This window comes from Ciconia boyciana, chromosome 9, assembly GCF_034638445.1.
Source record: "Ciconia boyciana chromosome 9, ASM3463844v1, whole genome shotgun sequence".
In the NCBI taxonomy this organism is placed as follows: domain Eukaryota; kingdom Metazoa; phylum Chordata; class Aves; order Ciconiiformes; family Ciconiidae; genus Ciconia; species Ciconia boyciana.
Window position 1 is genome coordinate 21,604,452 of NC_132942.1, and position 109,456 is coordinate 21,713,907.

Genomic DNA, 109,456 nt, shown 5'->3' on the forward strand with positions numbered 1-109,456 from the left:
GCCAAGGAATTGATACCTAGACATGTTCAAGAGGACTTAAGAAAAGTCACTGCTGAAGCCAGCTAAGAAGAGTCACCAGATTGAAGGAACCAGTTTGCAGTAAGGGCCACATTTTGTTGTTGATGAGCAACACAAGGTATCTTTTTAAAGTTTTCTTGCTGTTCAGCACTGGAGCAGAAGCAGAAGTCTTAGGTGCCAACATCCATCGTAAACCAGCAAGAAAATGGATGAGATTTCCTGCTCCGAAACCATTGTGTCTCTCTCACAGAGAGCATCCCAGAGAAGGGGGCCACAGAGGCAGAGCAAACTGGATGCCGTCACTCTTGTGGCCACGTATGACGCTGCTGTGATACTGCTTCTTGTGAGCATCAGCCACACAAGCAACAGTTTCTTTCTCTAAATGCAGGGCCTGTGTAGTGTAGGTTGAACTGCAGTTCTGCACCACCTCCTGTTTGAGGGGATTAGCGAAAGGAGGCAGATGACTCCAGTTTATTGGTATGTTCAGTCATGACACATTCAAGGTGGAAACTGGACAGTTAAAACAAGCAGGTAACTGCAATAAAGATGACACTTCACTATCTTTTATATGAACCAGAGCCCAGATGGGCTGCCAGGTTTGCTGAGGTCAAACAGCAACAACAGACTGGTGCCTCTTCCTGGAGATCAGTGGCTCACAGTGGTGGCGAGGAAACCCATCCTCCTGCACCAAGCAAACATTTGCCAAGAGAGGACTGAGACCATTCCTGATTCTCCGAAGCAGCGGAGAAAAAACAGCAGGGAAATTTCTCTGCTGATGCTCCAGCACTTTTTTGTGCCATTTAAAGAAGCAGGAAGCCAGGAAGCTGGATGATATGGGGCGTCTTTTAATTACCAATAGTTGTTCTTGAAATTATTTAGCACTGAGCTGATGATGCCTGCTACTACTGTCATTTACAGGGATGGGCTCTTGAGGATCATACAGACATTGACCTCTCAACCCCAAAACCCAGCAGTAAAACAGAAGCAGAGGAACTCTTCTTTCTAGCCTTAAACCCAGAGTCACAAAGATGTCAGCACCAGCTGGGAGTTATATGCAAAAGACATAAAAGTAAAAAAAAAAAATCCAAATAGACATCTGGGAAAGGCAGCTCGTTAGAGGTGCTGCCCTGCTTTCATCAGACTGCAGCCTCCTGGGCAATGTGTCCGCCCTCCCAAAGGATGGTCATGTGCCTGATGCCAGGCTGGTAATGACTGCCCAGAGCTCCTGCTGACTTCTGCCATCCACGATAGCCATGTCAGTTGGAACTGGCTCCTGAGCCAAAAACACTTCTCATCCTGAACCTAGTAAGAACAAGGTGGCTTTCAGCTCCATCCCCTTCTTTAAATATTGGTCCATGTAGCTGCAGTCATCCTGAAAATTCCCAGGACTTCCAGTACAGTGATCTTTAATACACACATTCTTCCAGAGAATGAACTATTCAGAGAGTCCAGAGAGATTTTAGGCAGTAAGGGGAATGCAATCTCTGTAAAACCAAATCCTAAATTCACCATTCCCAAACTGAAAGGCAAGAATTCGGGAGCACTCTCCCTCTATCCTCCCCATCCCTCTGTCCCAGACAGTTGCTGTATTCATGCAAATGGCAGGCCAGTCTGCACTGATGGCTTTTTATCCGAGGTAAAGGAGAAGATGTACAAGAGCAGGAGTAAAGACACTGTTGTAATAGGCACATACATCTCTTGCAGAAAAACTGAAGAACAGTTTTTCTAAGTTCATGGTAAAAGCCTAAGCACCTTCTCTTCAATGGGTCTTTGAGACAACTCACATATCAGCCACTCTGAGGTTAAAAAATAAGTCTCCTCTTTGCTGTGGAGCGGGAGCAGCATGGATATGGATGGATCACTACAGGCAGTTAATAGTGATTTCCGGTCACCCACAAGGAGAAAAGACCAAAGTGTGCCTCAGAAAGGACTGCCTACCTGGCTAACTTCGTGGTTGCAAATGAACAGGAGCTGGGCTCATTTACATCCAAATGGCACTATCAAAACCTGATGAGAAAACAGCTAAGATGTGAGGAAGAGCTGTAAGAAGCCTTGTCCTTGCTGCATCCAAGCTCAGCCTTGACCCCAGCCCTGGCTGGAGGGAGGATGCAGCCGACCTGTGCCTGGCTCTGTGCCTTGCTCACCCGGACCTTGACCATGAACCGACCTCCCTGCTCAACCTTGGACCTGCCTCATTGTTACTAGATGGTGGTGGACCTTGGGCCTGCTCAGCTCACCTTGCTGAGGTATGGTGGCATTGCTGCTCCCTAACACCTCTCCTTCATCCTGAGGGCAGAAAAGAGCTTCTCAGGCTATGGAGTAGTTCCAGGTGTTGGGCAAAAATGTTCGGCAAGACCATCCTGCTGCTGGTGGGGCTGGTGGGCTGTGACTGGCACTTGCTCTTTAGCTCTTTGAGGCCTGGATGCCTGGGACCCAGCAGTCCCACTGCAGAGCTGGCTGGAAAGCTCAGCTCCTTGTCCCACACATCCTCACCAAGTGGAGACGCAGTGGAGAGAGGAAAAAGTAGGGCAAGAGCAGTGCCAGCCACCTCTCACTGCTGCACTGAGCCCATCCATGAGTCACCCCCATGGCTCTGTGCTTGCTCTGGGAGTAAGCAATAGCTGGGGCTCGTAGCCCTGTGTCAGGCACCTCTCCATGATGGTTAGGCTTGGGGCCATGCTCCTGTCCCCCACACCTTGTGCTTGGGGGTCTTGGGTTGAAGATGCCCCCTGAATCTGCTCATCGCCCCTCACAAACCTGGCAGTCCCTGCACATTTGGCTCCAGATCAGAGTACTGCCTGTGCTCCTTGCACACTTCTGCCTCCTGCTGGCAGCCATGGCACTGAAGCATAGGGCATCGCTGAAGCAAGGCTGTACCTGAGCACTGTGTGATGACCACGGATATCTGGGGCTTTTGCCCCTTCCTGGTGGTGGGCACAGTGGCGATGAGGGCATGGGGCTGCGGGGGTACACCACTGCCCTGCTGCTGCATGCCAGCAGTGGGCCAGGCTGCCTCTCTGCTGCTGATGTCCTGTGGCAGCTTCAACCGCCCCAGAAGCTGGGGAGTCCTGAGTCAGGTCTGATGAGGAACACTGCAATTAGTGCAAAAACTGAGCTGATTTGTGCTGTTAGGGAGCTCAGGGGGAAACTGGTTGTCCTCTGTTTGCCAGCTTGGGCAGCAAGCTTCCACTTCTTCTGAGGTTTGATTTTCCTGCCTCTGATTCAGCTCTGCCTGTGATTCACTCTGCCAGCAAAGGCTTTCACCTTGCCGTTTGCTTGGCCCTGGCTTTGCCCTTAAGCAGTGGCAGCAGCTGAGCCTTTCGCTGGCAGCATGGTTTCTGGTGGAACAAGGTTGTGCTGTCAGGTTTCCTCTGGGCTAGTGCTTGTCTTTCTATCTGTCCCGATAATATGGGCTGAGCTTATCAGCTATCTTCAGCCCAACCTGACTGAAGGTGGTGATGGGCAAGATAAGAAGCGCCCATATGGGAAGGGAGCAGGGTGTCAGGAAGGAGAAGGTGCTCGTGCCCCACAAGGATCCCCAGTGGATTTGAAGGCGCAAACCCTCGGGAACTGCGGTGGTGCTGGCTTTGCTGCTCACGCAGCTGCTTCTGGCTGTTCCCGTGTTGCTGAGCTCAGCCCTGATGCCATGCATTTACCTTGAATCTCAGAAGGTGCCCACAGCATTTGCTCTGTGCCCTTGGGAATGCTGCTCCGAAACAGGAGGTGGGTGATCAGGACCCATGTCCACCTGCCCACGCCCCAGGGCCAGACTTCTCGGGTGCAGTGCTCTGCTCCCTGCACCCAGGGGTAAGGGTCTCCTACCACAAGCAGGAGGTCCCTCACCCGCAGCAGCACAGCTCTCCCCTCTCTTCCTCTGTCCAGTGCAGCACCAGGCACTTGGCACATCCTGGAGGCCTTGGCAAAGATCTCCGACACCTCTGCAAACCAGCAGGCCAAGAGGAGCTGGGTCTCTGCAGTGGCCTTTGCTGTCACAAACCCTCCCTTACAGCCCTTTCATCTGTCATTTTTGTCTGGCTTGCTGGGCTTGTCGAGGGTACCTCACCCCCAGACACAGAGGGATGAGCAGCCCAACATGTAATATCTTGCACCAAAAACTCCATGCAAGTTGTCCCAGGACTGCACCCTGCCCCCTTCCCAGAGCTCCAGAGGGTCTGGCACGACCTTTGGGGATGGAGAAACACTTCTGCAGAGTGCTTGGGAGGAATGTGGGCATGAAGGGCATCAGCAGGCACCACAGGTGGCTCCCAGTGTGAAATTACTGGATGGAGCAAAGGCAGGGAGGTTTCTTGCACTGTGCGACTACCAAATGTCAAGAGTTCCCCAGGCCTGAACTCTTCTTCTACCTCCACATCCCGAGTGGGTGGAAAGTGAGGATGTTTGTGTGTGACTCCAGCAGTCTGGAAGGTACCCTGGAAGTCCTACATATACTCCTTGTGCATGCAGAAGCCATCAGATTAGCCAGGCCATGCTGGCTGGATGTGTTGGACCCAGCACACACATACACACTCATGGCTGGGATTTCCAAAGCCCCGTCCAACACCACTAGCCCAGGATGTCCAAGGGCAGACTGCACATCGTGCCCAAGCTTTAGGATAATGCAACTTACTCCAGAGGAAAATGCTTTACATGATATGAATCAAAGCAGATGAAAAAAACCCCACCCATGGATTAATATATGAGATACACATAACAAAGAAAATGTGAAGTATGTCACAGGACCGTGGTTTGAGTCAGCTGTTTCCAGTAAACATGATGCACAGGAGATTTTGGTGGGCAGTTCCTGCAGGAGATTGGGGATTGCTGCCATGGGTGGCACTTGCTGCAAGAGGAAGGGGCTTGGGAAAGGGGGTTTGGAGCCCTGAGGCGGTGGTGCGGGGCTGGACAGCGCTGGTGCTTTAGAAGCAGTCACTTCGCAGAGGCTGCGGCAGGTCTGACTCACTTATCTGGAGGTTGAGCTCTGTTGAGCTGAGGGTCGTGGACGGGTTGTGCAGCTGGTTCCCCTCATACACGGTGTACTCCTCGTGACGCTGCTGCCGGAGGTGCCAGAGGATTTCTCTGGACAAGAAGTGGGTCTCTGCTTCGCCTGACTCTGGAACAGAAGAAAGACAAAACCCACCTTCACTGGTCTGGCCTGAGACAGGGGTCTGGGCAGGGAGTGGAGCAGAGTCTCTGGGAGATGTCCCAAAATATGCAGAATTTCCTGAGAAGTCAAAATACGGTTCTTACTTCCCCCTTTCAGCATGCCAGAAGAAAGAAAATAAAACACAAAATGCAGGAAGGATAGTAAAATACAGGCAGTATGTGCTGGTTTCCCAGCAGTGCTTGTGATGGGAACTCCTTGACAGATAGAAATGCTTCTCCCCATGAGGGATAGCGCTGAATTTCCTCTGAAAAACAATGAGATTAATTTCAGCAAGAAGCAGCAAGCTATTTTTAAGCTCTGCTGCTCTGGCAGAGGTGAGGAGAAGAGAAATTAAAAGGAAGAAGGGATAGCCTTGCTCCTTCTTGTCCCCTGTCAGGAGGAATACCACTGAGCCAGCACACACACCAACACCCGTCCCAATGCTGGGGAGGGCTTGACAGCCCCAGCCATTTCTCTCAGGAACATCAGCAGCGAAGGGAGCTGCTCCTTCCCCTGGAAGCCTGCTGTTATATTTAATCCTTGAGGGAGCGTTCTTGCTGCCCCAGCAGAAGACTGCTTGTCTCAGGTGCCCTGGGGACTTCAACAGGGACCAGCTCTACCAGCATCCTCCCCACTCCTCTGAGGCCCACAGCGAGAAGTCCTTCTGCATTGGGAAGCAGCCCCTTCCTCCCACCGCGGCAGGGACCCCTATGCCTGTATGAGTGGGATATCAGCCAAGCGCTACATGGATCCTGCCTACTTCCCCTTGTTTGCTGTGATTTGAGGTCACTCAAGGGGCTAAGGGAGCACAGCCACTGTGCTGGGCACCCCTACCCTCTTCCCCTCCTCACTCACCCTCATACACAATGAGCCGGTAGGTACCGGCGCACTCCTTGGAGCCTTTCAGGATCTCCTCCAATGTCCTGTAGAAAAGCTTGGCCTGCTCCAGGCGGTTCTCCCGGCTGAAGGCAGCACACTCATCCTGGGACATGGTGTAGAGGGACTGCAGTGGTGTGGCATATTCCACTGCGCAGTGCCAGAGCTGCAGGGATGGAAGAAAAAGACATGGGGGCAGGAGGACCAAGTGCCTGGCAAAGGGCTGGTGGGGTACCCTGGTGCTGGGCACAGCCCTCAAGACCCCTTGGCAGCTCCGTGGCCTGCCCCGCTGTGGTGCTGTGTGCTGGACCCCCAGGACAGGGACACTGGTTCTGGCCCCAGTGTCCCCCTGCCCTGTGTTGAGTGGGGAAAGACTAACTGGCCTGGCAGGGAGGCAGGTATGGCCGTACCCCATGCACCAGGTGGGCTCAGGAAGCTGCCTCCCTCCCACGGGGCCCCAGGGTGCAGCCACGGGCTTTGGTAGCACTCCCAAGCCACAGCCTGGGGAGTGATTTTCCCCATGGAGTTTGGCCCTCCATGGAGACGCCCCTTGTCCATGTCTGATCACACCTTCTTGGCTTTTCTGCTAGAGAAGGGGAAGTCTGAGCATCCTAATGGAGAGTAGAAGAACAGAGAAGAGGATAAATGCTGGCAAGGTGAATGCACAGCTAGAAAGAGGCTGATCAAACAAATGAGGAGACATTTGTTAAGGCCATAAGAATTGCAAGGAGGAGCAGGGTTACCAGTAAGTCTTATACTGGGCAAACTGGAAAGTTTAATAAAGTGTATTAGAGGGAAGAGGGACAGGATCTCTGGGTAAATGCAGAGTAGCAGGAAGAGCTACCAGCCTTGGAGGGCAGTTGCCACAGTGACCCAGAGCAGGTGTCAGGGATGGGAGCTAGCATTGCTGCCATGCATGCATTCACCAGCAACTCGTCAACAAGCTGAGGGCCAGATTTTACTGACAACACGCAGCGGGTCAGGACAGGTCCAGGCTGCAGAGCTGCTGGAGCTCACTTGGTGCCAAGTCACTCAGCAGGAGACTGGCAGATGAAACACAGCATCAGTGGGTGCCTTGTAGTAGGAAAAACCTGATGCCAACTGTACTTCCCCAGGAGCAGGGCCAAGAAAGAGGCTCTGGAGTCCCTGCAGGCAGGGCTTTAAAAGCACCAGCTCAGTGCTCAGCCACCATCAAAGGGCAAATTAGGGAGACCCAGGTGAGAAGCATCGCTCTGCTGACACCTCCATGGATGGCTGTCTCAGCAGGACCAGTGTGTTCCCTCCCCAGGGGTGCAGGGGCAGAGGCCCATCTGCCTGGAGATGTGGAAGGAGATGAATGCAATGTGAGATGGAGGGATTTAGGACTCCTAAGTCTGGAAAAGATGTGACTGGGGGAAGGGGAGAGAGTCAAATTATATAATGACTCACACAAACATTTTCAAGCATCTCTTCACAACAAAAGGAAATATTCATTTGTCCCATGGGAAGTGATGCTCTGGACCCCACATCTGCTTTTTTCTGCTCAATTTTCTGGACTTAAATCAACTCCAGGAGGGCTTAAGTGAGCCCAACATCCCTGCAAGGGCTGAGCCTGGAAGGAGGCAGCCAGGAGGAAGGGATGCAGATAACTGGCATGGACTGGACCTCTCCATCTCATGGAAGCCTGCTGAAAGCTGGGAGTATCTAGTAGAAGAGGTGACACTGTCCTGCCCTTATGGCCAATTCTGGGCCAGGATCTGAGGCCAGGAAGACCTTTGGGCTGATGCATGCTGACTGCTCTCCTGACGCTGCACTCAGGAGAGTACTGCAACAAGTATACCTTGTTGTCTTCATCCCTGATTGTGTAGAGGCTGTGTTTGTAGACCCTTTTTTTGGTGCCAGCTCGGGGCAGGGTGGTTTCAGTGAGGTCTGTCAGGTACTGAATATTGCTGTCAGCTTTCTCCAGGTCATCATAGACATCACAGCTCAGAGGGATCAAGATGTGGAGCTTCCAGGTCTCCCTGCATGCCAGCACGTTGGGGTTGGCTTTGCTGAATTCCTCCATCGACTTTTTCATCCCTGGTGGAAGAGAGCATTGGGCAGAGATGCCTGGCGTGAGTACAGCTGCTTTCTACCTTGCTCCCCAATTCCCTGCTAACACTGTAAGAGTGGGAGGATTGTTATTAGGAGCTATTTCTATCTGTAGGCATGATAATGCAGGGAAACAGCTACGTACGTGGCAGGACTATTTTTAGGTACCCAACATAATAAGACCAGGCAAGCCCATGAGCGACATTCTGCTTGGACCTCTCAGACATCTCAGACATTTCCACTGCTGAGGGCTTCTGTGGAGGGAAGGAAAGACAGACCAGCAGTGATTAAAGCAGCCACCTGGGCTCTTCTGCAACAGTCAGTTCTCTACAGGGATTGGAGAGCAGACACCCTCTCCAAAGAGATCTGGAGCAACCCTGCTGCCCCCCTTCCACCACCATGTCAGGTAGCAGGGGCAAGAGTCCTTGATGGCCCACACAGCCCCTGCAGATGAGGAAGCTGATGCTGGAGCGAGCTGGACACCTTTCTGGTTGTATGTGGCAGTATGGGGCCGAGGAGATCAGCTCTTTGGGGCTGAGCTAATGAGAGCATTTCTCCTGCTGCAGGGCTGTGTGCGGGGGGGCTGTACATGCAGTGGCCGCACAGAACTGGGCCACATGCCCCCACAACTGCTCGGGGCTGCCATGCTCCCTGGGATGCCTGGCCAGGCTAGAGGTGTTGGTGCCTTACATGGAGCCCCAGAGCGAGGATGAGGAGCTGGCATAGGCTGGCCAGGCCGAGGTGGAAGCCGAGCAGCTGCCCATCTCCATCGAGGAGAGCCACATAGGCTGAGCCACAGACGAGTAGCATGGTCCCGTGCCAGTGCAGGGGGAAGCAGGCACTCAGGGCCCTCCAGAAGCTGCTGTGGTACCTGGGTGGGAGAGTGAGACAGGAGACAGGTACGTGGCTGCCCGCCCACCATCCCCATCTGCAGCCCACGGGGCACTGGCCAGGGGATGCTCCCACCTCCTTGCCAGTGCTGCTGAACTTCTAGAGCAGTATGGAGCCAGGGAGCCCTGTGGGACCCAGCTCAGCACACCCTGGGTGCCTCCAGCCAGGAGAGGGCTTTGGTCTCTTGCAGCACCCATGGGTCTCAGAGGGGAGCAGATGCAATCTTGCCCTAGACAGCAAGGGGAGATTACCTCCAACAGCCCCATGCCCTCTGGCACTGGGTGGGGGGGGAAGGCTGGGGGCTGAGATCTGCTCCCCAGGTAAAGGGCACACTAGGGAGCTACCACAGAGAGGAGAAGGAGAGATCCATAGGCATATGAGGGAGGTGGGCAGACAGGAGAAGGGAGAGGAGGAGGAGCTGAGAAAGACACAAGGCTGATGGAGAGCAGCGTGTGCTGCTGGGGCACAGCAGAGCATTGCCCCAAAGGGCATGTGTGGGGGTAGAAACCAGGAGCAGATCCCTCCTGACACCCAGAAGCTGCTATGCCCTTGTCCCCAGGGTGGCCCCAGGAGCCCAGGAGACAGCCTCCCCCATGCTGGCTCACCTGGATTGGAGGTGGAAGATCTCCTCGGCCAGGTAGCAGGTGCCCTTGAGCAGCACCCCTATCTGCAGGGCCACAAAGTGGGAGGTGAGGCTGCGGGCGGTGGGCATGAGGGGCTCCCCAGCGAGGTACAGCGCTGCGGCGCACAGAGCCAGGAGCAAGTATGCGGCATGCTGCGCTCGCCTGCCCCGGGCCTTGGGGATGAGCAAGGTGGTGGGGTGACTCGGCCGCCACAATTCCTGAGACATCTGTGGCAGAGAGGGGGGGTCAGCAGCAACTGTTGTCCCCAGAGCCCACAGCAGTGCTGTGGGGAGTGGAGAAGGGGGACACACATGCACATCCAGCCCTCACTGAGCACCCCAAAGCACGCAATGGAGCTGTCCCTTCCTTTGCATGCTGCTGAAACGCAGCCGCTTCTGGGGAGGTTCCCTTGTGTGCTGCACAGGCCACCTCGGGGCTGCCCCCCATGCCCAAATGGGCTCAGCAAGACAGAGCCTGGCTGGCCACCCCACTCCCAAGTCAATGCCAGCCCTACACCAGCCCTCCCTGCTCCGCAACCATGGGGCCATCACTCCTCTTGCTGCACTCACCGGAGCAGTTACCAGCTGCAAGACTAGACGCTGCCTGGGTTTCCTGCACTGCGGTTAATGGGCTCTGGGCTCCAGCCTGCACAGCCACGGCTCTTTTTGGAGACTGCTACTGCAGACAGAGACCTGGAGCCCCTGCACCGTACAGGCTTCTGGTGCCACGGGTGGAGCTGCACAGTTCCCAGTACTGAGAAAAATGAAAATGAAAGGAGCTATCGTGGCTGCAGGCAGCTCACAGAAAGCACCAGAGCCCTCCCACACAGGGCACCCGTGAGGTCTCAGAGCCCGCAGGAAATCCTGGCACTGGGCAGAGCTGGATGGATGTGGCAGGTTTCGACATCAATGAGCTTACACCTCCGGAAAGCCCCAACGTATCTGTCAGGTCATAGTGGGGCTAAACTGAGCTGGAATGAGGAAGGAAACCAGAATTTACTGAGATTTAATTAAGTGCAGAGATTTCAAAGACTGAATTTATTAAGTGCAGCAGGTTTCCAGGGGCAAAACAGAAGCAAATTCCTTCTAGCAGAGAGGGTGACTCACAGCACCCTGGATCCCCTCACCTCATGCAGCTCCAGGAGATGCTGGCTCAGGAGGCAGTGCCCACAGGCACTGGCAACACAGCAGCGGCTTCCTGCAGCTGGGCTTTTGCTGGCCAGTAAGGCCCTCAAGCCTCTCAGGTCCCTGGTCCTAGCAGTGGAGTCTGCAGTGGTGAGGCATTACCCATCCTAGAGGAAGATTGACTTAGGGCACACATACACAAGCCCATAGGACCGGGTGGGATGCACTCAAGGATGCTGAAGCTGCTGGCTGATGCCATGGCAAGGCTCCTCTCTGATCTCTTTGGAAGATTGTAGCAATCGGGAGGTTCTTGATGAGTGGGAGGAGGCAAACATCACACACAACTTTGAGCAAGGTGAGAAAGAGGGCTTGGTGAACTGCAGCCTGCCCAACGTCACCTCTGTCCCTTCAGGACCTTCTGTCCCAGAAGGTGATGGAGCAAATCCTTCTGGCAATCACTGCCAAGCACCTGAAGGACAAGAAGGGAACAGCAGGGATTTACAAAGGGCACACTGTACCTGACCAACCTGAGTGCCTTATGAGATGAGATAACTGGCTGTGTGGCTGAGGGGAGAACCTTCACTTCAGCAAAGCTTTCAGCATGGTCTCCCATGGCCTTTGTGTAGCCAAACTGGGTAGATACAGGCTCGGTAAGGGGGTGACTGTGCAGAACACGCTCTGGGTCCAATTGCTTTCTGCCCAGGAATGCCTGTGGATGCAGGGATGCTGCCAAGGGACCCTCGGAGTCCCCACAGACCCACAGGCACCTTGCCGGGGGTCTCCGCAGGCTGCAGTGGGCACACAGCACAAGTATCTTGATTCAGACGTGCCCACAGGTCACATTTAATTCGAGCATTTGCAAACTCAGAGGGTGGGAGAAAGGAATAGATGCCCAGAGAGACTGGCAGTGTGCTACTTGTGCTCATCTCAAGGTTATCGGAATCTGTTTTGGTGGTACCTTAGAAACCCCAGCAAACCCACTTTACAGGGCATTTGACCCGTGTTCCTATCCTGGGGAGGGCTTGTGGATATAGCCAACATGTTTGCTTCTTCAACACAAAGGCTGGCTAAAACATCAAGTGAATCACTTCCTCCTCCTGTGCTGGGTTGTCCCTGGTAGCCGGGCTTCACTGACCAGCTCCGGCTGGCTCTTGCGGTGCAGTGGAGGAGGCTGCCCAGCTCCCCAGCCCTCTTCTCACAGGTCCCTGAGCAGCTGGGTGGCTCTCCTGCCCATGGAGCCTGGCCTCTTGCTTTCAGTTCTACCTTCAGCACACTAACACCCATGGTATTTCTGTCTCTTTCACTTCTGCTCTGAGCCAGCCTTTGCCCCACAGCCCCGGACCTGCGTCATACATAGCTGTGGCCAGGGTGCTAACTGCAATAAAAAACAGCATGGAAGAGCCATTTTGTCTGCCAGAGCCTGCAGAAGCACATGACAAGGCTGGAGGGAGGTGAGAATTGGGGCAAAGAGGAATTGCATCTGCAGCTTGCAGGCCAGCTGCACATGGGGACAAAATGAGACCTCCCATGCTCTCAACTGTGTTACATCACTTCCACACCACTTTGCTCTTGAACAATTCTCCCAGTCACTCCCCAGCCTTTCCAGGCTCCCTGCCATGCTGCGGATGGGACTGTGCTTGTGGTGCACAGCTCAGAGCAGAGCTGTGGTGCCCAGTCCAAGAGCTGAGCCTAAACTCCAGGAATGAGATTTGAATGTCTCCAGTGGAAGCTGGACATCTGTGACATCTGAGCTTGCCTGGGAATGGAGAGTCCAGTGCTGCCCAGTGCCTCTGCACAGCCAACAAGAAGCAGGAACACCAGAGCTGCCGCTTTGTCCTCCCTGGCCTTTTGTCTAGCCGACAATTTGCGTTTCCAGATTGTGCCTTGATTGAAGTTCCCTTTTTCCCCTGCTTGCTGTTATTCCTTCAAGGGGAGGGAACAAGAAGTCATGCTTGATGACAAAAGATTTTAGATGCATAAAAAAACCCGGCAAGTGACCTCCCCAGACCAGTGCCATGGCATTTCCAACCAGGCTAGTGCTGACACCTCTGAGATTTAGTTAGGCAAAGAAATCAACTCTCTGTAAAGCAATCTATAAAACACACCTACACTGCAGACCCCACTGAGATTAGTAGTTTCTCACCCTAGGGGTTTTTAAACCACTAGCGTGACAGGCATCGTAAACCCCTCATGCACCATGTGCCATGGCCTTTTACTAACCACAGAGTGGCATGCGCATCAGCTGATGCTTACTCATGAAAACTTACACATGTGGCACAGATGGGTGCACGGGGCATCCTCACCTTCCCCATTCCCCATGTCTTGGGAAGTGTTCTACCAATGCATCCATGGGATGCTCCTGATGCAGAGAAATCACAGCAAAAACACCTCATTATGTTATTGGAGATGTCCATGGTCACCTGCTGGAATAACTGACTCATCAGCACCAAACTAGTTAGCACTAACCTCCCACCCCAGCCTGGGCTTGCTGGTTTCCACACTGCTGCTGTGCTGTGGGCCAGGGACAGGGCAGCTTTGTGGCTGGGTGTTACCTGGGTGGCTGTTCTCAGCCTCTGCCACCTGCTTTGCCACCTTTCTGGGCACGTGAAGGACCCTATGACATCCCCCTGAGCAGCTGCTCTATTTGTATACACCTGGGCAGAGATGCAGGAGCTTGTGGTCCAAACTGACTGTCCAAACTGCCCATGGTTTAATCACTGTCCAAATGCAGCAAGAACTAAGCTGTCTGCTGAGCTGGCAAAGGTGCTTGCAAAGGCAGGGAATCATAGAATCATATGAATCATAGAATACCAGGTTGGAAGGGACCTCAAGGATTATCTGGTCCAACCTTTCTTGGCAAAAGCACAGTCTAGACAAGATGGTCCAACACCCTGTCCAGCTGAATCTTAAAAGTGTCCAATGTTGGGGAATCCACCACTTCCCTGGGGAGATTATTCCAATGGCTGATTGTTCTCATTGTGAAAAATTTTCCTCTTGTGTCCAAACGGAATATCCCCAGGAGTAACTTGTACCCATTACCCCTCCTCTTTCCCATGTGACTCCTTGTAAAAAGGGAGTCTCCATCTTTTTTGTAGCCACTCTTTAAATACTGGAACATGGTGATAAGGTCTCCCCTAAGCCTTCTTTTCTCAAGGCTGAACAAACCCAGTTCTCTCACCCCTTCCTCACATGGCAGGCTTCCCAGTCCTTTGATCATCTTTGTTAGCCCTTCTCTGGACCCTCTCCAGCCTGTCCACACCTTTTTTGTATAGCAGGGACCAAAACTGAACACAGTATTCCAGGTGTGGCCTGACAAGCACTGAGTAGGGTGGGATAATGACTTCTTTATCTCTGCCGGTGATGCTGTTGTTGATGCAACCCAGCATCCTGTTGGCTTTCTTTGCCACAGCAGCACACTGTTCACTCATATTGAGCTTGTTGTCCAGCAGGACCCCCAGGTCCCTTTCCACAGAGCTGCTCCCCAGCTGGGTAGATCCCAGCCTGTGCTACACTCCTGGATTATGTTTTCCCAGGTGCAAGACCTTACATTTGTCTTTGTTGAACTTCATAAGGTTCTTGTTAGCCCACTCTTCCAACATATCCAGGTCTTTCTGCAAAGTGGCTCTCCCTTCTGAAGTGTCCACTTCCCCACTCAGTTTGGTATCATCGGCAAACGTCATCAGGGTACACTTGATCCCATCATCCAGATCACTTATGAAGATATTAAACAGCATTGGGCCCAATATCAATCTCTGGGGGACCCCACTTGTGACAAGGTGCCAGTTTGAAAAGGAGCTATTTACCACCACCCCCTGGGTGTGGCCTGTCAGCCAGTTCCCCACCCACTGCACAGACCACTTGTCTAGACTGTAAGGCATCAGTTTCTCTAGGAGGAGGCTGTGGGAAACTGTATCGAAAGCCTTGGAGAAATCCAGGTAGACAATGTCCACTGCTCACCCCACATCAACCGAGCAGGTTACTTTGTTGTACAAGGTGATCAGGTTTGTCAAGCACGATTTGCCCTTGGTGAATCCATGCTGGCTTTTCCCAATCATGTGCTTCATTTGACTTGTGGTAGCCCCCAGGAGGATTTGTTCCATAACTTTCCCAGGGACTGAAGTAAGACTGATGTGCCTATAATTTCCTGGATCCTCCTATAAGCCCTTCTTGTACATGGGGGTGACATTAGCCTTCTTCCAGTCTTCTGGGACATCCCCTGATCTCCACTACTTCTCAAAGATTATGGAGCGTGGCCTTGCAATGATGTCAGTCAGCTCGCTCAACACCCTTGGGTGGATACTGTCAGGGCCCATCGATTTGTAGGGGTCAAGCTCCTGTAATAGTTCACATACTGACTCTTCCTTCACTGATGGTGGGTCTGCGTTTGCATCAACCTGGATTTTTTTTCCCAAGGCCTGGGGCCCAACAGTGCTGGTAAAGACAGAGGTGAAGAAAGTGTTGAGAACCTCTGCCTTTTCAGCGTTGTTGGTGACTAATTCACCTCTCCTGTTTAACAGTGGGCCAATATTTTCCTTCTGTTTCTGCTTGTTGTTTACGTACCTGAAGAAGCCTTTCTTGTAGTTTTTGACATCTCTGGCAAATTTCAATTCAAGCTGAGCTTTTGCTTTTCTAACTGCATCCCTGGCAATGCCCTTGTAGTTCTCAATGGGTATTCGTCCGCTTTTCCATCTCTGATCTGCTTCTCTTTTGGTTTTGAGCAGGCTCAGCAGCTTGCAGTTAAGCCAAGGGGATCTTTTGCTCTGCCTACTTCCCTTACCTTTAAAGGGGGTGAACTGTTTTTGTGCTTCCAGGAGAGCATTCTTGAAAAACTCCCAGCACTCACTAGCTCCTTATGCCTCCATGGAAGCTTCCCAAGGAATCCCTCCCAGCTGAGCTCTGAGCAAGCTGAAGTTTGCTCTTCTAAAATCTCAAACCTTTGTCTTAGTACTAACCTTCAGCATGCGCGGCAGGATCCCAAACTCCACAATATTGTGATCCCTGCAGCCAAGGCTATCACTAACTGAAATATTACAAAGCAGGTTTTCTTGGTTTGTGAGTAGCAAGTCCAGCAGTGCCTCATTCCTGGTTGGCACATCTAACATTTGTATGAGGAAGCAGTCCTCTACGCATTCCAGGAACTGTATTGTTCTTCCAACAAATGTCTGGGTAGTTGAAGTTACCCATAAGAACCAGGTTCTGTTGACCTGAGGCTTGCTTAAGTGACCCAAATATTGCTTTGTTGGCCTTATTGCCTTGGTTTGAAGGTCAGTAGCAGATGCCTACGGTAAGATCTCCCTTGGAGCCAATCCCTCTGATCTTGACCCAGAGGCATTCGATAGGGCTTCCACGATCGCCGTAGGTGACTTCTATACATTCAAGGTTCTCCTTAACATAGAGCGCGACAACTTCCACCCTTGGAAGTATCTAGAAGAGCTGAGCTGGCCCGTAACACAAATAGGCTGGTTTCTAGAAGGGCCTTCGTGTACAGGTTGGGGATGGGGAAGAGATCAGCCTCCTGACATCCCAATGGCCATGGACAGAGTGGACAGCTGTAGCCAGGGCTTGGTTTAGACAGGGAAGGGTCTCGGTGAAATGCCTGAGAATTTGTAATAACCTGGAAAAATAATATAAAAATCCTGCAGTGATAGGAGGTGAGATCCCTTGCAGGTAGCAAGATGCTGTGAATTTGCTTGAAGTCTCCCCCACCTCTGGAGACCCACTGGCTGGTCCGTATGAGGTGCCTTAGGTATAAGGTGGATTAATCCAGGAGCTGGGTCTGTGCGAGTCTGAAAGCTGTTAGGAGCAGGTGCTGGATGCATGTAGCATGTCCCCAACCAAAAGCCAGGCCAGGAACATGGTGCTTTCCCTGGTATCTCCTGGGTAAAGGACTGCTCCCAGCAAGCAGGCAGGCAGCAGGCATAACAGAGCCTGCTCCTGCTGCAATATGGGCACTGCAGCAGTGCTTGCTCCTTTTTTTTTTTGCATCATGTGCTGTTGCCCTGCAAAAGCTGGTAGAGCTGCTGGCTTCAGCTAAAAGGCAGGCTGCCCAGTGACAGTTTTACACCAGGGATGCCTGTGGGGACAGGGCTTGGATGCCAGCCTGGTGTTAAAAGTGGCTTTGGTCCCTTTGCTAAAAAGTGCTGCAGCTGGTGTTTTTAGTGCTGCAATTGCACCACCAGTGTACCTTCAGAGGTCCTGCACACTGACAGGGCTTGCTTATTGCCCACCCTAGCAAAAATAAAGTGCTCTGCAATATTCTGTGTTGCACTGAGCTGTGTGAACTGGATCACTCTCTCTGATGCAGTGAGGAGCTATCCGTGTGCTGGGTAAAATCTGTGTGCTGCTTCCTCCAGCTCCCAAGCACACGTCTGTCACTTGTTCAGCAAAGCAGTTTTGTTGCAGGACAAAAGAGGTGACAGTCAGGGGAGTCATGGAGGTGTCCTGGCCAAAGGATTTGGTAATTGCCCCTTCTGTCTCCAGATTATGCAGGGTCCTGATCTTCACTCACAAAGTCCACATGAAGACGGGACACCTTTCCAGGGATGTGCCCAGCCTGGGAGAGCCTTTGCCTTGCCATGACCCCAGGCTGTGACCCCTCAACAATGATGAGTTTTAAATCCTGACGGCAGCATGGACCTACCCCTCCATCCCCAGATCGTGGGGCTGCTCTGAGTGCTGCATGCCCCTTTTCCATTAAGGTTCTTCCTTCCTTTGTGGCACCAGAACTTCCTGCCTAAGAGAGAGTTTTATCCATTTAATAAATGTTAGTGGATCAATCTGTGATTTATGCAGTCTTCTTTTGATCCCCTGTAAACTGTCAGCACCTGCAGTATCCTGTGGCAGTGAGGCCCCAATTACATGTTGGGTGGAGAATTCATGTTTGCTTGTTTTGAAGCTGTCACAGGCTAGTGCTGTTTGGGTTGCCACTGTTCTTGTGCTGGGAGAGACATGAGCAACCAGCCCTTTCCTCCTCCCCAGATTACTGATGGCTTCAGACCTCAGCCATCTCTTTCCCAGGCTGGAGCATCTCAGATACTCAGTTGTTCTTCAAAAAGAAGCTGTTTTCTACTTGATCGTGCTGGTCAAAATGCTTTGAATAGCTCCTCCAGGTCCCTTCCAGGTCTGACTCTTCCAGGTCACGTGTTAAGCTGCCCAGGTCTCAGCACAGATGCCTGGGGAGCTCCTGCTGGGACCCCTCTACTCGCATACACCTGTACTCTTGCTCTCTGTCCTCCAACAGTCACGTACTTTCCTTCCTTTTGTCACCAGTCACCCTGGCACTGAGACTGGAAAGGGAAGTGGCTGTCTGTGTGTTCTCTGGCCTCCCACCACGTGTCCCCTGGGGACCCGACTGGGCTGAGGTGAGGACAAGTGAAACTACAACAGAATAAATGGCTGTGTACAGGCATGCCTTTTGGTCGCTTTGGGGTTTTTTTACAGGTATCTTCCAGCCTGCAGAACAGGCAAAGCTGGCTTTGGGGATGGAGCCATCAAAAGCTTGCAGACAGTGAGTGGCTGGTCAGTGCTGCAGTCCCAAGGACCCCTGGAAAGCTGCTCTTGCCCTAACACATCCTGACTCCCACCTCTGCAGCAAGGGAGGGGACAGTCTTTGCAGACAGGATCCCATGACTGGGGATCCACAGGAGCCAACAGAGCATCTTCTGAACTGTGTGTGAGACCTCAAGCAAAACAATAGTCCTCGCCTGAACACGCTTTTCAGTGACGGTGTTCCCCCTTCTTCTGCAGCAGAAGGCTTGCAGCTTTGCTGGTATTGTCCTGTGCAACAGGGCAGCACAGAAACCCCAAGTGAGGCCAGATCCCCCTGGGGCAGTGCTATAAAGGCACAGAAGAAGACCTGGCAGCTGTCCCTAGAAGACTGCCATTCATACAACCAAGGAGGATGAAAGGGGGATAAAACAACTTGGGGATGAAGAGAGGAGAAGGTGAGCCTGTGGTATGGAGAGAGATTGTCTCTCTGAAAAAAGTACTTTGGGGAACTGAAAGTGGCAGGGAGCAGCATGGGATCTGTGCTTGCAGCTCCTGGTGATCTCCTCTGTGAGCTCCCAAGTGGAAGGGGGCAGCCACAGTGGGGAGATGAGGAGGTGAGGAGGTGGGGATCTCCAGCACAGCAGTGCCTGGGCAGCACTGGGAGGGCAGTGGGCATGTAGCGGGGCTCAGAAGGGCAGCCCGTAGGGTCGGAGCAAGGGGCAATGGCTGGGTAGGAAATGGAGCCAGAACCTGACTGCCAGAGGGGTGTGCCAGGCTTTCTTTTTCCATGCAAGCAGGTGTAATGACATGTTTGAATATTCTATTTCTTTCCTTGTTCCTCCTCTCTCAACCACTTACAGGAAATTTATTGTTGCCTTCTTGGTCAGGATGTGCATCCAAGGGAGATTTACTGGCGCTCTCATGGCCAGAGAGGAGAGATTTATAGGAGCCCGTCCTTGCAGAACAGGCAGGTAGACCTAGGGCATAACATGGAAGTCTCTGATTTACTATAGCAAATGATGGAGATACAAGCAGGCTAACTAGCATGGCTGGAATGCTCATTCAAATACCCATGGAAGCCCAAACTGCTCAGGAGGTTTTTAGCAAGCTGGGAACATGGGAGTGAACAATTCAGGGCCTGCCTATAGCTGTCAGCACTGCCTGGATTTCTGCCCAAAACCCTCCTGTTGTTTCTCTTTGACTGTTTAACCATTCCACAACATTGTCCTCAATATCCCATGGACAGCTCTGCAATGCTGACTGAGCTCAGCAGCTTCCCAGCTTGGGACTGAGCTAGAAGATCTGGGTCTACCCCTCTTCTTTTATTTTCTGCCTCTGATGTCAATCCCCCAGACTCCTGCCAAGATTGGCATGGCCACGACCTTGAAGCGGGCAAGACACTGCGATTGTTTGCTCCACGAACATGCGCCTTGAGGAGGGGAGTTGGAGAGGATGAGTCTGATCTCGAGTGATGGGGAAGCTTTTGACCATCTCGGTCAAGCAAAGTCTTGGTATTCAAGTTTGTCTCCTGCATCCCACATGGTGACAGTGGCAGGCTGAGGTCCCCACTGTGCCCCCCATGCTCATAGCTGTTTGTGGGGCTGTGCTGTGACCTACATCCATGTTTGCACCAAAACCAGCAATAGCCTACAAAAGAAAAATTGGAGTTTGAGAGAAGACAGAGTGGTAAATATCAAAAAAGAAAACCACATCAGCAAACCAGCAAGATAAGCTTTTTGAATGTGTAAAACCTGGCAATACTTTTCTCAGGTTTGGATCTTTTTACACTGAAATTTCCATTAATACATTTTTTTCTTGTAGAAAAATCCATTACGTTTAAAATAAAAAAAACGAAAACATCCAGCCCCTGCTTTATTTAAAGAATAAAAGTTTTCAAAGTTTCTCAGAATAACTTAAGTTTTAAACACATTTAACTGAGAACAAGAGCAAGTCACTTTAAAAGTTACTTCTGTTAGGTTTTAAAATTGTGACAATCCTGGATTTGATTCATTCAGCACATGGCAAAGGACTCTAGAAATGGAAATGGAAATAGAAAAATCACTTTGGAGCAGGGGCATGTGACACCATGGGGTTTGTTAAAGACCCTCCAACTTGTTTGGCCACTGCTGGACTTCTGCTGCCAGGGTCCCTCTGCAAATCCAGCCCCTCTACACACCTCTGCAGCAGAGAAAAATGCTGGATCTGTGTGATGACCTCTAGCAGCTACTTTGGTCATCTGTTACCCAGACAAAGAGGGGCAAGAAGGTGGACAGGAGATGCTCTGCAAGCCCCAGCAGAGCCTGCTGCTGCTGGGTAGCTTCAGCAGGGCAGATGAGCTTCAGGAGGGCAGAGCCTGCTGCTGCTGGGCAGCTTCAGGAGGCCTAAACAGAGACTGAGAGTATGGAAAAAGGCACAATAAAAGCTAACAGGGCAATGAGAGAGGAAGGAAGGAAGTGTACCTCAAGGAGAAGACGTCAGACCTGGCAGAGCGGGTGAGGAGGAACAAGGCTCAGCTCTGGGAACAGTCCCAGGTACATGTGTGTGTGCTGCAGGCAGATGAGGTGGGCATAGCACCAGGGGACTCTGGGGCTCAGCTGCTGGCTTTGCTTTAACAAACCAGACTTCGCTGGTGAATGGAAGGTTTAGTGACCGCTGATGGGAACCTTCTCTGGGACACCTCCAAGCAGCCTAAATGTAGCTGAGGAAGTTCTCCTTTTTGCATTGCATGAATTTTCAGGCAATGCTGCCAGTGAGAGATAGTTTTGTCCTCTTTGGGTGGCTTCTTCCAGCCCATTTCCTTGTTTTGGCATCAGTGATTTCAAAAAGAACCAGATCAGCTCAGAGTGCTAGATGCCAAGTGGGGAGGGGGGCAGGACTGCTTCTTACAGCAACAATTTGTAGTTAGATGATTTAAAACCACTTGTGAATTTGTATCTTCTGCCTCCAATGCCAGAGATTACGATGCATAATAATACACAAGGAGAAGGGTTCTGTCCTGCTAGGAAAAGCTTGTTACAACAGGTCCAGGATATCAAGAGTCCTGAGAGAGCTAGAGATGTGACATCAAAATAGTGCCGCTGAGACTGACAGTTACGATACCTGCAGCCCACAGCAATGCATTGCCTGCCGGAAATTTTCTTGTGGACAAGGTGGTGGTGGTAGTTTGTGGATTTTGCTTTGCAGTTGTTTCAGTTTGTTCTTTGCTTTTCTCTGAAGTTTAAGATCCCAGGTTGTTCTGCAGCAGGATACTAGACTGGAAGAGTTTATAATGATGTGTTATGAGAAATCCTATCTTCTATGTTCCTACACGCAGCAATCTTTTGGTCATGGTTTGAGGGTTGAACTGACTCCTGTGTTCAAGCCTGGGACAGCTGGTGCCATAGGACAGATTAGCAGAGACCTTGCTGCTCTGTTGCCTTCATGGGTGGTGGAGGGCACCTTTGTTGGGCTCAAGTGGCCAGTTTCACCTTCCTGCCATATACGATCATAAACTCAGGGCTCCTTGACTGTGCCCAAGTTTCTAGGTCCAGTTTTGAAAGGAGTCCAATCATTTTATAGTAAGACTCATCTTCAGATTTCAAAACTTGTGGCTGGGAATAATTCCACATATTTTCTTCCTGGTTGTGATCTCTCATGTTCCACTGACACACAGTCTTGGACATATACTCCACAGCATTCGGCCAAGACTAAAAAGAGCATTTCTAGAGCTCTTCACCTGGGCTGAAAACCCACAGAATTAGCTCCTTGATAACTGTTGCTGTGGATACTGATCGGTCTGGTCTCTTGATGGAGACAACAATGGAGAAACAATGCTATAGCTGACTTACAGGTTGCCCTGGCATCTGAGTATAGCCAAGCCTAGGATTTGCAGCAGGAGAGGGAAAAAGTGTGTTTTATGTGGTGGGAGTCTCCATGTGACATACATGACAACTTATGTATATAAGTTCAGTCCAGAAGTTTTTGTTAGAAATGCTTTGAACCAAGGTGCCGAAGAATCCCCTCTGAGACTAAAAGGCTTTTAGCTGCTAGCCTGGCCAACTCACCCCAGGATCTGCAAGCTTCAGCACTGGAATTGCCATGGTTCCTTCTTCTGTGGATAACTATGAACCAGTTTAGACCTCTGCTCACTCTCCCATTGGTAAATGACTCTGCAGGGTGTAATAGAGGGAAGAATTTGTGTGAAATTGTACATTCAGGTGGTACTGCTGGGCAGAGTACCTTTGGGACAGGAGCTGTGCTGCCTGTAGCTGAGAATAGCCTTCACTACACCAGCTCTTCTGCCCACAGGCCAGCAGACAGGGCTTCAGCTGCTCCTGGAGGAAACACTGACCAGCAAGGGGAAAAAGTGGCCTCTGCATCTGTTTTTTAAAGACACAAGGGTTTCAGCAGCTATGGAGACAAGCAATTCTCCTCAGTTCATGGCTGCAGAAAGGGATGCAGGTCCTTTGCTGTGTGCCAAGGGGCAGAGGCAGAGCTGCCTTCTCTCCACCCCTTCACTCCACTTTCTCCACTCCTTCAGGTCCATTTTTCTGGGAGTTTTTTCTTTGGAGCTTGCCCCCTAGCATCTGCCCACCATTGGTAAAGTGTGGGTTTTCTCATTTTCCAGTTGTGTCTTATCTTCTTTAGAGTTACCTTTTTTCACCTTCTAACAAAGGCCTCACTGGTTACCAAAGCCTAGAAAAATCTGATTTAGCCAGCTAGGCTGGGAAGTTTGTACTCCTTTAAAATTTTGTGCCTTTGCCTAAGCATGTCTAGTTTTTTTTCCCTAATACAGCACTGCAGCCTGACCCTGTTGAGCAAAGCTGATTAGAGGAAGATGGTGAAGGAAAGGCACGTGGAGGCAGGAGTCATCTAATGATATGGCAGGGCTCAGCTAACTCCTCCAGTGATGCTCTGCTGTTTTGCACGGGATGACGTTGGCAGGCACAGACAGCAGATCACTCAGTGCCTCTCTTTGGAACAGAATCTAAGAGCACAGTAGTGCCCCCAGGACAAGAGACTATAGTACCCCACAGTGCCTCGGGTCTGCAGGACCAGCTCTCTCCCTGGGAAAGAGAAGGCAGAAAGCTGCAGGTGGGACATCTCTCAAAATGCTGTGGCGGGGTGCTACGCGAGGGGCCAGCAGCAATAGGCATGGGGAGACAGCATCTGCCTAACAAGGAATGCTTTCTCTGCAGCAGGGGCTGCTATAGATGGGGACCAGCCGTGAATTTTCACAGCAGATGCAGCCCAAAGCATCTTCTCTAGTGCTGGTGAGCAGAACTCATCCTTCTGAAGAAGAGGACCAGGATATGATCTCATGTGGGATATAGAAAAGTGCATGTGGGTCAATCCCACTGTCTTCATGTTCGGGCAGGAGTGGGAAGAGACTGAAACCTGCAGGACACCTGCAAAAGTCGCAGATGAGGTGGAAGAGAAGTAAGGGAGAAAGGCAGCAGGTGCGATAAGGAAGTCCTAACAAGAGAAAGTAGAAATCAAGAGACAGCAGGGAGACGGGCAGTGAGAAAGTGCTGCAGACAGGACCATGAAAGGGAAATCTAAACAACAAACCTCAGCCTTCCACCAGGAGCGGAAATCCTGACCTCGAACTCAACAGGGCCAGGTATTCCCTGGCTCTGCTGCCTGTGATCTTAGGTTAATGTTTATTTGTGCCTGATCTTTCTTGCATCTCATGGCATTTTTAGACATGTTCGAGCTGCAGTGGAAAGCATTTAATCTATTGCCACATCAGACAAAGATCTAACTGTGAATGCTGAGGAAAATACCTTCTGGATAAGACACGGTCCAGTCTTCAATTCCCTGCAGCCTACAGCAAGTTAACATCTATCCGTTTACAGCTACAGGCCAAATCTCAGAAGCTGCAACTGAGATTTGCCTTTCAGCAAATCTAAGGGGACTGACCTTGTGAACAACAATGATGAAAACGACTTTTCTACTTCCATTTCTTATCTCTCAGAGAAGATCATGTCCGTCTGGTAAGAAGCAGCAAATCATAGTCATATAACGTAGTAATACTATAGTTTAGTACCATAGTTATCAAGGTACTAAAACCACAACAAAACTATTTTACTATGTATTTTTATTTAAAAAATTGTCGATACTCTGGATTGTGTTTTACAATGCTTTACTACTCAGAGAGGACTTTTCAAAGCTCAACAAGGAAAAAGTAGCAATCCAGACTGTTTCTGTTGCTACTGTGAGCCAAAAATTTTCCAATCTGGGGACAAAAGCCAACACTTCTTTTCTGAGAATACTGGAAAAAGATTACTTTAATCTTGGCTGATGTGCAGACCTCTGAGAACTGAAGTCCTTAGAGGCTGTGACTTGAAGGTACATTGAAAACTGACCGAAAAAAGTGAGAAGGATGCTTCCGGAGAGACGTCCGAGGAGAGGGAGCCTTTTGTGCCCCCAGCAGTCACCGGCAGGACTGCAATTCATGACATGATGTTTGCCCTGTCAAGAGATGAGCCAGGTTTGAGCAAGGGGCAAAGCTATTGTGGCTGTACAACTCTCAGGGACCAAAAGAGCATCTCCTAGTAAAGAGAAATTTGCGATGTCACTTCTAATGAGCGGGATCAGATTGCCTGACCAGGATCAGTCGTTGGCTGGGCAATAAAAGAGGAAAGCAGAAAACATTGGAAGAAAAGCAGTTTTGCCTCTGACCCAGGACTGGGGGGACTTTATGGCCAGGACTACTTGGGATTAATATTTAAGCATTTCCAGCTCCCTTGTGCTGGGGGTGACAGAGCAATGAGCTGGGGCAGGGTTGTTGTCTGCCCTTCTGCAATCAAGGGGTGTCCGGCAACCCAAAAGGCAACAGAAAAGAGGGAAAAGAGCAACAAGCCACAAAATGAACCAAAGTAGTTGAAAAAAAAACAAAACAGAAAACCATTTTTATGAATCTGTGATTTATTTTCTCCACACCAAATGTGGAGGAGGAAAGAGAAATTAATTCAAAACACACCCTATGCTAAAGCCACCACAAAAGAAATCTTGAATTGTTGCAGAAAGGCTGGCAGCAAAGTCAGCAAGAGAAGAGACCACAACTATTGCTGAGAGGCAGCAGTTGCCAGGCTCCTGAGAGGCCAGGGTGAGCACTGCTGGAGATCCTCACCTCCACCTTGACCACAGCGAGCAGCAGCTATGCAGGCAGGAGGAAGGAGCAGGCAGGCATGAGTTTGTCATCGCCAGCATGATATCAGAGGTAGCGTGGGGTTTCCAAACCTTGCCCGTTCAAAAGCACCGAGTAAATTAATCCTGCAGGTAGCTCTGCTGGCTACAGGGACTGGCTGACAGAAGGGTGCTTTAGCAAAGGGACAGCCTGACCCCAGGGGAAGTTTTGGAGCTGAGCTCCAAGCCCAGACCTGCTTCTTGCTGCTTGGAATTGAGTATTTTACTTACGTCTAAAGTCTGCTGTTTAAGCCTTTCATCCCTCTCTGCCAAGAGAGGCACAGGAGGTATGGGATTGACAAGAACAGTGGAAAACAACCCTGCTGCAGTACTAGGTGAGGAGAAGACAGGCAATAACAGAAAATCGTAGTATAATTCACTAAAAATGTTAGTTACACGAGAGAGAAATCCATAGGAAACGAGGCTTTCCTATGAGTGCCTGTAAAGGAACAAAACCTGATGCCTTCTTGGAAAGTCTTATGACTTCCAACCTTGATTAAAAATGCTCTTGGCATTTTTCTTACCTGACTCGGTAGCAGGGCTGCCAACTTGGAACGGTGCACAGGGCACCGGCCAACACAAGCTTAAGATGGGGGGAGCAAGTGTCCAGTCCCAATTCATGATCCAAAGCCAGCAATGGGAAGAGAAGCAGGACCAATAGAAAAGACTCCAATTTGATGTAGATTTTAAAATGTCTTACAAGATGTCCCACGGGTTTGTGTACGTGCGGGCAGTTTGGTTGTTAGGCTGAACTCCCCTGCAGAGGTACCTTGTTTGAACGTGTGCATGAAGTCCTTGTCCCAAGCAGTGTCCTGTTCCCAAACTCATTCACTCAGTTTCTGATGATTCAGACCTGAAGGGAAGTTGCCCTTTTGTTTCTGAGCTGGCTGTTTACAGCAATTGCCCATTCATGCTTTGATCGTGCAGCTATGTAAACAGGGCGTGGTTACAGGGCTTGCAGCTATGTAAACAGGGCGTGGTTACAAGGCTCGGAGGTTTGCTGAAGCTGCGCAAAACCCTTCAGCCGATTGGTAGCCATCAGAAAGATTATTTTATGACCTTTTTTCTGACACAAACTGCTCTGTCATCTGAGAACAATTGTTATTTTTGTCCATATCGGTGTGGATATTCCATGCTGGATGGAAATTAATTTTTCTTCCACATGTGGCACCGGGGCTATGGATGCTGTCGCTGCTGGAGAACCTTCGCCTCCCTCCGTGATGTTGCTGGCCTGATGGGCACAGGGAGGGTCTCGAGTCCTGCGCTTGGTTGCTCACTTTGTGTTCTCCACTTAACACTGTGGTTTTGGTATGCTTGGTAAGCCTGGTATTTGAGATACTTTGCTATATAAAGAAAAGTCTGTTCAATGGTTCAAACCTTTATTATGCAGCCACACTGTGATCTACTTGGTGTACTCTGTCCCTGCGCCCTCCCAGGCCTAAAAATGAATTACTGTGCACCAGCCCTGTGCCACTACCCATGGGGAAAGGATGCCGAGCCATACGCCACCCCCGCCAGGTACAAGGTGTCACCAGCATCGCTCTTAGTACCACTTAACGTGTTCCCAGAGAGCCTTTGCCTGTCGCGGATGCCCTCCCAGCCTCCCCAGGGAGGGTACACCACCGACCCACAGCCCACAGGCGCCGGCCCTTCTCCGGGAAGGTGCCTCGGGCCCTCTAGCAGCCTCAGCCCAAGCACCTGGGGCCGGGAGCGCCGCAGGGGGGGCGGCAGCTCCCCACGAGGCTGCCGGAGCGCGGGGTCCGGCCCAGGCCCCGCGTGCTGCTGCCGCTACCTCAGAGCCTCCCCGGCCTCAGTGCCTCAGGCCCTGACTGGCCCCACGGCGGCGGCGCGGCCGGGACTTGTTCCCGTCCCGACTTCTCGCGAGAAGCCATCGTCACGCGACCATCCGATCAACTCGCTCTTCACGCGTCCGCCGCCGCCGTATCCTTCCGCACTCTCCCCCTCCCCCTTCTGGAGAGTTCTGCACGGCGCTCGGAGGACAAATAGTGCCCGCCGTCCCTCGCTCCTCCTCTCTCTCGCCCGGCCCTCCTCCTTCGCTCCCAGCCTGGCCTCGGTCCCCGTCGCGGCGGCCGCCTCCGCGCCGCCAACTGCGCGCCATCCGGCGGCAGCGGCGGAGCGCGGCGGGACTAGGGACGCCACGGCGGAGTGATACGCGGAAGGGCGGCGAGGAGGTGGCAGCGCATAAAGAAGCGGCGGAGGGATGCGGTAGGAGCTGCGGAGCGAGCTGTAGTGCAGCGGCGCCGTCAGGGGAGCAGCGTGCCAGGCCGGCCCGCCCGCAGGCCCCCCCCCCCCGCCCCCCCCTCCCTCCGCCACTGCCTTCTGGGGGCCCCTCCTTCCCTCCCCCTTCTCTGTCTCCTTCCCTCCCCTTCCCATCCCCCCTCCGCTCCGCCGCCACCTCCGCGCTCCTCCTCCCCCTCCCCTTCGGAAAATAGTCCCCGCGGGCTGCCCCCTCCCCGCCCGCCCCTCCTCGCCGCTTCGCGCACACAATGGCGCTGAAGAGAATCCACAAGGTAAGGGCCAGGGCCTAGCCGCACCGCGCCTGGTCCCGCGCCCCTCCGCCCCAGCCTAGGGCTCGCCTTACATAAGCCGGGTAGGCCGCCGCTGCCTCGGGCCTGGCGGGGAGGGAGGGAAGGGCTGGGCCCTGCCCTGCCCCGGCGGCGCGGGGTCCCTCCGGCGCCCGCCTCGGATGGGGGGGGGTTACAGGCGCCTTTCCCCGCCTGCGTTGAGGGGACGGGCGGCCCCGCCGTCAGGAGAGGCGGCAGCCGGGCCTGGGAAGATGGGAGCGGAGGGAGAAGTTCGCCTGCTCCCCTCGGCGGTGCGGACCGGGCCGCGGCAGCTGGAATGGGCTCCGAGGCTCTGGCCCAGTCTGCTGGGGCGCTTTGTTTGTTCCCTCGGGAAAGTCCCTCCTTACCGGGCACCTCCCCAGGGCTGGGGGGGCCGTGTCCTGTCCCCGGGGGCTATTACCCCCAGGGGGGAGGCCGAGGCCTGCGGTGGTCTCGGTGGCTGGGTCCCTTCGAAGCAACGTGGCCCCTCGAGCCCGGGCCCTGGGGCCGCGAGGGGGCGCCGGCGCCGGGATAGGGCTGCGGGCCCGGGGGTGGGCAGCGGCCGCCGCCGGCTGCTGCAGCTTAAGGGGGTGCTCCTCGCCCTCTGGAGTCGCTCAGGGCGTGGAACTGGACACGTGTGGGGGCAGTGAGGAGCTCCGCGCTGGAGCGGCAGCTGCTGCTCTTGGGAGAAGGTGCTCAGAGGAGTGAATAGTTGTCCACGCTGGAAGCTTTGGCGTAGCTGGTTTGGGAGCTTCGTGGTGAAAGGGTCTTCTTCCTCAAGGAGCAATGATCTTGCATACTGAAGCGCTAAGCGTAGTAAACTTGTCACGTTCAACTAGTCAAAATAGTGTGATTTATTGTTTTAATGGAGCCAGTGCTGTTCTACAACCTGAGTCATCTAGTAGGCTTGTAGGGAAAGGCACGCGAGGTGCCTTCTCCTCCTGGAGCAGGAGGTGCACTGCGCTTCATGACTGAGCCTTTTAGAAAGACGCTGCTGCTGAATTTCCTGTAGTCTTAAAAGCATACTTTGCTTGATCATCGTGGTGTCTTTTACCAGGAAACCCCCCGTCTATTTAAGAGAGGAATGTCCAAGTACATTTTTATTATCTTGGTCAGTCAGGCAGGGAGTTTATATCCTTTTCCCTGCAAAAGGTAGCTGTCAGTTTGGAGTCCATGTGCAAGGTTCAGGTGTAGAAGCTAGTCCTCCCATAGGGTTTTTGATCTCAGTTACTGTGTGGATCTAATTTTTGTCTAGGACCAGATGTGAGCCTGCTACCTAATATTTAAGATCAGTTTGCTAGCTCTGTTTTGTTACTTATGTAGTGTCAGATTTGGTTTACATGTTAATTTTTTTGCTTTGATTGTAGGTTATCTTGAAGTTTTTGTGAAGCTTTGTGTGTCATACTGATCAAATTAAAGCTAAGGTGGAGAAGAAAATTGAAGAGAGCTTGAAGGCTTACATATGCTCGTGGAATAGGTAGAGCTTGAAAAGGAAGGATTTTGAGTATAACTTTAGTGTATTGAAATTTCCAGCAGGTTACATAAGGAAGTTGTGCTCCAGCTGAGTATCACTTGCCTGCAATGTTCTGTCACTTACTTTAGTGATACTCAATACAATGTGAAGGCTGTTCCACAGCATATTTGTGGGCTCACAGGTGTCTTGAAAGAGCACTTTATCCTTGGGAGCGGGTCGTGTTCCTGCCATCAGAACAGACCTAGGAGACACGGCAGTGAGTGCTGAACAGGATAAATGTGACTGCTGGGAGCAGGGGGGACGCACAGATAGTGCAGGGCTCTTGTGAGGAGGGTATATCTTCTATAAGATAACTTGGGAAGCAGGTAGAGCTGCTTTATTGTAGTTTAGTGCGTGCTGAGGTTCAGGATTCAACACTCTCTCAGAGCACTTCTGTTACGTCTCTGTTTTTTAACAGGAGAGAAGCTGCATGTGTTGAGTCTTTGTTAACATTGGGTGCTCATGGACTGATTCTTCATGCTGCTTTTCGAAGACGAAGAATCCTGAGGGGTAATGGGGACTGTGTAAGGTTACAAGAGTCTTTAAAGCCTTGGGAAGTAGTGTGAGAGCGTTGCCAAAGCAGTGGTGTATATTGAGCTCTGCAAAGTACCAAGTGTTTCAGTGGAGTAAGCATGGCAGCTGTTGAGGAGAAGGGAGATGATGGGGCTGTAGGCAACACTTCCAACAGAAACAAAGTATGTGAAGGAAAGTAAAACCACTTTTTCTAGAAGTGCAGATGCTTTAAAAGTTATATGGGAGTTAAACTACAAACTAGAAAGGAGCACTCTTAATTTGAGTTACTGTGCTTGTCTTGCTCAACTACTGAACTAATAATCACTGGTTACTTAGACTCCAGCTATTTTAAATGCCATGGAGAGTGTTCGTATCATCTTGTTTTTGTTCTGGTCTCTGGGAAAAGCAGCTGTATCTCAAATGTAGTGACCATCCCTGTCAGAATGAGGGGAACAGCAAGCTTCTGACCTCTGCTGTTGCACCTTGTGGCAGAAACAAAAGCCTGCAGAATGTGGATTAAGTGGAAATAATCCCAACAGACTTGAGTACAAAGAAGTGATGGAAAGGAAAGCTGCTGCTTAGGCATTTTTAGAAGGTATTATCAGTCTTGATACATCAGTGTTCAGGTCTCAATCCTACTACTGGCTCTTGTGCTTGGCACTTTAGGTTTTATGCTCGACCAGAGACTATGAGGTTTTCTCCAAAGTTTTTGTGTCTTTGGATAATATAGGGATGAGAACTTCAGAAACAAGCAGAAAATCCCAAGAGTAAACCTTTGATACAGTGTCAGCAGTGTTACCTGAAATGGCCTCTTGCATGTTGAACTCCTCTGGGCTGGAAGAGGGGAAGAACAAGAAGTTGTTTGCAGCTGGGTAAGTAGTGTTGTTGCTGGTGTGTGAGGTAGCACAAGAACCTACGTGGTCTGTCCCAGTGTGTCTCTGGCGGCATGGTTGTCCTTGGGGCTGTCCAGAGCCTTGAGCCAGGGTAATGTGTCTGCACGAAGCAGCAGCAGCTGTTCTTTAAGCAGATGCTCCAAAAGAGCTCAGACTTGAGACCTACTATCAGATTGCTGCTTGTATTATTCACTGCAGTCTTTTAGGCAGCGGTGTTCTTCGTTCTTGCTTAGGTGCTTACTGGGACACAGTTTTAAAAATTGGAACTCTTTTCTTCTGAGAAATGTTTGGGATGTAAGCAATGATGCCAGCCAGAGTCCCCATGAAGTATGGGGATAACAATGAAGCATAACAATTTCATTGTTATTTTTATATCTATAACAATGATATTTTTATCATGGATTTGTTTTATAAGAAATGCAATGTGAAGATACCCAGAGGTGGGATGGGAGTGATACTGGAGGGCCATAATGAACGGCTTCCATTTTAAGGTTTAAGCCAAAGTGCTTTGGATTCAGCTGCATCCCCATCTGTGTTGCTTATCTTTAGGAGATATGTTACCTATAATTGAATAACTAGGGCACCTTTTGGAGTTGCTTTGTATGGGAGAGAAGTAAAAGGTTAGTTCATTGTCTTTATGGGTTTTCCTGTATGAACTCCTTGATGGACCCTACAGTGAGGGGAGGGGGAAATCGGAAGCTGTACTTCAGCCCTGCTGGAGTAAAACACTTTCGTATAGCAGAGGAGTGGTGGCTTACTACCTGTTTTCTGGATCTCTATATTATGAGCCGTACTGCTTTGCAGAACTAAACTATATTCCAGTGATATCCCTGTTCAGCGGCAGAAGACAGTGGGCTTGCCTGTAGTCCAGAGCCGATTGACCTCCTGAGATGCTTAAGTATCACTTCTGCCAAAATGCACAACTACCTGCAGATGGCATGCAGTAGACTTACTGGCTAATTGAACAATGTTAGTGTTAACTGAGTTGTATGCATGTTACCTGTGCTGAGCAAACTTTGTGTTATTTCTGTGCTACTAGTTCTGTTTTACGGCAGCCAGTGGGAACAACTTGGTCCTTCCGTTACAGCCTCTTGCTGTATTCATGGAGCTGCTAGCGCAGCCCATCTGTGTTAAATATCTTGTGTGTCGCTAGTAGAGAGAATACTGGTTAAGCTTCTGTTAGCTAGCTAGCCTTCTTGATACTCAAGATTCCACACCAGGCAGAAGTTATACATTGCTTTGGTGTTCTTGCTGTGCAAGCTTAAAAAAAAAAGATGACAGTTACATCAGAGCTTGTTTATAACATATACCTTGGTTATTACTGTATTTCATACAACTTTACTTTTCTCATGCTACTCCCTTAACTGCTTGCTTTTTAACTTTTGCAGAGTCTTGTAAGAAGTCAAAGTCAGTGGATCTAAGCCATTTCAAGACTGAAAAAGCAGATTCTGCCAAAGGGAAAGGATTAAATTCTTCTGAAGATTAAAGTGCTTCTGTTAATAGGGTAGTAGCCTTAGAATGGCAGATACTCTGGAATCGCAAAAGTCCTGTAGAGCAGGAGAGCACCTATGGATGCTGTAGGGAATCGGTGATCTGACCTTGGTGTGCATGTGTGAGTGCTACCTTGTACAGAGGGACCGCTTGGCAAGTAGAGAGCAGAGTTGTGTGAAATGCGTGGTGCATATAGGTTCTCATGCCTCGCCCTACACAGTACCTTCTGCGACAGGTAAAGGTGGAACCTGCTCTCCCAAGGAATGTGCAGCAGGCTCTTGCCCAACCTAATGCCTGCATCGGACCTGTGCAGGTAGCTGGCAGCTGCTTGTCTTCACTGTGGTCCTGAGGCTGAGGCAAGGCAGAGTGCTGTTGATTTGACTTGGGCCCTGATTCCATATTGCTTGGCACTGCTCTGTTGAAAGCTGCTAACAACTCATGGCTAAGTGGCTGAAAGTTCCTTTTTGGTTAGATAAATCACAATTTTGTAAGAGAGCCCTAGACTGCCTGTCACAGAAGGGTTCAGGGGCTTCAGGCAAATAAACTTGCTAAAGTTGGATTAAAAGCTTGTTTTGCTGTCAGGTTGTTGCTGTAAGTGAAAATTAGGCTTATAATCAAGCTGATGATGTGGCCTCTGACTAAATTACAGTTTGAAAACAGCTGAAACTGGAGTAGGGAGGAAAGACTGTCGAGTCCAAGCTAAAAGGACTTTGGATAATCTTTGACTGTTTGGAGGCACATATCTAGTGTGTTGGAGTGTATTTGGGGAACTCTACTGTGTATCAAAGTTTACTAAAATTGCTGGAACTGACCACCAAAGGATGCTGGCTTTTTACTCACTTGCTTGGCTTCTTTATGGTGCCAGTTATGTTGGTTATTCTTACTAAAGGCTGTATTAGCATCAACTTAATCCTTAAAACTAGTCTTATCTTCTGGCCAGAGTAGTTTTTACCAGGAGCATGTTATACTGGGGAGGGAATTGTTGTCTAGAGGAATAAATTTGAACTTCCTCTAACAAATGTCTTTGGAGTTTACAATTAAAACTGATTGTAACTTGAAACATGTGTAGGGTTAAATGTTAAGGTAAGACTTAAAACACTTTTGTGTTTGATAGTGTTTTAAAAACTTCTTGTGCAGTTTGTGAACTCCTTGATCAAGATGCATTTTAAATGCAGTGTACTGGGTGCTGGGAAATAGACTATAACAGGAGGAGGGGAGCAGCTGATGAGAGCATGGGTCTGAGTGAGACTTATGGCACTGGCTTTCCTGTGTGCTCTGAGGCCTCACTGGCAGCTGTTGCCTTTCATGACTTGGGAGGCACAGCGAGGGGATCTGTGGCATAAGCACACTCCATCCTCCTTAAAATGCTTTCCTGGAACCCCTGGGTTCCAGGGGTTTGTTTTGTCGTGAACTTAGGAACACAATTAAATCTGCTTTTGGAGCCTAAGTATCAGTTTGTTGTGTGAGGTTTTGTAGCTTTTAGGATACCTAGTTCATGGATGTAATGGTAGTAGTTTCACTCAACTTGGTCTTTGGGCAAGACACCTTGAACCTTGCTTTGCTTTGCACCATGCTTCCACTTACTCATTTTTGCTGATGAAGTAGTTGACCCATCTTACAGTTAAATGTATTAAGTTAATGGTTTGATCCGCAGCAGTGGGCCCAACACCAAAGGTATCTTGCTGTTAGGGAGAGGGCAGAAACTTCTAAGTTCTGTAAGTTGGCTTTCCAGCTGATGGCAATTCATGGTGAGGTAGCCTCCTGGGAGCTGAAAAACTCAAACTGAAATCTGAAGGCTGCCTGATTCTTAGCTTTTATGTTCCTAAAGCAAAACCTTCTGTATGTTGCTTAAGAATCAGAAACTGTCTCAAATGGTGACCAGCTGCAGCTTTCTTCAGGTATTGGTTTAAAATCAGTGTTGTCAAGATTAGACTTGATAATTGACCAACAAGCCTTGCCAGGTCATGGGGAAATAGAGCAAGCCTTGCAGTTCAGGGTCTGATACATGCAGTAATGGCTAGATTATAGATGATGCCAAACTGTAATTGAATCCTCCACATATTATGAGTTCCAGTTTTATGTGAACTCCAGAGTTGTTTGTTCTGAGTTATAAATCAGCTTTTCACTCTCCCTCAGCAACATCTGAAAGCAAAGACCTCACTGGGTCTGGTGTTGTGCTAGCAGTATCTTGGAAACTTGCACAGGAGTTCTCAAAAGGCAGATGCAAAAGCTTGGCACTGTGCTGCAGCAGTGGATGCTCCTCTCCATTTGTACCTGGATAAATGCAGCCATATGTAGCTACCATTCCTGTTTTTAAACTTGGCTCTGCAGGTCTGACAAGTGAGTAATGGGAGTCTTACTAGCATGTTGGCAGCTTGAAGAAGATGGAATGTTAAAGCGATCATCTGTGCCCTGCCAGGAAATCCAGTAATGTGTTAGCCTCTCTGGTGTGCAGAGGCAACTGGCGGTCTACTGCAGCTAGTGGCTGTGCTCCAGAGGTGTCTCGTGGAGCTTAAACTTCCTTGTTGTTATCCAAGCTGTTCTACAAAAGCTGGGAGACTTTGTATTGCAGGAGCTTGAACTGAGAGTTGTTGCTAAACTTTTCCATGTGCAAGGAGCTTATGCATTGCTTTTTACATGGGCTTTTTAATCTGTGATATTTCAATCTGTGGATTTATAGAGCAGAACCTGAAATGCAGCCTTAGGTGAGAGCTGCATCACTGAGACAAGTGGTATGAGTGTTTATTGTAAGTCATCTCTTCCCAGTGAGATACTATACACGGCTTCAGAAAACCGAAGTAATTCCTTCTAGCTTGAACTGAAGATTGAAGAGAAAGAAATAGTAGTTGGATGAAACAGGCTGTTACTAACTGAACTTCATTGTTGCCTCTGCATCTGTTGTGAGACTTGCTTCATGTGATATCACTGAAGGTGTGTTGTTTCATCCAGTTTGGTGGAACAGCTATTTTGAGCAGGGTGAATGTCAGGGTGGCTTTGGAGCTGTGTATCTTACTAGCTGGTAGAACTATGTGCTCAAGCTGCAGCCCATGTTTGTAACTATTTCTCCTTTATAGTAGGGAAAGTGCATGCTAGGTTCTTAAATATAGTCCATAGTAGGCTGTGGTCTTACAGGGGAAACATGGATTCTTACAATTGTACTCCTTCCAAGTCTAGTGTTGTTGCATTGTATTTATGCATAAAACAGGAGTGAAGGGGATGAGAAGTGGTAAGGAAGAGAGGTTTAAATGTGTTTGGGTTTCTTTTTAATGGATGTGTTTGGGGTTTTGAGTACTGTAGCATTAAATTGTCTTTTCCAGAAGATTAGAGTCCAATAGCATTTGGAAGTGGACTGTACTCTATACAACTTTAGAAAGAGTAGGTGTATTCCTGTTTTTAAGTTTTCATGCCCATACTTTTTTTTGTGCATGTGGAGACTCACTTCATTCTTTGTAACCATGGCTAGACTGACCACGAAGAATGTGTGGCCTTCAGGTGCCAGTGAAGTTGCGTGTGACTGCATGTTCCTTTGCTGCACTCATTGCACAGGCTGTCTCTTGGCTTATTGATGCTGAAGCAGAGCACAGTGCAGTTTGCTACTTTGTATTTTTCAGACTGTTGCTATCTGAAAACTTCTAGAGTACATGCATTTCTCTAGGGTATTCTTCTGTTGCTCAGGATGATACTTGACATATTTAATGTTCTGGAGTTAAAGCAGTGAGGTGTGCAGCAGGTGGTGTGAAGTGTGCTGGTGGGGAGTGAGTGCATATTACTGATCTTCATGCTAGCTGATACTTGCAACCAGGAGGTAAGGAGGGAATCCTCACTTGGCTAAAGTTGGCTACTCTGAATTGACATGCATAACTGACAACTCTGAAGGGCTTTCCTCCTTCGGAGGACATCTGGAGATGCTTCCCACCTTCAGGAGAGAGTAGACTCTTCAGCAGGTGCTGTGTGCTTAATATCTATTCCTGTCCAAGTCCATGCTGAACTACGAAGTGTGGGAGCAAGGCTTGCTTGGGTCAGTACTGTAAGAAGCTCAGTAGGAGCACTAGGAAAGCTCCGATAGTGTGTGGTGTCAAGTCAGGAGGCTTTCAGCTGGGCTCTTTAGAAGCTGGGAGCTGCTGAGAGCAAAACCAAAATTGTATATGTTTTACAGTAGTCAGGGTATGGGAAGCTTTGTATCTCCACTGCAAGACTTCTGGGAGACTTCATACTGAGGGGAAAATCCTGAGATTTACCTGCTTGATGTAAGGCAACTTTCTTTTGTTGTAACAGAAAAGGGTTTGGTTAGTGGTGGCCTCCCAATTCGTGGGAAGTAGAAGCTGGAACTCCCAGAGATCATCTATTCAAGAGATTAAATACTGCCTGTAAATAACAAGGCCACTAAGTGACAAAAGGGCTTTTTACATTCCTGCTATCAGCTTGTCTGGATCATTGTCCTTAAATGTTTTGTCTATCAAAAGCTTCACATAAGTCTGGTATCTGAGACTCCACTGTGGACTGTTGCTGGTAACCCTTGCAGGCTGTGAGGTGAAAAGCTGAACGCACAATGGGCCAGGGACAGCATGGTAGTTTCCTGAATGCTAGATTTAGTTGTCCTCATAATCGTTTTCTGGTGTTTATGTTTAGCTTTCTAGGCTGAGCTAGCACAGAAAAAAATTAGTATGTTTGGGCCCATCATGCAAAAGCAGGTCACTGGCTGAGCCAGAAATAGAGCGAAGTTTGACTTTAAAGTTTTATTCTATTGGCACTTCCCACTAAATGTCCACTTCCTGAGCAAATTGCTAATGTGAGTTACTGGTGACAATGTGTGGACTCTCTTTCTGATCTGGGATGAAATTTTGCTTCAAGTTGAAACTTGGTATAGTTCAGAAGTATTCTGAATTACTCAACCTGTTCAGCCAGAGCAATTGAGACTCAAAGTAAGGTTTCTTCAGAGGAAAATTTGACTGACATAGGTACTTGAGAAGTGAGGATTTCCATTCGTGGGCTAGCAGTTGTATAGGTACAGAAGGTCTTGTGTTTTATTCCGTTTAACCACCTATATTCACTGATGCATACATCTGGAGTTGAAACAACCACAGGTTATTGAAGTTTTGTATACTGCAAAAAAGGCTACTGCAGGCTTGAGATGATAAACTAGATCACTATAGCTGGAGCATCCTGGGAGCTGTTTACAATATGGGGGATAAAATAAGGCTAATACTGAGAGTTGTTGGATTGAGGCCACCTTATCTCTCTGACCTGGAGATAGTAGAGTATATAATACCTTGATAATGCTTGGGATTTCTTAAATTTTATTATCAATGAAGGCAAACCTTATAGACCCTATGACTTGATGAGGATTGCTGTGACTTAATAGAGTATGGAAATATGTTACTTGGATTTAAGAAGCAATTTTGCTTTCTGGGGTCCTAGCTACTAGTTTTGTGGTGTTGCCATTCTTGTGGTTTTGGGAAACTCACTGATGTGAGCATTATGTTCGTGAGCAAGAATGATAGCTAAAGTGTCACTAGCAGCTTTTTTTAGCAACAACTTGATTGGTTTTGAAATTAACTGTTCCTGTTTTTTAGGAGTTGAATGATCTGGCACGTGATCCTCCAGCACAGTGTTCAGCAGGGCCTGTTGGTGATGACAGTAAGTATGCTGCTATCAACAAACATCTGCAGTCTCTTAACTTTTTTTCTTTTTCTTCTAAAACAGGATGTCCAGTTCCTTAGCAAGGAGAACCCTTCTGTTTCTTTTGGTCAGAGTACTAGATACTACTCTACATACTAATCTTAAATTTGTTGCCCTTCTGGATGTCTTTATACCTTCCTTGTGTATCACAGGAGATCTATGTTACTCCCATTTTATTGGTTGGGCAACTCTGTGCACTGAGGATGTCTTAAGTTACACCTCTTGAATTAACTGTTCTGGCATTCTCATAGGGTATGAAGTTAGTAAACTTCAGTAGCTCTGTGGCCAAACCAGCAAGCAGCTGCATACAGCTTTCTGAACTTCTTTGATATCTAAACTGTATATGGTGTAGTCACATGGTCCTGTAGAAGTAAAACAATCTACTCCTAATACTAGATGCTAGTACAGCAAGGTCAGGGTTACCTGTATCTTACACAGGAGTTAGTTAACACTGCATTTTTTTAAGAGAGTTGCATGTTGTCCTTGAGGTTAAGAGGTTAAAATGTGAATGGAAGGAAGGCTAGTTGTTAAATTAAAGCTTGAATCATGAAGTAATGTTAGATTTTTGTTTTAAAGTTTAATAGTTACTGTGGTCAAATGAGTTACAGGAACACTGGAAACATTGCTTGTTCTTTAATCTGTTTTGTGCTATTGTATTATAGAGCACACGAGTATAAGAACTGAAAAACAGGTTTGGCTTTTAATTTTTAGGCAGGAGTTCACTCAATTTGGAATACTACTTGTGGCATTCTCAATGAGCGAAATCAGAATGTCTAAATCCTGCTGTCATGGCTAACTTGTTGCTTGATTTAGACTTAGCTGCTTAGAGATGAGATAAGAAGTGCAGGTGGAGCATCCTTAAATCACATGGTACTGTTATGTTTGAAAACTGTACTCAAATCAGTTGGTCCTGCCAGGTTCCATGTAAGGGATAGCCTAGGATGATCTTTTTGGTCTACGTATCAGCTGGTTGTCTTTCCTGTGCAAGGTTGTTCACCTGGTGTGTGATTTGGAGTTGTTGTTCTGTCCTTTTGAAACTCGAGGAGCTGTGTTAAAGCAGAAAAAAAGCAGTTACTCTTTGAAGTCCTACCCTGAATTTTTTTTGTCTGACATTGTTTTGTAGTAAGAAGATCTACTGTCATCTCGTGCATGTATTTTTGCCTAGGGAGGAGGGTAAGATGTATTGTGTGACTTGAGTTAATGGTGTTTGTATGGATGCTTCTTTATCTTAGTTGTAGGTAATGTTCCCCAGTCTGGTTTGATTAGCTGTGAATAAGGCAACTTAATTGTTGCCCTGTACTTTATGGTGGTTTTCTGTGAGAGGCCTTTAAACTGCAGTGGTTTTGCAAGCTGTACAAGTCTTTTCCATATTAACTAGGATTTTATACTTTCTGGTGAACTACTTTTTTTTACAGCAGCATTAAACTCTTGGTCATAGCTTAGGTGAGCAAGATCAGTAGGATGTTTGCAGTGAGACAAGCACACGTGCAAATTCACCTTTTGCTTTATGACTTTACCATGGGCCCACATTAAATGCATTGTCATTTAATGCATAAAATGACTGAGATAAGGGAATGTGTTTATGCTCTTTCTTGTAGCAGCTTTCCTGTGTAGAAAAGGCTACATAAGAACACTTGGAAGCTTTGACTGGGATGTCCATTAAACAGTATGCATTGAACTTGCTGTGTGATGTGGTCTCTCTGACAAGTGTGCTGTTCAATGAAGCATCCAAGCTCATGAGTAGGGGATATTTTAAGTAGGGAAACCCTCCATCTATGCACGAAGAATTCTAAGCTTAGGTATCCTTTCTAAAAGGAAAAAACTCGCTGCCAAGATCTTTCTGAATCATTTCTGAACTACTCAGAAGTGCTGAAGTGTATAGAAACTTACACATGCCTGTAGAAATCTAGGACTAGATTAAAAAAAAACCCTTGAAACCTGAGAATGAAAATACTGAAATTGGTGGAGATGTTACTGTTCAGTAATGCTTTCAAACAAGTGAAAGCTGCATTTAGTTTTGAGGGTTTTTAGCAGTAGTGTCAAGCTTCTTCTAGTTATGGAGTAACTTATTTCTGCTTTCAAAATAGTATTTCAAAGAAGCTTGTAGTTTCATGGAAGAGAAATTACTAAGATTTAGAGCCAGTCTGAGGCTTTTCTTCCCTTAAATTAACAAGTGTGATTTGTGCCATGATAAACTACTTTGTAGTTTCCAAAGACTATCAAAGGTGATGGAGATCGTCTGGAGGGAGGTGGTAATGTAAGTTGGTGAATGTTTATAATGGAAAGTTATTACTGAATACAGAAAGCTTTAAAGTAATACTCAATTCTTCTCCTCGTGCCACCTTACTGAAAGACCTCTAATGAAAGACTTGCGCTATTGAGAGCAACGCTTTGGGTGTAAGTAAGTGGATAGTAGTGGCAGCAACAGAAAGGTGCCTTCCCTGAGAGCCCTGTGCTCTGGGCCTGCCTCATTTGCCTCGTCAGAATTACATTTCTCAGAGTTCAGGAGATGCTGTGCTTGTAAAGTGGTATCTTGTGGCTAGTCCAGCTGATGTAAACTGTCCCCAGTTATAAGCTTTTTGTCCCTGTAGTTCATAAACTTTGGAAAGTGAAGAGGTGTTTCTTCCTTGTTAACTGTAGGGACAGGATTTTCTTTCTCTTGATAATGTAGTTTTAGCCCTCTTCCACCCACCTCTGGCCTTTGTTTTGGAAATATGCTTGGGACTGGATTACACTAGTATACTTCCAGAGTGCTAAGCAGTGGCTTAGTTTGCTTCCAAACATGTACCTGTGCTTAGCTACTGAAAGTCAGCAACCCCCTTACTTTGTAAATAACTTTTTGAATGGCTGATTTCAAAGTAAAGAATCAATTGAAATAAGCTCTGCGTGACAAATCCATCTTTTAGTTTATCAAACTTCTCCTGGATGTTGTGAGAATCTAAAGCTTAGGTTAAACAAGCATGTTCCTTGAGTCTGGGGTGGGAGTTGGGAAAAAAAAAACAACCAAACCACCTTCTAACTTGTAAAATGTTAAGATTCACTGTGAAAGTATTTTTTCTTTCTGGTTTCTTGTTGGCTTTAAGACAATAGTTGGTTATATCAGCTTCTCTTTTCAGTGTGCAGAGGTATGCAGGTTGATGTCCAGTGATGTCTGTGTGCTCCAGTGCAGTCACAGTGAATCTTATCAGCATCTACTGATGCCTGTGAAATTCTTGGTGGTTCTCCTGTGATTAGCCATACTTTTCACTGCCAGGTTTCTGCTGCCCCTTTGTCCTCTTGTTCTAGGTTTCTCACTGTCCCGCTACAGGCGATACGGACTTCCTGTGGAGCTGTCAGCCTTTTAAAATGGGTGAACACTACATATGAGCCACTGTCTTAATTTCCTGGTGTTACCAGCTGTAATACCCTTTGTAACAAACCTGCTGCTCTAACCAAACACTCTTCTCCCCTTGCCTTAGCAGGGCTGTTCCCACTCTGCTTTTTTTCCCTTCCTTGTATGAGGTCATTTCCAGTTGTAATGCCTGTACCATGTGTAATTAAAAACTACTTATGCTAGATTAGAACAGGTAGTGCCACTCTGGGCCAAAATTACTTCTGGCATGGGTGTCTTGAAACCTGTAAGACACCAGTTGCAAGTTCAGTACATAGCTGCAGGTGGCTTCAACTTCTGTGTCTTGAAGACTTACCTTGCAATAACTGGAGTCTTCTGTACAGCTCCCCAGTTCTGAAGGTGCGATGTAGCTGACATCCATGCAGAGGGAAATTTCCCACAGTATTGTTTCACAAATAATTTGTTAAACTGGTGCTCTTAGCACAAGCTAGCACTAGAGCCTTTGGAGAAAGCAGGAACCCTGAGAACTTCCTAACATGCCTCATACATACAGATTAACAGCTTTGATTGTTTTCCTCATGTTCTGCAGCATAAAGACATTCTTCATGAATCTTCTGTATTACTAGATTAGATTAAGAAGTTCTCTTGGACAGATGCGTGCAAGTGAGACTTAATTTTTGTCCATTTAACCTAAAGTGTGTACTGGCACATCCTGGTGCCAAGTATTGAGCAGACTCATTCTTGCATTCTCTTAAGACTTATATTGCTTTCTGCTACTTAAATGAGATCTTGAGGCCTCTGTGGAGACTAAGCTTAAACATTCAGTCAAGGTAACGCTGGCTTAGGTTACCTCTTTACATGTGGTATATACAAAGCTTAGGCTTACCCTCCATTTAACTAAGGATCTGCGTAGGAGAGATACTACCTAAGAAAGATATGAGTTCATACTGTACCTTTGCTGTAGCTCGCTCTAAGAGGACAGTGCCAGTTATTGGAAACTAGGCTTTGATTCTGGTGCTTCTTTGGGAAGTAAAACAAAGTTGAATTCACACATTTGTTGGGTCTAAAATGTTGACTGTAGTTGTCTGGATTTTTGTTGTAAAGGAATTTTTTGCAGGGCACAGCATGTGTGTGATATCACAGCAATCCCAAAGTGTGGACCAAGTGAATGTGGAGTGTTGAGTACTTCGCTCTGTCTAATTCTTTGGCTTGCTTCCCTGCAGCCTTTCAGAAGGCTTTGTTTTTAAAATACTGTTCTGTGCTGCTTTGTCTGGAAGTAAGTAGTTCATTACTTGAGCTTCTCCAAACTGAAGTAAAACTTTCTCTTTTTCAGTGTTCCATTGGCAAGCTACAATAATGGGACCAGTAAGTATGAGAGAATTGATGTTCATAGCTTTTTATGACCAGTTGTCTTGTAATAACTCCTCAAACTGCAATGATTCTTTTTCATTAACAGAATGACAGTCCCTATCAAGGTGGAGTATTTTTCTTGACAATTCACTTCCCAACAGATTATCCCTTTAAACCACCTAAGGTGAGTGGCTGGTGCCATACATCTATTCATTACCATATGGTGTAATGTGCGTTTGTGAGCCTATACTGAAACTTTCCTTCTTCTGCAGGTTGCATTTACAACAAGAATCTATCATCCAAATATTAACAGTAATGGCAGCATTTGTCTTGATATTCTACGATCACAGTGGTCCCCAGCACTAACTATTTCAAAAGGTACCTCCAATGCTCATTTAATTTTACTCTGCTGAAATTAATTACTGATTTGGATTTAGAATGTAAACTGCTGCATTCCTGCTGTCAGCCATTTCTGTGGTCACTACCTCAGTCTTGTGACTCTACATCTAGCTTGCAGCCAATTCATGAGTGCAGGATGCTCTGGACATCCAATTTCCCTGTGACTATAGGGAGACTGTTCAGCTTTGCCAGTGGATCAGATAAGTCTTACTACACTAAGTACATAGTCTTGCTACCTCATAGCAGAGTCTAAACACTTTAACTAAAATAAACAAACAAACAAAACCTAGTACATGACAGTGGAAGACTTCAGTGTTCAAAATGCACACCAAGTAAAATACATAGGGGAACAGGTGTGGCCTTTAAAAAATGCTAACCCTGCTTTGATTCTTTGTCATCTTAAAAAAAGTCCTTTTTTCAAGGGAACATCAGAACTCCATGTCTAACTTTTTTTAACAAAACTTTCAATGACATGGACTACTAAAACATGTTTTAAACTTAACAAGATTGCACTATCTTAATTTTTTTTCTTTTTTAGCTAAAAACATCCTGGTCCCTATGAACTGTGTTAGCTTGTGGGACACTGAAATATATCCTTTGCCTGGTAGAGCAGTATTCATATTTAATGCAAATAGGAGGTTTTAAACACCTTGAAAGAAGACCCAGGATTGAATTTTATTGTTTTTTTTCTGGCTATTGAAAGTGTAGATCTATGGCTTGTAGATGTAGCCATCGCAATTGAGAATATTTTTGGTCTCTTCTGTGCATGCACCATGTCCTGACTATTCCATTTTTGTAGCTTCACACTGTTTTTGTAACTAAATGCTGCAGATAGCGCATTTAATTACAATATCCTTCCCATTGTGTCCCAGCTCTATGAGGCTATCCTGTTGCCTGTAATACTTCTCACCAACTACATGTGATGTTCCTGGACACTTTCTTTTTGGTTCAGACAGATAGCTCCTGGTACCCCTCCCTTGCACATCGCAACTGTCTCCCTTTTACTGAACTCACAAAAATTCCAACCTTCTCTGTCCAGCTAAAGGCTTCTACGTTTGTAGAAACAGATGAAAAGGCAAAACAATATCTTGACTTACCTGTTGGCAGAAGTTAATCTGCTAGTGCACAAAGCTGAAAGTCTTCATTGTGAGTTGAAAGTATTGAAGAAATGGTGTCAGTCCAGGGAAAATGATCGTCAGATTGATGCAGCTTTCCTTACAAGTGCTTTCAGTCAAGTACTGGCTACTGTTGGAAGCACTAAGTTAGTACTGATGTCTATTATGTTTTTATTAAATTGCTGTATAACTGGTTAGAATACTATAATTGGTTGGAGAATGTGTAATGTGGCATGGTATCTTACTTTCATTTGTTTTAGAGAGTCCTAAAATGACTGTATAGGCAGTGAGGTGACAGATAGCATGTTTGAAAATACTGGAGGACAGACTGAAATTAGGACAGTTGGAAAAAGATGGGGCAAGAATTTGAGGCTGGTTAAGGGCATCAGTGGACTGCCTATTAATGGCTGTCAGCTTTAATCACTCACAAAATATATCTTAACATTAATTTTGCAGCCCAAATACAGTTGCAGTATGCTCTTAACATCTCCATCTCCTTCTGTTCTCTGCCTTGAATTTTTTTTTCTTACCCTCTTCAAACTGCATCCTCATGGCTTAGCTGGGGAAAGCCATGGGATCAGTGTGGCCATTCTGTGCTACTTAGCAACTTCTATCACCCTATGTCCCTCTTAAAAGTATGATTCCTGAGATTAGATGTCTTTGTATATTGCTGATCACTTTTCAGTCATTGCAGAAGCATTCATATGAATGCACAAACTCTCCTTCATATATAGCAGAAAACAGATACAGATGTAACCAGTGAGAAAACAATCTTGTTCAAGTTCCCTTGGTGTTCATTTCATGAAGGAATTTAAAGGCAGCAAAAGAAATTCTTACGGGTAACTTCACAGAAATTAAGAATACTTCCCTCAAATAACAGGGATGTCTTGTCAGAAAGCAGACCTCAACTTAAGACACAAGAGCTGATACTTAGAAGAAGCATTCCCATCTTGAACAAGTATAAATAAATTCCAGAAAGGCAACTTCAGTCATTTTAGGGTGGAAATTTTGTTTTCATTCAGTTTAGAACTGTGTCTTTGTGGACTTCAGGGCTATTTCAGCTCCCTAGTAACTCTTTGATTAGCCTTATCAAAGAATAAATCTGTTCCTAGTAGGAAAAGCTGTTGGGTTAGGTAATTAAAAGTGAATAACAAGACTTAAGTTATTCAGCATGAAGCTTACATACCTTCCAGAGCAGCAATTTAGTATTTGTAGTGTAGATTTCTTAAAGTGTTTCCTAAATTGTGCCACCCTTTAAAAGGGGATGCTATTGGGAGCAAGCTGTTTGAATTTAAAATCTGTAAGAAGATGACTAGAACATGGCTATAAAAAAGTGTACTTTCTTTACTGAGAGAAATTGGGGAAGACTAGAAACAGTTCTTCTAGGAAACAGCTTACCATACACAGCTTTCTCCTCCTGAGGCATCTAGTAGGCAACATTGTCAGCAGCTCATATGGGCTAGATGTTATGTTGCAATGTACTCATGAACATATTTTTCACCCTAACCTGCAAGGGAGAAGGTTAAGCGGTATGCAGTGACTTACTTTTAATCTATAGTGCTGCTTTTTTGGTGGAAAGACTGTGGAAAAATCATGTCAGTACTAATCATCCCAGTTAAGTGGTAAAGGTAGTGGTCTTGGCTCCCTGTGCTCTGGAGGATGGTGGGCTGCTCCAGATGGCACTCGGAGTATCTGGCTTGGGAGCCTGCCCCTACCCTCTTTGCTGGGTAAGATAGTGAAGGCCTGAGTGTGGGGGCTATTGGAGCAGTTTTATTTGAGATCGCTAAATAAATAAGGAAGTTTCTCTCCCTCTGTAAGCAACTTGATAAATTGATCTTTGCTACGATAGTAGAGGTGACTAGCATCTTGGGTTTTTAATCTATCTTTCTAGACGTTTTGTCACTCCTAGACTTGTTAAAACTGGTTCTGAAGAATTGGGAGAGCAGCACTGCGTGTCTCAGTGGAATAGCTAACTTGCTTGTATTAGTAATTCTGAAGTAAGTGTTCCTTAAAGAATACGTATTGTAGAATAAATAATTTCAAAATACAGTCTTAAACACACCTTGGTGGTTAATTTAAACTCCAAAGCTTAAGCAGAATGCATAGGCTTACATTAAAAATGTTATGTCAAAGTCTGCATAAGTAAGAATCCCTGTTGCCTTAAGCAGGAGAATAAAGTGTTTTAACTTGATTATAACTGTTCTCAGCCATTTTTGGGAAAATCCCACTTTCTCTTGAATTTGACAAGTGGATGTGCAAGAGTTAATACTAAACTGAAGTACTTCAGTAAAGGTCAGGCAAACTTGCTCTGTCCTATCCCACTTCTCCCCACTGTGTTTTGTAACTAATGAACCATGGAGCTTATATTAAGTGTGTTGGAAGACGCTGCTTGGTGAATGGCAGTAACTTCAGTCTCATTCATTCAAGAGTTTAGCTCTCACTGTTCAAACCCTTCCATGCCCAGTGCAGTCTGAATTTTCTGTGGTGCTGCTCTTACAGGTGTTCAAGAATCGATTTACTAAGACTTACTGGGTGGGAATTCCCAAGTACCCAGCAACCTAAATGAACTTGATCTTCACAGTGCAGTTTTCAAAATCAGGAAGTTGGTTTCTGATCATCTTCTTGGCTTTTAATTTGCCTGTTGTAGTGCTTACCCAAATGACTTGGCACAAAGCATGGATGAGTCTCTCCGTATGTGCTGAGTTAGGGTTGTATGGGAAACATTCAGTCTAGCACTTCCAACTCTTTTGCAACTTTAATGTAGCTACTTGTGTAACTTCCCAGATGTTGCCCTTGCTGCAAAGAAGGCTGCACTAGGAGAAGTCTTGCCAGCAGGTCGAGGGAGATGATCCTTCCCCTCTGCTCGGCACTGGTGAAGCCACAGTTGGAGCACTGTGTGTAGTGCTGGGCTCTCCAGAACGAGAGAGACATGGATGTACTGGAGAGAGTCCAGTGAAGGGTCATGAGCATGATGAAGGGACTGGAGCATCTCCCATTATGAAGACAGGCTGAGATAGCTGGGACTGTTCAGCCTGGAGAAGAAGAGGCTCAGGGGGATCTTATCAATGTATATAAATACTTGAAGGGAGGGTGTGGAGATGACAGAGCCAGGCTCTTCTCAGTGGTGCCCAGCAACAGGACAAGAGGCAATGGGCACAAACTGAAACACAGGAGGGTCCCTGTAAACATCAGGAAACACTTTTTTACTGTGAGGATGCCAAGCACTGGCACAGGTTGCCTTGGGAGGTTGTGGAGTCTCCCACATTGGAGATATTCAAAAGCTGTCTGGACATGGTCATGGGCAACCTGTTCTAGGTGGCCCTGCTTGAGCAGGGGGGTTGGACAAGATGACCTGCAGAGATCCCTGCCAACCTCAGCCAGTCTGTGATACACTGGGCAAAACTTAACTTTTCTTCTCTTGTCACCAGAAATTGTTGAACTGACTTAGCAGGAATTCAAGTTGCTTTGAAGCAAGAAGTTTAAACTGCTCAGATTTAAAGGTACACTTCCTGTGAGACTAGGTAAGATTGCTGGAAGAGTTTGAAATGGGACTATGGTTAAGAAATAGGATTTAACTCAAGCAGAGTCCGGAGTTGCTTTAATTTGTTAAGGTGCATCTTGCCCATTCACAGTCAGAAGGCAGTCATTTGGTAGTTAGCACTGGAACTTGTTGGACGGTAATGTTTTCAGTTGTCTTTTAATGTTACAAGCTTAATTTTTGTCAGTGCTAATGAAACTTTCTGATGACTGTATGCCTCAAAAGTTTCAAGGGTCTGGGGCCAGAAAGTCAAACACAGTGATTGTATAGGTGAATACTCCTTCCAGGAGTCAGTTTTATTCCTATTTTTGAGGAATAGTGATCTAAGTAGTGGTGGACCTTGATGTGGAGGCTTTTGGCTGTCAGGCTGACAATTAGCAAAGGAGGAGCCCTAGCTGGTGTGAGAAGTAGGACAGCTGGATAAAATTGGTAGTAGTAGGACAAAGTAGGACAGCCTCCAAAATTGAATTAAGAATTCCTCAGCAGCAGTATGTGTCCAAAGCTCAAACTTACTCTAGCAGAGATGTTTCATAATCCTCAGAGTAGCAGGCTGAATTAAACCTGAGCTGATAAACTTTATTTTCATATTCAGGAACTTGGCTGGATGAGCTGGATGAAAAAGCACAGCACTGTCTGGAGCCTGCTGCCTGGTCTCCAGGAGGATGACAAATTGCTTTCTGTAGAAAGGACTTAACTGGCATAATATTTGTCATGCACCTGGGGCAGAGCAGGCAGTATGGGCTGCTTGCATTACTGTGAACTCATGATACTGGCATGGTGTGCAAGAATTGATACTAATCTGTTTTATTCGACTGCTCCATGTCAGTGCACGAGCTTTTTGATTATATAGTGATCTTGAGACTACTGTGCGACTTCAGCCAGGACAGATATCTGAGTAAGTATCATCCTGCTGTCCTAACAATCTGGCATACAAAGTAACTGTCTCATCACCTTCTTGGTACTTTAGCAAAAATTTTGTTGGTGCAGTCTTTATGCTTGCTTAGAGATGGACCTCCCTTTGGGAGAAGACTGGCTTGAGGTCTGCTGAGGCCTTTTGCCCCATGCAGGAGTTGAGCCTACTGGAATAACTTCTTTTTTAAAAGGCAGCTTATCTGTTCCCCTCATTCTACTGATTTAGTGATATGCTCTTTGCCTTTAAGATAAAAGTTAAGATAGCGGGGGCCTTCAAGGAGAGAGCTAAGGCTTTCACTCATGATCTGGTTTTGACCTAAGCTGCTTGGTGCCCAAGAAAACCCTTTACTCCTAGGTGAATTCTAGATTGGCTCTCTTCAGAGAGCAGTAACTGCACTGAACAGCTGTGGAATCGGAAAACAACCAGTTAAGACATTTTTTCTGGGTAGCTCATTACCTTGGAAGAATTGATGCTTGCTTTTTGTCTCCCTGCTGTGATTGAACTGGAGATTCTATTGCTCCTCAGTCGCTTCTCCTTATCCTGAAGCATCCCATAGAGGAGTGCTTTACTGAAGCAAGTTTTGTTTGCAATTCCAGCTAGACTTAAATAGCAGTATATATAGCAGCTAGTACCCTATAGTAAGTGATGGATATTAGACCCATTCAGGCTTTGCAAACAAAGTGAATGATTTGAGTTTTGAATTTGGAAGATGACTTCTGCATTGAGAAAGTAGAGATAACCATCAGCTCCTTTAGGCAGTTTTTTGGAAATCTGTGCCTTACAGGTCATGTCTCAGGCTTCTGCATCAAAAGCATCTACACTTCTTGATTAACTGGGATCACCGTGTCAGTACAGGGTGATAGGGCAGAACTAATACTCACCTTTCTAGTGCTGATATCTAAAGAAACCAGAAGGTGTAGCTTTTGGGTCTTATGTCATGCCCTAACAAGGCTTAATTAGAGGTTTTTCAGTGATGACCTGGACTGTTGAGCTTCTGTTGAAGTCAACTTATCCCAGTTGACTTGAATGTCAACACAATGTGTGCAAAGGCGTGTAAAACACTGTGGTTTTTACAGAGCTGCTTCTGGCTCCTAAAGACCACTTTCAGCTGCAACTACATGCTCTGGACATACAAGGATGTGTCATAGCTGCATGATGCACTTGGTTATAAAGTCATCCCTGACATCAACAGAAGCTAATGGCTATGTATAAATTGCTAGGCACCTTTGACTTCCTTCCCATGTTGACACTCTAGGGAAGATGTCTGTCTTCTGGCTGTGGAGCTTATTCCTTCAACCTGGAGCTGAGGGCTTATGGCTTTTAAAAGAGTCTGTTCACTTCCTGAGTCCCAGAAGTTTTGACATGCCTCTTAGATTTGTATGGGCCAATAGATGTTCCAGTAGACAGATAGTGGTTTAAATTGTTTTCCCTATTGCTCATTTGGCTAGTTCTGGAAGGATCTGTGGAAAGCTGACTTCATGAATTTGTCCTGAGGAATGACTGAGCTGCTTCATAGCAGAAGAAACCCATCCATGGAGTTCACATATTGAATTTGCATCTACCTGCACATTCAGTCAGGTGTGGCAGAACCAGGAAGATGAAGTTGCTCATAAGAAATGGCAGACTATTCTTAGCGATGTAAGAGCATGCAGCACAGAAGCCTGAGAAGATGAGGCAATAAGCTCTAGCTAAACTTGTTGACAAGATGTAAATGGCATGATTCTCTGCACAGAGGAGCTGCCTTGAGAAAGATTGTCCTTTCATTTTGGGGTGTTATGTACTCTGTAAAGGGAAGTCTTGCAGTGGAAACTGAGATCAGAGTTGTGCTGCATTACACTAGTAGACCACATTTTGTCTCAAAGCACGTTGCTGGAGCATTCTTTAATATTGTTAAGCGATCATTCTCCTCGAGAGTGCATTTGTATCACAGCTCTATGGGGAAGCTAAGCCCATTACTTTTTTAGAAACACTTCGTTAGCAGTCCTTCTAGTTTGGTTCTCCCAGTTCCTTGGTTGTTGTAAAGGACTTGGTCCATACTAGTCCATAGCAGTACAAAGCCCACTAAAGGATAAGTTGTTTTTGTTGTCTGCAGTAGATAGATGAGGATCACAGTTGAAGTATTGGATTAAATAGGCTGCATGGTTGGTGAAATAAAAACAAAGCTGAAGCAAAACCAATTTTTGAATGAAAGGGAGTTTTAAACTGACAGTGTTAAGTTGCTCAATCCTTTGCTACAGACTGGACTGCTTTGACAGTTAAGAGATGAGAAATAACTCTGTACTTGAACCCCTTGAATCAATGGGAAGTAAAATTTATCTATCTTGCTATTGCTGACAAAAATCCAGACTCAAATTCTGAAGAGTGCACACTTCTATTGTATCTCTTTCAGTGAAAGACTTGGGAAGGGATGCTGTGAAACTGATACCACTAGAGCAGCTTTGCCTATGGTCATGCAGGATGAGTAGGACAAGGTGTAAAACAATGTCACTTACCTGTCTTGTGTACTTATTCAACCTGATTCTGTGGTTACAAAACTTGACTTTTGTAAACTATCTTTTAATTGTCTCCTACTAATCTTGTAGTCATTTGACTAGTAAATGTCAAAGCTTTGCTATGAAACTCATTGCAATAATACTTTATTGCAGAAGATGGTGATTCTCTCTTTCCCCCCCACAGTGTTGGTCTAATTAGTTACTCTGATACATCAAAGAACTCCTATATATAACTAATGTAACTCCTATATATAACTAATGTTTTTAAGGATTACTTTATCTTTTCTCTTGTACTTGGCTTCTTAAACTTTATAAGAAGGTACCTTTTTCCAAGGGGTTTTTCCTAGTGGTCTGGAGGCTGCTTACATTAGTTGGTCTAAAACATGTGGGTATATGCAGTGTTCTGGTGGAAAACCTCAAGAGACAAACCTCCTGAAATTAGTTTGGACAAATAGCTGGGTTCAGCAGGCTGTTAAAATCAAACTGTTTAGGTAACTCTCAGTTTAAAATGTTTTTCTTGCTGAGGCTATATGGATAAAAAGGGAAAGATGTGAAGTTACCAGCAAGAGCAAGCATAATGGAGAACAGTTTTGATGAATGAAGACTTACAAAAATAAAACAAAGTGGCAGTGCAGCTTGAAGCCAAATAACTGTATCCATTTTTATTCAAGGTTTTTGGAGTGATACAAAACAAGTGAACTGCTGAGGAATAAAATCTAGAAATGTTTTTTGAAGTGACTGGACTGCCAGAATTCATCATGGGAAGCATTTAGCTACTGATGGAGTTCTAACAAACCACAGCCTATTTTAGTAAAGAGTATTAGTGGCATGGGATTTTTTTAATGGCCAGCAAGTAGCAATGATATGCTCATGTTGATAGCCTGTAAACCAAGAACTAAAACTCCTAGGTTGGGACAGGGGTTAACTCTCCCTTTCCTTTCAGCAAAGGAGGTGCTGTTCAAGGCAGACTTGTATATTGCTAGACAAAACTGGCGTGTGGGGAATGTCAGCCTGTTGGATTGCTGTTGCTCTGGAGGACATGAAGCAACAGCCTGGTTATCCTGGTGCCCGTGCTGACCAACAGCTGAACACCGCCTTTGTGTTGGAGCACAAAGTGGTGTTCAATTGTTGGTTAGAGCAGGTGGTGGTGAGGGTTTTGCAAGGCTGATGTGAGGTGCACAAGGAGAAACTCCCACCCAGTACCATAGGTGTTGGGGAAAGGGGCATTATAGTGGTTCGGGAAGGTAGTCGGAGAGGACTGGACAGACTTGCAACTTGGTTCTGCTGATGAAGGGTGAGCCATGTTGTTCAAAAAAGTCCTTCATTATTAAAGGACTGTGGTAAGATAAAACTTGAGGGAGTAGTTATAATAGTTGACCAGAAAACTTTGATTAGATTTCCTGCAGCTTCTGTTAAAGAGAGGGGACAGATGTTAGCTGTTTTACTCCTCCTACCAGCTGAAGAAGCATCAGTGACCAGAGCAGTGGAGTCTGACAAATACAAAGAAATGAGCTACAGGAAAATAGCTGGAGAAATGACTGTGTTGAAGCTAAACTGACTGGCAGCAGCTGGGTATAAGGTGGCAGAGAGATTCCTGTTACTGAATACTAATGTGAGTAATGATAGGATAAGAGGAAATGGCCTCAAGTTGTGCCAGGGAGGTTTAGATTGGACATGAGGAAAAAATTTCTTCACTGAAAGAGTTATGAAGCATTGGAACAGGCTGCCTAGGGAAGCAGTTGAGTCGCCATCCCTGGAGGCATTTAAAAGATGTGTAGATGTGGTGCTTAGGGACATGGTTTAGTGGTGGACTTGGCAGTGTTAGGTTTATGGTTGGACTCGATGGTCTCAAGGATCTTTTCCAACCTAAATTATTTCTATGATTCTATGAATATCGGACCTATTCTCCACCTTTTCTCTGGCTGTATCTAGCTGTTCTTTGTCTTGTGATCTCTGTTTTAAACTATCTTAAAAAAAAAAAACACACCACACCCCCCAAGCAGAGGAGTGGAATGCATGCTATTCTCTTTCATTTTTCAGCTGATGTCTTTCAGCATGGTAGCTCTACCTCCTGCTCCACAGCAGAGTAGCAACCAATGGAAGTTTGAACAGATATGTGTTTAGTGCCTTCAAACTTCTAACTGCTGTCATCTCTGACTTGCTTGGAGGATGCACTGTGACAACTCCACTCTTGCTGCTATTGGTGAAGGGACATATGGAGTGGCAGTGTTTGATTAAAACAGGCTGAGAGAAAGTAATACAAAGGAATGTTTGGCATTTCTTGGGAGGGGCAAGATGCCCCTGACATGCCTTATGTAGTGTTGTCCCAATATGCTTTGCTTATAACTTACTGCCTTCTTGTCTCTTCTTCTTTGGTGTGAATGTAAGAATGTGCACGTGCTATTTGTAGCTTTGCAGGCAGTCTCCTGACTCCTTATATGGATGAAGGTTGACACTACACTGAGCAGCATCATATGAGTGGGATGTGGCTTCTGGGATATATATAGTATTTATACTGAAACTTTAAAGTTCAGGGCTTTGTGGTTGATATGAGTGCAGTAAGCTATGCTTTCTTGATTCATTTTGAATACTGTTCTATAATCCATCTCAACCTACCTTATGCTCAGAAAATAATTGGATAAAGCCTCTTAATTCTCTGCAAGACTAGTATTTTTTTAAACAGTTCTTAAGTATCTGAGCAGCTCATGCTTACTTCATCTCAGTTGGATGTGTCTGCTGTTTGACTTTTGATTAGTGCTTCTGCAGGTCATTAACAATGAGGTTGTCTGGCTTAGGGAAAACCTGAATTTCAGGTGCAAAAGCAGGGATGCTTTCTGAGAAGGCTTTCAGGTGTGGTTTCAGATAGAACACTTCTGCCTTGTGATTTAAGGCTGTTACCAGATACACCTGTTCCAGGAGGTTCCTGGTTGTGGTGGTGATATTTAAAAACTTGTGGTCATGCAAAGTTGTGTAGTTAAATGGTAAGGATTTTTGTTCAAAATAACTTGGCTGAAGTATGTGGGATTACTGCTCCTTGGCATTTAAAAAAAGATTATGCTAATACTAATGGCTAGAGGGGAAGAAAGTGGGTGGGCTGACCTCTACAGGTGTCCTCAGCTGCACTTAAATTCTAATTCAGTATCTTTTTTTCTCTCCCTAGTACTTTTGTCCATCTGTTCTCTGTTGTGTGATCCCAATCCAGATGATCCTTTAGTGCCTGAGATTGCACGGATCTACAAAACAGATAGAGAAAAGTGAGTATGGAAGCCAAAAACCATGTAACATTCTTGACAGAGCAGAATCCACACTTAAATAGTAAAGGGGAACTGAAAGGACCTGCTTCTTGGAAAAGAGCATGAACTTTTGATTTGCCTTTTTCACTTTAACTGTGGTCTTTTTAGAGATTTTTCCTGGGATCTGTAGTACAGCTATTTTAACAGCATTGCATTGCTGTAGGAAAAAGGTATATATGCTAGTAGAAGTGAAGGATGTAGAGGCCTTGTACTTCTGTGGTTTTGTTACTGCATTTTCATTCCACGCAATGGTCACAATTAGTGTTGTAGCTGTTAATTACAAGTTTGCTTGATTTAATGAAAATGTGAAGTGAACAATGCAAATCTGTTTCCTATGGAGTTGGATGTGACTAGCTTTTAAGAGCCTTTACCACCTGCTTTAACTCTACACAACCAGCAGAGGGAGAACAAGTTACTCTAGTGGGAGTTACTTGTTCCTCAAGTAAACAACTATTTCCATGCTAGCTATTGGTGATAGAATTATACAAGTAAAGAAATAACAAAAATACCGTTTCATCTTCATTTGGCAACACAAGGGAAGAACAAGTGGTGTAGAGGTGAGGTGGGAGGACTCCAAGCTTCTGTGAAGTAAGCAGCAAGAATGGAGGGAACTCAAGCACTAATGAGCACTTTAAAAGCAACAGCTTAATGACCACTGTAAACACTTTTCTACTTCACTGTTCCCTTCCAGATCTGATCAGTAGTTTTAATTTCTGAAGCTACATAGTAATCTGATGAGAGCAAGATAGGAAGGGAAAATGATCCACAAACTTGCTTACTCTACTGCATACTTGAGAAGCAGTGTCAGAAGTTCATGTATCCTGTTTTTAATGAGCTGCAAGAGTAGCAGTACGTATCTTGAGATGCAGCTAACAGTGACTGACTGCACTTAATGTATGCAGGACTTTCCTATTTTTTCCAAAAATAGAGAAATAAATTGTGTGCTTAAACATAACTGGACTTGTTTCTTGAGTAGTCTCAGAACAGTGAAGTAACAAATGCTCTCACCTTCACAAGTGGATTGTCATATTCTTTAAGCTAAAGAACATTGTCTACAGACTAAATTCTGGCACAAGAACCTAGCCTAATGTGCATAACTAGGACACTTCTTGCTGTGTCTTACGCTTTTTTTCTACAAATTCTGTAGAAGAACAACTTGCCTTCTGTTGTCAGAAATAAGCTTTTATCAGTACTGTTAATCACAATGACTGCTTTGTTTTACATAAGTTTCCTGAGCTTCCTATAGCAGTGGCTCTGGCTATAAAGGGTATTTGGGTGCAAAAGCTACAGGTGGCTTGGGAAAAAGAGCATATTGTGCCTTCAGAATAAAAAAGTCTGGTGGACAAATCGTTGTGTCCTGATAGTCATCGAAATAGCCAGATGCAACGTGTAGCATGAAACAAGCCTGTCGGGGTTTGGCAGCCTAGTACATACCAGATACTAGGCTTAACTTTCTAAGGGAAGAAGAATGGGGTGGGAGGGAAACATTAATCTATTTTTTCTAGAATGCCAAAATTAAAACCTGCAGTAATAGTTTCCCCAGGGATGCAGCAGTTGAGGGCTCAGGGAGGCACAGGTAAAGACTTCTAGAACATACTTTTCCCTCAGACCTGTGCTAGCTCTGTTTCATGGCTTGAATTGCAAAGATCTCTTATTCCTGTTGTAAATATGACTAGTTATTTCTTTTCCATGAAGTACTGTGGGCTTTCTTGTTTCCCGTTTGCCTAATATTTGTTTGCTGTTAAATTTTACAAATTCACTATACTACTAGAGAGAATGTAAGTTCATGCCACGTGTAGACTAGACTGCTGGAGTCAAAATAGTGTTTGGATGTTATGTTAAGTAAATCCTCTTTTTATACATACAGGTACAACAGAATAGCTCGGGAATGGACTCAGAAGTATGCGATGTAATTAAAGAAATTATTGGATAACCTCTACAAATAAAGATAGGGGAACTCTGAAAGAGAAAGTCCTTTTGATTTCCATTTGACTGCTTTCTATGAGCCCACGCCTCATCTTCCCCTGTGCACATGTTTACCTGATACAGCAGTGCTGCGTGTTGTACATACTTGGAACAACAAAATAGAAATACTGTATTTCCCCGTACCAACATTGACTCCTAGCAGAGAAGTGTGTGTGTGAAAAGCTGGTTCTTCAGTCATAACTTTGTGAGCCTAAAAGCATTCCTTGTTGATTTGAATTTGGTAATAAAATGTGAATGGGAGAGTTATGGTGGATTTCATATTTCTAGGGACAGTGTTGCTGATCCGTGAAGGATTTTAAGTGGAATCCTTTTAAACTCATAACAGTTATGAAAAGCAAGGTGAAGAACTTGAAGCTGTTTCTGTATTCATTTTATTCTAAAGGACCTACACCTTAGGTAAATGTTACAACCAATGAGAGAAACTATACCTACATCCTGTGTTCAAGGTCTAAGTTTAACCAGTCAACATTTAAATGGATTGGAGCTATTAGTGCATCAAGTGATGTTCATTTGTTTCAACTCTCTCCCCTCCTTCATACTTTTTTTTGGTTTGTATGTGGTTTCTCGGTTAATACATAGCTAATAGCTCTTGTTTTTTCTTAGTTTTTTTTAACTGCTTAGGTCTTTCTGGATGTAAGGGTAAAAATCCATTTGACAGAAAACTTGTGTATATTTAAAGACCCAACTGCTCCCCTGGAGCTTGTACGTTCAAGAATGATTAATCTGTGTAATAAACTGATTACTACAGTCATTACATATAACTTTGTGTGAATAGGCTTTTAATTTTAAGAGCAGTTTGTTACAGGCTAAAACTAATGGTGGATTTCTCTAAAACTTTTGCATTCATCAACGGTTGCATTTGGAAGTCATGAAGCAGTTCGGTTTGCATCACACAAGGCTATGCACCTGAACAAGACAAACAAACTTAAGCACTTACATGAAATCAGGATGTGTAGTGTGCCAGGAACTTGACTGTTAAACCAAATAAGAGGTTTACTAAATGAAAATCTGAGTGACATTTTACAAAGCCTAATGGTATTATTCCCACTTGCATGGGACCTAACACAATGCATATGTACTGTAGGTAAGTGAAACCTTATGTAACTAAAATAATGGATGTAAAAGGGTAAAAAAAAAAAAAACAACCTACCAAATACATCAGCACAAACTTTCATAAAATGTAGCTTTTACATAATTACTTTGCACTAAACATTTGCAAATGTTCATACAGTTTTAAATTGTACTTGTATGTGGTTTTTTTTGAACAAAGTCTTCACTTGAATTTAGTGAAAAATGTAGTTTGAAACTTCTCTTTGTATACAAGTGTATTTGCCAGCATCATTGGTGTGAAATAGGTGAGTCTGCAAGTTTATCTCCTCTTAGTAGAATTGTGAACAAAGCCATCGACTGTGCAGGAGAGGCTGTAGCCTCCAGCTCTCCAGCCACAGGGTTCTGTCCCATCCATTTTCAAATGCATCTTTACACTCTTGCACAAATGAGGAATAAATGTCCACTGCTTTTGGTCTAAATCTGTCCCACTTGTCTCATCTCTCAGTGTCCTTGTGTATGCACCGCTGGATGTAAAGGTTAGCACTGTTTCTTGGAGTTCTCTTACAGCAAGCTGTAGGTGAAACTGTGATGTGTGTGCATCTCCAGCAGGCACAAAGATTGCTGCTGTGTGGGGATGAAGCAGCTCTAAAGCAGTGGAGCAGAGCTTCACTGGAAAAGAAATGGAGCGTGTGGCCATGTTTCCTGGCTGAGTGACAACGTAGGGATGACAGCTACTGGAGAGGGGGAGAAACATGGTGTGCAGGAATATGAACTGGCTATTGGGTTATCTTAAACTCTTGGCACTTTTATGTTATGCCACAAGGTGTTGGTGTTAGACACCTGGTTTAGAAAGCAGTATGTGGCCTATCACTGAAGTGTGGCCTTGGATAAAAACTTGTTGCGTTGTCAAAACTGGAGTGTAAGCTAGTAGCTGCTAGTGCATCTTGGTTTTGTGTTAACTTTTAACCATGTCTGGCCTTACCTTTTACTGAAGTGTTCTAACATGCCAGCTAACACTCCTGCTAGACCCTCTGTGACCAAGGGAGAGAACACACATCAGTGATGGTGGAGTCGTCCTCCCATGTTTCTGCACTGGGGTCACCAGATACTCACTTTCTGAGTAGTACAGGAAGGATGGGTTGGAGTGATTGCAAACCTTGCAGCAAGCTTGCTCTTGAGATTCCCCTTAACTGCTTTGCAAGTGAGCCACCCAAGAATGATCTTTGTGGCAGATTTGGCTGGTTTTTGATATTGGCAGTTATTGGAAGAGATCAGAGGCCTGTACAGGAGAGAAAGAAGGGAGCAACAAGCGTAGAAGTTGAGGATTATTTTCCTTTCTGGTGGGGCAGAAGTCACATAAGCTAGGTGACAGGAAAGTAATACAGCCATATGTTAATTGAAACAGTAGAGCCCTGAATGTTATAACAACTTCAGCTTAGGTACTGTATTAACACATCTGCTTGTGTTGGCATGATTGTCTCAGACTTGCAAGGAAGTGTTTAAACAGATCAGACTTTCTTGCCGATGGCATGACAAAAGTTGTGGTATAGTAAAAGCAAGGCTGGTGATAAGTAGGGAGTACATATACTGTCCCTTGTGTGGGTTGACCATTTGTTGTTGAGGGTTGGTTGTACTGTGAACTAGATGAAGGAGCCTTTTTTCTAGGATTCAACTTAAAACCTGATTCAGCTTAGCCTTTTTTGGGACTAGAAACTTGCTCTTTTGAAACTGTGTATTGTGGATGTTCTAATGTAAAATGATACAAGAAGCCAGGGTCTCTGGTTGTTGCCTTTCTAGAAACTCTGAACTTGTCACATCATGAACTTTTTAAGTCCCTGTCCAGTTTTTTTACTTTAATATTTTAGGTTGACTACTTCACTTTTCATGTCTTTCTTTGTGCTGGGAGTTCTATGGATGTAGACTGTACATGCAATTTCCCTTTTTTCTGTCATGTGCTAAGCAAATATGTTTTATTAAATAAATACTGGGCTGCTTAGATTCCTCCAGCTCTGGCAGTGCTGTAAAGCTGAAACACTGTGACTGTGTTTCATTGCTTGTGTTCATCTGCGCCTATCCACTGCAACAGAGTGAACCAGAAGACAAATTCAATTCCAGGTTCAGTGAGCTGTACTGCACGTAAATCTAGGACCACTACCTCTATGAGCAGCTGGCATTATTTGACAGTGCGTATACCTACTGCAGTGGGTATTGCCTGTAACTTGAGTTTTCAGGGGCTGTTGGTGTACGTGTGCTGTGTGTGCATATGGGAGAACATGATCCAATATATTTCAGAATCTCTTCTAGCTCAATACTGAGTAGCTGCTCATCAGTGTGCAGGAGTTGCCAGTTAGCTCAAATGTTACCATGGTTTAGAGTCCAACATCCATGGACCTACAGACTGGGATGGCGCTGATTCTGGGCAGTACTGGAGATCTGATTACTGTGCTTGAAATATCTAGCTTGTCCTTTGGTAGTGTGTGCTGCTGCATTTCTTTAATAGCTTTTTGGTAATGCAAGAGTGATTGTTTTTGGTTTTTTGTGTGTGTTATTACCTTGCTACACCAGTGCTTTCAAGTAAGCTGCATACTGAAGTGTTTACAGACTTTTCTGTTCAGTCTGCACACATCAAATGATGTTGAAAAACCAGTGGGACTAAGTTGGATATGGTCCTGTGTCTCTAGCATGCTCAGTAAAACAAACTAACCTGTCCCTTGCCACTGAAGGCCATGGCTTTCCTCGCTTTTGGTAGCTGCAGCTGCTGACAAATGCCTGGCTGCGTTTTCTAACAGTCATCTTCTTGCTATTCACAGCAGCAAAATGGCTCTAGAGCTGTTCTTGTTCCCAGTTCTGATGTATGGTAGAAGATCAGAAGCCTAAAGGAAGGACAATGGGAAGTCCTTTGCCCAGTTAAAGATGGATTTCCATTTGCCCTGAGCAGATCTTGCTGGGGAGAGCATGGCAGAAGACCTGGGTATGTGGGAGATGCAGAAGAAAACTACTGCTCAAAACAGTTAAAACTTACTCATGTGTTACCTTGCTCTAAAGAACCAGGAAAACAAAGTATCTCTGAACATGCTTAGCACTTCCACTCCAGATGGAGGAGCTCTTGAGCTTAGGCTCCAGGCATGCCTGCTTGCCCAGGAAAAGCTTGGAAGCCACCTCCTGCAAGAATAAAAGCCCCATGGTATATGTGAGTAGAAGGAAAGCTGTCCTCTTAATAACCTTGGAGCAGTTTTACTCTCATCCCTTCAGCGTTTAGGGAAGCCTACTTCTGCCTCGTACAGATAGCTAGAAAATAGTTTTATCCCCCCCAGTTACTTTTTCCTTCCATTCCTTGGCTCCTTTGTGTAGACGTAGAGCATGTCCATGATCAAAGTTGGAGGTCTTAGTTGTTCAGGGGTTTGGCAGAGGCTCTTTCCTACAGGGAATGCACAGGGACAAGAATTGCATTGAGAGCACCTGATGAAAGGTTAAAAGCAGGAAAAAAAAGCTTCCTGGATGTGTGGAGACCAACCTCTGCATCAGTAACAGTGATCAGAGGCTTTGGGAGGGATTCCTGCAGCTGTTGCATCACTGCCCCTGCCCTGCCCTCACCTGGAAGTGTGTGTGACTAGATCTATGCTAACACTACCTGTACTGTTGTAATGTGTTGCAATTTGATCACCATTAAATAATTCCCTTAAACTTACTGTGGCTTGATTGCATTTTTTGCTTTACCTGTACCTTTTACTCTTTTTTGCTCACTTTGTTTTCTTTCCTCTTGGGGCTACTGTCTCCCTTCTCCCCAGTGATTCACTTCTGCACTGTCCTCTGCTCAGCCATCTCTAGTTGCCTTCGTCTTGTTTTTTTTTAACTCCCTGTGAAGCCTGACTTGCTCTCTGAACATGGGCAGTACTTTGTGGACAATGTTGAGTAGCTTTGGTGGTCTTCTGCCTACTTCTTGACGTAGAAACGCATATGCTCTCACCAAGCCCAGTGCTGTCCTCTTCCTTGTTGGAAACTGGGATTTAATAGCAAGTTTTTTGGTGCTTTGATTTCATAGCAAGCTGCTGCTAACACCTGTGTCCTTGATTCAGTGGGCTTACTGTTCTGTAAAGCTGGGATCAGCTCTGGTGCAAGAGCACAAGGCATGTGTGGCGTTAGAGGAAACCAGAGCCACCTTGACTGTTCAGGGGTTGCCACAACTGGTGACTTAACCCTTGTGGCTTACTATTCCTCCAATTTGGCATTCACAGGTTTTGTTTTATTGTTGTGTTTCTGCTTCTCAGCGTCCCCCCCTTTCTTTCCTTGTGTGAGAATATTTAGTTTTTAGTGTCATATAGTTAGGTCAAAGCATCTCAAGGTCAGTGGGGATAGGATGTATTTACAATTCTGGCCCTTTCATGAACAAATGTATTTATAGTGAATACTCTTTTTATGGATAAATCTCTGACCCAGTTGCTTGGTGAGAGATACATTGGCGAGTTTATCTCTGCAAGTTGCTCAGCTGTATATACTTCTTTGTCCCCATCTATGGGGAAAAGTTGTTCAGCTCCCATCAGTGGAAGCTCTTGCTAGTCTGGAGCTTCTTGTAGATAGTAGCTGGGTCCACTGAGCCTACAGAGCAGATTCATGATGGAATTGCAAAGGATTGGGTTGAAAGACCAAGTCATGGCATGTAGATGCAACTTGGCATTTTGAATAGGCTGGGAACTCATGTTCATTTGGTCACTGCAAGCACTAGTATTAGTTCTTGGGCTCTGCACTGTCTTCCTACAGAAGAGAAATCATGTTTATCAGCACTGGAAGTCCAGCTAGACCCTGTTCTTTCTCCAACAATGATCAAAATAAAAGGCCTATGTGAGAAGACAGGAAGGGGATGGGCAGCTGTGATGCTTGATCTGCACTCGCTTCCAGCTGAAGAGCTTCCTGAACTGGAGGTGTGGGTTCTGTAATCTCTCTGGTCATCTTGAATAGACTTCTGCGAATGTGTCCTCTCTGTCCTTCCATTTGTGTAATCTCTTATTGCTTATCTGTGTTTGATCTTGTCAATGTGAACTAGTTTAGTGGTACTGGTGATGATTGCAGGGTTTGGGGGAAGCAGGGCTTCTTGTAGATGGTCAGCCAGGAGAACAGTCAGATAGAGGGAACTCGGATGACTTGGAATGGCATCACTGGTTAGAGCTGGCATTAAAACAGAATTGCTGTTTAAACTTCTACCCTAGAAAACTCTGGTGTATGATGCCCATGATAGAAAAGTGTTTTTTCTTAGCTGAAGGTAAACACAGAGGGAGCAGATTCCAAAGCCTGATGGAGGGCAGTCTGTGCCATGGTGCCCCTGCCCTGATCTGAGCACCTGCTTTGCTTCACCACCTTTTTGGACTTGACAAGAGTGACTTTACAGTCTGCAAAGACTGAAAAATTTGTTGGGCTTTTTTCTTGCTGGTCTTTGACATCTTTTTTCAGAAGACAACCTAGTTTTGGGGTTTTTTTTGGATGTTTTGGGTTTTTTTGTTTGGTTGGGTTTTTTTAAATACTGAGTTATGTGACATCGTTCGTAAGTTGGTACAGATAAGAGGGCTCAACAGACCAAGGGGAGCTGTGGACCTGTGTACTCTCAGGCTGTTGTTACAAGATCAATACGTAAAGCATCATGTCAGAGTTGTTGGGGAATACCTACCCCCTGAAAGCAAAGTTTTGGAAGAGAGTATGGAGCAGAGTAACCAGGACCACATTGCAGATACCAATGTCTTAAACTTGGACCAGCTCATGGAATGAGAGAAGGTGGCAGGGTGCAAAGCTGTGGTGCCAGCGGTCTAGCTACAGGCGTGGTCTGTGTCATGCTGCAGGGGTTTGCCCGTTGTCTCAGCACTGGCTGCTGGGGAGTGTAAGCTCTTTTTCCAAGTGTGTTTTCCAAGTTCCTCTGATACGAGATGATAGGTGTCCTGAAGCCACGAACACCATACCTCTAATTTCCCTCTTACCTGCATACGTGGTCCCTGTGCCCAGCTGAAACAGCATGGTCCTGCCCTCACCCAGCCCCAGCTGCTGGAGGTGGCTCAGGAGACAACTCTAGCTACAGCAGGCAGTGTCTTGCTCCCTGCTGTCAGCAGTGAAGGAGGCATCTGGGCTGATCAGGCTGGGGGAAAGGAACAAGCCAGCCTTGGGCCACTGCAGCTGGCAGCAAGACAGGAAAAAGTGCCAAAGTGTTCGGGGGGGAGGGCGGGGAGCACTTATTTCTTGGTCTGATGGAGCAAAGGGAACCTGGAGTTACCATTGCAGAGGTTTCTGACCCCCTTTCCCTTAAAAAAAAATGTTTTTTTTGTGTCTAAATCTTCTCCTTGCTCACCTACTGAAGCACCCCCAGTAGTTGTGGTTCTTGGGAGATTTGGTTTCCCTGCCTTGTGTCTGCTCTTGCGCCAGCAAGTTTTATTAAAACTCTCATACAGCTTGAGAGTGTGATTTTTTAATTTTTTTTCTTTCCTTGACCTAGAGCTTTGTGAATTGATGCAGTGACACTGTCAGTAGCTGTTTGTGGGGCCTGTGTATTGCTAGTTCAACGTGGGATTCGGTAATTCTGCATTTCTTCAGGGCATCATGCATGTCCCTCACTCCATGCTTGGGAGCAGCCTCAGGAAATTCAGCAGTCCTGTTGTGAGTCATGTTGAGCAGATAAATAACTTGGTGTCACAGAGCTTCAAGAAAAGCATTATTGTACCTTATGGCTTAGCCGTGGCTGTTGCATGGCTTCCTTCTGTTGACCTGCCTCCTGCTCAGCTGGAGGAAAGGTGCTCTGAAATGTCCTATCCACTATCCTCCTGTTAATTCTGTGCATGGCTTCCCTGATTTGCCCCCCCCTTTTTTTTTTATCCCCCTTGGCTGACACCTTGCAGGATAACAGCTCAGATTTTCAGGGAAACATGGAATTGAGCAGAGCAGTTGGTGAAGATGCATGAGCAGGGTGATGCAGGACGGTGTTGTGACAGCATGCTCCTGGATGTACTCAGACTGTTCGCTGTAACTAAGCAGGTGCAAGCGGCAACTCAGCTGTAGAGATAAAGGTTGCATGCAGAGCCCAGACGTGGCACCTCAGTCCCTGGTGAGCTGTCAGCAGCATATGCTGCATGTTGATCTTGCTGAGTTAGTGACTGGGATTGACCCTGGTGGATTTATCACATGTATAAAGCTCCATGTAAGTTTTTTTTCCTGTTGTAACCCTAAATAGCAACATAAAGTACTTGGTGTTTCAACTTGCAATCAACTTGGAAAATGCTGATGAAAAAGCTGTAGGAACTTCTCCAAATCCATGTTGGACACCTCACAGGAGGACAGGCTTTTGCTAAGCGGATTTTATTGGGTTTGTTGCAGGGTAACTGTTCAAATGCTGTGGTCTGAGATGATGTAAAACAGGTAAGCATAGTTGCTCTGTATTTAAATGCTAAAATCTTTCCTCAAGTCAAATCTTGCCTCGGTCAGGTAACTTAACTCACAAATGATGTGTTGGCTTCTGTAAGGCACCCACTGGGAAAACCATACTCCTTGTCCAGAGGCTTATTTGTAAGACTTCCCCATGTCAGTGCATCTTCCGGAGAAGAGGTGGTTTTGGCTCGATGTCTGGGAGTTGAGGCAGCCCCAGCTCAGCCTCATCGAGGAGCAGATGGGGTAGACCTGGGAGCACCTCCCGCTGGCAGCACCTTGAGCCCTGTGCTAAGGGCACGTGCCCTGCATGGAGATGACACAGGATGTGCCTCAGGGACATGTTGGTGAGGCCCTGTTGGTGCAAAGCTAAAGGGGCTTTGCTGTGGGAAGCTCTCCTGCTTTGGTTCCTTTCATGCAGTAGCAACGTGCTCCTGCCCCATCGGGGTGGCTTGCATTGCCTTACCACAAACTGCATGAAATTCTTAATCCTTCAGGCTGCTCGGCCCCATTTCTCCTTTTTATTGCTGTCTCTTTTCTCTTTTTCTCCTAGCAAACTTGACTTTCTGCCAGGCTGTGTTTGTCCCAGCCCTTTGCCCAAGCCCTTAGCTGCATTAGCAGCATCTGAGCATAGACATCCTCTCGGCCAAGCCCTTGGCTGGGTAACAGCAATACTGAGCTGGCCAAGTGGCAAATGCAAACCTGAGGCTGTCACTCTGGTTGTAGCTGATGGAGCCCCTCTGGGTGTGAGGTGTGCGGGGGGAAGGCATGGGAGCGGTGGTGACAGGCGTGGGAAGGTGCCACTGCTTTTGCCATGGGCTTGAAGACCAGCGCTGAGCTGGGCACTGAGGGTGAAATTCCTGTCTCTGCCTGGACACTGCTCCTGAGTCCTTCCTAGGAAGGCAAGCGTGCCCAATACATGCTTCAACTGTGCTGTGGGGATTCTTGTGGAAGCCTGGAAAAGGGGCACAGCCCCCAGGCAATCCAGCCTGCTGATGGGGGGAGCCTGGCCCTTGCTTCCCCACCATGGCTCAGCAAGGCTTCAGCTGATGCTGTGGAGGGTCCCTTGGCTTTGCTTGCAGAAGGGCAGCCAGCAACAGCCGTGGGACCATTTTCCCTGTATAGGCTGGAATAGGATCAGGGTGGTGGGGAGCTGGAAGCCTCTTGAGGCTGTCCAGCTACCAAGGGAGAATCTGCTTGTACAACTGCTGTAAAAACTGCTCAGTGTTTCGAGGTTTGGGGGTTGTTTTCTACCTCTGCCTTTCAGCCTATACTTATGATTCTTGTTGCAATTTTGTTTGCTGGGAGAGGAGCCGGAGCTGGTGATGAGACCAGGAAAATAGGGGAATATTCCCAGTGTAAATAGGGGAATCTGCTGAATTAATGCCCCTTTCTTGGAGCCCAAGCCAAATCTGCCCCTGAAGCGAAATGGCCCAGACTGAGCCTTCACAAAAGGGAAGAAACCCAGCCCAGAAACTCCTTCCAAAGAGAAACCATCCTTCTTGCCCTGGGGCTGCCTGTCTCTGGGTAGTGCTGGAAGCTTGAGGGCTTCTCTAGGAAGGACCAAGAACGGACCCATCTCCCCTGCTCCCTGTAAGGGCTAGGGGTCTGAGACAAAGCTGGTGCTGCCTTTGCTGAGCTGCTTAGCAGGCTGGGGTTGGGGTTGCACAAGCGCTTGCCCCATACTGGCCCTGGAGCTCACAGCTCCCTCCAGTTCCCTTGGCCCCTGGGCAGGCAGGAGTTTCTTGCTGCCTGTAGCTTTGCCCAGGAGAAGGAGGGATGCTGGGGCACCTATTCCCAGGCAGCTGCCTGCAGTGGGGAGGCCAGGGATGCTGCTCTGAGCAGGGATGTGGCATGCCGGTGGCTGTCACACCTTCACCAAGGGTCCGGGGGGGGGGGAGGCTGCAAGCAACCCCTTGAGCACCAGGGGGTCGTGGGGCAAAAGTTCACCCTGCAGCTGTACTGCTGGGGAAGCAAGGGTGTGGGAAGGGGCAGGCTGGGGTGACATGGGGGGAAGCAGCTTAACTCCCCATGGGGAAGGGGCATTTATCACTTGGGTGTGATTTGTCAGGCCAGATTTGGGCTTTCCAGCTGCGAGTGAAGTTGGGCACAAGGGGACTCCCAAGGATGTGGATGTTGGGACCTGGGGGGAGGTGAGGGGAAGGGGGCTGGGGGACACCAGGGTGCCCTGGTTGGGGACTGGCCACCCCACTGGCGAGCCCATTGCATCGCTCAGTGTGGGTGAAAAAAATACAGCTGAAAATAGGAAATACCCTCCCAGTAAGAGGGTGCCCCCCCCCCCCCCATCCTCCGCCCGGCAGCGGGGCAGGGCTGGCAGTGGGACCCACCGCCTCCCTCCCGGCCGGCGGGGACCGGGCTGTCCCCGGGCGAGGAGCGAAGCCACCGATCCGCCGCGCTGCCAGGGGATGGCAGCAAAGGCCCAGGGAAAGCAGCGCTGCCGGCAGCCGGGCCCCGGCCCCTGCTGCGGCCGCTGCCGGCTCCCCACTGCCCCGCCGCAGGGGCGCGGGGTCCCCCCCATCCCCTCCCTGCAGCCCCGGGCTGTCAGTGGGGCAGGGCACAGAAAAGCCTTTTATTTAGGAAACTGCTATTATTGTTAGCTTTATTATTTATTTTTATGATTTATTATTATTATAAAAAACAAGTTTCCCCCCCCTCCCAAGTGGGCAGATGCACTCTGCGATGCTGCAGTGCCCTAAATCCCGCCCGACGAGTGTCCCCCAGAGATGCAGAGAGCTTGTCCTGCTGCTGTGAGTGGGAGGGAACCCAGCAGCTGCTCAGCAGCTCCTGGGAAACCTGCTGAGGGATACAGGGGAGGCTGCGGGGTCCCGAGGCCCCCGGAGCAGGGGATGCGGGACGTCACCTTATTGCAGTCCTCTCTTGCAGAGCCAAGGCTGGGATGGGGGATGCTGGGCCTGCCCACCACCCCTGTCTGGCAGGAACACCCCCAGCCCAGCCACCCCTCTCCTTCCAGCAGCCATCCTGGCAGCCTGGTGCTGAGGATGTGTGCGGGCGGACCTGTGCTGGCCATCTGCTGCAGCCACTGCTGGCAGGAGGCACCTCAGGGCTCTGCAGCGCTAGGCTAGGGTGCAGCCAGGGCTGGTGCATGCTCCCAGGGCCCTCGCACCTCTGCCAAGGAGCTGCCAGCTCCCGGCACATGGGGTGGCCTGGCCCCGGCTGCCCCAATGCCACACGGCCGGGCTCCGTCACAAGGTACCCCCATGGCGCCGGCTCCCCCCTCCCCAGCCTGGCTTGGTCCGTGTCCTGCCATCTTGTGCCTGTGAATAATTCACCGCCTCTGTCCCCATTGTTTCCTTGCAGGTATTTATAGCCTGTGATCACGTCTCCTTGGAGGCAGCTTGTTTCACGGCAGTGTAAATTTAGCTCCCGCCGTCTCTCACATGTCATGCCCTCCAGTCCTTGCGGGAGCCTTTCTGCGCGGCTCCTCTCCAGCGGGTGCCAGAGCCCCCACATTCCACCGTCTGCTGCCGCGGCCCTATTGCTACCCCTCATGGCTGCCTGCTGCACACCCTGGACCATGGGTAGCGCTCCTGGGATGCAGTGGGGAGATGCTGTGCCACGCCATGCTGTGCAGTGCGTCCTCCTCTCGGCGGCCTGGCCCTGCACGCCAGGGCAGCTCAACTCGCCTCTGGCAGCTGCACGGGGCGCTGAGCCATTCAGCTGCTGCGGCACGGGGGATGCTTTGAAATTCCTGGGCTGCCATCTGTGCTATGCAAATCCCCCAATCTGACGGCTGCGTGTGGACCCGCTTCCGGACCCAGCAACGGGAGCTGTTATTATCTTGCTCCTCCTCCCTTCCAGCACCCAGCGGCAGATTTGGAGCAGCAGAAACATCACCCTTTCCCGCGGGCAGAAACGTGACACCCTTTGCTAAAAGGCCTTTGCTCTGCCCGAGCTGGGCCACGGAGTCAGGAGGGGATGGGTCGGCTGCGGGGACAGTTGCGCTGCTCGGTCACTGGTCACATCAAGTCCCCAGGGTTCTGATTCTGGCTTCCGGGATCGCAGCACCCCGTGAGCATCCATGCCCACCAAGCAGGAGATATGAAACCAGGGCTGGGGATGAGAGGCAGCAGGATCAGCACCTGGGGATGGAGCCAGGCACGTGGCTGCATGGCTTGGCCGTGCTGCCTGCAGGTGGGCTCCAAGGATGGGGACCGGTGGGGACCGAGGCGTGCTCAGCTGCTGGAGCAGCTGACACAGCTGGTAGGGCAGGGTCCCTGGCACCAGGAACCAGGCAGGAGGAGAAGCGCAACCCTGGGAGCGATGCAGATGTCCTGGGTGCAGGGTGAGCATTGACTGGGTGGGTGGCACTCAGGGCTGAGCTGTTCCCATAGGACACCCTGCTCGTCCACCCTAGGGACCCTGTCCCCAGCCTGGGGTCTGTGTGAACCACACACAGACACAAAAAAAGCAGAACCAAGCAGCTTTCCCCAATGTGGAGCTGGTGTGCAAATACCTCGGTGAACTGCCACAGCATTCCCCCGAACTCACCCCGAGGTGTGTTTGGAGGATGAGACTGTACCCAAGGGCTCCGAAATGGCAGTGAGTGGCCACCTTCCCCAGCACGGCCCCCTGCTACGTGCTTTTTAAATGCTGAGCCAGTGCGAAGGTGGCAGTTCCCCTCCCTGAGGTCAGAGTGGCAGCAGCTCCCTGGGGTGGCGAGGGAAGCAGGGGGCAGGTTTGTCAGTGCTGAGCATCGAAGGTAATTAATGAGCATCCTGTGCTGCTCTCCACTGCACCTCTGTCACCCCCGGGACCCCTCGGCCAGCAGCGCGGGTACCGCCTGCTCCTGCCGGCGTTGGGGGCCAGGGGACCCGGTGGCATGGGGCCTCATTAATATTTTAGAAGCTCTTTTGTCTGCAGGGGATGGGGAGGCTCCCTCGCAATCATCTTTCATCTCCTTGAGGCCTCAGCTCAGGCTCCAGCCTCTTATCTGCCGCCTCCTTGCAGCTTCGCTACAGCCAGCTTGTTATAGGGCTTGTTTTTTTCTTTTTTTTTCTGGGCAGGGCTGGAAAAAAAGCCTGGCTGCTTCTGGCCAAAGGGCATCCACCAGCCGTGCCAGTGGCAGCTGCCAGAGCATCCCTGCATGCCTCCTACCTGCCCGCTGCCACCCCTCAGCCACCTGCTTCTGAGCTGGATCCCCTACCCAGGCAGGGCTCTGCCAAGGGGCTGGGGCTGGATGTGGCCCCTGTGGCCCTGGGGACAGCTTGGAGGTGGCTGCTGAGCCTGGGCATGTGTGGGTCCCCGTGGTGGCAGGGAGAGGAGGTTTGGGGGTGGGTGTGTGTGCACTGCCTGCCAGGTCCCTGGCCACAGGTGAAGCTGGGGTGGGATGTGCTGGGGGCTGGCTGCGTCCCCAGGGCTGTGCCAATGGGTACATTGAAGCCCTGTTCCCCATGGGGGATGCCCAGTGTGGCCATGAAACATGAGCCTTGGCACTTCCCGGCTGGCTGCGATGGGGCAGAGCCAAGGGGCAGAGTCGGGTTGGTGCAAGGAGGAAGAGGGTGATGAAGGAGCTAGTGGCTCAGGGGGAGATGGGGGCTGTGCTGCATTTCTGCTCCCCCCAAGCTGGAGAGCATGAGCAAAACTGGGAGAGCGGAGGGTGCCATGGGAACAGGTCCACCTCGGCTCTGGGGCTTTTTCCAGCCATATCCCATGGATGGTCTTCTCTTGGTCCTCTCCTTGGTCCTCTTACCAGCTCAGCTGATGCTCGGTTGTCCCCAGCTCCAACACTTGCAGGCTCAGCCCCTCTTGGCTTCCCCAGTCAGCGTTGCTTGTGGTACCAGTCCCAGATCACTGAGAGGTGTGGGCTGCTCAGGGTCCTTGCTGAGAGTCCCTGGGGACTCTCAAAGTGACCCCCATACACACATGGGCTCTGCTGGGACCAGTGTTGCATGTCTCTTGCTGACTCTGTCCATCGTCCATCCCATGTGTCACAGAGGAATGATGCAGCAGGACTCACCTTGCCCTGGAAGAAACCCAACCCACGTGCCTGGCCATCTTCAAGTGTAGGGAAAGGCTCTGGCAAGGACAAGACGCAGCTGCCCATGCGTCTGTCCCACTGGAGTCAAACCCATCTGTCTGGCCCTTTGCCCAAACAAGAACTTGGGTCCCAGGAGGAGATCTGGCTGAAGGCCTTCAGGGGACTTTGCCAGCCATGTCCTGCCAGGGGTGACAGCTTCTTCCCATGGGAAGGTCCTTCACCATCCCTCAGTGATGCACGCTGGGGTTCAAAGCTCCTCCATCCCGTACCCACACCAGCTGCACGCACATTGGCGGGGACCATTGCTGTCCCCCAGGGAGGTGGGCATCATGCCTGGCGCTGGCACTGCTGGCAGGCCAGGCTCAGGGACCACAGAGATGGCTGGCGCATGCGCTCAGGAAGGTGGTGAGCTCACGGGTTTAATTTTCTCAAGGCTTCATTCGGCTCTGACATGTGATCCTCGTTACAGGAAGGACGCAGCAAGCGTGTCGTCCCCTGGGGCTGGCTGGCTCGACCTTGTGGGAAGAGGTAAGAGCACATCATGGCTTTTCTGCCCCGGTGGTGCTGCTTCCAACAGCAATTTAATATCCCTGATAATGGAGGCCGAGTTTCAGGCACTGTTAAAAAAAAATAGGGAGGCATCTGCTGACAAAGTATACATCCTCAGTTGAAATCCCCAGGTGCGGGTGTGCACAGCTGGCCCCACACCACAGCTGGCTGGTGCTGCCCATCACCAGCCCCAGGCCTGTCCTTGTCCTCTTGCAGGGAGCAGGTTCCCCCAGCCAGGGACCTGATGCCCTCCCAGAGAAGCGAGCAGGGCTGTGGGGGCTCCTGGTGCAGGGGCCATCACCCCTGGGCTCTGTGTCCATTGGAGGGGGAATGGCCACCGGCCCCATCTAGGACAAGGCGGGAGCTGTTGCAGCTCCAGCTCACCCTATGGCGAAGCCACCATCGCTTTCCCCAGCATCCTGGCTGTTCCCGTGTGATCCTACCCAGCCCTCACCCCGGGGCAGATGCATGGGGGCTTTCCCCCACCCTGGGGCAGCTGCTGGGAAAGGGCTGGGATGCTCCTGCAGGCTTTGCACAGCGCTGAGCACAGCTGCTAGCCATGCCGGTGGCCCAGCACGGGCAGCAGGGATGGGCCTCACCTTTGGATGAAGCAGGACTGGAGACAGGCTTGTCTGCCTGGGCATGGCCCTCCAGATTTGGCTCTCCAGGCCGGTCTAGCCAGGCATGGCTCTCCAGATCCAGGTCGCTGAGCTCCCCAGACTCGGCTCTCTGAGCTCGGTTCTCCAGACATGATTTCCCAGGCTCCTTTCCTTGGGCTTGGTTCCCTGTGCTCACCTCTGTGAGCTCTCCAGGCTTGGTTCCTTGGGCATGGCTTGCTGGAGGTGGCTCTCCAAGTTTGGGTCCCAGGGTATGGCTCTCCAGGCTTGGCTCTCCAGTCATGGCTTGCTGGAGGTGACTCTCCAGGCTTGGCTCTCCAGGCTTGGCTTCTAGTGTACAGTTCTCCAGGCTTGGCCCTGTGGGCTCAGCTCTCCAGGCACAGCTTGCTGGAGGTGGCTCTCCAAGCCCAGCTCTCCCGGCACGGCTTGCTGGAGGTGGATCTCCAGACTTGGTTCTCCAGGCATGGCTTGCTGGAGGTGGCTCTTCAGGCTCAGCTCTTCAGGTACCATTTGCTGGCGTGTCTCTCCAGGCTTGGTGTCTCCTTGGCGGTTCCCCAGCCAGCTCTCAGGGCCAGGCTCCCTGGCCAGCCCAGTGCCAGCAGAGGGCCTCCCTTACTAAACAGAGCACTGCGCTGCCAGAAATTATAAAACACATTATCTGTTTGGCAAAACTTTGTGCAACCACCAGGAAATGGGTTCGTTCTCCTTCAGAAGACTGGAGACAATGTGTCCCCCCCGCTTCTTTTTTTAATGCCAGCACTCGAGACACATTAAAGCCGCAGGAGTGTTCATCATTAAAATGGCAATTGGGAAGCAAGGCAATAAATCTAACATCATAAAAGGCACTGGGAGGGTCTTGCTCATCTGTTGCTCTTCAAAGAAAAGTGTTAGTTGCTTAAAAAAAAAAAAAGAAATTGGGAAGAAACAGGTGAGGGAAAGGGGTGACAGCCCTCCCTGGCTGCTGGGATGCTGCAGGGGAGAAGGCAGTGGGGCTTTGGCTGGGGAGACGTGACCTTTCAGGTTGCCCATGTGGGGCTGGGGCTGCTGGAAGAGGGAGCGTTCGGACTGTGACTCTTCGCAGGTGATGGAGAAGCGCGGCTGTACCGCCTGGCAGCTCTCCCCGCCGGGGTTTTCCTCTCCGGATCTGCGCATCGCAGGGGGCAATGAGCAGAGGAGAGAGGCTGTGTTGTGAACATCTCCCCTTCTGCTGGGTGAGGTGGCTCTGTCCTCCGCCCCAGCCGGCCAGCAGCAAGAGGGGATGTGAAAAACGTAGCAGCCAGGGTGAAAAATCAGGCAGGGACCCCCGCTCTTCCCTTAATTGCTGCGGCGCCGGTGGGTCCCCCCGGCCGGCAGGAGCTGCCCTGGGCTGGGACCACCCGGCTCCCGCCGCCAGCGCCGGCCGCGCCAGCCCTTGCCGATAGCCATCTCCCAGTGCCAGGCTCCGGCAACCGGCGTCTGCCGGCAGAATTAGCCGTCGTATTGGAACCGTTTGCTAAATAATTCAGGAGATTTTTTTTTCTTTTTTTTTTTTTTCCGAGAAAGCTGTTTTCTTTTTTTTTCCCCCTTAAGGTTGTAGTATTTCCCAAGCCGGGTTTCAAGCAGGGGGTCACGGACACACTCAGGCAATACCGCCATGTGTTTACAGCTCAGCTCCCAGCGTTATTTAGGGATTGTAAAACCACAGCAGCTCCCTCGCTCCCTCTCTCTCACCGCAGCCAATTTTTTCCTCCATGCGGCTCTCATTGCAGCGGCAAAGGTCAGCCCTGCTCCTTTGAAAGCAGCACCCCCACCTCTCTGTTATCAGATTTAGGAATCCTAGGGGGAGGCTGAAGCCAAAACGCAGTCAAAGCCGGCTGGCCGTGGCTCAGCAAGCAGGGGTGCCAGCTGCCAGCCGGGGGGGACAGTCAGGCTTGAGGAAGGATGGAGGAGGCTGCTGTGGGAGATGGAGGGAGGTGGGATGAGCCCCCAAGCCCGGGCAGCGCGGCGGGCAGCAGGGCTGGGAGGGCCGACAGCAGTGAGCACATGAATAATGGGGGCAAAGATAATATAGCCGATTAGAGGCGGCTATTGCAAGGAGACACTGAGCCTGTCTCTGGGGGGGGTTATGCTGTGAGGATAAAAATCTCTGCCAGGATGAAGTGAGCGTAGCTCTGGGGGGGTGTGTGGGGTGGATGGGTGAGCCCCACGGCAGAGGGATGGGGGTTGTGGCAGAGGGGTGAGCCCTACAGAAAGAGGACTGGGGGTAACAGTGATGGGATGAGCCTCATGGAAGAGGTTTGGGGGGTCACTTCAATGGGAGCCCCACAGAAGAGGGTTGGGGGTCACAGTGACAGGATGAGTCTCATGAGAGAGTGTGGGGGGGGTGTCACAGCGATGGCTTGAGTCCCATGGAAGAGGGTTAGGAGTCACAGCAACAGTGTGAGCTCCATGGAAGAGGACTGGTGGTCACAGTGATGGGATGAGCGCCATGGCAGAGGTATGGGGGACACAGTGGGCAGATAGGAGTCACAGTGGGGGGATAGGGCCTATGGCAAAGGGCTGGGGACCATGGCAGGGGGCTGGGAGCAGGTGGTCCCCTGGGGTGCCCTGCTCTGGGGGCAGGATGGGAGCCCTGCCTGCGGATGGGCAGCAAAGGGGCACACCCAGCCCTCTGCCCCCAGACCTGGGCAGCCCAGGGGCACCTCAGCGAGGCTGGGCATGGGGAGGGCTCCCCATGGGGGCACGGCCATCAATGGGGTGACAAGGGGATGGTGGGGCAGTGGCTCCACGGGGTCCCTGGGGAAAGGGAAAGAGGCAGGAGGGAGCAGAGGAAGGGGCAAGGGCAGAGCCCAGGTATGGTGCAGGACCCAGGCATGGGGCAGGAGGTCCTGGCAGTGCTGCTGGCAGCCGGCAGCCTTGGTGCTGGTCGCTCCCCCGGAGCCATTCCGTGCTGGCCCTGTCCTAGCCCAGGCACCACTCATGCCTTCAAACATTGCCAGCGGATGGTTTTTAATTAAAACCAGAAGACGTTGCTCTGCGCCCTGGCCCTTCAGGGATGACCACAGCTCACATGCTCCGCCTTTGGTCTTCCTGGCTGCACAGCTTGACGCAGGGAGATGAAAGTCCCCTCCCATCAAAAAGGTACCAGAAAAAAGGCAGTCGTAAAATCACACTGCTGAGACATCCCCAACCGAGGGTCTGGCGAGGTGCTGGCCACCGTGAGCCGTGGCCGGAGCCGAGCAGCAGCCCAGGGAGCAGGGCCGTTGCCTTCAGCCCTTCTAAAAATAACAGCTCAGAGCACGGCAAGTGCCGGGTGCCTAACTGGAACCAGCTTTCCAAACTCCTAGCTGGAAGCGGCTTTCGAAGCCTACACCAGCCTTTCTGGGAAAGAGCAATTAAAAATAGCGAAGGACTGAAAGCAGCGTCCCTGCTGCCCGTCCTGCCTCTGCCTGGGGAGGACACGGAGAACTGGGTTCGGAGGCCAGGCTTTTCCCCTTGCTTGGCTTGGAAAGACCAGCAGGGCCTGGAGCAACGGAGATGGGGCTGGAGTAGTGTCATGGGGGGATTCAGTCTCCCCGATTCTGGGAGAAGTGGGGCAGTGGGGCCAGAGTTCCCCCAGGGAGAGTCACTGGGGCTATTCCAGCCTTTTCGCCAGCTGGTTGCCAGCATGCTTGAGCTGGAGCTGGCATGCAGCTGGGGCTGCATCCAGGCTGGAGCCCAGAAGGGCAAAGGATGGGCTGTCCCCTGCAGGGGTTGGATAAAGCAACTGGGGTGGGAGGACGGCTCTGAGGCCAGGCAGGGGGCTCTGAGCAGGCTCCCCCCACAGGCTCCAGCCCATCCACCCACACAAGCTCCAGCCCATCCTCTTTGGGGCTCAGCCCCACCACTCCTGCAGGTGCCCACGGGTGGGATGGGTGCTGGACCCCTGCCCCTGCTGAAGCTGGAGATGGCTCCATGCAGGTCTAGCCAGTGGCACTCACCTGATGCCCCATGCCAAGCCTGTCACCTCTTTGGTCAACCTTCCATCATGCTGTCATGACCACAAGTGCGAGCGTCCCCGCTCCCACTGCACCTCCAGCTCCACAATCACCCACCTTCCCCACCACCAGCCTTGCAGCTCAGCCCCTCCCTGGCCGGGGCTGGCTTGGCCCGTTGGGTGGCTTGGCTGTCCCGTTGGCTGGGCACCCTCCTGGGGATGCAGGGCTGCTCCGAACATCCGTGCTGTCATGCTTTCCCCAAGCCATGGGTCACCTGCCAGAGTCTGCCTGCATTTCCTTCCACCTCCCTAATGAGAGCAAACAGGGCCAGGGCAGAGCCCCCAAAGCATCCCCAGTGGCAGCTCCCCTGGTGTTCGTTTCCTCTCCACTGCATTTGTCTCCTTACATCCTAATTCTCTAATGAAGAGCCATGAGAGAGGAAGTCTTTCAGAAGCCCATTCTGGCAACAGTCTTCCTGCTACCAACCCTCTCATCGGCTCTGGCAGAACATGATTTCTTCCAGATCGGACAAGACCTAGTTCGTGTATTTGGATCGGCATAAATCATGCAGCCCTCCTTCTCCTCTTGATTGAACAGGGTCTCAGGCATCCTCCAATTTTGCATTTAGCAAGGTCGCAAATGAGGGTGTCCCACACCCTCCTTTAAAATACCAGAAAAATGCTCAATTTTTTTCCCCATGCCATCAGCATTCAATGGATTTCAAGGCACCTCTGAGCATCCCAGGCTCTCCCCATGTGCTGGCAGCTGCTAGCTGAGCGGCTACTGCTGGTACCTGCAGCCAGACAAAGTCTTCCTGGTTCCTGTGGAGACGTTTTGTCATCATCCTGGGATAGCAACTGTCCTGTCCCAGAAGGGTTTCTGAACACAAATGTGAATATCCACCATTACAGGTTCTCCTTAGCAATATGCTAATGCCCTGATCACCTCTTCTTTATTGCTGCTAGGGAGAAAACCTCGCCCTTTTCCTTTTCTCCATGGTCCAGGGAGCTCCTGCATCCCTTGGCTTCCCTCACCAACTTCTAGCTCCTGCAGACTCCTTTTACTCCCTCATCACCTGATAACAGCCTTCAGATCAGTGAGAAATGGTCCATGCATGGGGCCATGTGATCCCCTCGGGGCTGGGGCAGGGGGCTGGAGGAGGGACGGATTAATGGATGCCACCGAGGCTGTGCATTGCTGAGGAGCAGATCTGCCACCTCTTGGCACAGTGCTCAGCCGGGCTGCCTGCTAGCCATCCCTGCCAGCTTGAACAATGGACGTGCTGCCACTTCTTGATAATAAAATCCTTCTTCCCCATACATATATGCACATTCAGGGGCTTTTATTGGGTTTTTTTTGTTTGTTTTCTTTTAGAGCCAGCTGTGTCCACGCAGTGACACTGGAGACACCGGGCAGACAGAGCAGTGTAGCCCGGTCTACTCTGCCGCTGCCACAAAAGTTCCAGCTCTGCACGGCTGCAGTGGGAGAGCTCTTCCAGACCATCAGGTACATGCTGGAATGATACATGTATGGTCCAGGGAGGGGGGGCATATTGCTAATCTGGATCTGTTCTTCTATACATCGACATCTTCTGTACATCCACCTGTCCATCCTTCCCCTCCTGTTCAGCACCACTCGTTTCTCTGATAGAAGGTGATGGCCAAAGATAGACTCCTCCTTTGCCCTGTGAGTGCCAATACCTATTCCCAAGAGGTCAGGAGCTCTGGTGAGGGAGCATAGCCAGCTTGCTGTTGACCACAAGAGCTCTGCTCTGCCAAAGGAGCACCTCTCTGGCTGCCTTGGAAGCAAAGACAGAAGCCCAGAGAAGTCCTGGTGCTCTTCACCATGGGATGGTGGTCAAAAGCTGGAGCTGGCCCTTCAGTGGCCTGGGCCCTTCAGTGGCATTTTGTATTGAGAAGACATCCAGCACTGAGAAGACATCCAGCACACTTGGGACACAGAGAGGGTCCCACTACAAGCTGACCACTTGGTAATACCTTCATGTCTTCAGAGTTGCCAGCTTGGCTTCTCGAGTGTGTCACCACATCTGTCTTGCTTCAAGCCACCTGCATGGAGCCACCTCCATGGAGGAGCCGGTCCTCCAGGGTAGCTACCCCCAAGAGCTGCTGAAATGCTGTGAGCAGGGTCATGACATGGGCAACCACTTCTCAGGACGGCATTGCGTGGGGTCAGCAGCCAATGGAGAGTGGACCGAGACTGAACCGTGAGCTGGGCTTGACCTAAAGGGATCGTTTCAATGAGGTGCAGGAAAAAAAGAGCCGGTGTGGGAGCCCTCTGACCATGGGAGACAGGGAGGAGGTGGCACCCTGAGAGGAGGAGCCTGCGTTGGTGGGAGGTTGGAGGGGTGAAGGTGCTGCAAGGTGTGTTTAATTCCCTGGATGGCTTCAGCAAAGGACGCCCTAGGAGCACAGTGCAGTTTCTCCCAGCTGTGCTTGTCTGCAATACAGCCATCCCTGCTTCCCCAAAATACTTGGGAGGGCTGGAGCAGGCCAACTCCACCACCCTCATCGATGCTGCAGGGAGCCTATTTTAAGCCTTGCTAACGTAGGAGGATTAAATTTGGCTGGCTGAGACACGTCCTGCTCCCAGCTGTCCCCCAGCCTCCCCTGAGGTTCGCAGCTCTGCTGCAGGCATGGCTCATGATGCAGGAGGCTGCCCTGGACCTCCAGGGTCAGCTGCCCTGCACAAGGGGAACCCAAAACTGGGGCATCTTCTCGGCTGAAGAGGCACCCAGCTCGGATTGACGGCAAAAGCTCTCCCAGGCGTTGGCATCATCAGGTTGACCTGCGGGAACCTGGTGGGAAGCACTGTGGGATGAACCCCAGTGAAATGGATGGGTTTGAAGTGAGCTGAGGTCTCCAGACCCACAGTCCCCTCTGCAGGGATCAGTGCCCTTACTGGGGGGTGCTGAGTGATGGGGGCGTCCATGCTTTCCCCCCATCCTGGCCAGCCCACTGCCAGGCAGAGAGACAACCCTGGGGCTGCCTGCCCCTGCCCTGCCTGCCAAGGATGCAGATGCCCAGGGAGCCCTGCCAAGACCACCTTGGTGATCCACCTCCACAGGCATCAGGCTCCCCACGGAGCGCGTGGTCCTCTCACTTGCCCTCACTCCTCCAGACCCCCACATATGCTATACGTTCCTGGTCAACAACATTGTTTTATTAATTTATAGAGTGCTTGTTGCTGGAGGCCTTGCAGAAGAGCCTCATGGAAAATTGAATTTTGCCTGCACGGATTTATCTGCCCAGAGCCTGCAGTGTGTATATTTAAGCGAGCGTCACACCGAGCCATCACTGGCTGCATTACCAAATGCCGTCTGGAGGCTGGGCAGTGAGGGACAAATGTTCAGCTGGAGGAAATGAGGCAAGCGGTGGAGGGGAGAGCGCTGATTTACACCCGGTGGGGCAGACCACAACCTCCTCCTGACCACTGCACTGACCTCTGTCGCTGATTCCTGCTGCCACAGGGAATATCACTTGATGGCTCTTCCTCGGCTTGCTCATTTGGAAGATGGGGGTAATAATACCCATCACCTATTTGCAAGGCTGTTGTGAATTTTCATGAGCTACCATCTGAACGGGGCTTTGAGCAGGAAAACTGCTGTATCAGCTCCAGGCAATGATAAACAATACTCAGCATTTACATATTCAAAGCACTTTGATTAACTCTTGGGGTTTAAGGACTTGAGTCGATTCCCACCCCACCATAATGGCACTGGCCTGGGCTGGAGGGATCAGCGGCACCGGGTGTGAGCTGGGGGGAGAGCTGGGCAGAGGCAGGGGAAACCCCTCACTGAAGTAACGCAAAGCACCTCCTGCCTTAATTCCCTGCCTAATAAAGGAGAAATAAATAAGGCTTGTCCCCGCCTGCGGGAAGGGACGAGATCCTGTGATGCGAAGTGGGCGCAGAGCGTGGAGTAACATCAGTTCTGCCGCAAAAGCTGTAACCAGGTGTTAAATAGCTGTGAAATTCTAACTTGATTCATGCAGGAGTTGACAAAGGGATTTTTTTCCTTTTTTGGGGGGGGAAAAAAAGAGAGAAAGATGGGCCTATGCCTTCCCTGATGCAAAGCGCCATAGATACGGTGTGACCTCCTCCCCAGCCCACCTGCTAATGCCACAGGGGGCAAAAAGTGAAGGAGACCAAACCCAGAAGCACGATTTATCATTTTATTCAGCAGATTTTTTTCTTTCTTACCAAGTCTTTTCAGTCCCCTGATTTTAAATGCCCCCCCCCCCCCAATCCAGTGGATGATCAGTCTCCCCCAGGGTGCCTGCTGCAAGAGGATCTTTCAGCATTATTATTAAAATCACTGTCAAACAAGAGCAAACCCTGGTGAAACTTTGGTCCCGCTGTCACCCAGTGACTTCAGATCAGGCAGTGGCCAGAGGCTGCCTGCACAGGGGAGGGGGTGTCCACGGGGAACTGCCAGCTCCCAGGCTAAAACCCTTCCTTAAGTGCCGCTGAGCTGCCCCGTCAGCTCCTTCTGCCATTAATTAAAGGCACTCTCGGAAAAAGTAGCTCTCCCTGCTCCAGCGTTGGAGGACAGCCGTCATTCCGCACCATGTGATTTCGGTGCACCCCCCACCCCGAGGCACACAGGGAGATGCTGGTACGATGTCTGACACCGTCGGTTTACACCGCCACTGTGTCCTCGGCCCCAAAAATCCAGCACTGGCTGGGAAACATAAAGGGCAGAGACACAGCCATCCCTCCCGGGCTGTTGCAAGCACTGAGCTGGGCTGCGCTGGCCGCGGCGCATGTGCACTGGGAGCCAGCCTCTTTGGTTTCCTATATTAAAAAAGGTTTCCCTGCCACCAGGAAGGAAACTTTGGGCAACGTCTCCTGTGCAGCAGCCTGAAAGCAGCAGCTGGAGCAAAGCCCTCGCCAGCTCTGGGGACAGCAGATGCCCAGAGCTGGCAGGGATGGGGCGAGTGTGGGGGTCTGCATGGGTACAATCGCTCCGGTCCTCGTCCCAGCGCTGGTGGCTGGTCGTGGAGCTCTTTGCACTCCGTGGTAGAGACACCTGCAAGGAGCTGCAAGGCCCAGGGTTGTGGAACGAGACCAGCGGAAGGGCCAGATCCTGCCGCCGTGTCTGAAATGTCTCCATGAATTGGGGGAGGGGGAGACCCCAAGTAAAATGTCCCAGCTGGTGCCTTCTGCAGGAGGAAGGACCTGGAAGGGCAAGGGGACCGCCCACGCTGGGTTTCGGGTACGGGGCTGATCCCATCTGTCTGTGTCCCGCTGGGCACCGAGGACACGGTGACAGGACAGTGTCACCCCAGTAAAACTCGCTGCCGGCTCCCGGAGTCCCGGGGGGCCGTGTGCCCCTCTCCCACGCCCCCCCCAGACCCCAAGCGGGTCCTCCCGGGCCTGGCAGGACATCCCCGGGGCCGGGCTCTTGGCGTTCATCCCCCGCCCGGTGCCGGGGGGCCGCGCATCCCCCTGGGCAGCGGGGCGGCTTTCCGTTGACCCCCGCGCCCCTAGGGCGGCCTCTTCCGCGGGGGCACCGGGGAAAGGATGCGGACGGGCGGGCGCGCCCCGGGGAGCCACCAGCGGGCTCCGGGGCGATGCCGAGCGGGCACATCGGGGGGACCGGGAGGGGGGACGGGGGGAACCGGGCTGCCGGCTGCCGTGCCGTGCCGCGGTGCCGCCCGCGCCGCGATCGATCCGCATCGACCGTCCCCGCCGCGCTGCTCCACTTTCCAGCCAATGTCAGGCGGCGGCGGCAGCGGCCCGGGGAGCCCCGCCGGTGGCACCGCACACCCCGCCTGGCGCGCCGCCCGCGCCGCGCTGCCCCGAAGAGCCGGCCTGGACCGCGCCGCGCCGCGGAGCCGCACTGCCGGGCCGGAAGCGGCGGGCGGGCAGCGCCGCGCCGGCAACGGACCGGGCGCTGGACCGGGCAAACAAGCGGGCGCCTGACCGGGCACCGAACCAGGCACCGGACCGGGCACCGGACTGGGCACTGAACCGGGCACAGAACCGGGCACCGCGCTGAGCACCAAACAGGGCACCGAACTGGGCACAGAACCAGGCACCACGCTGCGCAGCACTGAAACGGGCACTGAACTGGGTACCAGACCAGGTGAAGAACTGGGCACTGGGCTGGGCACTGCTGCACCGGGCACCGCATTGGGCCCAAACTGGGCATCAAACCAGGCAAAGAACCAGGCACCACAGTGGGCAATGCTGGTTTGGGCATCGAACCAGGCACCAAACCAAGCACTGAACCTGGCACTGCTGAAGCAGGTGCTGAATCGGGCATTGGGCCAGGTAGCACCATGCTGGGAACCAAACCAGGCACTGAATGAGGCACCACATCAGGCAGAACCATGCCAGCACTGAACTGGACAGTGCCACACCAGGCACTGAACCAGACAGTTAACCAGGCACTGTGCTGGGCACAAAACCTAACTGGGCACCACACTGGGCAGCACCCTGGCAGCACCAAACTGGGTGTTGCCTAATCGAACCGGGCACTGAACCAGGCACAGTGCCAGGCAGCACCACACCAGCACCAAACTGGGCAGTGCCGTACCGGGCACTGTGCTGGGCAGTGCTGTGCTAGGCACCACACTGGGCGCTGCTACACTGTGCACCACACTGGGCACTGCCAGACGGGGCACTGCCAGACGGGGCACTGCACTGGGCACCATGGCACTGGGCACTGCACTGGGCATCAACACGGCAGGCACTGCGCCAGGCTGCACTGCACCAGGTGTAACCACACCAAGCATAACCCCCGCACCACACTGGGCACTGCATCACAGTGGGCATCACAGTGGGCACTGCGGCACCAGGCACCACACTGCCGCCGTACACCATGCCACCATCCCATAGCATCACCCTATACCAACACTCAACACCCTACACCACTACTCCCACTCCGCACCATCCCACTCCTCACCCCAATCCCACACCAGCACCCCACCCTGCCACCCAGGGTGATACTGTGCCAGGTCCACGCCCTGCTGCCCTTCGCACTTGCTCCTTGTGCCAGCAGACCCTCAGGAAGGTGCATGTGTGCCCCCCAGGACACTGACACTACAGCTCTGTCCCCTTAGCACCCGTGAGGGACTGCTCCTGCACCCGCCCAGCCCTGCCCCCCCAAGAGCCTGTCGCAAAGGTGCAAGTGCCACCCGCCGCCCACAGTTAACTGGGTGCAACAGCAACAGGTCTGTCATCCCCAGGCTGCCAGAATGGGTGCAGCAGTACCCCACCACCCTTAATGCCTTTGGGACTTCAGGAAGGGGACCGACCCGTGGAGCTGGGGGCTTCACCCGGCTTTATCCCAGCGGCCCTCACAGCACGGCCAGGCCCACGGTCACCCCCAAGTGCCCACGGCGCCAGGAGGGTGCTGTGGCCATCATGCAGCTGCAGGAGGATTGCCAGCTTGCGTTATTTCCACGATAGCACCGAAATATGTCCAAACACTGCCTCCATTATCTCTTCCTTGGTTCTTGGCGTAAGGGGAGAGCGACCCGGGCACGTTTTGAAATGCAGCCTTTGCGCTAGGTACACAAACCAGCGACTTTTGCTTACCACGGAAATGCTCACTGCCGACTTAATAGAGCAGCTTTTGATTGTGTGGGTAATGCTTTTGAAACCCGTCCACTGCTCGCCTCAACCGCTTTACAACCAGCAACGCAAACAGTTGAAAAACAAGGCTGGCTGGAGCCTGATTTTAAATAAGCTCCTAATAAAGGTCCTGCTGGAGGAGCTGCTCTTCAACCATATGTTAAGAGCACCAGCGATGCGTTTTTTGAGGCAACCTTTGTGAAAAAGCCGGGGAAGGGGGATTTTTAAGTATCTAATGCCACTGCACTGAGAACATCAGAGGACAGTTTTAAGGAGCAGCGAGTAGCTGGAAGAACTGGGAGAGGGAGAAGTGTTGGGAGCAGCAGGAAAGGTGGGAAGCTGGGGGCTCCCAGGCTGTGTTCAGAGCTGTGGGGCACCCATCCCCACCGATGGACCTCAACCCTGGGCTGGCATTACCCATGTCCTGCTGGGATGCCCCTTGCTGCTCCCCAAGGCCAGGAGTGTCCCTCTGCTCCTGGGGGCAGGCTGGAGAGGTTGGCACAGATTGACTGGCCATGCGGGGCCATGCCAGCACCCTGGCAGCGTGCAGGGCCCCTAGAGATCATATAGTGTATTGGGTACGTGCTGCGCGCAACCAGTCTTCCCAGCGAGAGGGCAATGGGTGCCAGCTGAAGCAGGCAGCAAGGGTGGCTGCTGGGTCCCAAGGGTGGGTTGGAGCACCCCTGATGTGCCATCAACAGATGTAGCTGGGGCCAGGGGACGTGAAGCTGGGACCTCGGGGTAGCTTTGGGATGTGACTCAGTTTCCCTGCACTGATGCTGGCAGGGGGCCTGGCTGTCCCTGCCTGCTTGCCGGGAGGCTGGTGGTGGTGGTGGCGGTGGTGGTGGCCGTTGGGCTGGCAGACAGGCAGTTGCAGAGGCTTCTTGTTTCTGCAGGATCTGGCTGGCATTGTGCTGCACAGCGAGGGGGGCAGAGCCTCTTCTTGCACCTGCCCAAAGCATCTGCTAGGGAGAAAATCTCCATGGCAACTCTGCTGGTTCCTCCATCCCTGTTCCACGGGGGACAGGGGGCTCTGCCTCTGCCTCCCCCCACTCAGCCAGGATGTCCCCATGGTGGGGATAAGCCACTGGTGCCCTGGGAGTTCTGCTTCTGGGAAAGGAAGGCTTTGCCGCAGGGCAGCCCCTTGCCATCGAAGCCTGCTGAGCCCTCCCTGTGGGGGCTCCAGGTCCCAGACCATCAGCAACAGGAGGTGAGATCTGGGCTACACCTCATTTAGGGGACAGTTCTCCACTTTGCTCCCAGCTTCAAGGAGGGTGGATGGTTTCCCATCTTCCCAGACACATCCCATCAGGACACACCGAACTTCCCTGTGCCTCAGCTGGAGTCGAGACCTGGGCTACACCTCATTTAGGGGACAGTTCTCCACTTTGCTCCCAGATTCAAGGAGGGTGGATGGTTTCCCATCTTCCCAGACACATCCCATCAGGACACACCGACCTCCCTGTGCCTCAGCTGGAGTTGAGACCTTTGCCTTTTCCAGAGGCAGAGGCAATTTTGGGGAGGTGACCTGAGGTCCAACACAAATGGGGCCAGGGCTCCTGAGCCTGGAGCTAACAGTGAGCCTGGCTACAGCGTGCAAAGTCCATGCTGCTCATTTGGGCATCCTCCCCTGGGGCTCCTGATGGGGGGGTGCTGGCAATAATGAGGACCCCCGGCATCTCCCCCTCACCTCATACAGGTGCAGAGGAAGAGATGGGAGATGCTCTCTTGGACATGGAGGTCCTTGCATGCCTGGTGTCCCTTGGGAAGCTGAGCAGGGTGAGCACCCTCAGCCAGCTCCCACAAACACTGAGCACCCATGGTCTTGCTCTGCTCTTGCTGTAGGGGCTCTCTGAGGGACTGTGGGTCCGGGCTCCATGAGCTGTCAGCACTGGAAGGGGACACAGGCGAGGTGGGAGGAGATGGTTTTCAGCTGCGACTGGAGAGGAAATGGAGGGAAATGAAACAGGAAGCAGCGTTTGTGAGGGCTATGGAGACTGTCCTCACATCATTTGGCCCTGCCATTTATAAAGGCACAGATGCACCAAGGGAAATACTGTTTTTTTGACGGTCTGGAGTGACTCAGTGTCTTGCAAACCCTCTCCTGGTTCCAGGAGCGACTGGGATACTGGGGGATAACCCCACCTCTCTGAAGGCTACCAGTCCCTCCACGAACCTGCCACCCCTGCAGCCCCAGCCTGGCTGTTGGCACCTTTTGTCCTCCTTCCTGGGACAGCTGAGCCCTGGGGGACCCTCCATCCCCTGCCTCCTTGCTGAGCCCCCTTCCCAAGTCAGGGCATTTAGGCAACCCCTCAGGTGCTGGAAACCCACAGTCCATGCATTTTTAAAAGGGGAAAGCAAATTGCAGTGCCAAGTAATCGAATGAGGGAAGCACAGCCCTCACTCTGGATGAGGGTAGGACCACTTCTCAAGTGCAGACAGATTGCCCCACTACAGCGGGATACCTGAAGGTTTCATTTCTGCAGCCAGGATGCTGCCAGTCCCCACAACGAGAGGCAGCCTCTGCCCCAGAGGGTTTGCAAAGGGAGGATAAAGAGTGGGACAACTAAAGGAATGGCCTGTTTTACAAAGGGGGAAACTGAGGCACGGGATGATTTAAGGACTCAATCAAGCCATGTGTGACATGGGTGGTAACTGATGTCAAATGCAGATGGCCTGAATCCCAGGCTCTTGCCTAAATTGCTGCTGAATTTTCCCAGAGGCAAAAAATAGTGATTTTGATTGCCTCTGAAGCACCTGTTGAGGATGCTGAGCCCTCAGGAAGGAGGGAGCAGTTAGAGGAAAGTCTCCCAGGGCACCAACCCAAGCATGGGGAGATGATCCAACAGGTGAGGAGCAAGGGATGGAGATGATATCCTCCTCAGGACCATGTTAGAGATGGGTATTTGGGATCATCTGTGAAACTGGAGTGAGTGTCAACAGCTGTGGAGATGGTGAGTCTCTGTGGAGATGGCGGTCCCCTTCCAGGAGTTCATTCGTGCCTGGAGAGCTCGGGGCAGCTTGTACAACCTGCCAGTTCCACATGTAGATGGGGTCCTTGCTGGGACAGTCCCTGTGCCCATCCTCAGAGTGGCCCAGGAGCGTGCAGTGGCCAAAGCAGCATCAAAGCACTGCTCCTGGGATGAGGACCCAGCTGCTCTGGGACCCATAAATCTGACCCCACAGCTGGGGCATTGCTTGAAGGAACCTTGTTTCTACCTCCAGGCAGCATTTGTCCCTTCCTGTGGACCTTGCTGGTGGGCTCGAGCTGGCTGCTGGGGTTGGGCTCTCCCTTTCCTGGCTGCTTGAGGGACATGTATGTGCTCAGCCCAGCTTTGCCCCTGTCCCAGCTTATGTGCCAGGTGGTGCAAGAGTTTGGCCTTTGCTGCAGGCAGAGCAAAGGGCTTGTTGAGAACTGCCCATGTGTGAAGATAAAACGAAGGGAATGTCACGTCCTGGCGCTGCCGTCTCCAGGAGCAGCTGAGGGGGCTGGGACTGTGCCGGAGGTCAGCGCCACTGGCGCCCAAGCAGCATGACCAGCTGTGATGGGGCGGGCTTACTGGTTTTACCCCTCTCAGACATCGTCTGTGTGGTTTGTGCAGAGCAAAAGGACTCCAGGACCTCCCTAGGAGTGTCTGAGCCCCAAACCCTCCCATTTGTCCCACTGTGGAGGGTTGTGTTCCTCCCGTCCCGCTGTGCCTGGGCTCCAGTGGAGGTCCTCAGCTGGCTGCAGAGCATTGCATCCTGACCTTTCAAGCTGGACTTTTCAAGCAGGTCTGAAGTGGGGAAGAAGTGTTCTTGAAAGCAAGAGCTTTCACAAGCTACCCCATGGTCAGGCGGCACTGGTGCCACGCAGGGTGGCTGGTGTCCCTGCTCTGAGCTGTGACAGTGCTCCTGGCCAGGAGGCTGGGGATGAGGAGCTTGGGTGCTTGGGACCTGGGCAAGGGCTGGACAAAATGTGCTTATCACGCCACTTTGGACTGGAATCTGCTATTTTAGTTGCTGTGACCTAATGCTCTGTAGGTACCTTTGAAAATAGCCAGAGGGCAGTTGCAGGGGATGGGTTTCAGGAGGGCTCCCGAACCTGAGCCACAACAGAGCAGCACCAGAGTCTAGCGAAACAGGGCAGTTTGGTGGAGAAGTCCCGAGGAATTGAATTGCTGAATGTGGAGCAAAGGAAAATGTTTGATCCAGATAATGCCAGAGCACTGGGTCACTGCACTATGTGAGAACAGGAAAAGATGGCAAATTCCAAGGGAATGATGCTGAAGTCATCCACGTTAAAAATGGCACCAAAATCAGCCTTTTCCTGTGAAATAATTTGGCTGGAATTAAATTGTTTTTCCTGATGGCAGCCAGCTCCTTCAGGGGTTAACGGCAGCCCTGTCTAGAGAACTGTAAAAGGTGTTTCCGAAATATTTCCACTGCCCTGTTGTTTTTACGGCCAGGAAAGGCAGGGCAGGCCCGCCTGGGCAGGAGGGGGCTGCCGGCTGGCCATGCAGATGGAAACCAGGTTCAGGAGAGCAAGTGGATATTTCAGGCTGGGCACTGGGAAAGTCACCCGGCAGTGGGGGTGGATGCAGAAAGGGACACACGCCCCATCCCCCATTGATGCACCCCAGATGCCATAGGGGTGACGAATGGTCCTCCCTGGCTTGAGGGACAGTGTGAGGCTGCTCAGACAGAGGTGTTGGGGACAGCTCTGGCCAGTCACTTTCAAGTAGGGTTATGGAGGGTCTGGAGAGCCTGTGGATGGGGTTTGGGGATCATGGAGTCACATTCAGCCAGCCTAATTTTCCCACCCTTGCCTGGTGTTGATGACTGAGACCTTCATGAGTCTTAAAGCAAGGGAGAGGATGGAGAGGTACCACACCCTGCTGATGGTGGATCTCAAAGTCGAAGAGGGTAGAGACACAGAGGTTTTGCAGTCCTGAAGGCCACAGGAGATGCTGTGATGCTGTCTGGGTGCTCTCCTTTGCATGCCCTGGGTTATTTGACTTCATCGGTGTGCCCTTGGGTTGCGCTTGGACACATGTGGGAGGCAACATCCTGAGGGACACAGAGGGTGCTGGCCACTGGCATGCTGGACACCCCAAAAATAACCCCAAAAAGCCTGTTGTGGAGAGCGTGGCCAGCAGGCGAGCTTTGCTCTGGCCCATGCTGAGCATCCAGAAGGTTCCCTCCTGCCTGATCCCACCTTTCAGCCACCTCCAGCACTTGCATTTGCTCCCTCCTGCTCTCCTGCACAAGCCTTGGCTGCCCTCTTCCCCATGCTTTCAGGCCAGAGAGGTTTTTGAGGCTTTATGCTCAAGCTCAGGCCCAGAAATTCATGTCCAGGCTGCGGCAAAGAAGCAGCAGCCAAGTTTGATTTGGGCAAAAAGTATATTGAATTCCCTGACCTGTGCAGCGCAGGATGTGAAATGGGTACGCAGCCGATGAGTCAACTCTCCAAAGCATCTCTGCATTTACAGGAGGGTCCCAGGGGAGCCCAGCTGGGATGGCAGCTGAGTGGGGGGCACATGGGCTCCACATTCCACCGTACCTGGGAAGGAGCATCCCAGGGTTAAGGAGAAATGAAGGAAAGAGGTAACGTTTTGTGATGGGATTTCTGCAGATGTGTGGCTCACGGCTGGGGCCAGCTTGCAACCGTATGCACGGGTGGCCGCCAGAAGCAGACGCTCGGTGGCCAGGTTCACCTGGCCTAGTTGACGGGAATTTTTATTTTTGCTCTATGCCTTTTCTCACTCCCAGAAGTAATGAAATGCAGGAGCCAGCATTAATGCACCATTAAGACTGCAAATTTCAGCACACAGCCATCAGGAAATGCAAATACTCGAGTCTACTGTCAGCTCTACCTCTGCCATGGCAGTGGTGGAAGGGGCTGGCACGTGGCTGACCTTTGCTACTGTAATGAAATCCCCAGTGATGCTCAGCTTCTGGCTCTCGCCTCCCTCCCTGAACCCTTCATCTTCCCCTACCTACGTCTGGGCTCACCCCCCCTGCCAGCCCTGGGGGGCAGAGGGGGAAAGGGTGTGGCACAAGGTAGTGTGCTCATCTGTGCCTGCCCATGGAGGGTCTCCCTTGCTTTGGGACCCCGTGCTCATACCTGTGCCTTGAGGTGCTCCTGGGGGGCTGGCGTTCCCCATGGAGTGGGATGGAGGGAGGCAAACCGTGCCACAGGTGCTTTGGCTGTGCAGGGATGTATCCGTCCTCAGGCCACCGAGGGTGACAGCCTGAGGAAGAGAAAGAGAAGGGCTGTCAGTGGAGGAGGCTGCAGGAGCCCTTTCTGCAGCTGGTGAGCACCTCCTGTTCTATCTCGCGATTGTACTGTGCTTTGCTGGCAGGGACTCTCCTTTCCATAAATTTGGGTAGAAGGGAGAGTTTGGCAGAGCCCTGGGCTGCAGGGAAGGATTTATGGCTGCTCTGGCTGTTCTGTGTTCTCCTTGCATGGCCGGGGTTCCTGCAGAAATGCCCTGCAGGAAGAGGAGGAGGAGGAGATGGAGGAGGGAGCCTGTGCTGGCATCCGTCCAGGGAGCTGGGTCCCAGCCAGCACCAGATCAGGGAGCATGGGGGCTGGAGGATGCAGGATGAGGGGGGACATCCATGGTCCACCTGCAGGTCTGTGGTGACCATGGGGCTGGGAGCACCAGGGCAGAGGTGGGGCCCCCATGCTGGGCTGGAAGTGGGTGATGCTGCCCAGCACAGGCATGGCTAGACATCGAATCTCCCAGCAATGGGGAAGTGGTGGGGAGACACCTTGTCTGTCTCCGGGAAGCCGGTGACATCTCCCAGCTCCAGCCCGGCCGTGTGCCATGTGTCCCTGGAGCACTTCAGGGCACCTGGAGCACCTCATCCCCTGGAACACCTTGGGCAAGGCCACCAGCTGCTGCAGGTCCCAGTAGTGAGCACTGTCCTCCTCGAGCAGGCAAAAGCACACTTCTAGGTGCACGTTTGCTGACAAACGATGAGTTTCCACCACCAGCCCGTTGCCTCCTGCCTGGCTGGCAGCCTGGCGGGTGCTCCCCCCGGCTCAGGCGGTGCATGTTCATGCATCCCTCCTGGAAGACATCGAGCCCAGGAAGCATCTAGGGCTGGGCCACGAGGATGAAAACACGCTCTGATAGCTCCAGCTCACTCTGGGCTATCATCAGAGATGAGGAGTTGTGCTGACCCAGACTGCTGGGAAAGGACGTTTTCCCTCTTTCCACCGAGGTTTGAGTTTTCCAGGCAGCCTAAAGCAGTGCTGGAGCTTTCCCGGCGAAGCCTCGTGGCTCTTCATTCTTCGTGTCTCTCCTGCCTGCTCTCTAACTCAAAACAAGAGTCACCCGAGGTGGGAGACGCATCTCAAATGTCCCTCCTCTCTCCTTTGCGGTGAGCGCAAAATAGGTATTGGCCACGTTTCCAGATGGAAATGGATGGATAAAGAGTTTTCCAAGGCTTTGGAGCAAGGTGTGGACAGCGCTGAGAATAGCATCACGAAATCTCAACTGCCAAGCCCTTAGCCTAACCAGAAGGTTATTCTTCTTCCCTTATGCTCATACATATCCATTAGGATGAGACCATATGTGTGAGATGTAGATGAATTTCTTTCCTCTTGACAAGTCCAGTTGGTCTTCCTAGGTAAGTAGATGGTGGTCTGTTCCCATCCAACTCTACACTGGCTCTTTGCCGCGATTTCTTGGGTTGTGTTTGCCCTGGAAGAAATGGAGCTACAAGTTGGAGCTTCAGGCCTAGCTCTTCTCCACCCACAGGGGTTTTCAATGCCAGATGTCCCTGGAGAGCTGAAGAGGTCTCCCCTGAGTGTGGGGAGCAGGTGAGTGCAGGGAAGCTTTCAGCAGAGGAAAGCAGCAAGGTGGGATGGGGCAGTGGGGAGGAGCTGCTGGCTGGTCCCCAGTAAGGACCCATGTTCCCAGCCAGGTCACAGAGGGCTTCCTGGTGAAAAGGCGGCTTCTCCAACACCAGGAGCAGCAGGTGAGTGCACCCCAATGCTCCTGCTTTTCAGGTGGCTGCACAAGGAGTCTCTCAGAAGGCCTTGATGGGGACCTTGCATATCTCAGCTTGCCCAAGAATTTGGTGCTGTCCTTGTGGTTGAACTCTGATGTTGAAGGGTCCCTTGAAGATGAAGCGAGGAGAGGTATCTTGGAGGTTTCTTAGGTGGTTAAGTGTGTGATGTGAGAGACATGCAGTTATTGCTCAGCCCCTAAGCTTCTTTTCTGCAGGAAGAGTCATCTGGACATAATGGGTCCTTTTGACATCTTCCAATCCATTACAGGCTGCAGATCAGCTCAGAGGTGGCATCAGCCTGGATGATGGATGGTGTTTAGGTGATCAAGGGGGGATAGCTTCCTATACCCATAGAGTCAGATCTGTCAGCTTCTTTCAATAGCATCGAGCACACGTTGCTGCTGATGTCTTTTATGGGCAGTAAATGGGAGCAGAGAGGAGTATGGTGGGTTTGGGGCAGTGCTCCAGCATGTATAGTCAGAGGATTGCTCCTCAGGTCTAAGATGGTGGAGCTGGGCAAAGGAGACCAACCCAAACAGAGAAGGTAGCGTTTGAGAGTCCTTTCTGCAAGGAAGGGTGTGCATGGTTCACATCCCCGGCTGCCCTGTCAACGGTGTCTTGGTCAAGGCTCAGCTGCAGCAGCATTGCTGGGAAGAGGCGATGTGAAATGGGGAGAAATGCATCTGGGCGGGATCTCACAGCAGAGGAACCCACTACACGCCTTTTCTCAGAGGCCTTGTGACCGTGGGAAGTGACAGAGCATCCTTTGTCTGCCAGACCATCTCAGCCTCACTTGGACTTTCTTGCTGTCAAACGGGGTGCAGCCTGGGCACTCAGCGGGGTGCCCTGACCTGCCTCGGCAGGGATGTGACCTGCCTCGGCATTGGGGGTTTTCATGGGGAGCCTCATAACCCTTAGGGTTAAACTCTGCTCTGAGGTTACCATGCTTCTGGGACTCCAGAGATTCACTTCTTCAGAGCATCCGCTGCAAGCTGGCATCCTCGCTGGCAAGGGGCTCTGCTCCCAGGGCTCCTGGTGGGCCAGCTCCCCCAAACTGGGCCCTGCCATGGTGCAAAAGGTTCCCTGTAAAATGGGGATGGTCCCCTGCTTAGACAACTCAGAGGTCATTTCCTTCTCCTGTGCCCATGGACATTGCTGGCTGCTGGCCCATGTACACCAACATGTCTGGAGGGATGCTGCCGTGAACCAGGTCTTATGCTACAAGCTCCAGGCCATTGCTTCTCCGTGGCCTTCAATACAACACAAACGTGCTCAGATGAGACTCACCATCATCCTCAGGAACTCAGATCCCCACTGCCTGCTGAGGCTGGCTGCTGGGAAGGTGCATGGGCAAGACCTGAGGTGCAGGCAGCATGGAGGTTGGAGTGCTGAGCAGAAGGTGATGTCCTGGCTGCCATACTGGTGAGGTGGAGGCCAGCACAGTTTTCATGGTTGTTTCTCCATGACTCCTGACTCAAGTGAGCCAAAATTAGCTATTGCCATAAGTAACTTCTGATATTTCCCAGGAAAATCATTTAACTTGCACATCTTTTTCTAAAATTGTGGTTGCCCTGACCCATCAATGTGTACTTGTTTGGGTGGATGGCTGCTGCAGGCAGAAGCAGTCTGGAAAGCCCCATCCAGCCCCGCAGTCCCCGCAGTGGGGGCTTAAGAGGAGGGACCACGTTGAGCTGGTATCCTCTCATCCCAGGTGCTGGGGCTGAAGGATCCTGTCCCACCACAGGACTGATGCTGGATTCAAGACAGTAACACAAGGCTGGCGAGGAGACGAAACGTGGGAGGACACGAATGGAACAGTAATAATCTTCCCCCTGAGCCTGGCTTGCCCTGCATTTCAGCTCCCACCTGAAGAGCAACCACCCTGGTCTAGGAATGGGTGTTTTCAGGCCACTAGTACCCTCCCAGACCCAGCTGCTGAGCATTGGCTTGGGGTGAGTCAAAAATCTGCAGGCGCTAGGAAAGCTCCCGGGTTAATGTGACCCAGGACCAGTGTCCCCTGCCTGGCCGTGCATCACTGCTCTTGCCTGTCCCTCTCTCGTTGGCAGGGCTTGGGCAATGCTTCCGTAAACCCCCAGCAGCAGACGTAGGCAGCAGGAGCCACCAGGAAGGGATCCGAGCCGCGCCGACATGCCCCAGCCCCACGGCTGCCTGCCCTGACTGCGCAGGCAGATGGCTTTCGCAGGGCGCTCCGGATGTCGGAGCGAGGCTATTTTGGACCACGTGGGCGTCTGAATTCCAGGCGAATCCCTGGCTCAAAAAAAACCCAAACCAATGCCTGCCAGGGTCCCCGGAGGTGGAAACGCTGCAGCTCGAGTGTCCTTGTGGCTCTCCTGCTGCCTGGCACGTAGGCGTGCCTGCAGCTATGCCTGCTTGCCCAGCAGCCCACACGGCCCCTAGCTCCGCGGTGGAGACCCATCGCGCCCACTTGCCCTTCTGCCAGCAAAGGCTGCGTGTCCGGGGCACCCGGATGGCTGTGGCGTCCCTTGGCACTGGTGCGAGCAGCTCCTCAACTATCAGAAAGGGATGATTTGGGGAGGTGGGGTGGGGGTGCTGGGGGATCTTGCCTTGCCTCCATGCCGTGGGCTCCTGCGGCTCTCCACACCATGCTCCCCCCGCTCTCGGCCGCGCCGGGGTGGGACAGGGCAGACGGAAAACGGCTTCCTGTCCTTCTCCCAACCACCAGCGTGGCGTCTGTTTGCTTTGAGGCCCGGGTCCCTCCTGCCAGGACATTCCCGGGCAGCGGCTGCTGCCGTTTGCACAGGAGCCGGGGGGACAGCCTGGACTGCGGCCCCCCCAGCTGCAAAGGCCAGCACCATATGCCTGCCCCGTACCCGCGTCCCCCTCCCCGAGCCGCCCGGGGACCCAGGCTGGGCTCCCACGAGGGGCATGAACCATCCAGCAACCCCGTGGGCAGCGGGGGCTCGTGCCCCCCACCCCCCAGCCCGTTCCAGGAAGGGGTGGCCGGTGCCTGCGCCACCGAGCGGCTGCGGCACGTCCCCGGGAAGCGGGGCCAGCGTGAGCCGCTGCAGCCAGCGCCCGCCATGTGGGAGACAGCTGGGGTTAAAAATTAACACAGACAGAGCCTCAGTTAACGGCAGCAGAGGCCAGCGGAGGGCTACGTGTTGCTCGGAGCACCCCCTTCCTGGGAATCAAGGCTTTTGCAGCCGGGAAGGTGGGGACTCCGGCAGCCACCCCACCGGGGGACGAGGGGGTGCTGTGTTCCCGGAGCTTGGCTGGGCACAGGCAGAGCCCCACACCCCCGGGGCAGACCGTGGCAGCCAACCAGGCATGATGGTGGGTCACTCCAACCCCAGGTGCGGTGGGCACGCTCTTGGAGGTCGGCACCCAAAAAATGCCAGCTGTTCCAGCTCCGCTTTCCAGCACCATCAGGGCCATGGGGAGCAAATTGGTTTCTAAAAAAAAATAAGGGGTTTGTGCCAGCCTGACCTCAACTTGCTGGGGCGGGGGGTCTCCCAGCACAGCATCCGGAGGAGCTGGTCCAGCTTCCCAGTGCTGGGTCCCACCAGGTTCCCCCATCCCAGCAGCTGAAGAAATCCAGCCCCCTCCCCAAAATCAGGGATGTCACCAAGGTCCGGAGCTCCTGGAGCAGCGTCTGGCCAGATTTGTGTCCCCTCCACCAGAAGACGCCCCACACCTGGTGCAGGGGAGGTGACAAGCAAGTGCCAGCTTTGTAACCCACTTGGATGGCAGCAGTCGGGCTGGGGCGGTTTAGGTTGGGGTTGGGTATTTTGGAGCATGTTTGCGCTCTGGGGGCTGTTGGGATGTGTCTCCTGCTCATGCAGCCTTGGCAGCACTCCAGCTGCTATCCCGTAGTGCCCCACTGCCACCCGGGGGGGCCATGGACCTGCGTGACCCCCCCCTCACCACCGCAGGGTCAAGCTGCCCAGCATCACCTCCATGTCCCGTGTCCCCCCCCAGGTTATTCACGGCCCCGTGCCTCTGCCTGGAGCTGGGCAGAGGTCCTGGATTCACTCCCTGGATGGGGAGGAGGGCAGCACAGGCCTTGCTGTGGGAGCCTCGTGCCTGGCATGGCAGAGAAAATTTTGGCATCTGTTCTGGCAAGCAGAGACCAGAGGCAGTGCTGCTGTTTGCAGGCAGGCTTTCTGTCCTGTCGCCTTCTCATCTGTCCCTGTCCCCTGTGCCTTCCATCCCTGTCCCCTGTGGCTTCCATCCCCCATCTACCTTGCCCTCTATCCTTCCCCCCTTGCCTTCCATCCCTGTCCCACCCACCCTCCATCCCTATTCCCCTCGCCCTCCATCCCTGTCCCCTTTGCCTTCCATCCCCATCCCCGTCATCCTCCAACTCTGTTCCCCTTGCCCTCCATCCCTGTCCCATTTGCCCTCCATCCCCATCCCTGTCCCCCTCACCCTCCATCCTTGTCCCCCTTGACGTCCATCTGCGTCCCTCTCACCTTCCATCCCCGGCCCTGTCATCCTCCATCCCTGTCCCATTTGCCCTCTATCCTCATCCCTGTCATCCTCCATCCCCATCATCCTCCATCCCCGGCCCCCTCACTCTCTATCCCTGTCCTTATCATCTTCCATCCCTGTCCCCCTCATCCTTCATCCTTGCACCCCTCACCTTCCATCTCTGTCCCCTTTGCCCTCCATCCCCATCCCCCTGTCCCCCACAGCTCCCAGCACGCCAAGAGATAAGGGTCTAGTAGCAAGACGGAGGCTCACGGGCTCCATCACCAGGAGAATACCCTTGTCCCCATGCTGTGGGGATGTGCCAGTTTGGGGGTACTGGGGGACCACGTCCTCCCCAGGGCTGGAGCACTGAGTGCCGGGTAGTGGGTACCAACTTGGGGATGCTGAGGAGCCTGGAGGTTTGCTCAGGAGCGCTGGGCTGGAGCCCCAGCTTTGCTGCTGCCACCGTGAGCAAGTCCCCGCTTGGCTCCCTGCCTCAGTTTCCTCTCTCTTAGAGGACTTCAGCCCTCAGTAAAGGCAATTTTTGTTCATGTGAATTTTCCACATATGCTGAGCAGTGAAATCCCATTGTGGCTGGAAGAAGACCTTTGGTGGGTGGCAAACTCCAGGTGCAATCGCTGTGGGCCCTGCCTGTGCAAGAGGGACTTCAGCGCCCTGCATCTCATGGTGGCATCAGGGGTTGGGGTGTGCTCGGATCCTTAAAAATAGCAAAAATAAAAGCAAATGAAACTCCCTGGGTGAAGCCCACCTGAGTGAGAAGGTGTTGTATGCTGGGCAGCATTGCCAGCATCACTGCAGCCGGGCTGTGGCAGCTGGGGTGCCAGGCTGGTGGGATGCTGTGCCCTCTCCTGTGTCACTGGTGCCAGCCGCATCCTGCGTGCCTGGCACGAGGCTCTTCTGCTGCCTTTTTTTTTGGGTGTGAGAGGCTGAATGGCCAAGGCAGACAGGCAAGGATTGTGCCGGGGAGGGTGAGCAGAGGAGCTGAGGGTGACGAGCCGGGGCCAGTGGCGATGCCAGCTAGGGACCAGGAACAAGGGGTGCCCAGGAGGACAGGGCAGTACCCCCCCATCGCTGCCACCTGGGAGGGAGATTTTTGGGGAAGCCAGAGCATCATCACAGTGCCTGCATTTGAAAACCCCAGTCGCTAAATATGCGAAAGGCGCATAATTAACGAGACGTGGATCAAATACAAACAGCACATCCGTGCTGCTGGCCGTGCCCTCACCCCCCCTTAGATTTTTTGTTTCATTTCGAGGCGGGAGCAGGGTGGGAAGCGATTTTGCATTCCTGAAAAAAAAAATCAACGCAACACAAAAACAGTTTCATTTTTGCCAGGATTTCTGTTTTCGGGAGGTTTTGGATATTTTGCTGGCAACTGAAAAGGCTGCAGGAATTGGGGGTGGTGATTTTTTTTCTGGGCTGTTTGTCCCTGGAAAGCTGCTCTCGGCTGAGGAGTGGGGGTTTAATGAATTTTTTAAACTTCCCATTTTTCAGTGCCCACCCCTCAACGGGGGAAAAAAAAAGAAATCTCCCCCCAGCAGCAAAAAATATCCTGCCAAAAAGTTGAGCAGAAAACTTCAGGGCCAAGCGTGTCCCCCCCTGCAGGGGCCAAACCTCAGGGGAATTTGTCCCCCCTCTCCGGGTGACTTATTGGTAGCATTGATTATTTGCTGTTTATTCAGGGGGATTTCTACTGATGCTGTGCCTTGGGGACTGGCGAGGTCCCTCCTGGTGGTGGTGGCAGGCTTGGGGCTCAGGGGCTCCGTGATTGGCGTTCCTCACCTCCAGACCAAAGCAATGCTCCCTGTGGACCCAGGTGCAGCAGTGGGATGGGGGGCTCTGGACACCGAGGGCCCCCCCTTCTGCACCCCAGGCACTCAGGGGTCACCCTCGCTTCTCTGCCCCGCTGCCAGCCGCACCCCACAGGGGTGACGGAGGGATGTGGGCACATGCCAGGGGACACCCCACAGGGGGACAGAGGGATGGGGCACCCCACACAGGACACCGAGGAATGGGGTACACGTGGGGGGGACACCACAGGGGGACAAAGGGATGGGACACAGGCTAGAAGGCACCCCACAGGAGACTCAGAGGGATAGGGCACACCTTGGGGGGGACGACAGAGGGATGGGGCACATGTGAGGGGGCATCCCACGGGTGGGACAGAGGGATGGGGCACATGCTGAGGGGCACCCCATGGGGAGGGACAGAGGGATGGGCACCCCACAGAGGGGGCAGAGAGGTGGGGAACACTCTGGAGTCACCCCACGGTGGGGGATGGAGGGATTGGGGGCACGTGCCAAGGTGAAGCTTCATGAGGTCGATGGGGGCTAGAGGGGCACCCTGGGATGACACCCCACGGGGCACACGGATGGTGGCGCACAGGCCAGGGTGACACCCCTGGGGCTGCATAGGGACAGGCCACGTGGCGGATGGGGCGTGGGAGGGGCATGGGGATGCACGCGGGATGGGGCGTGGGAGGGGCATGGGGATGCACGTGGGGATGTCACCCCTCGGGCAGAGGGGGGCAGGGAGAGGCACAGCAGGGTGACACCGCACAGGTGGGGATGGGGGGGACACGCACCGGGGTGACAACCCATTGGGGATGGGTGGGGGGTGGGGGACACACAGGGGTGACACCCCATGGGGGGAGATGGGACGTGGGGGTACACAGTGGGGTGACACCTGTGGGAGTGGATGGGACACAGGGGGGACACCATGGTGACACCCATGGGTGTGGCTGGGACACGGGGTACACAGTGGAGTCAAACTCGTGGGGGACAGGTGGGGCATGAGATGTACTGGGGGGTGACACCCGTGGGAGCAGGTAGGACACAGAGAGCACACCACAGTGACACCGCCTGGAGGTGGATGGGACATGAATGGGCACAACGGGATGACACCCGTGGGGGCAGATGGGACATGGGGGGCACAATACAATAGCGTCCTAAGGGGGTGGGTGGGATGTAGGGTGTACAGCAGGATGACACCCGAGGGGGCGGATGGAACCCGGGGGGGGCACACCACAGCGACACCCGTGGAGGGTGGATGGCCCATGGGGGACACAGCGGGGTGAGACCCGTTTGGGCAGGTGGGACACGGTGGGGGACACACCACGGTGGCACCCTGGGGGAGGGGGGCAGATAAGACACGGGAGTCACAGCAGGGTGAGACCCTTGGGGGGCAGATGGGACACGGGGGGCACACTCCGGTGACACCCGTAGGGGCGGATGGCACATGTCGGGGCACAGCGGGGTGACACCCGTGGGGGCAACTAGGACACGGAGGGGGGGTGTACACAGCGATGGGGGTCGGGCGACCCGGGGGGGTGGGTGTGTGCGGCGGGCGGCGCGCGCGTGGGGCGGCGGGGGGCGCGCGCGGCGCGGCGCGGCGTGGCTGGGCGCGCGGGGCGGTTCGGTCCGGTCCGGGTTTTGCCGGCAGCCGCGGGCAGCGGCGGCGGCGGCAGCGCCGTGCAGCGCGATTCGGGGGCTGTGCACTCCCAGAGCGAGCGGCGATGTGGAGGTGGGTGTGCGGCGGCGGCGAGGCACCGTGCCCGCCTCGGCTCCCCTCTCGCCGGGCCCCCCCTCCTCGGCGCCGGGCAGGTGCTGAACCCCCCCCTCCTTTCCCTCCCCCCGGCTCCTGGGCAGCCCCCGCCGCTCCCGGCAGCGCTGCCCGCAGCAACGGCGGCGGCTCCCGGACCGCCGGTAGGTGCCGGCCCCCGGGGCCGCTCCGGCGGGCGGCGGCGGAGTTAGGGTGTAAGGGGGGGTGGTGGAGAAAGGGGAGGGGGGAGAAGAAAAAGTTTGGCGGGGGGCCGCTGCGGCTCGCCCCGCTCCGCCCGGCGCCGTTACCGGGCTGCCCGCGGCGGCGGCGGGGCGCGGAGCTGGCCGCCTGCCCGCCTGCCCGCGCCGGGGCCCGGCCGGTGCTGCCTGCGCGGCGCCCGAGCGGCCCCGCCGCTTCCCGGGGGGGGCGGCGGGGTAACGAGCAAAGTTTTTCTCGGTGCGGCTGAAACCCCGTCCCCCGTCCCCTTTCCCGGTACCCCCCACCCCGTCGGGGATGCGCTGGGAGCCGGGGGGGAGGGATGGGGGCGAGCCCGCCCCCCCCGCCGCCCCGGGCCGCCGCGGCATCGCCCGGTGGTTTCCCGGGCGACAATGGTGGCGGCGGGGCCAGGGGGCGGCGGGGGCGGCCACTCCGGCAGCGCCGCGGCGCCGGAGGGAGGCGGCGTGCCCCGGGCAGCGGGCAGCGCGCGGGGCCGGCCACTGCCAGCCGCGGCGGATCTCGCGTGGTGGGGGGAGCCCCCACCCGGCGCCTCTGGCTCGCAGCGGCCCCTCCGCGCTCGGGTTCCCCGCGTGGGTTGCTCTCGCGTCCCCCTGGGCGTGCGCCGGGCTTCAGCGGCAGTTTGGCTCCTCCACTGGTGACCGGCAGCGGGGTGGCCGTGGGAGCGGCACCGCTCGCCATCGCCCAGCCATGTGCAACAACTAACCCAACTTTATTATCCCACCCCCCCCCAAGTAATTTCCACCCCCCCCTCCGCTTCACCGCCAGATAGGATTCCCAAACCTCCCACTCCGCACCACCTCCGGCGTGGAGGGGATCCAACACACCCCGACACCCAAAGATCCAGCTGGATCATAGCGTCCGCTGTGTAATCCCTCATACGCGCCCCGCGCGGGTGCTGCCAGCCCCAAAGCCATCGTGGGTTTTGTGAATTGTGCCTGAACCCTGGGATTATGGCACCAAACTCCGCTGAATCGCGGCCCCACAGGCCCCATGGTGTTTTTTTTTTCCCCTCTTATTTTATTTTCATTATTACTATTTTTTTTTCACCGCATCCCGCAGCCGGCGACGTCCTTCTTGCGGGCCTGTGTTTGCTTTGGGTCGGTTTATTCTTTGCTGGGATGATTGATTGGGGAGAGAAGGAAGGGGGGTGGGATGGAGATGGGGCGGGGGGCAAAGCGCCGCTGCCCGCCCCGCTCCGCGTCCCACGCATAAACAAAGCTGCGCACACATCCTGCGATAACGGATCACATGTGTGCGCCGCGCCGTCGCCCCTGACCCCGGCCGGGCAACCTTTACCCCCCGCCGCCTGCTCCCTGCAAGCGACCCCGGGAAGGGAGGGAGAAGATGGGGGGGGCTGACGTGCTGTGGGGATGGGGGGGTTTGAGGCAGGATTTGGGGAAGGGGGGGATGCACAAGCCCAGCTACCTGGGGCGTGGGGCTGGAGCCGGCGGAAGTTTTGTTTCTCTGGAAACGGGCCCTTGCTGTGTCAGCAGCCCCTTTGTGCCGCTTTGTCCGTTCCCCCCCCGGCTCCTTCGTCCAGCGGCGGGGCCGTACCTAGGGCTGCGGAGGGACGGACCCCCCTTCCACTCCCCATCTCCTCCCCGTTGCCCGGGGAGTTGAGTTGCATCCCCCTCCCCGGGAGTGCAGCAGGGTTGAGACGAGGAGGGGTCGGATGGAAAGGCGGGGGGGCGAGGTGGTGCACCCCCAAAGGTACCACTCAGCGGGAGCGATCGTAGGCATGGAAACCCTTCTCCGTCCGTCTGTCCGTCCGTCTCTCCTTAAAATTTCTACCCGGAAAAGCTTTACAGAACCACCTTCTCTAGCAGCAACCCCCCCCCCCCATTTCCAGCATCCGAACCCGGCAGGGACGCCAGCTCTCTCCTCCCCGGCGGTGCCGGCGGCTATTGCCACCGCATCGAATTCAAATCGGTCGCGGCGTCACGTGGGCCGAGCCTGGAACCCGAAAAGTGTCACCGCGCGTGGTGGCTCTGGCTCCCTGCAGATACCCGGCGAAGGCCCGGCAAACCCGGGGACGTTGGTACCGGCGTCGCCCCGACGATGCCCCCTGGCGAGCTGGCAGATGTCGCGCCCTGACCTCGGGGCCGGCGTCGGGGTGTGCGTGTGCGTGGGACACAATGACGGGACGATGGGGACGGGGACGCGCCGGCGTGTGACAACAAAAGCAAAGTAACAAAGGACCCGCCGGTGGCGCTCAGAAGTTCGTCCCGGCCCCCCACTGCGGCGGTCCGGCGCCGTCCGGGGATTTGGTGGCCTCGTGGGCAGGGAGGGGGTTTTGCCTGTTTGCCGGCCGGGGCGGTGCAGGCAGGGGTGGGGGTGTTTGTGCCGGCGCTGCGCACGCCTCCCCCCTCCCCCCCTGCCCCCCCCCACCTCGGTGGGAAGAAGGCAGGAGGGCCGAATAGTCCTTGACATGGATTTTGTGGCGGAGATGCGGGCGGCCGGCGCCGCGCTGCCAGGCGCCTGCCTGCACCTCCTGCTCGTGGCGCGAGGTGGGCGCGCAGAGGAGAGGGGCTTTGGGCGCTGTGCTCCGAAATTCATCCTGTCCCTCCTCTTCCTCCTCCTCGGCAAAGGCAGGTGGTGGGGGAGATGCTGTGGGGGCACGGGGGGGTGTTTTGTGGATCCCCCACCCTGGGGGTCGTTCAGCCACCGGCATCCCCCGGTGTCACCGAGGCTGTTCTAGGCTGGGGACGGGCAGGTGTCGGTGGCGCAGGTGCTGCTTGCCCGGGACCTGGGGATGCTGCAAGGACTTGGGGGTGGCATCCCCTCCCCAAAATTGTCCCCTCTGCCAAATCTCCTGCTTGGGGGCTGGGAGGAGGGCCAGATCCTGGGCGCTTGGCCCTTGCAGCCAGCATCCCCCTGGCACCTCCTGCTGTGGCCGTTCAAGGCTCAGCCGAGGCTGGACCCCGCCCCTGCTGGTCCCGGGCCCTCCACCTCCACCCCCTTGCCCCAGCAGGGACATTCCCCAGTGTGGCGGGAGCGGGTGTCGCTGCTCCCCTGCCCCTCCTCTGCCTCTCCTCACCCTACCAGCACATTTGTTTTCCCAAACCCTGCCCACAGGAACAACCTCTTGATTAAGTGTATTAATAGTTAAACTTTCAGCTCATAGCTTAAACTCACCAGACCACGAAAAGCTCCCTCCTTTACTCATGCTCTATTGCTCAACTAAAATATTGCACTCAAAAGGGTTGAGATTTTTTTCTTTTCCCCTCCTTTTCCCCTGACTTGACTTTGACTCCTGGGAGCGTGGGGGATCTTGCGGGGCTCCCCCACCCGGGAGGGACCCCCAGTTGTCCCTACTGCCCCTCGCAGCCACCCCTCTGCAAAGAGTCTGGGCAGGGAGGTTGGGGGGGCTCACCTGGCCGGGTGTCCCCCCAGTGAATGGGGCTCTTGAAGCCCAGCAAGGCTGCAGAGGAGAATGGGAACCACCATCCTGGGGAAACGGTGGCCCCCTGCCCTGGTGGGGACATGGGTACGGGCTGTGGTGGCTGGGGATGGGATGGAGCTGCTGGTGGTAGCTGGTGTGTGCGATTGGCTGTTTTCCTGCCAGGCAGGCGATGGGGCAGGAGGAACAGTGAGAGGTTCAGCCATGCCAAGTGCCAAAGTCCTGCAGCTGGGTGGGGGCAACCCCAGTCCCACCGCAGCCTGGATATGGGTGCATTGGGAGCAGCCCTGTGGAGAAGGACTGAGGGATACTGATGGGTGACAGATGGGATATGAGCCAGCACTGTGCACTCGCAGCCCAGAAAGCCAATTGCATCCTGGGCTGCATCACCAGCAGTGTGGCCAGCAGGTTGAGGGAGGGGTTGCTCCTCTGCTTCACCCTGGTGAGGCGCCCCTGGGACACTGCGTCCAGCTCTGGGGTCCCCAGCACAAGAGAGACATGGACCTGTGAGAGCGGGTCCAGAGGAGGCCACTGAAATGGTCAGAGGGCTGGAACAGCTCTGCTGTGGAGAGGCTGAGAGAGTTGGGGGTGTTCAGCCTGGAGAAGAGAAGGCTCTGGGGAGAACTTATCTCAGCCTTTCAATACTTAAAGGGGGCTTATAAGAAAGATGGAGAGAGACTTTTCTCCAGGGTCTGTAGTGACGGGACAAGGGGCAACAGTTTTAAACTGAAAGAGAATAGGTTTAGATTGGACATAGGGAAGAAATGTTTTACAATGAGGGTGGTGAGACACTGGAACAGGTTGCCCAGACAAGTTGTGGATGCCCCATCATTGGAAGTATCCAAGGTCAGGTTGGATGGGGCAACCATTTGAGCAACGTGATCCAGTGAAGATGTCCCTGCTCATTGCAGAGGGGTTGGACTGGATGATCTTTGGAGGTCCCTTCCAACCCATACCATTCTGTGATTCGATGAAGGGGGGCAGTGGCATAGGATGGGCAGGAGGGAAGAGCAAAGGGGTGGCTGAAGGAGGAACCACCTCTGGGAGGAATGGCCCAGGCTTGAGCGAGGGTTGGGTTTGTGCTCTTGTATGATGAGATGGGGCATGGTTGCCTCTGGTGTCCTCTGGTGCTGCTGTCTCTGGTCATCTCTTGGTTTGCTGGTGGTTGCCCGCTGTTGGAAGGCAGCCCTGGTCTCGCCTGCAGCTGTGGTTTGATGGATGTTTCATTTTTGGCATTGCAAACCCACCTTGAGTTCATGCCTCTGCTCCAGCTCTTCATAGGGATATCTGGGCAATATCCATCTCCCACAGTCTTACTTATGAGAGTCTTCGGCTGTGCCCAAACGAGCAGTGCAGCTCCATCCGCTCAGACCCCAAGTGGTCTCTTGGTGTTCCCCAGGGTCCTGAGGTCATCAGTTCTCACTTATTTTTGCTGGGACTTGCCCATGTGGCTTTGGTGCGTCTTTGTCTCTCTTAGAGGCTGGCCAAGAAAAGCAGTTTGGGGTCCAGGTCTGAGTCCCAAATCTCTCACTTGAACATCTGGAAGGCTGAGGGGTTCTCACTTGAACATCCTGACCCTGAAGGGTCCCAAGTGTTTGCAGATCCAGGTGCTCTCAGCTCTGCTGCCTCCATGCCCCATAGGCTCTTCTCTACTACACCCGCTTGCTGCTTGGAGGCAGGTTCCTGCTCTCCAGCCTCTCCTGGAGCTGGAGCATGGCCGGGGAGGACCATTCGTGCCTAAGGAGCACTGATGTCTTGGGGATAGCTCGAGACCCTTTGATGCTTTTGCAAAGCCTGATGGAGGGAGGTCTACACCCGTGGGAGGTGCAGACCAGCGCTCTGCCCTCTGCTTTGCAGGAGTCTGTCTTTGGGTTTGGGTCCAGGTCAAGGGAGAGCAAATGAACTATGCCCGCAGATGTTGGTTGGAGGCTGTGTGGGGTCTTGTCTCCTTTCATAGACTCATAGAATGGTTTGGGTTGGAAGGGACCTTCAAAGATCATCTAGTCCAACCCCCCCCCCAGAAGATCTAGGGACATCTTTCACTAGATCAGGTTCCTCAAAGTCTTGTCCAACCTGACTTTGAACAATTCCAATGATGGGGCAGCCACAACTTGTCTGGGCAACCTGTTCCAGTGCCTCACCACCCTCATTGTAAAACATTTCTTTCTTATGTCCAGCCTAACCCTGCCCGCTTTCAGTTTAAAACCATTGCCCCTTGTCTTGTCACTACAGGCCTTGGTAGAAAGTCTTTCTCTGTCTTTCCTATAAGCCCCCTTTATATGTTGAAAGGTCTTTCAGCAGGTCCAGGTTTTGACTGGGCCACAGGGAGGTGGCTGGGATGTGGCATCAGACAGCCAAGGTGGCTGAACCCGGGGCTGCGAGTGCCGGGCTGGGTTGTTCTTCCCCACCTTCCCATCCTGCATCCATGCCATGTTCAGCTGGGATCACAGCAGGGAGGTAGATCCCAGGCATCCATTGCTCCTGGGGTCCCTGCTGCCACTCTCCATCCCTGCATCCCGCTGCCAGCTGGGGCCTTTTCCCCCCATTCCCGCAGCCTATGGGAGTGAGCGGCCGGGGATTGCTGGCTCCGGGAGCGCTCCTCTTGCCCTCTGCTTTACCTTCTGCATCTTGCTAATCTGATGACCAGAGGTATGCAAAGCATTTCAAATATGGCCTCGTTAGCTGGCCCCGGACAGAGCACGAAAGAGGCGTTTCTTCACACTCCTATTCCAGCCGGCTGTTGCCGTTCCCTCCTCCCACGGGCATCCTGCTGCTGTTTGCCCCACGCCGGCTGGGATTAGCACAGCCAGTCGAGCCCATCCTGCCCTGCTGTGGGATGGATGTGTCCCTTTGCAGGTTGGCTCTTGGCTGCGCCGGCAGCCGTGGGCAGGCGTCGGGTCCCGGGGTTATTTGAGAGCATTGTTGGGTGCGTGGGTGAGGGGCGAGTGCATGCTGATGCTGGGGAGTGGGACGTCCCTGCCTCTGCCTGCAGCCTTGACGGGTGCTCAAGCCTCCCGCAGCATACCCAGCCCGCTGGAAAGACCTGGACGGGCAGCCCAGGGCACATGCAACAGGTGGCCTTGGGGGGTGTCCCAGGGAGTCCCCTGGGAGCAGGGGGCTCTCTGAAAGGCACCGGGGTGGGGGATGCAGAATCCCCCAGCGGGAAGCACCCAGCATGGGGAATGGACCTGGGGGGTGGTGCGTTGCAGCTCTGGGCGTGGGGGGATGATGACCCTGGGATCCCCAGGGAATGGGTGCTCCCCAAGGGGACTGCAGCCCATCTCCGGCCAGCTCTCCGGCTGGTCCTCATGGTGCTGTACCTGTGAGGGTGCTGTGGCACCCACCTCGGGGTCCTGTGACTCTGCCTGACCCACCCCCCTGGGATGGCGAGCAGAGCATCCCATCCGTCTGTTCATCTGTGTCCATCTGTGCCTCCCCAACCCCTCTATACCCTGGTGCACATCACCAAATCGGCACACTGGGCTGCTTGCTGGAAGGGGCCCCGTTGCTGATGGTGCTGCTGTGCTTCTGCCTGGCCAGGGCTGCCTGCCCACACCGCCAGCACTGGCAGGGACCCGCCGCTTTTGATGTCCCCAGCATCCCCTGCCTTGCTGCGGTGGCAGCGGGAGCCTGGCAGCGTCTCCCCGCTCCACTGAAGGAGCTATTTAAAGCCGGGGTAGGGGGAGAAGAATGAATGTAGAAGATGAAGATGATGAAGGTGGCTCCAGCCGCCCTTAGGGATAGCTGGCCCAGCATCAGTGTCCCTGGGGAGGGGATGTCATGGCCCAGCATGGCCCGGCACGGCCCGGCACAGCCCCGGCAGGGCTGGGAGCTGGATGCCAGGCATTTGTGCTTTAATGCATCAGGACAGCTTGCAAATTCCAGCCTGGCGCGGCAAGGTGCTGGCCACGGTCGAGCGTGTGCTGTCTCGCGGCTGAGAGGGCCGTGCTGCCATAACGAGTTAACTTGCCATCTGCTGGCAGGGCACGAGGGCCGGCAGGGGGCTGGGGGCCGGGGCAGGGCTGTGGGCAGCCCCTGCCTCCTGCTGTGTCGGGGGCGGCTCCGCGCAGCCCCCTGCTGCATCAGAGGTGGGGGGCAGCCCTGGTATGGTTTGTTGCACAGCAGGAGGTTGCCCTTCTCTGCCCCCTGAGAAGGGCAGATTGGTAGGGACCATTGTCTCCCCCATCTGCAGGGACCCTCGTCCCACCATCTGCAGAGACCTCTGTCCCCTCTGTCCCCTCCTGTCTGCAAGAACCCCTGTCCCCTCCTTCTGTAGGGAACCCTGTCTTCCTTGCCCTCCCCTCATCTGCAAAGCCCCTTGTCCTCCTTCTACAGAGCCCCCTGCTCCCTCATCTATAGGGACCCCTGTTCCCCCTTCTGCAGGGACCCCTGTCCCCCTATTTACAGGGGCCCTGTCTCTGCATCTTCAGAGCCCCATGCTCCCCCCTGTCTTCAGGTGTCCCTGTCCCCTGCTTCTGCAGGGAACCCTGTCCCTCCATCTTCAGAGCCCTGTGTTCCCACCATCTACAGGGATCCCTGTCCCTACCATCCACAGGAACCGTTGTCCCCCTGTCTGCAGACCCCCTGTCCCTGCCATTGGCAGAGGCCCAGGGTGATTCCCAAGCATGCTCCCTCCCAGCACCAATGATGACCTGGAGGCAGTTCAAGGGCATTAGGTGGTTCCTGTGCCATCTGAATCCCTGGGGAGAGGGGGCGACCTGTCATCTCTACACATGGGGAAACTGAGTCAGGGAACAGCAGCACTGCTGCCCTTGCCCCCAGCACCGCCGTGTTTCAGGGCCCCGCATGTCCAGCAGGCTGGGGGCCAGTGGCAGGGGATGCTCCTGGGGGTCCTCGTGCACGTTGGCCGTGGGGGTGTGCAAACTGGCTGCAGATGGTTTTCCACCGAATCTTTTCTAAGAGGCGGTTTCTCGTCCTTTCCCTAAATATTTCCTAAATGTTTGAGCCTGTCAGTCGAGCTGAGAGCTGCAGGCTTTGCCCCCATCGCCTGGCATGCCCACATCTCCCCACTGCCACGTTGCCTCCTTTCTCCCTATCCTCACATTCGGGTTCCTTAAATAAAAAAGCCTTTAAAAACATGTATTGGTCACCTCGCTGGGAAAAACCGGTGTCACCTTGAGCACTAAACCTGCAGCGCCCACGGGCCTCGACGCATGCTTGACAGGCTCTGGGTGCTCCCTGGCCCCACTCTGGCTGGGAGCAGCCGGCGGTCACTGCATCTCAGGCTGGTGAAGGATGGGGCTTTTTTCCTTTGCGAAGGTGCTGGGGGATTAGTGAGAGGATTAGTAAATATGAGCCCAGGTAAAGATTAAGACCCCCCCCAAAAAAGGAAAAAAGGTGTTCCCCCCCCCCCCCGCTGATGCACCATGAAGATCAAAATGGAATGAATTCATGCCGTGGCCAGCAGTTCGTTTAGGGGTGGGGGGGTGACAGGGAGGGACAGGGGAATGGGGCAGTGATGGGGGCTGTGTCTGTGAGTCTGGAGATGCCAGAGCTGGGGGACCTGGGGGGCCAGCGGCAGGTCCCTGGGGGTTGCCAGGGGCCAGGCTGCCTGTGGCTGGTGCTGGCTGCAGGCAGCCACAAATGGCAGTGGGTGATGGGAAGGGGATTTTTGTGGGGAGGACATGATAACCACTGCCAGCCTAATCCTGGAAATAACTGGCACTGGCTTGTGGAGTGGCAGCTTCAGCAGCTCGTCCCTAGCTTGACAGATAGGGCTGGAAAACACCCCTGGCAGCGGGGAATAAGTCCCCCCTTTGGCCCGCAGCTGCCCCCATTAGAGGTGGGACATGCTCTTATCCCACCCGAGCTCCCTAGGCCGCATCCCACAAACCGTCCTGCCATGTGGCTGCCTCCGAGGATAACCAGGGACCTGGTGCTGAATATTCAGGCAATAAAGCTCTTTGCCTTTGGCCGGGCCCTCCTCCCTTGGTGGCTCTGGGGCTGTGAGACCTGGGGGGCTCCCGGCAGAGCCCCAGCAATCTTGGCTTCCCCGGTGGCAATGCTCCCTTGGGAAGCACTGGGAAGGGGGAAAAAGGGGGTCCCCTCCAGGACAGAGAGGGTCCCCGCTGCTCTGGGGACATGTCCCCTCCCACAGCCAAGAGAGCTGGCTAGGAGGGGACC

At 51.8% G+C, this 109,456-nt stretch overlaps 2 protein-coding genes across 18 annotated transcripts; one reads left to right on the forward strand and one right to left on the reverse strand.

Moving 5' to 3' along the window:
* Window positions 1-4,703: 4,703 nt before the first annotated feature.
* Window positions 4,704-28,810, reverse strand: STING1 (stimulator of interferon response cGAMP interactor 1). 7 transcript variants are annotated; one of them, XM_072873218.1, is made up of 10 exons: window positions 28,336-28,810; window positions 25,928-26,726; window positions 10,748-11,214; window positions 10,191-10,374; window positions 9,604-9,848; window positions 8,798-8,978; window positions 8,253-8,361; window positions 7,857-8,095; window positions 6,017-6,203; window positions 4,704-5,128 (listed from the first exon to the last, which is right to left on the reverse strand). In XM_072873218.1, the coding sequence occupies exons 5-10, from the start codon at window positions 9,846-9,848 to the stop codon at window positions 4,935-4,937; spliced, it is 1,155 nt and encodes a 384-aa protein (XP_072729319.1). In that variant the 5' UTR covers window positions 10,191-10,374; window positions 10,748-11,214; window positions 25,928-26,726; window positions 28,336-28,810; the 3' UTR covers window positions 4,704-4,934. The 7 variants fall into 7 exon arrangements, with proteins under 7 accessions (XP_072729319.1, XP_072729315.1, XP_072729314.1 ...); XM_072873214.1 differs by lacking the exon at window positions 28,336-28,810 and adding an exon at window positions 28,006-28,130; XM_072873213.1 differs by lacking the exon at window positions 28,336-28,810 and adding an exon at window positions 28,006-28,100 and having other exon boundaries at window positions 25,928-26,746.
* On the forward strand, window positions 27,479-80,853 carry UBE2D2 (ubiquitin conjugating enzyme E2 D2). 11 transcript variants are annotated; one of them, XM_072873223.1, is made up of 10 exons: window positions 29,335-29,444; window positions 29,899-30,004; window positions 30,724-30,865; window positions 37,951-38,014; window positions 42,721-42,752; window positions 42,844-42,921; window positions 43,010-43,115; window positions 54,355-54,448; window positions 71,407-71,465; window positions 77,434-77,565. In XM_072873223.1, coding segments are annotated over exons 4-10 (393 nt in total). In that variant the 5' UTR covers window positions 29,335-29,444; window positions 29,899-30,004; window positions 30,724-30,865; window positions 37,951-38,013; the 3' UTR covers window positions 77,457-77,565. The 11 variants fall into 11 exon arrangements, 9 of the variants coding, with proteins under 9 accessions (XP_072729328.1, XP_072729322.1, XP_072729327.1 ...); XM_072873222.1 differs by having other exon boundaries at window positions 29,899-29,990; XR_012044171.1 differs by lacking the exons at window positions 29,335-29,444; window positions 29,899-30,004; window positions 30,724-30,865 and adding exons at window positions 28,178-28,239; window positions 79,253-80,339.
* Window positions 80,854-109,456: the final 28,603 nt, after the last annotated feature.

What these genes read in the sequence shown, in the direction of transcription:
- STING1 (XM_072873219.1), bottom strand. Translation starts at nt 9,848, where the DNA reads ATGTCTCAGGAATTGTGGCGGCCGAGTCACCCCACCACCTTGCTCATC. An exon ending in ATCTTCCACCTCCAATCCAG is followed by an intron (nt 8,979 to 9,603) that starts GTGAGCCAGCAT and finishes TCTCCCACCCAG; the next exon opens with GTACCACAGCAGCTTCTGGA. An exon ending in CCGGCTCATTGTGTATGAGG is followed by an intron (nt 5,129 to 6,016) that starts GTGAGTGAGGAG and finishes CTTCTGTTCCAG; the next exon opens with AGTCAGGCGAAGCAGAGACC.
- UBE2D2 (XM_072873221.1), top strand. Translation starts at nt 27,911, where the DNA reads ATGGCGCTGAAGAGAATCCACAAG. An exon ending in ATCCCTTTAAACCACCTAAG is followed by an intron (nt 42,922 to 43,009) that starts GTGAGTGGCTGG and finishes CTTCTTCTGCAG; the next exon opens with GTTGCATTTACAACAAGAAT. An exon ending in TACAAAACAGATAGAGAAAA is followed by an intron (nt 54,449 to 71,406) that starts GTGAGTATGGAA and finishes TCCTCGTTACAG; the next exon opens with GAAGGACGCAGCAAGCGTGT.